The 144,179-nt window shown below is 41.3% G+C and overlaps 5 protein-coding genes across 18 annotated transcripts; 3 read left to right on the plus strand and 2 right to left on the minus strand.

The window, feature by feature from the left end:
• The first annotated feature begins 3,328 nt into the window (after positions 1-3,328).
• Positions 3,329-4,400, plus strand: LOC133410742 (trace amine-associated receptor 4-like). The gene is made up of 2 exons (XM_061692230.1): positions 3,329-3,504; positions 3,593-4,400. The coding sequence occupies exons 1-2, from the start codon at positions 3,329-3,331 to the stop codon at positions 4,398-4,400; spliced, it is 984 nt and encodes a 327-aa protein (XP_061548214.1).
• A 4,227-nt stretch (positions 4,401-8,627) lies between these two features.
• Positions 8,628-9,686, plus strand: LOC133410353 (trace amine-associated receptor 4-like). The gene is made up of 2 exons (XM_061691424.1): positions 8,628-8,797; positions 8,879-9,686. The coding sequence occupies exons 1-2, from the start codon at positions 8,628-8,630 to the stop codon at positions 9,684-9,686; spliced, it is 978 nt and encodes a 325-aa protein (XP_061547408.1).
• An 8,042-nt stretch (positions 9,687-17,728) lies between these two features.
• Positions 17,729-91,100, plus strand: raph1a (Ras association (RalGDS/AF-6) and pleckstrin homology domains 1a). Of its 11 annotated transcripts, none has more exons than XM_061691417.1 (21): positions 17,729-17,914; positions 31,709-31,793; positions 46,884-46,909; positions 59,034-59,162; positions 59,250-59,358; positions 59,443-59,576; positions 61,199-61,438; positions 63,589-63,738; positions 66,262-66,438; positions 70,411-70,485; positions 76,105-76,182; positions 81,838-81,912; positions 82,115-82,199; positions 83,100-83,221; positions 83,296-83,361; positions 83,507-83,650; positions 83,746-83,856; positions 86,465-86,563; positions 86,686-86,806; positions 86,899-87,029; positions 87,914-91,100. In XM_061691417.1, exons 4-21 carry the CDS (start codon positions 59,034-59,036, stop codon positions 90,158-90,160), a joined length of 4,293 nt encoding a protein of 1,430 aa, XP_061547401.1. In that variant the 5' UTR covers positions 17,729-17,914; positions 31,709-31,793; positions 46,884-46,909; the 3' UTR covers positions 90,161-91,100. The 11 variants fall into 11 exon arrangements, with proteins under 11 accessions (XP_061547401.1, XP_061547407.1, XP_061547397.1 ...); XM_061691423.1 differs by having other exon boundaries at positions 31,709-31,747; XM_061691413.1 differs by lacking the exon at positions 46,884-46,909.
• Positions 91,101-100,675: 9,575 nt separating this feature from the next.
• rif1 (replication timing regulatory factor 1) lies at positions 100,676-132,011 on the minus strand. 4 transcript variants are annotated; one of them, XM_061691428.1, is made up of 36 exons: positions 131,776-132,011; positions 131,295-131,334; positions 129,229-129,365; positions 129,080-129,158; positions 128,897-128,993; positions 127,684-127,814; positions 127,516-127,610; positions 126,952-127,141; positions 126,783-126,875; positions 125,974-126,112; positions 125,754-125,905; positions 125,555-125,663; positions 123,094-123,273; positions 122,883-122,993; positions 119,758-119,820; positions 119,158-119,258; positions 117,474-117,560; positions 117,331-117,404; positions 115,966-116,146; positions 113,371-113,478; positions 113,147-113,296; positions 110,586-110,685; positions 110,166-110,455; positions 109,896-110,098; positions 109,673-109,766; positions 109,471-109,602; positions 109,246-109,388; positions 109,070-109,159; positions 108,936-108,990; positions 105,082-108,816; positions 104,881-105,009; positions 104,693-104,779; positions 104,475-104,590; positions 102,126-102,276; positions 101,918-102,041; positions 100,676-101,369 (listed from the first exon to the last, which is right to left on the minus strand). In XM_061691428.1, the coding sequence occupies exons 3-36, from the start codon at positions 129,342-129,344 to the stop codon at positions 101,089-101,091; spliced, it is 7,986 nt and encodes a 2,661-aa protein (XP_061547412.1). In that variant the 5' UTR covers positions 129,345-129,365; positions 131,295-131,334; positions 131,776-132,011; the 3' UTR covers positions 100,676-101,088. The 4 variants fall into 4 exon arrangements, with proteins under 4 accessions (XP_061547412.1, XP_061547410.1, XP_061547411.1 ...); XM_061691426.1 differs by having other exon boundaries at positions 123,094-123,276; XM_061691427.1 differs by having other exon boundaries at positions 123,094-123,276; positions 131,295-131,370.
• A 217-nt stretch (positions 132,012-132,228) lies between these two features.
• On the minus strand, positions 132,229-142,141 carry tnfaip6 (tumor necrosis factor, alpha-induced protein 6). Its single transcript, XM_061692048.1, has 6 exons — positions 141,968-142,141; positions 138,632-138,769; positions 137,414-137,575; positions 132,983-133,211; positions 132,867-132,907; positions 132,229-132,457 (listed from the first exon to the last, which is right to left on the minus strand). Exons 1-6 carry the CDS (start codon positions 142,065-142,067, stop codon positions 132,336-132,338), a joined length of 792 nt encoding a protein of 263 aa, XP_061548032.1. The 5' UTR covers positions 142,068-142,141; the 3' UTR covers positions 132,229-132,335.
• Positions 142,142-144,179: the final 2,038 nt, after the last annotated feature.

Raw genomic sequence — 144,179 nt, forward strand, 5'->3', positions numbered from 1 at the left:
CAGCCGACTCGCTCGCCTCACAGCGGCCAAGCTCAAAGAACTAATCATTGCATAAACTGATTCGGTTCAGTTCGTTCACTAAAAAGATTTGTTCTTCTGAACGAAACGTTCGCGTATGTAACAACACCAGTAGTTAGATAGTCAGCACTGCCCCATTCACTAGTATCAAGTAACCCACGAAGCCATGCTGTCTCTGGTGCAAATTTACAAAACTAACCATTGTAAAATGCGCACTACAGTCGGGTAGTGGTGTTGATGTTCAGCTCGCCACGTGTCTTCAAAAAGTCGCTTTTTTTATTAACTGTTTTGGGAGCTTAAATAACGTCTCCAAGCTGTTCTATAAAATTGAGGCATCCAGCAAAGAAGCATTTTCAGGGTGTAGCCATCGTTAGCTTGCTAACTGTAGGTTGGAGTGGTAAATGGGCCTTTTTGTGGAAGCTAAGCGCAGCTAAGTCACAACTGAGCAGCATAGCCAAACGAAACGACATCACTTTGTCCTTATATAGTGGCGGAGGGAATTTTAGAAAGTATATGGGGGTTGTTTTAGCCCCGCCCACAAAATCAGGAAAATTCAAACGGTGAAAAAGATGCTTAAGCTATATCAACATTTCACCACTACGTTGTTATGTCTTTGCATATCTTTTCAGCATATCAAACATATTTAATGTATTTAGAAACAAAACACAACTGCTTAGTGGCACTTTAATTGGGGGACCTAGGTTCAAGACCCCGACTGGACCATCCGCCAACATCCCCCGGACTCACGGCTGTGGTGTCCTTGAGCAAGACACTGATACCCCGAAATGCTCCCACCCTGCTCCAGTGTGTTCCACTAACATGTGTATGTGTTCCCTGTGATGGGTTAAATGCAGAGAACAAATTTCATGTACATGCATGCATGTTCATGACAATAAAAGATGATTCTTCTTCTTCTTCTTCTTCTTGAGGCGACCTCGAACACTGTGGAGGAGCACAATGATGGTAAAGACCTCTAAATCAAAGTGGAGGAAAGCAGAACATAAGTCGAGAAAAACTAAACGCCAAATTGACTATGACCTCTACAGACAAAGTCTTTGTAATTTTAACCAAGAGTTAGTCAGGGTTCGACACTTTTCTGAAATCATCAGTAACAACTTCAACAATACTCGCACTCTGTTTGCTGTGGTTAACAAGCTCATTTGCTTGTTATTTTAGTGAAAAAATACAATCCATCAGGTTAAATATTAGCACAAATCAGCAAAATGATAAAACGATACTACATCTGAAGCCACCCAGGAAAAACTCTATCACCATTCAGAATTTGATACAGTTGACCAGAAAAACTGTAGAGAAAACGGTTCAGCAGCTGAAACCATCAACGAGCTGTCTTGACTCATTACCATCTGACTTATTCAAAGCTATTGCGAAGTCTGTGCTAGCTGATTTCCAGCAAATAATCATTTGCTCATTTCAGTCAGGCGAGTTTCCTAAAGGTCTTAAAGTAGCTGCCATTAAGCCTCTGCTAAAAAAAATAGAATGCTGGACGCTTCCATGTTAGCAAGCTATTGACCAATCTCAAATCTCCCTTTCATAGCCAAGAATGTTGAGAAAGTTATTTTTAATCAACTCAGCAATTTATTTAACTTAAATGGACTTTTTGACAGATTTCAATCAGGTTTCCGAACTCATCACAGTACAGAATCTTTTCTTATCAAAGTGCTAAATGATATAAGGTTGAATACTGACTCGGGAAAGGTGTCAATTCTGGTCTTGTTGGATCTCAGTGCAGCTTTTGACACGATAGATCATAATATACTGCTGAACAAGTTGGAAACATGGGTAGGACTAAATGGAACAGTCCTTAAATGGTTCAGGTCCTACCTGGAGGAAAGGAGTTATTTTGTAACCATTGGCAGTGTTCAATCTCATCGAATGGCAATGCCCTATGGGGTCCCTCAAGGGTCAGCTCTTGGACCCCTCCTGTTCAGCCTGTACATGCTACCCTTGGGTCAAATTCTTCCGAACTTTAATTTTGACTATCATCGCTATGCAGATGACACAGTAATAGCTAGCAGTGTCTCCAGATGAGTACAGTTTTTTTCTTTGTTTTAAATGTTTATAAGCTGTTTTTTTTCTTTGTTTTTAATGCGTTTAATCATGTAAAGCACATTGAGTTACCTTCTGTATGAAATGCGCTATATAAATAAATTTGCTTTGCTTTGCTTTGCTTCTTAATGGTGAATAAAGATAATTCACTTGTCAGGGTTTGTATCAAACGGTTTTTGGACTGCACCCAAAAGCAGACAGAGGCGGAGGAAACAGTTGGTAGTGGTTTATTTGGGATAAGCGCAATGCCAGGAATTCCAAGGCGTGAGGCGGTCCGTAGGAGCAGGGAGCATGCGGAGGGCTGGGGTGTGAGCAGGTGAGTGAAATTGGCAAATACTGGAACAGGTAGGCTTAAGTGCAGGGTGTGATGAGTGCTAATTGGAACCAGTGCCAGAGAGAGAGAGAGAGGGGGGACGGGGGCGGGGGAAGAGGCACAAGTCTCCCACCACGTGTCACAGAGGAACTGCAGGGCACAGATCATGACATTACTTTCAGAAGCAAAAGTGATTTCCTCCACTTGCTGCTCTGAATCAAGGTCCATTTTGTGAACATATCGTATTAGTGATCCTCAAGTAACCGCTTTAAAAAATTGTCAGCTTAATAAAGATTGCTTTGGTTTGTGTTCTGAATGTGCAGCTCTTCTCAGTACTGGGGAAAATGTCTTCTAGTGGTATATAGGGGCCACCCAAAAATCTTGAAAAATCCTACAGCTGGTTGCCTTCTCAGCTTTAACAGAAAGCTGTAATTTGCATTGACTATAGTATACTTCCACATTATTTCAGTTGTTCGTTTTTACTCCAACGATTTCAGTTTTTCACAACGAAGTTATAGTGGTTAAGGATAACAGATAACATAACAAAAGTTTTGATTTATCTTAGTTTAATTTTTTTCAAATCATAAAAACATGGCATTTAAACATGGTTATTTAGACTGTTTATATTCATTGTAGAATGTTTTAATGTTTAGGATAAATTAAAGTCAAAGAATTTCAACTGGCGCTTGAATCCATCCAAAAGTTTGGAAACCCCTGATTCATCCAATCCATTCCCTTTTGCCAAGTAAAACTGTGTGATTTACTGTTTCTTTAATCCCGAAAAAATGTTGACGTCAAAGTATGGGAGGGTGATGAGGAGGAGGAGGAGAAAGAGGCGCACTGTCTTCTGTTGTTATGGACTTATGAACATCGTCATGCAGATCAGCGTCAGAGCTGGGTTGAGGGGGAACCTGTCTTCTGCTCTCCCTGATGATGGAGGTGGCAGAAGAAGCCTCGTTGTGCTTCCCGCTGCTTGTAAACACTTCCTGCAGGAAGCCGCACCGTCCTCCCTCGGCAGCCGCTCTCACCTACATGCTGCTTTCCGCTATCTCGCTGATCACCTTCACTCTGAACCTGCTGGTCATCATCTCCATCTCTCATTTCAAGTGATGCCTTGTCCTCCTTTCTCCACTTGTACCGTCATGCGCTATGTCCAAATTCCAGACATTATAACAAGTGTTTATCTTTGTTTAGGCAACTGCACACTCCCACCAACCTGCTGCTACTTTCGCTGGCCACCTCTGATTTCTTGGTGAGCTTCCTCATGTTGTTTCAGATTTTCCTCCTTGACGGTTGTTGGCTTTTCGGTGACTTGATGTGCGCTGTTTATTATGTTCTGGTTTACGTGATAACGTCTGTCTCAATAGGAAGTATGGTGCTCATATCAATCGACCGCTATGTGGCTATCTGTGACTCTCTGCATTACCACATCAAAGTCTCCCAAATAAGAGTTAAAATCTGTGTTTATCTCTGTTGGTTAATTTCATTACTTTTCCACTGTGTGTGTTTCATTGACATTCTGAAGCAACCAGGCAGGTACAACAGCTGTGTAGGTGAATGTGTGATTGTGGTTACGTACGCTGTTGGAATGACAGACCTTGTTTTCTCCTTCATTGGCTCCCTCACTGTCATTGTGGTTCTGTATATGAGAGTGTTTTTGGTGGCTGTGTCTCAGGTGCGCGCCATGCGCTCCCGCTTGAGAAATGTCATATTGCGCGGCACAACAGTCAAGAGTTCTGAGCTGAAGGCAGCCAGGACCCTCGGGGTGGTGGTGGTGGTGTTTATCGCGTGCATCATGCCATATTTCTGCATCGCCATCTCGGGCCAGGATGTTCTGCTCAATGCGTCGTCTGCAGCCTTTATCATGTGCTTGTTCTACTTCAACTCCTGTCTGAATCCGCTGATCTATGCTATTTTCTATCCCTGGTTCAGAAGGTCCATTAAACTCATTGTGACGCTGCAGATTCTGAAGCCTGACTCCAGCCAAGCCAAAATAATGTAAACAAGCCAGGCATGCTTTCTACCCTTCATGTTGTCCAGAATAGAAAATTATCTGAATTCTCTTTCAAATGTGGATGACTAATGGTTTGCCTTGAGAGTGACTGTTTTTTTTTTCGTTTTTTTTAAGTGATTGGTTTTGTTTCAACTGTTGACAAGCATGCATGCTTTCAACCTTTAACCTGTCCAAAAGAGAACACATTCTCCATTCTGTGTCACGTTTAAAAGACCTCTATTTGTCTTATTGATTTTGTAGCGATATTGAGTCACTGTGGAGATAAAAACAACATCCTAAAAAAAAAAAATCACATTCACGAGAGATATGTTGACAAGCGTGGACCATCACATGTACCATCACATGACATTCTTTTTAGGGAGGAAATAAAAAAAAAAAAAAAAAAAATATTGAAGGAATTGTTTTCCTTCAATATTTATTGATGTCATCCTGTTTAACAGTTCTGCCATGTGGGCAGTTAGGAGTGCAGTAGCTTGCTGGGAGCAATCTGATTATTTTTATCCTGTAAAAGAGTAAATTCCTCACACATATGATACTATGAAATTACTTCCTATTTAATTTGGTATCTATAGTGCTATTGCATGTCTTTCATTTTTTACATATGCTCACTCAGAAGCCATCTCGATCATCATTACATATTTTCAGCATCTATCAAGATTAATAAGGCAATAAAAGTAGCGACATCTTTGAGTCAATCTGCTTGTGTCATAATACTGTATTGTTGTTTGCTAGTCCGCTTGTTTTATCCCCACACACACACAAAAAATGGAAGCAAATGTATGAGATACAGTATGTTCACTGGCTCAACAAAGCTCTGAGCCATCGGCTCCTCCCTCCTCAACCACCTGCAACACAGTATTGTACAGTGTTTGTTAAAAGTGCATTTCCTTTTTAATCTATTAGATCCCAAAAAAAAGTTATTTTTTTAATGATACCAGTGATGGCAAAGAGGAGAACTATGTGGCCACTGTACAACCGAACATGGAAGATACTGAGACAAAATATTTTTTTGGTGTTTCTGTTCTGGCTCCTCAGTATAATAAAAGAACTAAAACAGAGTGTACAGTGGAGCATCACTATTTGTGGGGGATGTGAGCATAGCCTGACCGCGAATAGTAAATATTCGTGAATAATTGATGTTCATTTATACTTGCCATTAAAAACAAACAAAGAAAAAACACAAAATATGCAAATGAGCAGGGGTTTCCGCAAATAACGGGGGATATGTTGCAAAAAATATCCACAAGTTTAGGATGGGAGGGATCATTTAAAACAGGTTGAAATGACATTGATGAATATTGAGTAATGGGCAGGTCTTTCAAATAAATACTGTAACTACAATGACTTTATTCCAGTTTCTACACAGCTCTCTCCCAGTTGACTTTGGCTGAGAGGCAGGGTAAAGCCTTCCCACAGTCCTACCTCAGGACAATTTAAAGTCTTCGCTTACCCAAAGAAGTATGTTTTTGAAATGTGGGAGGAAGCCTCAGTACGCGAAGAAAACACACGCAAGACCGGGGAGAACATGCAGACTCCCGACAGGAGGGTCGGAGCCCAGATTCGTAGCCACAACACCTGGACGGCGAGCAGATATAGTAACCACACATACGCCGTGGTGCCACTACAATGACCATCTAATACTGACAAACAGTGGCACATACAGTGCTCTATAGTTCTTGACATTTAAATGATGTCTGCAGAAAAAAAATCCCCCCAAAATAGACTCTGTCGTAATTTTAGGCTTGTTCTCTGTTAACGTTTGATTTTCAGGCGTATTTTGGCCTGTCCACAATGAGGTCAAAACCAGCCTGATTTGAAACATCAGCCTGCTGACATCAGCAACAGAAGACAAGCACATTTCCTTTACAGTAGTGCGTGTTTTGGTTTGCTTCACAAATCGTGACTATTGGTCTATCCCCACTTCGTTTGTTATTTTTATGCAGTAGTAACCAATTTGAAGTGGTGAAAATAAGTTGAGTACAAATCTATAAACACTCTTGAACGCTCAAAATGTCTGAGAAATGTTGTAAAGGAAGCAAGCTGTGTAGTGTTTTTTTTAGACAATAACAGATAAATATAGTGAGGTTAGATACATTTAAGTTGACTTGTTTTGTTAAAATTGAATCTGTAATGCTTTGTTGAAGAAGGAAGCCGCATGAGCCATATGGAGGTACGTCTGTGTACTGTAGATTCATATCCGCCTAATACACAAGTTAAATCAGCTCATTGTTGCATTTATTGGATGCTCATGGCTCTGAGACCTTGGGAAAAAAGTTTGGGAAGATGGCATAATGCAGTCGTTTACTTTTCTGAAGTTAAAAACCTTTTGTACGGTCAGTGGCATTGTGTGACAGCAGACATTTATGTGCACAATAATTTACTGATAATGAAACAATGAAATGTAAATACATAATCAAAAGTGTGTTTGTTGCATTATATGTGTACAGCATGTAGAATACCATCATACCACACAATGTTGGCCTAATGACAAATGTGCACAGACAATATCCTTCATGTGACAACCCAGAAAAGTAAATGCTTGTTTCAAAAAAAGTCCAAAATTATAAAGATGAAACTATTCAAAAGTCAATGTTCTTTTATGCGTTTAAAAGTGTAACGATGAGTCTATCCATCCATCCATCCATCCTTTTTCTGAGCCGCTTATCCTCACCAGGGTCGCGGGCATGCTGGAGCCTATCCCAGCTGTCATTGGGCAGGAGGCGGGGTACACCCTGAACTGGTTGCCAGCCAATTGCAGGGCACATACAAACAAACAACCATTCGCACTCACATTCACACCTACGGGCAATTTAGAGTCTCCAATTCATGCATGTTTTTGGGATGTGGGAGGAAACCGGAGTGCCCGGAGAAAACCCACGCAGGCACGGGGAGAACATGCAAACTCCACACAGGCGGGGCCGGGGATTGAACCCGGGTCCTCAGAACTGTGAGGCTGACGCTCTAACCAGTCGGCCACCGTGCCGCCCGATGAGTCTAACCTTTTCAAAATCTCAGACAAACTAATACATTGCACCACAAGGTGGCGCTTTGAGGTCATATTTGGAAAAATATGTCATATTTGAAGCAGAATAGCAGCAGAATGGCACATTACCAGATACAGCCAACCACAAGCATCAGATTTAGAAGGAGTATGTGATATGAAAAAACAATCCGAGCTTTTGCCTCTATTTTTCAAATGGAATTAAAATTGTAATCATGGAAATGTACAAAAGCAACAGTAATTAAATGGACTCTATGCACGCAGCACTTCCGCGTTTGGTGTGAGGTAGTGAGCTAACTTTAAAAATAATAATAATAATAATAATAATAATAATTTCCTGAAAAGTTGTCATTTTGGAGGTGGGGGGAGTACACCCGACAGCGACGATATATAAAGTATAGTACATTCCATTCTCCAAACTGGCTATGCAGCATATTTGGTCTCCAATGCCGTCGATGATGTCACACCAACACATGGCAGCATATCAATAAAAAAGGTCGTTCCCAGGGCAATTAGTTATTTACTGATTGCTCCAAATTGATTGATATTATTGGAAATAACTGCTAGTTTCATTTTCTTAAGCCCACTTCTCAAATTCTTTTTTTAAAATTTTTACTCGGGGTTTTTTTTTTGCATAAAGTGGGGAAACCACTTCAGTGTTTAGGATCATCAAACAGACAACCCAAATAAACATAAAATGACAACCCAAGTCAACATAATAATGCAATTTTTAAAAGGTGATTTCATTTATTAAGGGGAAAAAATATTCAAAGCAAACTAACTGCTCTTGTGTGGAAAAAGTAATTGCCCTCTAAATCTAATAACTGGTTGGGCCACCCTCAGGAACAGCAGCTGAAATCAAGCGTTTTTTGTAACTGGCATTGAGTCACATATTTTCAGAGATATTTTAGCCCACTCTCCCTGGCAGCATTGGCACGCCAAAGGACAATTATTTGTATACAAACTATTTCAAAGTCAAGTCATAAGATATCACCTTAACACATTGCCTGTAGCCACGACAATGGCTTCATGATTGCGACAGTTAATAATGCCAAAATAACACTGATCCCAAAGCATGGGAGGATGCTGAAGGGGCGGAAGATGATGAAGGAGGTGGAGAAAGAGACGGATGGTAAGAGGTTGTCTTCCATGTTGGATGAGATGAAATAAAAAGCCAAGTCGTAGAAGGGCGGGCTCATCTCCTGCGCTCCCTGATGATGGAGATCCCAGCGGAAGCCGAGCTGTGCTTCCCACGGCTCGGCAATACTTCCTGCAGCAAAACGCAGCGTCCTCGCCCGGTCGCCGCCTACATGCTGCTGTCGGTCATCTCTGTGATCACTGTCACTCTGAACCTGCTGGTCATCATCTCCATCTCTCACTTCAAGTAATGCTTCAACAACTGTTTTTACCGTCACATTTCATCACTGTGTTTTAATAGTAATATCGTGACTTTGTATTTTTTTAGGCAGCTGCGCACCCCCGCCAACCTCCTGCTGCTTTCTCTGGCCACCTCCGACTTCTTGGTGGGTTTCCTCATGTTGTTTCAGATTTCCCTCCTCGGCGGTTGTTGGTTCTTTGGTGACTTGATGTGTGTTGTGTATTATATTGTGGATCACTCTGTCACATCCGCTTCAATTGGAAGCATGGTGTTCATATCAGTCGACCGTTACGTCGCTATCTGTGACCCTCTGTGTTACACCATCAAGGTGACAAAAACTAGAGTGGATATCTCTGTTTATTTATGTTGGGCAACGTCATTTGTCTTCCACTGTATGTGTTCGCTTGACACTCTGAAGCAACCAGGCAGGTTCAACACCTGTGTAGGTGAGTGTGTGATTGTAGTGGCGTACTTTGTAGGAATCACAGACCTATTTGTCTCCTTCATAGGCCCCATCACTGTCATTTTGGTTCTGCACATGAAAGTGTTTGCGGTGGTCGTGTCACAGGCGCGCGCCTTGCGCTCCTGCGCGGGGGGCGTCACATTGCAAGGTTCAGCCACCAAGAGATCTGAGCTGAAGGCAGCTAGGACCCTCGGCGTGGTGGTGGTAGTGTTTATCGCGTGCATCATGCCATATTTCTGCATTGTCATCTCAGGCCAGGATGTTCTGCTCAATGCGTCGTCTACAACCTTTATCATCTGCTTGTTCTACTTCAACTCCTGTCTGAACCCGCTGATCTATGCTATTTTCTATCCCTGGTTCAGAAAGTCCATTAAACTCATTGTGACGCTGCAGATTCTGAAGCCTGACTCTTGGCAGGCCAATATAAAGTAGATACCATTGCAAATGTTTCTTTGTTGTGTGTGTAGCTGCGAAAATGTGAGAAAATCAGCAAATGTGTACAAAATATACAGAAACTGTGCTACTGCGTCTTTTTTTTTTCAGTGTCGTAAAAACAACAGTTTATCGCTCATTTTTTTCACATTTTCATTTAGTGTAACAATTACAATCCGAGCACTGCAGTAGTCATTACATCCAGTATAAGGGCATAACCACATTCCTCTGATTTACTGTTCATTCAAAATCATAATCATCATAATTCATCCATAATTTCACTACACAAACTTTAGTTTGTTCTTCCCAAAATGTTTAAATGCACTGCTCCATCTGCTTGGAATGAATATGTGCACATATAAAATGGTCTTTCCAGAAGTGTTTTTATTGTTGACTGCTGATGCTGGAAAAAGTGTACTGTGTACCGTGTGAGATGAGTGTCTTTCTTTTCCCCCCCCCTGGTTAAACCTTTACAGGCCATTCTTATAAATATGTTGTACTCGTGACTGTATATTGCAATAAAGCATTGATTACAACATATGTCGTTGCATGTCATGTAAATGTGTATGTATATTGCAGGGTACATTTTGAAAGCCAGTTATCAAATAAGGTGGAACAAAATAATAATAAAACAGAGAATAATTCATTAAATGACGATATTGAAATTTAAAAAGATAATCAAACCATTATGGGAAATCAAAAAATGCAAGCATTATTAGGTAATGTGTCAAATAGCATTTATTCAAGAATAAAGAATACAAAAGTAAAAATACATACAATTACTGTATAATCAAATTCATAAATGAAAGATTATAAGAGGTTAGAGGCAGCTTGCTTAGGACGTATCATGTCTTGTGGCTCATAGGCTTGCATGGTGCATTTGAAATGTAATATCTAATATAAAAATTGAAATATAGTAATAATAATAATACATGGATACATGCATACTGTACATACAGTATACAGTAAGTGTACAGGTGCATAAACACATACAGTACATATTGTTTTTTTTATACATCTACATCATCAGTGATGTACAGTGCCTTGAATAAGTATTCATATCCATAAAAACCTTTCACATTTTGCCACCTTACAACCACAAATTTAAATGTTTTTTTTTTTTTAATTGAGATTGTATGTCACCTTAAATGCCTTCGCAGAACAAGTGTATTTATACTAAGAGGAAATTATGGACAGGTGGACTCTATTGACTAATTCGGTAACTTCTGAAGGCAACTGGATTGTATTTAGGAGTATCAGTGTATTGTATACAAAGGCACACCCCACTTTTGAGATGAATACTTGCTTCAAATTTGGAAAAACGTATCTTTTTCTTTCCACTTTACAATTATGTGCTACTTTGAGTTGGTCTATCACATAAAATCTTAACAAAATACATTCAAGTAGGGCTGTTTACTATTTAATATTTTTTCATCGATTATTCTTTCGGTTATTCTATCGATTGAATAATCAGATGAAAATGTATTTTGCATTTAAGTGCACTGCAAAAAAAAAAAACAGGTCAGATTAGGTACTGTTTGTTAACTGATCATTTTGGTTTATTTGGTATTGTTTAATGATCAAACAAAATGCAAGCATTATTAGGTAGTTTGTCGAATAGCATTTATTCAAGAATAATAGAATAAAACAAGTAAAAATGCATACAATTATCATCAAATTAATAAATGACAATTTTTAAGAGGTTATAGGCAGCTCGCTTAATACATAGCATTGGTATTGTTTAATGGTTAAACAAAACCAAATAAATAACAATTAAGCAATAACACCAGAGAGGGAGTGATGTTGTACTCACCAACCTTTTTTTTCTTCTTCTTTAATGAGAGCTACTTCTTCGGTACTGATTAATGCGAAGGGCTACTAGTTTGATATACTGAACACTTCTGAGGCTACTTCAGCTTCAACTACATGCCATTTACAGGTTATACATACTACATACTACGGCTGCAAATAACAGTTATTTTTGTAATAGATTAAACTTGCTTGATTTTTTTTCCCGTAAATTGATTATGATGCAGTTACTGGTTTGGTCCGTAATGTGAGAAAATGGGCAAAAATGTTGATAATTGTTTCTTAAGTGAAAGCAGGTTTTTGCAAATGTCAACACAAAAGATAATCAGTCTGCTTTCATGAAGGATTACAGAAATCACAGTATATTTACTGGTGAGAGGCTAAAATCAGGATTTGGACAATTTGAAGTGAAACTATGTTTAGCGAAACAAACAATGTCAAGCAACAATTTTAAACAACAATTTAGGTTAAACAAACTCCAACCGATTATCAAAATAATTGTCAATTAATTTGATGATTGCTTAGTTGTCAATTAATCAATTCATTGGGTACCTCTACATTCAAGTTTGTGATTGTACGGTCACAAAAAGGTGAAAGTTCAAGGGGTCTGAATACTTTTTTCAAGGCACTGTATCTCACGATCACTGAGCTGTCCTGGGTTGAGCAGGCCGCGACTTGTGTCTGAGTAGCACTACTCCACGGTTCATTCTTCCTCAGCCACATCCACCTTTTCTGCTGCCTCAGCGCTGTGCCTGATAGCCTGCCTTTTATGGCAAGTCTAATGCCCAAGAGATGGTAGGCTTTGCGGAGGGTCCAGCCAGCAAATCCTCTACAGTCAACTTCAAAAGACAGGCGCCAAGTCTTCACCCTTCCCTGTGGCAATCCTCCACCAGCTCAGCATACTTGGCTCGTTTCGGTTCAGTCACCTCTTCCATCCGCTCCAGTATGATTGTCTTGTTCCTGCTGACAGAAGGACCATATTTGGTCTCAGAGATGTTATTGTAATGGTCTCTGGGAACCGGCGCCCCTTCCCCAAATCGACCATCAGCTTCCAGGCCTTGGCCGTTGGCCAAGAGACAAGTCACGGCCCTTTGCTGTATTTTGGGCCTCTCTCCAGACTTGATAAAGGAGATGAAATGTTTGGCTGGTCTCTGCTGTTGCTTGGCTCTGGCAATGACTGCTCAAGTGGAGTCAGCAACTGTCTTCAGAACCTGTTTGTGGCGCCACAGCCACCGGTAGCAGTCGTCTCTCAGCGCTTTTGGGCAGGATGTGCTCAAGCGTGGGCTTCCCAGGACATAAGGTGCACAAAGAGGTCTCAGCTATGCCGCAACAGCGGAGGTTTGATGGCGTCGGAAGCACGTCTTACATTACAGGGGTGTCATACTCATTTTTGTCATGGGCCCCATTGTTGGTGCGGTTTCCCTCAGAGGGCTGTTAGGACCGTGAAACCATGTAAGGTAAATGTTTCATCGCCTGATCATAGTATGATATATGTACACAACAAAATGTATATAGGTTACTGTAAAAAGAGGCTTGGTAACAACAACAATAATGCTTATAAGATCGATCCATCCCTCCATTTTCAGAACTGCTTATCCTCACACACACACACACACACACACACACACACACACACACACACACACACACACACACACACACACACACACACACACACACACACACACACACACACACACACACACACACACACACACACACACACACACACACACACACACACACACACACACACACACACACACACACACACACACACACACACACACACACACACACACACACACACACACACACACACACACGCGGCACGGTGGACGACTGGTTAGCGCGTCAGCCTCACAGTTCTGAGGACTGGGGTTCAATCCCCGGCCCCGCCTGTGTGGAGTTTGCATGTTCTCCCCGTGCCTGCGTGGGTTTTTTCCGGGCACTCCGGTTTCCTCCCACATCCCAAAAACATGCACGTTAATTGAAAACTCTAAATTGCCCGTAGGTGTGAATGTGAGTGCGAATGGTTGTTTGTTTGTAAGTGCCCTGCGATTGGCTGGCAACCAGTTCAGGGTGTACACAGCCTCCTGCCCGATGATATCTGGGATAGGCTCCAGCACGCCCGCGACCCTAGTGAGGAGAAGCGGCTCAGAAAATGGATGGATATATACACACACACAGTGGGTACGGAAAGTATTCATACCCACTTAAATTTTTCACTTTTTTTATATTGCAGCCATTTGCTAAAATCATTTAAGTTAATTTTTTTCTCACATTAATGTACACACAGCATCCTATATTGACAGAAAAAAAAAGGAATTGTTGAAATGTTTGCAGATTTATTTATTATAACCAGTGAGAAGAAATTATGATCCGAGTTGAAAGACAGTTTCTTTCCATTGTCTTTGTCATCCCCTGCTGTTGTGTCTCAGTACTTTCAAGATGAACATTTCAGCTTATATTTCCAGGTATTTGCATGTGGATCAGAAAGCACAGATTGGGGAAATAATATTTGACGCCCCTCATTTTTCATTTGAGTAAAAGTTATTCAACATGCGGCTGACGTGTGTTGGACAGGTATGTCCTTTTATATTTATTATTCAAACAATAACTATGAATGATTCCATCCGTCCATCCATTTTCTGAGCCGTTTCTCCTCACTAGGGTCGCGGGCGTGCTGGAGCCTACCCCAGCTATCATCGGGCAGGAGGCGGGGTACACCCTGAACTGGTTGCCAGCCAATCGCAGGGCACATACAAACAAACAACCATTCGCACTCACATTCACACCTACAGGCAATTTAGAGTTGTCAATTAACCTACAATGCATGTTTTTGGGATGTGAGAGGAAACCGGAGTGCCCGGAGAAAGCCCACGCAGGCACGAGGAAAAGAAGCAAACTCCACACAGGCGGGGCCGGGGATTGAACCCGGGTCCTCAGAACTGTGAGGCTGACGCTCTAACCAGTCGGCCACCGTGCCGCTCTATGAATTATTATTGTTATTAATTTCTAGCCTCAGTTTTTTTTTGGTTTTACCAGTTGTGAAGATTACATTATCAATCTCCTAGTTAAATGTGTAACCAATATGGAAACCAGAGAGCTGTCTAATGAGTGAAAAGCCAGCAATTGTGAAGATAAAGATGGAAAATACAGCAGCCATTGCACAAACACTGGCTAAAACTAATACAGAGAAGAAGAAGAAGAAGAAGAAGCCATTTGGAATGTCCTGAAAAAGATAGAAACCACTGGTGTAGGATGAGTAAGTGTAGAAGCCCATAACGTAATAACGGTCCAACATAAACGTTTCCTTTTTCAAATGTGATAGACCCATGAGATAATAACTAGCCAATATCATAATAAAAGTCCTCAACCTTTTTAAGAAGGAGGATCGTAGGGTGTGTTCCAACGACAGGGGGATCAAACTCCTCAGCCTTCCTGGTAAGGTGTACTCAGGGTGTTCTGGAGAGGAGGGTCTGTCGGAAGTCGAAGCTCAGATTCAAAAGGAGCAGTGTGGTTTTCAACCTGGCGTGGAACAGTGGACCAGCTCTTCACCCTCACGAGGTGTTGATGGGGTCCGGTTTGGTGACCTCAGTATTACCTCTCTGCTTTTTGGAGATGATGTGGTTCTGATGGCTGCATCAAGTCACGATCTTCAACTCTCGCTGGATCAGTTCGCTGTTTGCTGTGAAGCGGCTGCGATGAAACTCAGCACCCCCAAATCTGAGGCCTGTTTTCATGAGTGGCCGAGCAGTCAGCCACCGTTTTTGCCGCAATTCAAAATTTTAATTGCCGCGCACATCGTCGCAACGTCGCAGCCTGCAGCCACTCACAATGCATACAAGCTTTCACTCACACTGAAAATACATTTCCGGGTTTTTACGCAAAACACCGAACGGGCGCTGCGCCGCCCCAAGCCATATAATTGCCATATATGAACCATCAAATATTGAGTTACGCATTAATATTTTACTATTTTCATAATGTATAATGTGCCTGAGGATGAAAAGGCAAAGTTTGTGACCAAAATGTAAGCGAACAGCATGTACCCGGCTGGGTACGTTCAAATGAATGGAGTCAGCGAGATCCCTTTAAATTATCCAAATTCACGCTTTTATTCTCACCCGCGTCCACTCTCTTTAGCAACCTGCCTCTTCGTTAACTATTACTCTAGCTTTTTGTAGTTTAAGAATAAGAAAGAAGTACAATACAGCATCAAACATATATACAGGCTCGCTGTTCACCCATGTTCCGTGGGTGCTGGGGCGGTGCCAGCTGGCATCCGCCTGGGTCCGCCGCTCTGGCTAGTAGTGGGGGCGCTGGGGCCCCCCTGTCACTCCTCAGGCCTGCTTCCTCCTCTTCTCTCCGTTCCTTGCGTCCCGCTGCGGTCGCCTCTTCCTCTTCTCGTGGGGAGGCCGGGTTATCCCCTGGGGGCTATGGGGCCTGCTGTGGAGTTTTCTTTCCCGCCTGGTTTTGGGTTCCACCTCCCACACTCAGGGGCGTGTAGTGGGTCCTGGCTGGAGTGTGGGGTCTGTGCTGCGGGGCTGAGTGGAGTAGCCCTCTTTGTCTGTGGTTGTCCTGCCTGATGGGCCCGACCTGCAGGAGCCATGCCTCTTAATCACTCACATAGCACACAATCACACAACTCACTGTATATATTTTTCTCACGAGGCACATCTGGACACACATAAATATCCAGGGGTTCCTGGGGGACTAGTATGGGGTTAGGGGGGTGCGGGTGTTGGAAAGGGTTTCGGCACGTCAGTGCTGTTTCCTGGTCCGGGCGCCCTGCCCCCAATCCTGCTTGCCCCCCCTGGATTTTAATGTATCACGCACACTCATCCCCATGTGTCTTGTGTCCGGTGGGGGGGATTTGGCTGGTAGGCAGCAGTGCCTGGCAGCCAACCCCAACCCCCCCCCCCCCCCCCCCCCCCCCTCACTGGCTTCTTCAGTACTTCAGTTACATAGTCACTCCCACCACACGCATGTTCTCCCCGTGCCTGCGTGGGTTTTCTCCAGGCACTCCGGTTTCCTCCCACTTCCCAAAAACATGCATAGTAGGTTAATTGAAGACTCTAAATCGCCCGAAGGTGTGAATGTGAGTGCGACTGGTTGTTTGTTTATATGTGCCCTGCGATTGGCTGGCGACCAGTTCTGGGTGTACCTCGCCTCCTGCCCGATGATAGCTGGGATAGGCTCCAGCGCTCCCGTGACCCTAGTGAGGATAACCGGCTCAGAAAATGCATGGGTGGATGGATGGATGGATGGATGCATGTCCTTTATGTTTCGAGAGGACCAGCAGCAGCACTGCAACTGCACTTACCACATTAAACCACTAGAGATCAGGCTTTAATATGAAAAGGACCGAAAAGGACAGTCAAACCCAAAAGAAAATGCATTGGGTGTAGTGGTTATAGTCATCAGGGAATTCTGGGATCGATGTTGGGATTTCGGCAAAGGTTAGAATAGAATAGAATTCCATCATCAGGGCTGATTTCGGTGTTGGGGAGGACAGGAAACGGGGGAGCCGTGAACGCGCGCAACAGTGGATTCACGTTCCCGTTGATTTTTTTATTTTTTTTTATTTTTTTCGGGATCCGGTGTGGAGACATGGCTGCGTGAAAGCCACGGTCAGAACATCGGAATTGGGCAATTTCAACTTCAAAATAAAATCCTTTACTGGCATAGGAACTAATGCCAGCCATCCATCCATTTTCCATACCGCTTTTATCCTCACTCGGGTCACGGTCGTGCTGGAGCCTATCACAGTTGACTCTGGGCGAGAGGCGTGGTGCACCCTTAAGTGGTCGCCAGCCAGTCGTCGGGCACAGAAACAAACAACCATTCGCACTCACATTCACACCTCCGGACAGTTTAGAGTCTTCAATTAACCTACCACGCAGGTAGGAAATAGTGGTCTTCAGACAACAAGTATATGGACTAAAGCTGGTCTCTGATAAAGAATGGCGTGCATTCCTTTAATCAATCAGGTGAAGATTATACGTCAAAATCGAATGTATAAACCAGGCAACCGGATGATATTCAAGATGAAGTGATTGCAAACGGTTTCGAAAGTGTCGGCGTTTGTCGGATTTGCAATAACAATATCATAAGCCTCTTAAAACCATTGAATCCCTTTGTGGCGTTTATATATTCTAACACTTTTACTATGAAAACCTCACCCGGAAGTCGCTCAAATTAGCTTAACCGCTAGCTTGCCTGCAGCGTTAGCGGCGTTCGGGGCTTGGGTGAGACTCGTCAGTGTGGAAGGCAGTTAAGGGGGACAACGGGCTCCGTCTGGGGCGAGAGGAGTCCGCGAAAACCGGGAATTAAACCGGCCGAAGCCTCGGCCCTTGTCCTGTGGGAGTTCTCAGCGCTCTTGGCCGCAGGCTTTGGCTCCCTAAATCTGTGCGGTAAGTACCCGAATCCTCGCTCACCTTACCGCATCTGTGTCAGTCTTCGTTCGTTGTTCTCTCCTTTAAAAAAATATATAAAAAAATATCTTTCTCTCTCAAATTAGAATCCCCACAGCGCTCCTAACGCTGATTTATAATGGACGCTATTCCTTTAAATAAATTTTTTCGGTTAAAAGAGGACAAATAAAAAGTTAATTAATCCTATTAGTAGCTGCATGCGATATACCCGCACCGCGTCCTACGTGTACACATTCTGCATGTAAAAATGGGTAAAGAGTGCTAGAGGGGACGGGGGTGATGGAAGGAGACCTTCTTTCTTGCCCATTTATTTAAACGTTAACATGCACGTTGCTTCCTGCCCTTGCACGCTGTTATACCAGGCACCGTTTCCCAAAACGCCGCAAGGCCTTGCGGTACACGCACACTGGGCTCGGATGGGGAGCAGCAACCGTCTGACAGCGCCTCTCCAGCCGACCTCTTTCGGCTTCGCTGTTTCAGCCTGTCGGGCCAGCCAGGCGTGCAGGGGCGGACACGAGCAAGGCGTGGCACGCGTGAGGCATGACGCACATATGGGAGTGCCCCCCCCCCCCCCCAATCGACCCCCTTGATCCCCGAACAGCTGTCATTGAAATGGCTGACACATGTGAACTGTAGTGCGATTTATAATAGATGCAGGCTCTCAGTGTGACGTCATAATTAGCAGTCATGGGCAGTGAGTGTATTTGGGTGAAAGGTAGATCCATAGAGCCCAAAGCTGCATCAATGCCCAATTTACCTTTAATTAATCTGTACACCCCTCATACACGTCAAAATTTTGGCATGAAGATTCATGCGTTATTTACTAAGAAATTAGGGAACGTGTTGGGAAAAGGCCTTATCGTGCAACGATAACAAGTGTGAAAGGAATTTCCTGGATCTGTACCAAATATGTATGGTTTCTTCCTTGGCTCAGGACCCTCCCATGCCCAGCCCCCCAAAAATAGAATGATTACTACTCACATACACCCATAAAAACATTAAGCTTGCCTAGAGATCTAAAATGCACGTCAGTACCTTGTAAATACCGCATGTAGCTGTAAACTGAAAAACAACAAAATTTAGATCCCGTGACAACAAAGATAACAACATAGATCTCAGCATAGAGCCTCTATTGGTTTGCAAAATTTGGGGTCCAATAACTTTTTCAGCAAAGCAGAGCAGCAAGCAACATATCGCGCATTGTCGACAAAATCAATTCAGATTCTTCAGCCAACGTAGTGACGCTGCTCACGTGATGGAAACAAACACACGGGTTTGCAGTTAGATGACATCATACCTACAGCATTTTATGCTGCGCTTTGACTAATTAATCTTGTTTCTGTGATGACATCATAATACAGCCACAGTACATTTATCCAAATGTCGCACAAGCGATGCGATGGACCGTAAAACCAGCACAATCAACACCCTGTTCCAAATCATTATGCATGTTGGATTTAAATGAAATAAACATTTCAGTTTTTGTTTTCTGGGGAAATATTTGCTTATTCTTTTTATTTATTATTTATTTATTTATTTGTTGTTGTTTTTTTTGGTATAGATAGATTTCGATCACTTGATCCATGTTTATTTGTCTGCTGTGTTGAAGATAGTGATCTGGAGGATAAAAGTTTGAAATGGAGAGACTATGACACCGAATTGTGTTCATTTTGTCTTTTTTGGTGGCCCCTAATATATCACAATGAAAAATGTTTGCATTGAGCTTTGAAATACATTTTTAAAACACTCATCATAGCATGGTGCTGGCAACAATGTGGTGCTGGCAACAATGTTTTGTTTTTGTTCTTTTTTGGGGGCGTGGGGGCTGGAATAATCATACATGCAAATCAGTCGCCTTTTGGCAAAATTGGCCGTTTTGAACACAAAATAGGCCATTTACGTGACTTGTATAGATCTGATGTTTTTTTTTTTTGGGGGGGGGGGGTTCAGCCTCGCTGTCATCATAGGCTGTTTCGTTCTCCTTGAAAGCTGGCAGCTAGATCCATTCCACACATCCACCATTCACACAAACATGTAATTTCTGAATTTTACTCCACGTGCGTGAGACTACGACTTTTACTTCCGCATTGGGTGCTGTTTGTTCCAATCCAATTTAAGCACTAGTGACGTTTAAGTCAAGTTCACCAATCAAACGACACAAGAAAGTCACATGACCTCACACGTCTTCTATTGGGCTTCCCGGGCATAGGTATTAACACTAAATAAGCCAGCCCAGCTGATCGTGGTGCCCACGTGGCGTCCATGTTTGGAAGATCGTCGTTACCATGAAGGCAACGGCTTGCTACTCGTGTTTACATTTATATGAACAAAAACAAAAGCTTTTATCTATTGTAGTATTTGTCTGGCACTGTTTGCCCAAACGTGGATATTTCAGCCCATTTATAATTTGAGAAAACACCTTGCAGTAAATTGCAGATGTTGAGGTTTTGGCTGTGCATACGCACACACGCACAGTAATATCACAATTTGCACATTCACATTTTATTTTGTTATATTTATTCTATTGATGTTCATGCTGTGGTTAAAAAAAATCTGAATATACAAAGCCCCCAAGACCCCCCTACAATGTTTATTTATTAATTTTTTTGGGTCACCTTTTTTATGCCTTTGGTGTTTGCATGTCTGAATAATGCACCTGCGCTTGAAGTTGTGAAAATTACCTCTGCAAAATATGCCGAGTTTCTAATTAACCATTTCCTAACATGGTATAAAACAACCGTGGCTTCGGCAGTAAAGTAATTGCTATGAGTATAAAGGGAGAAAAACAATAATTCGTTGATAGAATAACCGATTCTAAAAATATTGGATAGCAGCAGCTTTAGTTTAGAAAATTCCACAAAGAAGATCTTTAACAGGAAGATCTATTGACTTTCTCTCATTGTGGTTTTGTTCAATAAAATACCAATTAGTTGAAAAAGCTTGAAGAATTGTTTATCAAAAGATTTCAGTCGCTGTAAATTGCGTTGACTAGTTCAGGAGAATTCTAAAACATGTATTACACAGGATATGCCTAATAATTTTGAACACAGTATAATGAGAGCCACTTCAAGAAGAGCTGATCAAAAATAGAGCCTTCACAATGATTATACTCTGTTTTGATTCGATGAATTTAATATGTTGTTTATTATTGTTGTTGTACTTTGCAGTGGTGCACAACTGCACAGTTTTGGTTTACTGTCAAGGGAGTTTCAAAATATTAGCAATGTCTCTCGTCTCAGCAGTACAGTTGTGCACACTGGGCCACGACTTCTCCAAATGGGTCCATCGGAGGTGATGTGTAATAATTCGCCCAGACAGGAATCTCTGTGCTGCGGCAAAGTGGGGCAGAACCCAGTCCCAGTAGTGTTAAGAGTTAACTGGAGTATAAAGATCCCCGCTGCCCTACTTTTTTTAGGTCCAAGGCTGCCTTGACGACTGTGCCCGGCAAGCCTGCTTCTCTCGTGGCAGTGAGCATCTCAAAGATGTGATAAATAACAATTAAGCAGTGAGGTCACTGGACTGGCGGGGCTTGCTGCTAGGGTCTTGGAGAAACTGACTCATTTCAGGAAATTATCCATTTAGAATGGTGGTGGGGAGAGGGGGGGGGGGGGATTCTTCATTTCAGATTAGAAATTAATAGTCAATCAAACTGGGATTCCCAACTGTAGAAAATATAAACTGTCACCTATGAGTTTACAGTAGGCTTTACACAATCAGGATTTTTGGAGCTGATCTCCGATCAGCGAGTTTAAAAAAAACACGATCACCGATCCAATCACAAGATGGAGGAATGTGTCTGTCTATTTAAATGACTTGTTAATTTACTGTATGTACTGTGTACTGAGTATCTTCAAAAGTATTCTCTGGCAGTTTAGATAAAAGGTCAAACGTTAATGACCTTTAGGGGGCATTCAAGGATTGGCCACTGACATAAATTTAAGTTTTCAGTCACGTCAAACCAACATTACAACATGACAGAAATAATGCGTGCTAACTTTAAATTACTTTGTAATTAAATTACTTCGCACACACCAAAACCTTAGAGCATGATTCGACAGAACGCTGGCATGTTTATGTACAACTGTTAGTGCTAGCACTAGCTTGCTAGGCTACATAATGTTTTGTTGCGTGCTTGCGAGCCGTATCCTATTAAAAGTACGTGAACATCCCTCAAGCAATCCTTGAATGGAAATCCTCTGCCGATCACCGGTGACCACCAGCACATGTTTTTCCCCATTTTGTTCTTTTAGTACACACGGTGCGATCGATTGTTGTTGGTAATGAGTGTATCAGGTCACGTTTGATTTGACAAGAAAAAGCCCAGTGATCGTAAAAGACGGGGGTATCGGAATACAAGATTTTATTGTAGTAGTCTGACATAGTGCATTTTTGAAAGACCAAATTTGTCTTGTCATCTGATCCAGGCATTACGTGTTGTCTGTCTCGGGTGTGTTGTCTGTCCCACACCGTTGTCATGTTTTTTTAATTTATTTTTTTAATAACTTTAATTGGCGGTCAGATATTTACAGTACTACGTCAAAAGACGTGCGATAAAGCTAAAAATAAACTAGCTTTTGGATTCAAATAAACTGTACTGTACACGATGGTGACGCGGAGTAAATGTCTTTTACGCAGCTGATCGTATCGGCGAATTAGGACGTTATAGCCAATCAGCCGATCAGCATAAAATGCGATACCGATCAAGCCGATCAGATCGGTATCGCATTTAGAATTTTATGGCTGCAACACATTCCAAAAAAAGCTGGTACAGGGTCATGTTTACCACTGTGTAACATCACCTTTTCTTTTAACAACACTCAATAAACGTTTGGGAACTGAGGACACTAATTGTTGAAGCTTTGTAGGTGGAATTCTTTCCCATTCTTGCTTGATTTACATCTTCAGCTGTTCAACAGTCCGGGGTCTCGGTTGTCGTATTTTACGCTTCATAATGCGCCACACATTTTCAATGGGAGACTGGTCTGGACTGCAGACAGGCCAGTCTTGTACCCACACTCTTTTACTACAAAGCCACACTGTTGTAACACGTGCAGAATGTGGTTTGGCATTGTCTTGCTGAAATAAGCAGGGGTGTCCATGAAAAAGACGTTGCTTGGATGGCAGCATATGTTTCTCCAAAACCTGCATGTACTTTTCAACATTAATGGTGCCTTCACAGATGTGTAAGTTACCCATGCCATTGGCACTAACACAGCCCCATACCATCGCAGATGCTGGCTTTTGAACTTTGCGTCCATAACAGTCCGGATGGTTCTTTTCTTCTTTGGGCCGGAGGACACGACATCCACGATTTCCAAAAACAATTTGAAATATGGACTCGTCGGACCACAGAACACTTTTCCACTTTGCGTCAGTCCATCTTAGATGAGCTCGGGCCCAGAGAAGCTGGCTGCGTTTCTGGGTGTTGTTGATAAATGGCTTTTGCTTTACATAGTAGAGTTTCAAGTTGCACTTACGGATGTAGCGCCGAACTGTATTTACTGACATTGGTTTTCTGAAGTGTTCCTGAGCCCATGTGGTGATATCCTTTACACATTGATGTCGGTTTTTGATGCAGTGCCACCTGAGGGATCGAAGGTCACGGGCATTCAATTGTACATTGAGGAACATTGTCCTTAAACTGTTCGACTATTTTCTCACGCACTTGTTCACAAAGAAGTGAACCTCGACCCATCTTTGCTTGTGAACGACTGAGCAATTCAGGGAAGCACCTTTTATACCCAACCATGGCACCCACCTGTTCCCAATTAGCCTGTTCACCTGAGGGATGTTCCAAACAGGTGTTTGATGAGCATTCCTCAACTTTCTCAACCTTTTTTGCCACCTGTCCTAGCTTTTTGGGAATGTGTTGCAGCCATAAAATTCTAAGTTAATGATTATTTGCTAAAAACAATAAAGTTTATCAGTTTGAACATTAAATATATTGTCTGTGTCGTGTATTCAATTAAATATATGTTGAACATGATTTGAAAATCATTGTATTCTGTTTTTATTTACGTTTAACACAACGTCCCAACTTCATTGGAATTGGGGTTGTACATCAGTGGTGGTTTTAGGGCGAGGCAGGGTGTGTGCCAATGCCCCCCTAACTCTGTGCTGGTCTGTCCTTCTGCCCTCCCCCATGAATGTATTTTGATATACCAACGAATTTATGTGACTGAACTTGTCTGTCAAAGTTTTCTGTATGCTTGGGGATTTATTCATTCTCCAGAATAGCTCTGTGGGTGTGCGCCTGCCTCTAAGCAGGAGCATGTTGAGGATGGCTGGCTGGCTGCACATAGTGCTGTATGTGTCCCCATTAATGCTTGCAATACAGGTATCTATATAACTTTTCTTCTAGTTAATTAAAGATAATTCACGTCTGTGGCAGTGACACCTCTTTGGTGTTGAATTTTATTTCAAACCTTGAGTATTTCCGAAACTGTTTTTTTCCTCTGATCCAACTGAATTAACAGCAGCTGTAACATTCACCACATATTTTTTTTTTCTTTTGTTGGTAGCACCTCCCCTAATTGTTCCAAACAGTATTTTTGGGTTTGTTTCCACTTCTCAGACAAGTACTTCATTGTCAGTCTCGGAGATATGCCTTTTCTCCACCCCTTTTGCCATAATGTTGGAGAAGGAAGTAATCCGTCCGCGCATTCTTTAAGGGATTGCTGCTGCCATATATGGTCAGTTGGAGGTGTTTTCTCCCATTGCATCTCCCACTGCCACGCTCATTCACGAGCTCATTCACGAGCGTGGCAGTTTGGAACAGGTGGCACGTATTGACACACATTACTTACTGGTGTGTGTACGACAGGTGTCCGTTCATTTGATAAATACAGATTATTTTTGTACTCTAAATTTCAGTCCGATGAACAAACTTAGAACCTGTTCTATGCACGCCCACCTAGTACCACCTAAAATACTTAGCTCTCCATGTACCACCACGATGACTAACATTAAAATATTATCTAAGCGTTAATAAAAACGAAAGGTTTTATTCCTATAAAGTACAGTAAGACAAAAAAGTATTTAGTCAGCCACCAATTGTGCAAGTTCTCCCCCTTAAAAAGATGAGAGAGGCCTGTAATTTTCATCATAGGTATACCTCAACTAAGAGAGACAAAATGAGGGGAAAAAAATCCAGAAAATCACATTGTCTTTTAAAGAATTTATTAGCAAATTATGGTAAGTAAATTATTTTTGTTTATTTATAAATTTATTAGCAAATTATGGTAAGTAAATTATTTTTATTTGTTTATTTATAAATTATTTTATTATTAGTAGTAGTAGTAAATTATGGCAAAGTGTTTATATCTGTGAAGTCATGCTTTGGTGCTGATCAAATTTAGGGCTGTTATTCTAAATCGGTCTTTCATATTTTTAAAGTACCGTATTTCCTCAAATTATCATGTCAGAGCGTTGGTTAGGACTTTCAGACAAATCAGGCCTTAAATTAACATTTTACATGAAGTAGTTGTCAATCGTTATTTTCATTTTATCATCCGCAGCTATTTCCACACTAAATCTGATTGGCCTAGTCCACGAACCCTGTAATTATAACAAATTTTTTAGGTTCGGTATATTTTCCCTGAAGCCGATTGAGTAGAGTGACTGTATGGCACGTGATGAGAGAAACCCAATCACAAAGCGGCAGAATGGCACATGACCAGTGCGAGCCAATCATAAGCGTCAGCTTTAGAAGGGGGAAGAAAATAATTATTTGATCAATTCGAGCTTTTGTGGCAATTTTTCAATTGTAACAAAAATTGTAATGACTGAAAATTCCAAAAGCAACTGTAATTTAATTATATACTTTCTCCTAGTATTATGACAGATTGCAATTACTTAAATTTTGTAATTAAGTTACAAAATCTCATTACATGTAATTTGTTACTCCCCAACACTGCATATATGATTTGGATTATTTCTAATTAATTAAGTAATTACAGTTACAATGTGAAATAACAGATAAATATACTGTATACACGTGTGTGCGTGAGTACTATATAGTTGATGAAATTCACGAAATTGGCTTTAGAAGTGACAAAATCTGAGCAGTCATGGTGTCTCTAAATTGAACAAATTACTTGGGTATCCAATAAATTCCCTGATATGCATTTGAATAACTGGGTTAGTCACATAAACGTTTTTGGCAGGGGGGGGGGGTGGTTTGGTGACTGTAAATTTGGAAAATGTTGTCAGAGTCTTCTAGATAAAATTGCTCTTTTGAGAAATGTCCAAATTGTGAGTAAAACTAGGACATCTGTTGCAGGTCATGATTATTTGTGTATATTGGTTCGGTAAAATATGCGAACGCAGTGAAACACAGAAAACAGCGGTACCGCTGCCACTGAAAATGCGTGATTAGGAGTATGACTCTTTGAGTGACCACTTTCGACAGCCATTCAGCAGCGGATATGCACATTCCTAGACAAAAAGGCTTCCTTAATTGCAAGCTGACGAGAAATGGGAAAGGTCCCATCTTGTTTTTTGTTCCCAGCTCAAGAAATCTGGTGGGATGGTTGTGTTTTAAATGAATTTTGTCACTTTGAGGTTTATGTTAGTTTGTTTTTGTTGCGACGTCATACATACATACATACATACATACATACATACATACAACATACCAGCTCGTTGGCGTTAGCGGGACCGCCGCGTTCATCTGGCTTGAATCCAAAATGTTCCCACATCGTCGCAGTGGCATTAGGCTTTGGAACTAATTCCATGCGTGCCACTCAACTTTCTGTAATTGTACAGCTACATTCTAGCTCTCGGAAAACATAGCCTCGAGTACGTTAACACACACACACGCACACGGCCAGTCACTATCTCTGATTGGTTCAGAGACCACGATGGGTTTAATGTGTGTTTGCTTTCAAAGTTTTTTTTTTTCTTCAAATCGCTGGGCGTATGGGTGTGCCCTCTTATTTATTTTTTTTAGGCGCACCATTCAGAAATTAGGACGCATGTGCGACCAATTTATTCGCGTTCTGGAGCCCTGAAACAGTGAATTGGTTAGCCCATTTGAATTCAGTTGCTAACTAAAACAGTAGTACTTAGCAAAGTATGTAAAGTCTCAAATGAATGAATATGTGGAGTCTTACTGTATGTTGTAAACCAGTTCCCTACGCAGTATTAAAAATCTTACATTCTATGTAGATAGTGTCACCAACAATTAGTGTTGCACAATGTTGTGTGCACCCATGTTTGTTCTGCGGAGCTACGTCAATCTGTCCAGTCTCTTAAAAAATGTAAAAAAAAAAAAAATTGTTGTTATTTTAATATTGTTTATTATTATTCTAAAGCTAAGTTCATACAGGTAAAGGCCTCACCCGTCTGCAATTGAATAAATAAAATGCTCCGGGACAGTGTTGGCAGGAATACAATTTACCTTCTTATACCGTTTTATAGACTTAATTAGGGATAAAGCTTGGTGATATATTTATTTATTTTGACTTTTCCAATCCTGCAAGCTCAACGGTTGACGTTCAAAGCAGTTTGACGCCTGCTTTTGGAATCAAACATCTGCTCTCACAGTCCCATGACCAATGTGGCACTTCTTGTGGCAGCCCTGCATTCAGGGACAGCGGTTCATGTCTGTACCACTCCTGTCATGTCAGTACAGCTCCTCCGGTGGTCGTAATAGGTTAAAGCAGGTCGCCATCCGTCCACGTCTCTCCCGTGTGGAAAAGTAATTCCTCCTCCTCTCAGGAAATTCCTCTTCATCCCAGGGGTGAGGCTCAAGGAGAGGGTGTGAAGGAAGAAGAGATATTAAGTACTGAGGGATGCTGCTTTCCAAGCCTTTATTTTGTTTTTTACAGATGTTCTTTTTGATAAAGTCAAGAAAACTTGATTTTTATAACACACGGACAAAATTCCAAATAAATATTGCATCACGGGGTTAACTTACAAAATTTTTAAAAATCTAAAGTCACACAAAACCTTGGCGTCTGAACCGGTGTCAGTGTAGCCTCAGAAGAGCTCAGTTCAGAGAGCATCAAAGGATTAACTCGGCGTGTGTTTCACTTTTTCCTTGGCTTTTTGTGTGTAAAAGTCTCATTCAGAGCAGAACTTAAACTCAGACATCACATGCACATTTACTTGTTTTGATAAGTTAGGTTAACTTGATAAGTTAGGTTTATCTAACATGAATCACCTTTGCATTATGTCCATCTATCCATCCATTTTCTTCCACTTATCTGAGGTCAGGTCATGGGGTCAGCAGGTCAAACAGGGAAGCTCAGACTTCCCTCTCCCCAGCCACTTTGTCCAGCTCTTCCAGGGTAACACCCAAGCTCGCGGCTTGTCCTGGGTCATCCCCGGGGTCTCCGGAGTCTGCATCACTCGTTTTTTGTTTTTTTTGCTTTACACGTGTTTGCCATAACATCTGCAGTTTTTTGCCTTTTCAAACTGGCATATGGGATCCTTCTTGCACTTTAAGTCGTGTGCTAGTGCATCTTTTTGCATTTTTCTGGTGTTGTTGATTGTTGAAACAGGAATCTGCCGGGACAATGCAACGACTCAGCCCTGTTTGTGTGTGCACATGCACACAACCACAGCATTCATGGAGTATCCAGATGATGTCCTTTTCTCCCTTTTCTGTTGATTGAAGTTTGTCAGCAAACCACACAGTTAAAATGATTGTCATTTTGTGTGTACATAGTCATTTTGAAAGTGAAGTTTTCACTTTCTTTGTGGGGTTCGTGAGGTCATGTTTTACACCAGGTAAGGCCTAACCATAGCCCTCCAGGGGCTACAGGTAAGTGGTGTTATCTCTGTGTTGGTCCAGAAGACATTCCACTCATCCTGCCACACAGTCAAATAACAAGGCTTGTTTATATTAAGCTTGTGGGCTTCACTGTGGTCCCACTTCACTGAACATTGACCATGGCTGTTGAGCGTGACCTTGTCTCACCTTGTCGGCGGTGGGCAAGAACATGCTGAGAGTTCAGTTGGGTTTTCATGACTGAATCTAATTCCAGACAGATGGAGTGGCGTTCTGGCTGTTCTTGCCCCATGGAAAATTCTGTCTCTCTTTTTTTTTTTTTTTAATTCTTTTTTTTTTTTTTCCCCTCTCCGTGTTTTTCCTCTCTGCTCCAGCCAAGCCTTCTCCCTTTTTCTCTCTCTTTTTGTCTGAGTTGATGTATTTCGGCCCGTGTGGAGAACTAGGGGCAGGTTGTGCAGCTGGGAATCAGGACTGTTTTGGACTGTGCTTACTGGCGCATTTATAAAAACTTAAACATCCACAGAAATCTTGGTTCAATATTAAAGAATCACCAGTTTTTACTGAATAGAGCATCGTTAGCAGGCTAACCCATCACTCAGAAGTCGTCGTTTTGTCAAACTATCTGTACACATGGTTTGTGCCACCAACTTGTTCTTGGAAATCTGCGATGTTTTGAAGTGTGCAATCAAAAAAGCTGAAGAAAAACAAACAATTGCATCAGTATTATTCATTCATTCATTTTCCTTACCGCTTATCCTCGTGGATGTGTTGGAGCCTATGCCAGCTGACTTTGGGCGAGAGGTGGGGTACACCCTGAACTGGTCGCCAGCCAGTCCCAGGACACATTTACACCAAACTGGCGATTTAGAGTCTTGAATAAAGCTACCATGCATGTTTTTGGCAGTGGGAGGAAACCCGAGTACCAGGAGAAAACCCACACAGACACGGGGAGAACATGCAAACTCCACACAGGCGAGGCCGGATTTGAACCCGTGTACTCAGAACTGTGAGGCAGATGTGCTAACCAGTTGTCACCATGCCGCCATCAGTATTAGTTATCTAAAATAATTTCTTTAACTTGTTTGTGTAAAGTAGTCATCAGTCTTCTGTATAGTGTATCCTCTTGAGGGTCATGGGTGTGGTTGACCTTATCCCAGCTGACTTAGTGCCCAAGGCAAGTGTTGCACATCTGTGAAGGCAACATTAATGCTGAAAGGTACATACAGGTTTTGGATCAACATATTCTACCATCCAAGCAATGTCTTTTTCAGGGACGTCCCTGCTTATTTCAGCAAGACAATGCCAAACCACATTCGTGTTGCAAAAGCGTGGCTTCTTTGTAAAAGAGTGCGAGTACTTGACTGGCCTGCCAGAAGTCCAGAACTGTCTCCCATTTAAGATGTGTAGCACATTATGAAATGCAAAATATGACAACGGAGCCCCGGACTGTTGAGCAAATGAAGTTGTACATCAATTAAGAATCATATGGCATTCCACCTACAAAGCTGCCACAATTAGTGTCCTCAGTTCTCAAACGCTTATTGAGTGTTGTTAACAGGAAGGTTGCTGTAGCACACTGGTAAACATGCTCCTGACCCAGCTTTTTTGGAATGTGTTGCAGGCATTAAATTAAAAATGAGTGAATATTTTGAAAAAAAAAAAAAAAAAGTATTAGTTTGAACATTCAATATAGCTTGTATTTGTAGTGTATTCAATTGAATGTAGGTTGAGAAGGATTAAGAAATCAACGTGTTCTGTTTTTATTGACATTTTACAAAACATCCCAACTTCATTGGATTTGGGTTTGTACTTCAGGTGCAGATTAGGTAGACGCGCAGATCAGGTTACAAAAGAAATAATATACTTCTACACATATGAGCCTCTTTCACCCGCAAAAATTTGGGCATTTATCCACTTTGGCCCTTTGTACAGAACCCCGTCAAGTGGGATATTGGCGTGTCTGGGTGCACTTTGACACAGTGACATGGCATCCAGCAATCAGATAATTAGATGTGTGACAAGCGTCTGGTGTGTCAAAATACTTTTCGGATAGAGACAGTTGCTTGAAAAAATGCTTCCCGAGTGACAGATACTGTACGTTTGTTATTCATCTGGTCCTCTAATATATTTTTCACTAGTTCAATTTACCAAATTAAATGCAGATGCAAATTTAAAAATGTTCATCTGGTCAACCATGTGCTAAAACATAGCTTAGCATATGTACATGTAGCACGCTACCTTTCCCCTTTTGTTGACCAAATGCAGATAGTTGATATGCTGCAACACTAGTTGGCAGCAAGTTGCGTTGTTGGGCCCTGAACGTTGCCTTTGTCAGCATAATTATTTGTTAAGGTCTGTCAACATTAAAGCTGTCCAGCCTGACACTCCAGCCAAAACTCAAAATGGGCCAAGAAGAACATCTGCAGTTCTTTTTGTCTCTGAAAAAGAAATATTTTAACCTGAGCCTCTTAGTTTGTCTTTGAATGTCTAAACGATATATAAAAGTTGCTGAGCCAGAACAGAAGGCCTGAGGTGTTGTTTTAGAGTGTGTGTAAGTGGTGGCAGGTCTGGAACAGTGGCTGTGTTCTCTGGCTCTGTACGTTCTGGGTTCCGCAACACATGCCCTTGCACGTGAACCATCTCCAAAACAAACTGCGGCGAGCTCCTGATGCTGAAGGAGATGGAAAGTATGTCTGTAGTGTCTCACTAGGAGTCACAGCAAGCTCTTGTGTGGCTAGACCGCCACCATGCTTCAGGCTGAGTGGGCCGTACAAGTCACCAAAGTACAGGAATGTTGTGTTAAAGCTACAGTATGTAGTAATCAGCCATCAGAATCATGTTGATGATACATTGCCTAAGGAGAATGCTTTCGTGGTATAATATTGGTGGACCAGCTTCATGTTGCATTAGCAATAGCATTGTTCTGAATGTTACTGTTAAACATGAGTTCAGCGTGTAGGTGGGATGTAAATAATCTCATCCTAGCGTAAGTGGAATTCATTCATTCATTCATCTTCCGTTCCGCTTTTCCTCACTAGGGTCGCGGGCGTGCTGGAGCCTATCCCATCTACCTTCAGGTGAGAGGTGAGGTACACCCTGAACTGGTCGCCAGCCAATTGCATTGTAAGTGGGATGTAAAGTAAAAAAAAAAAAAAACAGGATGTCTTTCCTCATGACGTGTAGCTCCACCCCACTCTCTGTGGAAAAATAAAGGGGTTTGATACGTATTGATTAATGTGATATCCTTCCCTGCAAAAATCCCTGCTGCTCAATTAATTGTATGCCCCTAAATCGTGGCCGTCCCTCTCATACACACCATGTCAATGCATTAGGAATCAGCCGGTGGAAAAATCAAATGGCATGACAGTCTCCACTGTCAATATGTCACAAGCTACTGTGAAATAGGTATACTGTATTCAATAGTTTAGTGCTTGGCACTTTTCGTGGAGGAAATTTTATCAAGGGGTTTTATTTTTTTAACGACGAAGGGATAACTCCTCCAGCCAACACTGTGGTGTGCTGCTATGTTCAGCGTCAACTCGATTTTGAGTTTTAAAACTTTTCCCATGGGAACATGTTACCATGCCCCCATGCAGTACATTTTCAAAACTGCGCGCGTGGGTTGCGCTCGAGTATAAAGGCAAACTGCGCGCGGGATAGCCGCAGTGACGTCAGTGAGTATAAAGAAGCCTTTACACCGGGCGCAGAGTCCATGAGTCATAGACTGTGTTATCCACTTAAGCCCTTACCCTTTTCAAGAAACAAGTGGTACTAGTACATGTAATTCACACGTCCTAGATGTATCTTTTAACTGCTGAGCCCATTTGAAGTCTGTTGCTAACCAAAACAACAGCACCCACTTCCCATCGGCTCGCTGCGTGAGCTGTACGTGGATTCACTCAGATAAATGTAAAGTGTGGAATTTCACAGCATGTTGTAAATGAGTTCCCTGCACATTATTCAAGTCAATCTTGCATTAAGTAGATGCGTATTGTCCCATAAGAATCTTGGGGAGCTCCATAGTTGTCTAGTTTCCATATTTGTTCTACCTCACTTCTTTCCAATTTGCTGCAGTTGTCTGTAGTAGTCTTCTTTTCAAATTGTTCTTTAAACTTCAGCTTCACTTGTCATATATTGTAATATACCAAGATTTGTTTTATTTGATGGTGTAGTGGTGCATTCAACATGGGTCTGGTTCCTACTCAGTGACTGTGTGAATGTGAGTGTGAGTGGTTGTCTGTGTCTATATGTGCCCTTTGATTGACTGGCGACCAGTTCAGTGTGTTGTCTGCCTTTTGCCCAAAGTCAGCTGTGATAGGCTCCAGCGCCCTGTGACCCTGAACAGGATAAGCGGTATTGAGAATGCATCAATGGAATCAATCAATCAGTCAATCAATCTTATGTAGCACTTTTCATACATGCAATGCAACCCATAGTGCTTCATATGACTTAAAATCAACACACCCAAACCACTTGTCCGCAGGGACACAGACAAGCACAGAAATGCACACACATACAGGTGAAAAGAACTGGTAATACATACACGCTCACACACGTACCTAAATAAATACACCATACCTAAATGACCTAAGAAACCCAAGGCTGGGCACAAAGTATCCAGGTGAGGAAGCACCATCTCAAGGAGCCATCTGCACTAAGGCACAATCATAGGTCACGGACACTGACCAGCAGCTTGGAGCCCGAAGTGCAGGTGCACAAAAAGTACCCGCACACAAAACAGCCAGGGACCCCATGAGACAAAACCATGACCACGGCCCACCGCAGCTCCCAGTGTAGAGGGCTCGCTCTGGGAAACATTTCAAGTAGTAAAATATTATAAAACAGTAGAATCAATAAAAGAGAAATGATCTAAAATAAATTATCTTAAATAAATAAAGATACAAAATATAAAACCTGAAATAAACGAAGCATAACATATCTAAGAATATAAAAGCAGGAAATAAAAAATAAGTCTAACATAAATGAAAATAATAAGTTAAAAGCTAAATTAAAAAGGTAGGCCTGTTCTTAAAAACAATAACATTCTCTGCAGCTCTGAGGTTCACTGGCAGGCTGTCCCACAAACGGGGGCTGTAAAACTGAAACTGTTGCAATAATGACTTCCCTCTACCTGCCCCCTCCCAGTATGGGTTTTTGACAAAGTTACGTAAAACATTATATCAAAGGGCTGATGAAACTGTATTTAATTTACCCACTAGTTGGGACAACTGCACTCTAATTCTGTTTTCATCCACTAGTTAAATAGAATGCCTGGGAAAACCTTAACCCCGCCTGTTCTTGCATTAACATGAGGTTGATGATTGAGGCTTGAATAAGTAATTTTTTTTGCCTGAACAGAGATATTTTGTTGCATCAGAAGCCACTGCAGCACCACTTGTGGTCCTGGATGATTAACTAACATGAGCTTAAGTTCAGGTTGTTTGTCAGTGGTATGAGGTGAGTCTTTAGGACTTGTTGAAACTGGAGACAGTCTGAGTCAGACCCCATGTCATCATCTCCACTGTCATTAAATCATCATCTCCATAACTCACTGTGTGTTTCTGTATCAGATCCTAGTAGCAATATACTTGGATGAAACTGCAAGAAAAATAAACAGGTTGGCTCCAAATTGGCTCCAAATTCCATCTCTATTTGTTCCCACGTGTCCTGGTCAAAATCTGACCCAGATGTACAGTAGTAATTTGTGGCCGACGTGGCTCAGAGTGCAAACACATCCTGTGAGATATAGATATTATAATATATAATGTATAATATTAGAGGTCGAACTTTTTTTATTTTTTTTTATTTTTTTTATTTTATTTATTTATTTATTTTTTAAAACCATCCAAACAGTATACTGTATGTATTATACTGCCCTCTGGTGACCAGGGCACAAACACCAGAAGAAGAAGCATAATGTTGAATTAAAACCTGAAATCATGATGGAAAAACTGTTTTGTTCTTTGCATTCTATTTAATTATGTTAAAGACCCACCAAAGATGCCAAAAATGTAAGGCCCCCTCAAGCTGCAGGACTGTGTGGACGTGTCCGCTGAAAGCGCTGGAGACAGTCCTTCACCTCCCATTCATATTCGTTCACTTGAATGCTGTGGGCTTGTGTCTGTAGTCAACTACTGGCTGAATAACGAGTGCAGCTGTCGTTATGGTTAATAAACGGTTAACGTTCCCATGTCTGTTATGTGGGGACCCTTAACCGACCCTGCCGTGCTCGAGTGAACTCCTTAGCTCGCTAGCTCATGGGCTAGTGAAAGTAATTAACAGTTAACTATACCTCAAATGTCTCTGTCGTGTAGATCTATGCACAGCACATGGAGCAAGGCTGTGGAGTATTGGACAGAGCAGCCTCTGGTCCACGAGCTCACTAGCAGCTAATATGTACTAGCCTAGCTGCTAGTAGTAGGCCACTTCACAGTGGCGCCGTCCAACTTCCCATCGGCTCGCTGCGTGAGCTGTACGTGGGTAGCCACAACAGAGATGCTAGCCCATACAACACAAAACACTTTTGGGAAGACACATTTTTTGGGTTGTAGGCATAGCCTGGTGGCTAACTGCATGACGTAGTGGCCAAGCTATTATTACTAAGTAACTCGCAATACTCATTGAAGAAGATCCTTCCATAATAACACGGAAATTGTGATTCAGTTGTTGTTTTTTTTTCTGTTTCTTTTCTAATTCATTGGTTGATTGTGGCACAACAAACCGATCCAGGGAAACGTTTCCTTTTCTGTTCAGAAAATAAAATCAGAAAGTGGGACGTCACATTGTCATTTAAAAGATGAATTCCTCTTTGGGCAAATTTGCTGCACATTTATTTTGATAACATTTTTCATTGCCTCGCTCACGTTATCACAAGCGAGCACTTTCTCATTTTTGTCAGTCTAGTAAAGAGCTAAAACAAACAAAAAAATGACAACAAAGATACAGTGCCTAAATTAGCAGGGCTCGAGACTGCAACCAAGTTGTTTTTGTTTTCAGTCTGTGCGATTCAAAATGTCATCTTGTCGCAATTGCATGAGTGCATATTTTAATGGTTGAAAATCCCTTTTTTTCCCCACTACAAATCTCCTCCTGCATGAGAGTGAGAGGGAGACAGCGCTGTGACGCCATCTCAATCATTGTTTTGAATTCCATTTGAGTTGAAAGCGACCTGCTGCAACATAATTGACTGCTTCTTCCAGATAGGACAGCTATTATGAACAGCTCCGTAGTGTACATGTGCAACACATGCGCGTCGTAGACAGGCTAATACGCTGTTGTGTTTGGCCTGTTGCGTGGCCACCACGTACCTATATTGCGCTGGCCCGCTATTTATTCATTAAAAGTGTGAGCTGTCAACTCACCTGGACTGCTGGTGAGCAAGCTAGCTAGACCACACCTACCTTGTTAAGTCCAGTAAACCAGTAAACTACTCCTGCCGCAGGTCACCGACAGCTTTTCTTTTTATTACACACATTATCAATGCTGCTACTTTTGTCACGGGAATAAAACCAAAAACTGTTTCCCGAGTGACGTTATGTATGATCGTTTAAAAATTATGAGGGTGTGTGTAACACCCTTGCCTGCTTAATATTTTAACTTTACCTTTTGTCCCCTATCAAGTCCAGCTACTGCAACAGCAGAGCTTGAACCAATCCAATCAGTATGCGCGCGTGCGCACACACACAGACTCACGCACACAAGGTGGAGGGATTATTAATACAACCCCAATTCCAATGAAGTTGGGACGTTGTGTTAAACATAAATAAAAACATAATAAAAGGACTTGCAAATCGTTCAACCTATATTTAATTGAATACACTACAAAGACAAGATATTTAATGTTCAAACTGATCAACTTTATTGTTTTTAGCAAATAATCATTAACTGAGAATTTTATGGCTGCAAGACGTTCCCAAAAAGCTGAGCTGTGAGATATATATATATATATATATATATATATATATATTTAATAGGTTGAACATGATTTGCAAATCATTGTATTCTGTTTTTATTTATGTTTAACACAACGTCCCAACTTCAGTGGAATTGTGGTTAAACAAACACAGTCATGTGCAAAGGTTTTAACAACTTTATGAAGCTAGCAAAGCTAACAAATCTATTCATCTAGCTAGCTACCCTTTTTATAGCATAGGCATATGAAGATGTGTGGAAAGTTAAAAATCCCAGACTGCACAAAAAAAAACTTATTAAAATAAAGTGCAGTACTCGTAGTAAGAAGTTATTCATGTTCTGTTTGGGACTATTGTTTTAAATGGGTAAATAATTTGCAAATTAGTGTGAATAATCAAACGATACTTTTATATGGTGGCGGTATACTGTCAATCACATGGCTTTGGTAATGCTCAAAAGGAAGTGGTTTTCCCAGGAGAAGTGAATTAGGAGCCCTCACTATAAGAACAAATGATCAAATAAAAGTAAAGCTTTTTTTAAAATGTATTTTTATTTTTTTGTTTCCGATTTAACTGACCTCTTGTGTCTACAACTGCTTGTTGCGGACAAACTTCTTGTTCACAGTAAAATATTTAGCAAATGTCATATCTTGAGTCACTGTCAATCTTCATACGAAACTATGGTATGCCATGGTCATGCTGTACCTCCTAAAAAAATGGTGTGACCAGATCATGTGCTAGTCTACTAGTGCAAAAGTTAGTGTGGAGCCCTGCTTAGTTGCATTGTGTGACACATAGTCAATTTGCTGTTTGCGCCAATCCAATTTAAGCGCTCGAGACGTTTATGTCTAGTTCACCAATCAAACTACAGGAAAGTCACATGACCTCACACAACTTCTTCTATATGGCTTCATGGGCATAGGTATAAACACTAGATAAGCCAGTCCGACTGATCGTCGTGCCTACATGGCCACCATTTTGGGAAGGTCTTCGTTACCATGAAAGCAACGGCGCTACTCGTTTACATTTACGTTTACATCTGTGGAAACAACGCTGCTGCACTCTAAAATCCTGCTAAAATCATGTAAGTTAAATTTTTTTCACATTAATGTAAACACAGCCTCCCATATTGACAGACAAAAACTGAATTGTTGAAATTTCTGCAGATTTATTAAAAAAATAAAAACTGAAATATCACACAGCCATAAGTATTCAGACCCTTTGCTCAGTATTTAGTAGAAGCACCCTTTTGAGCTAATACAGCCATGAGTTCTTTTGGGAATAATGCAACAGGTTTTTCACACCTGGATTTGGAGATCCTCTTCCAGTCCTCCTTGCAGATCCTCTCCAGTTCTGTCAGTCTGTCAGGTTGCATAGTGAACGTTGTAAGGCAGCCATTTTCAGATCTTTCAAGAGATGCTCTATTGGGTTTAAGTCAGGGCTCTGGCTCGGCCATTCAAAAACAGTCCGGAATTTTTCTGAAGCTACTCCTTCGGTATTTTAGCTGTGTGCTTAGGGTCATTGTCGTTTTTGAAGGTGAACCTTCGGCCCAGTCTGAGTTTCTGAGTACTCTGGAGAAGGTTTTCGTCCATGATATCCCTGTACTTGGCCGCATTCATCTTTTCTTTGATTGCAACCAGTCGTCCTGTCCCTGCAGCTGAAAAACACCCCCACAGCATGATGCTGCCACCACCATGCTTCACTGTTGGGACTGTACTGGACAGGTGATGAGCAGTGCCTGGTTTTCTCCACACAAGCCACTTAGAATTAAGGCCAGAAAATTCTATCTTGGTCTCATCAGACCAGATAATCTTATTTCTCACTATCTTGGAGTCCATCAGATGTTTTTTAGCAAACTCCATGTGCGCTTTCATCTGTCTTGCACTGAGGAGAGGCTTCAGTCGGCCCACTCTGGTGGCCCCGACTGGTGGAGAGCTACAGTGATGGTTGACTTTCTAGAACTTTCTCCCATCTCCCGACAGCATCCCTGGAGCACAGCCACAGTGATCTTTGGCTTCTTCTTGACCTCTCACCAAGGCTGTTCTCCTCCAATTTCTCAGTTTGGCCGGACGGCCAGCTCTAAGAAGGGTTCTGGTTGTCCCAAACGTCTTCCATTTAAGGATTATGGAGGCCACTGTGCTCTTAGGGACCTAAAGTGCAGCAGATTTTTTTTGTAACCTTGGCCAGAGCTGTGCCTTGCCACAATTCTGTCTCTGAGCTCTTCAGGCAGTTCCTTTGACCTCATGATTTTAATTTGCTCTGACATGCACTGTGAGCAGTAAGGGCTTTTCTAATCAAGTCCAATCAGTATAATCAAACACTGCTGGACTCCAATGAAGGTGTAGAACCATTGATTGATCAGAAGAAATGGACAACACCCGAGTTAAATATGAGTGTCACAGCAAAGGGTCTGAATACTTAGGGCTGTGTGATATTTCAGTAATTCTTTTTTAATAAATCAGCAAAAAAATAATAATTTCTGTCAATATGTGGTGCTGTATGTACATTAATGAGGAAAAAATTAATTTAAATGATTTTAACAAATGGCTGCAATATAACAGAGTGAAAACGTTAAGGGGGTCTGAAAACTTTCTGTACCCACTATAGATCCTTCCATTCATCCATACCAAGACTATTTGCAAACCGAAAATATGTAACCAGAGGTAAGTTTTCTATTAAAGTTTTGTACGTATTCCTAATTGTTTCCAAAAAGAGCTGTTCGTAACCTGAGGTACCACTGTATTTAGAAACAAAACATTACAGTATAGTACTGTGCAATGTAATTTTTCCTATTTAAAAAAAAAAAAAAAAAAAAAAAAAAAACGTTCCAAATATTTTGTTGGTGATTTTTAGGGGACTGGAACGGATAATGCCTTTACATTCACTCCAATGGGGAAAGTTGATTTGAGATGCGTCTCAAAACGTATTAAACTCATCAGTCAAAATATCACTGTACAACCATCATCTCAGTTACTGTACGGTAGATTGGTTGAAATTGGTTACTGAAGTTACCAGGACCGTTCGAAGCTGGTCAAAAAAGGTTACTGGTTGAGACCTAACAATGAACAGGCACTGATTCTATTTTTGATATCAGTAATCTGGTTGTTTTATGAAAAATTAAATGTTCTTTATCATACCAACAACAATAATCCCTAACCGTTTTTTTTCTTTTTTTTTAATTATCAGTTGAAATGTGGAAGGCAGATAACGCAGTTTTTACGTCATTAAAAACATTATACAGCTTGTGTCAATCATAATCAGTTAGGGTCTCGCAAGGAACAACACGTATAATACAGCGTCACAAGGCTTGAATACTGTCGAGTCTTGTATCTTTGTGGTTTTGGAGACAGTGGAGGACATCTGCAGGGATATGGGTTTGATTCCTGTGGCCTGCAGCTGCCACCAGACTACACTGTCTCCTCACTGGCCTAAATAAGGTGTGTTTGACTGGGGCCGGGGGAGGGGGCGTCTACCACCTCTGTGCTCAAGCTTCTCAGTTACACGCAACACACACTCGCACTCACACACACATAGACATTCATTCACTGTGTGCATGCCCCTGGCTGAATGAAACTCATATTTCCCAGTTATGTGCTGGTCAGTAAACACCCTCACCCCCAGACAGATGACTACTTGGATCCAGAGAGACCTCAGTTGTTTGCAGTTGTGTGTGCAGTTTTGCTGATGAACACACTTTCGCCATAATTCTGCTTCCTCTGTGACTCTTGGGTTGAAATTTAAGCTATGTCCACATAAACACGGGTATAAAAAAAAAAATGGACAACATCACAATGTGCACAATTAAGTGAACATTTTATTTTAATTCAACATATTAGATTACTGTATAATAGTTAGGAAGAATTCCACTTTACTGTTAGTCAATCCATCTTTGTTGGGCCTTTTCTGGAATATACTTTTCCTACTTCTGTCTGGTTGGCTGTAAAGGTCATCACCATGTCACATTTCACTTATTAAAAAAATATTTGCTATACTCTGTTGCTTTTTTTTATGTCATTGTGATAATTTTTTTTGTGTTTTGATTAAATAAGAGAAAATGGTCTTTGTTTTGGAGAGAGGGGGTTGGACTTAATTTTCCTCTGTCATTCCTCCTTGTACATCCTCTCCAGTTGTGTCAGGTTGGATGGTGAACGTTGGTCGACAGCCATTTTAAGGTCTTTTCCAGAGATGCTCAATTGAGTTTAAGTCAGGGCTCTGGCAGGGCAATTCAAGAACAGTCACAGGGTTGTTCTGAAGCCACTCCTTTGTTATTTTAGCTGTGTGCTTTGGGTCATTGTCTTGTTGGAAGGTGAACCTTTGGCCCAGTCAGAGGTCCTGAGCCCTCTGGAGAAGGTTTTCATCCAGGATATCCCTGTACTTGGCTGCATTCATCTTTCCTTCGATTGCAACCAGTCGTCCTGTCACTGCATCTGAAAAACACCCCCACAGCATGATGCTGCCACCACCATGCTTCACTGTTGCGGCTGTATTGGACAGGTGATGAGCAGTGCCTGGTTTTCTCCACACATACCGCTTAGAATTAAGCCCAAAAAATTCTATCTTGGTCTCATCAGACCAGATAATCTTATTTCTCACTATCTTGGAGTCCATCAGGTGTTTTTTAGTAAACTCCATGCAAACTTTTATCTGTTTTGCACTGAGGAGAGACTTCCGTCGGGCCACTCTGCCATAAAACCCAGATTGGTGGAAGGCTGCAGTAATGGTTGACTTCCTAGAACTTTCAACCATCTCCCGACTGCATCTCTGGAGCTCAGCCACAGTGATCTTTGGGTTCTTCCTTACCTCTCTCACCAAGGCTCTTCTCCCCTATTGCTTAGTTTGGCTCCACGGCCAGCTCTAGGAAGGGTTCTGGTCGTCCCAAACGTCTTCTATTTAAGGATTATGGAGGCCACAGTGCTCTTAGGAACCTTAAGTGCAGCAGAGATGTTTTTGTAACCCTGGCCAGTTCTGTGCCTTGCCACAATTCTGTCTCTGAGCTCTTCAGGCAGTTCCTTTGACCTCATGATTGTCATTTGCTCTGACATGCACTGTGAGTTGTAAGGTCTTTATATAGACAGGTGTGTGGCTTTCCTAATCATGTCCAATCAGTATAATCAAATACAGTTGGACTCCAATGAAGGTGTATAACCATTTTAAGGATTATCAGAAGAAATGGACAGCACCCGAGTTAAATATGAGTGTCATAGCAAAGGGTCTGCATACTTATGCCTGTGTGATAGTTCAGTTTTTCTTTTTTAATAAATTTGCAAAGATTTCAACAATTCATTTTTACCTGTCAATATGGGGTGCTGTGTGTACATTAATGAGGAAGAAAATGAACTTAAATGATTTTAGCAAATGGCTGCAATATAAGACAGAGTGACAAATTTAAGGGGTCTGAATACTTTCCGTACCCAGTGTAACTGCCCTGAATAGCTTATATGAACTGTGAAATAATTTGGAACCTGGAAGACGCCAATAAATAAACTATTATGATTCCTCATTGGGGAAACTGTGACACACCATCGTAACTTTGGAATCCTGATTATTGAGACTTCGCCCGGCTTTTGCTATGTATATTATACTATTATTATTATTATATTATATATTATATAAACAATTTAGTGGTTTTATAACTGTCTCTTGCAGCAACACAGAAGCCATCAAGGGTCAGAAATTCGGCTTTTTGATGAAAACCCTCAACAAAAGCACCAATTTAGGTTTTTCCCTTCGGCAGTACATACACTCAGCCAAGTTTAGCAAAGAAGTCATTTAGCCTTGAACATAACACATCTAATCACATCCAGATGCAAGGGTGAAAAGAAAACAAAATTGCAAGATGTTGATGGTCAATAATAAGAGACCTCACAATGCATTCTTCAAACAACAAACATTAGTCCTTCAAAGTTTAGTGAAGAAACTGATTCTCTGAAAACCCTGAGAAAAGCAAATTAAATGTATTAAACAGTGTGTGTGTATGTATGTGTGTGTGTATATATATATGTATATGTATATATATATGTATATGTATATATATATGTATGTATATATATATATGCATGTATATATATATATGCATGTATATATATATATGCATGTATATATATATATGCATGTATATATATATATGTATGTATATATGTATGTATATATGTATGTATATATATATATATATATATATATATATGTATATATATATATATATATATATATATATATATATGTATATATATATATATATATATATATATATGTATATATATATATATATATATATATATATATATATATATATATATGTATATATATGTATATATATGTATATATATATATATATATATGTGTATATATATGTATATATATATATATATATATATGTATATATATGTATGTATGTGTGTATGTATATATATATATATATATATATATATGTATGTATGTATGTATGTATGTATATATGTATATATATGTATGTATGTATATATATATATATATATATATCTATATATATGTATGTATGTATATCTATATATATATATATATCTATATATATATATATATATATATATATGTATATATGTATGTGTATTTATATATGTATGTGTGTATATATATATATAAGTAAAGGGATAACAGACAACCAGACCTTTGGCATAGAAGTACTCTGACCATCCCCCCCCAAAAAAAAGAGCAAATATGCAACTATAAGCAGATTTGTAGCAGCATTACCCAATTCTTCCAAATGCTTTTTTGGAACTGTAAGTCATGTTTTTTTTTTAAGAAACATTGTGATGGTGTCACATGCACAGTGCCAAGACTGAAACTAGACCATCTCCAAGAGGAACACGTGAAGCACAATAAGTTGACAAGTATCATTAACTCGTACATAATGTTTTTTACCCCTTTAACTTTAATCATGTGACTCAGTCACTCACAATCAGTGGAAAGCTGCTGTGATCAACCTAATGATTTTATGCAAGCCTTGTTTGTGTGTGTTGTATAATAATAGTTTGTGTGTTTATCTTGCTGACTTATGGTTGATGTGACATACTTTTTACCCCTCCATTTGTCAACGGATTCACCATAAAAAAAGAGAGAAAAGGTCAGAAGCAATTTTACGACTGAGTCTGTCCGGATGACATTTTGACTAAATGAGTTGTGACGGTTCATTGAAGCGTTACTAATTTCTGCTGAGTCAAGAAACGATGACCTGGAAACTGATCTAAGGCCTCCAGTCCAGTCCTGAGGCTTTCGACTTTTGGGGTAGAGGTGTGAGCACACAGAAGACCTTATACCCCCATTTCTGAGGGGATTTCATTGAGGGTCAGAGGAAAGGTTGGAGACATGGTATTTGAGATGGTTGTTTTAAAAAATGTAACGCTAGAGGCAGCAGCCTGAATTTGTCTCAACGATGACTTTTTTGGAAGACAAGTACGGGGTGGCTTGTTTCAGCCAAAGGTGAATGGCAACTTCATTGGTTGTAGGAGTTAGAAAAGCAGATGTGGGAGAAGTTACATGAGGCCATGGCAAAGCAAAACACTAACTACCATTCAGCTCACTCATACTTATCATGTTATATGTACATTACACATTTTATTGATTGATTTGTTAAATGTATTTTTTATTTTTTTATTATTATTATTTTTTGGGCGGTCCTGTTCAGCTGTTAAATGTGCATGTGTGTGTCCTGTTCAGTTGTTAGATGTGTATGTGACACAGTGAATGTCTTAAAAATCATTTACAGATGTTCCTTTGTCATTTTTGGCAAAGTTTATCAGGGGCCCAAGACTGTGTCCATCTGCAATAAATGTCCGTGTGAAACATGCGTTCCGGTGGCGCAAACATGGTTCCAGGCAGAACTTTTATTTTTATTTTTTGTGTGTCCTGGCGGAGCTTCAAGGCAGGGATTTTGTGTCAACCTATTTTTGAAGTCAACTTAGCTGAGTGACTACTTTTTTTTTTTTTTAATTTCCCAACCGTATTCCAAACATGGTGTAATAAAACACAGTTGTTGGTTGGCTTTCTCATTCAACGTGTTGTCACTGAGAAAATGGAGATAATTCTGTGGATACATTGTTTGACCTTGCTGTTGTAGATCTGCAATGGCGCTTATCTGACTCTGAGCCTTCCCTGAGTCATGCCCCGAGTCACACTACAGTTCGTCAGTGTGCCCATTGGAGCCTCCACATCCAGTGGCTTTTGACAAACATTTACCTTTGCATGGCCTGCCTTGCTTTGTTTGCGTAATGATGTCACATCAAGAGGGGAGTACAATAGGGAGGTTTTAATGTTGCCTGTTATTTTTAGGTGACTCACATTGAGCCTGCTCAGCATGGCTGGAGACACATACTGTCCATGCACCTACACACACATAGCACACATTAGTGCCACCTGCTGACTATACATTTGTTGTGTAGACAGCTGCTGGATGAGAGGTGTTGAGCAAAACATAACTGCTATATTCTCGCTCGAGTAAAACAAAAACCTAGTAATTCCTTTTTCCCCTTATGAATATTTATGAACTGCCCTTTAAAATTCAAAAGCCAGATGACAAAAGAAGTATAGGTTTTGTATAATGTCCTTCAGCTAGCGGACTTTACATCTGCTGCGGTGTCTACCAAAGAAATATGATCATGCATAATACAATGCCAATGAAGTTGGGACGTTGTGTTAAACATAAAAACAGAATGCAATGATTTGCAATTCATGTTCAACCTATATTTGATTGAATACACTACAAATTTAATGTTCAAACTGATCAATTTTATTGTTTTTAGCAAATAATCATTAACTTAGAATTTTATGGCGAGAACACGTTCCAAAAAAGCTGGGACAGGTGGCAAAAAAGACTGAGAAAGTTGAGGAATGCTCATCAATCACCTGTTTGGAACATCCCACAGGTGAACAGGCTAATTGGGAACAGGTGGGTGCCATGGTTGGGTATAAAAGGAGCTTCCCTGAATTGCTCAGTCATTCACAAGCAAAGATGGGGCGAGGTTCACGCGTCGAACAGTTTAAGGACAATGTTCCTCAACATACAATTGCAAGGAATTTAAGGATTTCATCATCGACAGTTCATAATGTCATCAAAAGGTTCAGAAAATATGCAAAAATCACTGCATGTAAGCAGCAAGGCCGAAAACCAACATTGAATGCCCGTGACCTTCGATCCCTCAGGCGGCACTGCATCAAAAACCGACATCAAAGTGTAAAGGATATCACCACATGGGCTCAGCAACACTTCAGAAAACCAATGTTAAATAAAGTTCGGCGCTACATCCATAAGTGCAACTTGTAACTCTACTATGCAAAGCAAAAGCCATTTATCAACAACACCCAGAAACACTGCCGGCTTCTCCGGGCCCGAGCTCATCTAAGATGGAATGATGCAAAGTGGAAAAGTTATCTGTGGTCCGACAAGTCCACATTTCAAATTGTTTATGGAATTTGTGGATGTTGTGTCCTCCGGGCCAAAGAGGAAAAGAACCATCCGGACTGTTAAGGATGCAAAGTTCAACAGCCAGGATCTGTGATGGTATGGGGCTGTGTTAGTGCCAATGGCATGGGTAACTTACACATCTGTGAAGGCACCATTAATGCTGAAAGGTACATACAGGTTTCGGAGAAACATATGCTGCCATCCAAGCAACGTCTTTTTCATGGTTGCCCCTGCTTATTTCAGCAAGACCATGTCAAACCACATTCTGCACGTGTTAAAACAGCGTGGCTTTGTAGTAAAAGAGTACGGGTACTAGACCGGCCTGCCTGCAGTCCAGACCTGTCCTCCATTGAAAATGTGTGGCGCATTATGAAGTGTAAAATACGAAAACTGAGACACCGAACTGTTGAACAGCTGAAGCTGTACATCAAGCGAGAATGAGAAAGAATTCCACCTACAAAGCTTCAACAATTAGTGTCCTCAGTTCCCAAACGTTTATTGAATGTTGTTAAAAGAAAAGGTGATGTACCACAGTGGTAAACATGACCCTGTCCCAGCTTTTTTGGAACATGTTGCAGCTATAAAATTCCAAGTTAATTATTATTTGCTAAAAACAAAGTTTATCAGTTTGAACATTAAATATATTGTCTTTGTAGTGTATTCAATTAAATATAGGTTGAAAATTATTTGCAAATCATTGTATTCTGTTTTTATTTGTTTAACACAACATCCCAACTTCATTGGAATTGGGGTTGTATTAATAATCCCTCCATCTTTTGTGTGTGTGTGTGTGTGTGTGTGTGTGTGTCTGCGTGCGTGTGTGCACGCGCAAGCTGATTTAGATTGATTCAAGCTGTGCTGTTGCAGTAGCTGGACTTGGTAGGGGACAAAAGGTAAAGTTCGCCAAGTGGTTTATGTCACACCATCATATGTGGGTTATGAAATTTTTATATTGAGTGTTATTGTGCTCTCCCATCCCTACCATGTGAGCATCAGTCAGTAATAAACTCCCTTTACTTCCCCTCAGGGTACAAAATAGATCATGCAAACACAACAGACATGAACATTGATTTAAGGCAGTATGTAAAGCATTAAGGCAGCATGAATAAGATTTGACTATTCAGTGCATGGAAGGGAATCACTTGACCCATCAGCTGACGGAAGCATGATCGAGAGTCAAGTGTGCTATCCTAATGACAATGAAGCACATGGAAGGCTTAAAGACACTAAAGCAAATATATTAATCACCCTCTAGATACACCATTATAAAGACATTTGAGACATTAAGACATTAGAATGCCTGTTATAAAAAAAGAAAAAAATATATAAAAACTTGGATCAAAAAGTGCTTTAATGCGGATTGTTTCAATTCCCCATTTCATGTGCAGTCACTTTACCGTGGTGGAGGGGTTTGTGTGTCCCAATGGTCCTAGGAGGTAAGTTGTCTGGGGCTTTATGCCCCCACCAGGGTCTTGCATGGCAAACGGGTCCTAAGTGAGGGACCAGACAAAGCACAGCTCAAATGAACCCTTATGATGATTAACGTAAATGGACATCAGTTTCCCTTGCCTGGGCGTGGGTCACTGGGGGCCCCTCTGGAGCCAAGACTGGAGGTGGGGCTCGAAGGCGAGCGCCTGGTGGCCAGGCCTGCACCTTTGGGGCCCAGCCGTGCAAAGCCTGAAAGGGTAATGTGGGTCCTCCTTCCCATGGGCTCACCACCTGTGGGAGGGGCCATAGGGGTCGAGTGCAGTGTGAGCTGGGCATAGGCCGAAGGTAGGGACCATTTTGATGATCAAGTTTGTGGTCGTGTCATCGGACTTGCGGTCGCATGTCTTGGACACTCTGGTGAAGAGAGGGGCGGAGCTGACAAGTGATCACCACCTGGTGGTGTGTTTGCTCCGATGGTGGGGGAAGATGCCGTTCCGACCTGGCAGGCGTGAGGGTCTGCTGGGAATGTCTGGCAGAATCCGTCAGAAGGAGTTTCAACTCCCATCTCCAGCAGAACTTCTTCCACCGAGGCGGGGGACATTTAGTCCGAGTGAACAGTGTTCCACGCCTCCATAGCTGAGGTGGCCGAACGGAGCCGTGGTCGGTGCCTGTCATGGTGGCAACCCCCGAACCCATTGGTGGACACCGGTAGTAAGGGATGCCGTCAAGCTGAAGAAGGAGTCCTGTCGGGCCCCTTTGGCCTGAGGGACTCCTGAGGCAGCTGATGGGTACCTGGTGACCAAGTGGAATGCAGCTTTGGTGGTCACTGAGACAAAAACTCTGGCATGGGAGGAGTTCGGTGATGTCATGGAGAACGACTAGCGGATGACTTTGAGGAAATTCTGGTCCACCATCCGTCTCAGGAAGGGGGAGCCGTGCATCATCAACACTGTGTATAGTAGGGATAGGGCACTGCTGACCTCGACTCGGGACATTGTGAGTTGGTGGGGAGAATACTTCGAAGACTTCCTCCATGGGGAGAGGGAAGTCTGGGCATCCCTGCTAAAGCTACTGCCCCCGTGACCTGCCCCTCAGATAAGCGGAATAAAAAAAGAATAAAAAAAATAGGTTACAATTCCTGTGAGCTTTTGACATTTTCCAATTTTGAACAGGTTTGAGGAATTTCAAACTGAAATCACCTTTCTCAACCCAAATATGGAATCGAATTGCTCTGCTTCTCTGAGAAGTCAGAAATTAATCAAGCATTCTACCTTGATAACTGTTTTGTTCAGCTACGCAGGTAAATAACTCAAATTTAATTACCTATTCTGTTCATTTGGGCCAGCTGTGGCATAAACCTGAAATTGTGTGGTGGTATAATGAATTTGTTCAGCACTGTACATAAATTGGCACTTTTTATTATTAAACTAACAGTGGAACCTTAAAACCCCTGTTGAAATATTTTTCAATTTCAAAACAACCTTTCCCATAGGAAATAATGGAAATTGAATTGCCAAAGAAAATGCACAACGCACACTAATCCTTCGATCCTGCCTGAACTGATGTCTTGTGAGGAACATTAGTCTCACGCGCCATGTGACTTTTAAACCTAAAGTATGGAACCTCTGTCGCCCCTTGGCTGGAATTCTGCATTTAAACAACAGAGCCGTTACTTCGATATGATGTAGGCTTCCCCTTTAATGTGATTCTACAACATTTTTATTCTGATTTGAAGGCCAGCCAGTGGTGAAAAGAGAGTGATTCTTTGGAAGAAGCATTTGTTGTAATTTCCTATTATTGCTGCATTTTGTGCATACATTGTTTGGTGCTGAACTTTGTATTTTACATCAGGCATCTTGTTGAGCAGTTTAGGGGTCCTCGGGAAGATGTGTGGAGTTCATCGGCGGCAGTTATTGTTTTCTTTTTACATCGAAGCCTTCTGCATTTGTGTTGAAAATATCAGAAATATCTCAGGCAGGATAATGAAGACAGAGTGAGTCATTGTTGCGTTTGTGCATGCATTGTTCAGTAGTGAACTTTGTCTATTTTATGTCAGGCACCTTGTTGAGCAGCTAACGGGTCCTCGGAAAGACGCCTTGTTCATTGACCGCAATTAATGAGCTCATCTCATTTCTCTAATTGCAACTTCCTCGGTCCTCGCTCGTTGCTCCTCTGTTTACACGCTAGCTCCTCTCACCAGAAATTCCATCAATGAGTGAGGAGATTGACAGAGGAGCGAGGCAGGAGGAGGTAGGAATGTTTGGGGGAATGGAGACGGTCATACCTCAATGACATCATCATCATTGACGCATGTCACAAATGAACTGTCTTTGTGGCTGAATTATTACTATCACCACAAATATCCACTTTATGCTTTATGCTTTGTTTCAAGTAGGATTAAATTAGTCAAATATAATCAACACTGTTACTCTTCACATTTTTGCAGATACAAAGATGATGGTGATCGGTCTAGCCCAAGTCAGTTGCTATTCAAATAGCAATCCCTTGTGATTGATATGCAATCAGTCATGATTAATTTGGAATCAACTATACAGTACATCGTTGTCAATCTCACATTTAACTCCAATCGTTTTGTCATACTGAATTGTACACATTCAACCTCAACATAATAGACACACAATGCATTATGGCCACAGCTATGTTGTCTGGCTGCGTTTCGGAAATGTTCTTGTGGACAACTGTGTTTAGAGACGAAATGTAAATGTTATGCGCACCTCAAATTGGTGCCTGTGTGTGCTCCCATGTCGGCCAATGAGCTTAAAAATAGACTCTGTACATACACAAAGTGCTTGTTTGAGGTTTAAGGGCGTTTTTGCATGGTTCGTCGCAGTATATGAGGAGCCTCATGCATGGGACTAAGATCAAATTCAGCTGAAATGAAGTCAAGCGTAAGGGAGGGCAGCATAGCATTTTCTTCACTCGATGGGTTCGTCGTGCTGTGGTGCATAAATGTCACTCACGTGTTTGGCTTCATACTCTATGTTGGAACTAGCCAATGGCATTTTCTTTAACCGTTGTTCCAAGTGGACCAAATCCTGTAGCTCTACTGCCAACAAAAGGTCTCAACGAAAACACACTGACACACTTTTGACTTCTAAAATGCTGAGCAAACTCATTTGAGTGTTGTCTTGAATAGCATGAAAAACCATAATAAATGAAATCACTATTTAAAACAGCATTTTAAGTTCACTTGGGTCATATTTGTCTGACATTTACATTTGTTTGATGATCTTAAACATTAAAGAGGGGAAACTATGCAAAAAAATATAAGAAATTGAGGGCTTGGTCGTGGAACAAATTAAACCACCGCTCTATCGGGATTGCAATTATCGTATCATTATTTCTTTGGGTACAGTATCAATCAATACACCAGCATAATATATCTACACTGCCATTGTCTGATGAAACACATTCAATTTTAATAAGGCCAAGGTCGGCTGTGATGAGAACATTTTTTTCTCGGGATTTATGCCATTTCAAATGTTTTCACTTTCACAATGATTATGGTTTGGCTTAAAAGCCTGTTTAAACCCTTAATTTTCATACATATTGTAATAAATGGGAGGCGTATTTGATTCAATATTATTTATCGTGACACAATTGACAAGCGTGAAAATAGCATATTGCGAGTGACATTGTATTATATTCTGCTTTTATTCATGTGCGCAGTGGAACGCATGAGAAAAATCGAGAAGATGTCTACTGGGATAGGTTGTGGTCATCCACCACCATGCATATCTAATTAATCAAGTCCCTGCCAACCGCATTTAGCTATACTAGCTAACAAAGGCCACACAAGAGGGAAAGCATTGTGGAGTCGACGCTTTCTCGACTGGCTCATCATTTTACGCCCTTATCGTCTGCCTTTTTGTTTGTTTCCACAGCAGTCAAAATAGAAGGCCAAAACCTGGCACACGTCTTCTTTTGTTTCATGTTACACATCTGGGAGTGGCTGACGTCAGTCTCACACACACAATAGGGGGTAATTTGGGCAACAAATATGGCATGAATACAAACGTCCATACTTGCGTCTTGTTAAGTGCACTAGTGTGTATGATATTGCATGGGCTTGCTGAGCAATCAGAATGATAATGCCGGAGCGAAATGCTCCATGCATTGATCTTTGCCAAAGGAGTGCATGGAAGCAAGGGATCAGCTTGTCTCTCCTTAGCCTCCCTCTGGATTTATCTCCCCTCCGCACTTCGAGTAAGAGGCAGGGAAAGGGAGGAAGAGGAAATGATGTCATCCTCCCTTGCACAATCTCAAGGGTAGTGACATCATTGTTGATGGATCCACAGGGTTTCACTTCCTGTGCTTCTGCTGCTCTCCTTCCTTTGTTTTCTCTGATAAACGTCCATTAAAATTACAACGCCTGTATCACGGATCCGTCAAGACCTTTTCGGAACATACTGGTGAAATTATATAACAATAAACTAACCAATTACAAACCATTTTCACATTGCTCTTCAAAGCAGGCTTTTACTGTGTCACAGTTGTGTGTGAAAGAACATACCGATACAGCATGATGAGTTGAGGTTAAACCACCAATTTTGGAGATTATGGAGTATTATCAGGGGCCTAACAAGGAGGAAGGCAGCTGTGTGAGGATAGTGGCAAGCCAAAGTTAACCCTCCCTCAACCTTTTTTGTTGAAAATAATTCTCCAATAATTATTTAATGTTTGACGCTGTGTCTAAAAATGTGTTTGCAAGAAACCGCATTGCTTGTGTGAATGCACACACAGACACATGTCCCGCTTCTGAGTTCCTTCTTAAAAGGCACAGCCAAATAAATACTGGCTCTATCGCAAGGCCTCTGATTTCTGTAAAACCCAAAGTGGAACGGGCTACTCACAATCAAAATAACTACATGATGTAAACAATTCCCCAAATACTTCTCTGCATTACGTGTTGGTTCCATTTGTACAGTGACATGGGGAGAACAAAAAGAATCCCAGCTTTTGCAGACCGATTGAAAGGGGCTAAAAATTATGCTTTTGCAATGATAATCACGTCACAGTCTTACATGGTATCAGAGCCAGTTGTAGTAACTCGCATTGGCCATCAAAGCTGGCATTGTTTGTGTTGCTATTCTGTGTGAAAGGTACCAACACGCAATGGCACCAAGCCCTTCGGCAACTTCACAGATGGTACCAGTAGTAACATGACAAGCAGCCACCATTTTTTTTTTCAAAAAAAAAAAAACACGGAATGAGCACTTCAAAAGCCTCTGAATTCCTCCATGACAAATAAATTCAGGAAAAAAATATTTATGACCAAAGTACATGACGTATTCTACTGCCCACACTTCTCATCAATAATATTTCATTTGCGCTAGTTGGGTAATGCCGTTTGAAACATCACAGTCAATTTGACGCGTCTACTTCGAAACCCCCTCCCTGGGAATTTCGGCCCGTACCAGCTTATTGGTGGATATTTGTAACTGAAACTTGTCAACCAATTGGAGAAGCCCTTCCCCGAGTAGCACGCAAAACCAAAAGGTCAAGCAGATATCTTGAGAAATAATCAGTTTGGTCTACAGTAATTCATTGGCGTTTTTGGTCCAAATTTTGTTATACAGTAGGATGTATCACATAAAAACATTCCCCGAATAAGCCATTTTTCCAATGCAGAAAAAATAAATTTCTCCGGAATCCATTATACCATTTTCACAATTCTTGGTGTGTTCTGCTCACGATGAAGTGTCAACTGTAGAGTGCTATTTTTCTGATTAAAAAAATTTCACAAATTTTTTTTGTTGGTATTTTTTAAGGGGCTGGAACAGTTTAATGGCATTTTCATTTATACAAAGATGATTTGAGATATGAGTGTTTTGAGGTAAGAGCTTGGTCATGTAACAAATTAAACTCATAAATCAAAGCACCACTATCGGGATTATTGCAATTATCTCATCATTATTCCTCCGAGTAGTATTAATACACCAGTATGCTATATCTACACCGCCACATCCAATTTTAGTAAGACCAAGCTTGGATGTGCTGAGAAACACTTTTTCCCAGATTTATGCCATTTCAAGTTTTTTTGTTTTGTTTGTTTGTTTGTTTTTTGTTGTTCCCCCCCAGATTTATGGCTGGTTTCACTTTTGCATATTTATGGTTTGGGTTAAAAGCCTGTTTTAACCTCTTAATTCCTAGATATTGTAGTAAATCGCAGGCATTTTATTCTAATATAGCGATTATCGTGCATTTGCTCTGTCATGACACTATTGACAAGCGTGAAAGTAACATACTCAGGTTGAAGTGGCCGATCCAACCAGACTCAGCATTTTGACTCGCTGTCATTTTTGACATGATAATGTGACTAGTATCAGATTCGTAGCTAACAATCCGCATAACAAACAAGTATTTTATACGTCACACTCTACACTAACCGCATCATTCTTATTTCATTGTGGGGTGCCGTGTCACGACATGAAAGCCAACACAGTTGTGGAAATAATCTGCATTCAACAATAGACAACAATATTTTTAAAGGTACATATTTGAAAATTAAAATTGTTTTCTTAAACAATTTTATTGGTGAAATTGTTAAAATCGTTCTGTGTTGCATGAACAAAGCAGGAAATAAATGCCACTAAGTGAAGAGATATTTTGTATTTTATTCATGAGGTAGTCATAAAAATACAAACTGCCCATGCTTATTAGGAATGTGGTTACATACTAAAAGTTTACCATCTGACACCATTTATGGATAGCATGTGTGTAGCATATGACACAATAGATGTAACACATACACATCGCATCACCAGATTGAAGAAATTGATAGAAAAGTGTCATTGGCCTCACGTCTTTCGTCGTTTAAATGAAGCACGTGCTTTCATTTAAGGATAACTTTTGGGTTTGCATCCATCTTAACTGTCTGTATTCCCTTGATTATTATTATAAATTTGAATTATGGCTCCACTCCACAAATCCCACCCGGCGAAGCTAAAAGTATGACATGTTCCCAATGGCCTGATATAAAGCGGTGGGAACAGATCACGTTGAGGATGCTGAAGGGACTTTAAAATCTTTTTCCGTTTAGTTGTGGCACTGTCAGGCCGGTCTGTGTGCTGTGTTATGCTGCAGGCGCCTGGAAGTCGCCGGGTCCAGATGCGTGCATGTACAGATGTTGCTAAAGTCCTGCCTTCTCTCTGGCCTAAAAATATATCCTGTAACATTGTATGATCATCTGTCAGTTTCCTTATGCTACACAACAACTGCTGTCAAACTCCATATTTAACTCCATGTGAAATGTCAAAGATCACGGCCTGGAGATGAGGGCCACTTCCTGGCTCTTACGGTGTGAAGTGTCGAAAGCATGCTAGGTTTAACAGTCTTGTCCCTGCAATATCCCGGTAGCTTTGTTTTAAGACTTAGTTGTGGTAGCCATCGTGGTTGTAATAAATGTAGTCTTTCACCCTGTCCATCAAATCCAGCTTTTTCCTGTGTGGTTGTTCTATGTTCGACATGTAATGGGTGGACACAAAGTTGAACTGCAATTTTCCCAACAGATGCGAGACACATTAAGGGAATACCGCAGTGCTGGGACAAGTGTGTGAAGTTTAAAATTTGACGCTCAGTTCTGCAGAAATCTTTCTGTTTAACAGGTATTTTATACGTCACACCAGACACAGGTACTATCTTACTGACTGATATACTGTAATTATGAGATTGCGGCATGCTGTATCGCTGTGTAAACACGCTCACAGTAGCATCAAAATCGCACCTATGTCAAAGTAGATTGTGGCAGTGGATTGTGGAGTTAAAGGTTGCGGCATGCTGTATCACTGTGTGAACACGCTCACTGTAGCATCAAAATCGCACTTGTGTGAAAGTGGATTTATGCAGGGTCTACTGTTCCGTCTCTAATGTAGCAGTCTTGCGGGGGACTGTGCAAAAAAAAAAAAAAAAAAAAAAAGGCTTGTGTGCATCTCAGCTGATCCCTATATAGACTAAGTTGAGTCAGTCACATTTTGATAAATTATGGTTATATTTTGATTGTTACTTAGTAATGTGCACTACCACCACTTGCTGGCAAGTTTTCATTTGTGTGGAAAAATCGAAGCGAGAGGTTGCTTCAGTTTCGGTGGTGGTGTTTCTCTTCGTGATGTCAATTTTCCAAATTAACAGGTTGAAAGCCTATTAGTAGTAACAGTTGTGTGTGTGCTTTGTGTTTTAGGCGACTATCTGACTGGAACCATTCAACATAAAGAAAAAGGGGCTACGCAATAATAACAAAAAAAGTTAAATCAATAAAAAATATAGTTAGACTGATAGAATATGAACTATGTGGAGAGTAACTACGATGGGTAGTTTAAAAAAGGAGGGGGTTGTGGAAAGAAGGGTGGGAGGATGATTCCATGGTTTCAGTTTGTCAGACAGGAGGAGTGTGGCTTCTCCAGCAAAGTAATTACTGTTTACTTTGCACAAGCACGCACACACACACACACACACACGTATAAGTCATTAGAAACGACTTGCTGTCTCAGCTTTTTGATAGAAAGTGTAGTTGTGTATTTGGTCTGCTCGGGATTCAAGAATGTGCGGCTAAACAGCAGTGAGAGTTCATCCGATGTACTCCATGTTTGTTTTCCTCCATGTTTGATTTGTTGTGTTTCATTATATATTTGAATGTGAGTTGATTAAAGCTACAGATAAGCAGAGAGGGTTCTCTGCTGACTGGACCTGGTTGTAGACTAATGATAACTTGCATCAAACAGAAAACGTGCTAGTGGCTTATTGCAAGTCTTAAATTGTAATCTGCAGCAAAGAAGACTCTGCAACATTTTTTCCCCACTCTGTGCTAAAATAAGAAGAGAGAGACCACATAAAAAGAGCGGTAAAACATTGCAACTTTAAATCATCAATTAGCAAAATGGGGCTTTTAATTACTTTTCAGCTGAGTACTTACTATATTTGTACTCTACCTTAGTGATTTCCAGCCAGGGTGCCAGGGCACACTCGTGTGCCGTGAGCGATCATCAGGGTGCTACAAGAATTTATAAAATTTTTGTCAGAAATTATTTATTAATTCCAAAATGTATCTTTGTTCATCTATCTATGCAAGTGATTTTTAGTGACAGACAGAACAGTTAATGTTCTGTTCCATTAGCTGGTAGAAGGTACAATAAACCTGCGTAATCACCTGTTGCCAGTCTTACAACAAAGTAAGACTGCTTTCGTTATGTCAACTATGTGTTCAATCAAACAGGGTCAGATTTCACACTTAAGTCAATTTGTGTGTAAATTGGGATGAGAGCACCATTATTTCAGTTTACATCCTTTTTGTGACATTTTTGTTTGGTAGTGCGTCGTGAGAAGGTTGGGAAACACTGCATGCTTCCATCCATCCATTTTCTTAGCCGCTTCTCCTCACTAGGGTCGCGGGCGTGCTGGAGCCTATCCCAGCGATCATCGGGCAGGAGGCGGGGTACACCCCGAACTGGTTGCCAGCCAATCGCAGGGCACATACAAAAAAACAGCCATTCGCACTCACATTCACACCTACGGGCAATTTTAGAGTCTCCAATTCATGTATGTTTTTGGGATGTGGGAGGAAACCGGAGTGCCCGGAGAAAACCCACGCAGGCACGGGGAGAACATGAAAACTCCGCACAGGCGGGGCCGGGGATTGAACCCAGGTCCTCAGAACTGTGAGTCTGACGCTCTAACCAGTCGTCCACGTGCCGCCCACTGCATACTTTACTACTTTAATTCTCATTTTATTTCGTCTTTCTTTTTTCTATTCTGCTTACTGTTTTATTCGAATCTGAATTCTTAAGCTTGGCGACACGGTGTATAACTGGTTAGCAGATCTGCCTCACAGTTCTGAGGACCCGGGTTCAAATCTGGCATGTTTGCATGTTCTCCCGTGCCTGCGTGGGTTCTCTCTGGGTACTCCGGTTTCCTCCCACATTCCAAACACATGCATGTTAGGTTAGTTGAAGACTCTAAATTGCCCATAGGTGTGAATGTGACTGCGAATGGTTGTTTGTTTATGTGCCCTGCGATTGGCTGGCGACCAGTTCCGAGTGTACCCTGCCTCTCGCCCAGAGTTAGCTGGGATAGGCTCCAGCACAGCCGCGACCCTAGTGAGGATAAGCGGTATGGAAAATGGATGGGTGGAATTCTTACTTCTCCTTACACTTCTCCTATTGTACTCGCCTCCTTTACAAATATCTTTCTTAGATTACATGTCTACATACTTTAATTCTTATTTTTGTCCGATTACTTTCTGATATTGACAGGTGAGGGGTTGTGATCGTCTTTGCATTTGGATGATGTCAGCTTTTCGTTTGCCTTGAATGGCCCCCATTGTGCAGACAGTAACTTGTCGTCCAAGAGTACAGCTGACGGAGTTCCTGTCGTCGCGCAAGCTTACAGAGAGCGGCCCTTTGCTCAGGCCTCTAAAATGACAGAGCGGCCAATCCACAAGGATCTACTATAATTTTAGCGCCGCAGTCCTTGCCCGTCTGTGTATGTTCTTCAATGTATTTGTTTGTGGCTCAGTGCGATCCTGCTCTTTAATCTGGTGTGTGTGTTGGCTCCATGTGTCCCCCTGCAGAGAGGGGCAACGACAAAGCAGTAGCCCAGAAATAGCTCTTCGTCTGGGGTCAGTGCCTGCTTGGGCCTGGGTGGAAATCAGGTGGAGACAGAGTTGAAACATTTACAGAGGGCATGTAGAAGGCAGATTAAATATGCCAAGGTTTAAATTCTTGTTCAGCTTCACCCCTCTATATTTGCTTCTTTTCATACCAGTTTGATCATTCTAATTATTTATATGTTTATCAATTAAGTTACTACAAAGATAGAGGGAATGTGTACAGTAAGTGCTAATAGCCATTGGATGGCGCCATTAGCTCTTACTATGCTTGTGGCTTCACTCCCAGTCGGTGACCAAATCTCCCTTAGCTTTTCATCTGCATGCATTTGTTACTTTATTTTTTCATATGTAACTTTTTTAAATAAAGATTAAGTTATAATTCTTACGTACCCATTAAATTGTAAGTAGCCACCACATGGTCTTATAATATCTGTCTTAAAAAAAAAATATTATTATATATCTGTTAATGTGTATTGTATTTATTTGACTTTTGTTACGATTTGTGATAGATTAATAATTTAGAATTATAATAATTTGTTTTATGTTCTATAATTGTATTAACTGTAATTTATTTTATATGATCTAGTGTTATTTATTGTACTGTCATTGTTTTATTTACTATATATGTTAGGTTTTTTTTTGATTGAATTTGACTGTGTCTTGAATGTATCCATGAAAATTGTGTACTGTAATTGAAAATGTGTACGCAGGCTGTAATGCCATACCATGTTTAATCCAGATTGCACATTTGGGAGCAGTGTAGATTTATCCAAGAAAATCCCATTTACTGTATGTCTTGTTTAAATCAGTTATTACATATCTCTGTCTAAAATGATCATATATTTTATTCCCTTGGATTCAACTTGACCTTTTTCATCCAAAATGGTCATTGTCCACTCGTCCAAAATGGTTGTTGTCCACTTGTCAAGTTCAGGTGACGAATGTTTTTCTTTTTTTGTCCCCAGATGGACCAGCTATCTGACGAGGAGGTGGAGGTCAGAGAGGAGGAGGAAGAGGAGGACAGTGATAAGGAGGATCAGGATCTGGATAAGATGTTTGGAGCCTGGCTGGGAGAACTGGATAAGCTCACACAGGTAGACATGCTGAACTAAACACGCCTCTTCTGTTTCACTTTTGCTGTATGTGTGACACACATTTCCTGATTGTTTTGCACCATTTAGAGCTTGGATGATGGCCGCCCGGAACGTCCCCCTCAAAGGAAGGCACCCCTCAGACAGGAGACCAACATGGCCAACTTCTCCTACAGATTCTCCATCTACAACATCAACGGTCAGACTCGCACACATAAGTGAAGATGCTCATTTGATTCTTTCTTGAGACGTCTCACCCAGGTGCTTTTCTGTCTGGTTTCAGAGGCGTTGAATCAGGGGGAAAATGTCGATCTGGACGCCCTCATGGCAGACCTCAGCTCCATTGAGCAGGAGCTCAGCACCGTCAGCCCCAAACAGAACACCAGTATGGCACGTCTAGGACTCACTGATACCAAGGTAAACTTACTGTTCTGATACTGCATCACGCCTAGAGATGTTTCTAATCTTTTGTGCCTCTCATGTAGCTAAAAAGTCAAACTGTTAGATACAGCTCTCGGTATGATGCAGTATGGGTGTACACCACCAATAATAAACACGTTGTTACATTACTTCCTCTCTGAAAGTGTCAATAACTATAACAACTCAAATAGTAGATAACTTTCTTTAGAGGCCATGCTCAGATTAGTAACTGTTGGGTGTGTCAGTCATTGAAGACAAATAAATGCCTGCCTCAAATAGACACCGCTCCTTTCAAATCAGTTTTCCCAAAAGTGTGTTAGTTTTGATTGTCAGTTCACGTTATAGTTCACACATAGAGAGTTGACCGACAGTATTTGAACTGTCACTAACCAGAACAGCCGCACTGTAGGCTCTCAGATTAATGAAACTGTGGATTCTTACCGTTGTAAATGATTACCTGCGGATGAGGTCTCTGCTTTTATTCTTGCCATTTCACTGCATTTGTCAGTCATTTTTAAACTCCGGGTTCCAGGGTGTCCTCAGATCCTTAAAAATTATTTAATTATATTACCCAAAATGAAGCCATTGATTATCCTTAAAAATGACAGTCCATAAGTACAACATTCGAAAGTCGAAGGTTATTTTCACTCAACATTCGAAAGTCTCAAAATGCCAGATTGTTGTCCAATCGTATCAAACCAGGTGACAAGAAAAATAATTACAATTATTTTTGTTGACAATACTAAATTGCCCATAGGTGTGAATGTGAGTGGGAATGGTTGTTTGTTTGTATGTGCCCTGCGATTGGCTGGCGACCAGTTCAGGGTGTACCCCGCCTCTCGCCCGAAGATAGCTGGGATAGGCTCCAGCACACCTGCGACCCTAGTGAGGCTCAGCGGTACAGAAAATGAATGGATAGTTTTGTTGAGTATAGATGCAGTACATTTAGTTAACAAATTGCTGTAGAATGTTCACAATTAATTTATGTAGTATATGAAATTGATATACAGTAGCTGCAAGGCGAAGTAGTGTTTAATACATCTGCCTCACAGTCAAGAGATCTGGGTTTGACTGCCTGTTGGAATGTCTCTGCAAATAACCAGGATTTGGTAGTTCTATGAAAAAAAAAGGTGATGTTGGTGATACAGCCATTCCATGAATTATCCTTAAAAATGAGACTTAATCCATAAGTACAACATTCAAAAGTCTTAAAATGCCAGATTGTTGTCCAAGAAGCAGGATTTGGTAGCGCTATAAAAAAAATAAAATAAAAAAAAAAAGGTGAAGTTGGTGATACATTTCAGATGTTCAGGCAGAGAATTCCAGAATTTCATACCTTTCACAGAGAAGGCTATCTGAGCAAATGATGTTTTACAAAAGAAAATGACAGTTAGCAGCGGCACGAATGATGAACCTCAATGTTTCGGGGGAGCACTTTGTACCGGCAATATTGTTTATTATTCCAGAATGTCAGTTTCAATAACTCCCGCAATGTTATATATGCCCCTCCCCATCTGCAGTTAAGTAAATAAACCGCTTGTCACTATTTGCAAAAATACCGTATCCTCACAAAGGGGCAGTTTTTAATCTTCTATCCTTTTCCACACTTTCTTATCGAGGTCCGTCAGAAGCCTCCAGCAGGGCGCAGTAGCAGACAGCAATCAGCGGGGAGCAGCGGCGACAGTGGCGGGGGTAACAATGTCGGTGGCGGCGGTGGTGGTAGCAGCGGGGCGAGCAGCAGCAGCAGTAGCACCAGAGCCTCGCCGGCCAGCACCATCAGGGTTTCCCCTGGGCAACAAGGGAGGCCGGCGCTGGCGTCTAACTTCAGCCTGGATGACATCACGGCCCAGCTTGAGAAGGTATGTTTGTCAGTATCTGTATGAAGTGTTATTAAAAAATATATAATAATGTTAATGTTAAGCACTATTTACGAAAAAGATAAATAGTTAGAATAGGGGGGTTGGCCATGGGACCTCGGATCTCACTCAACTTACACCTGATAAGCATAAACGTGAAGCTCATGAACCAAGGTTATTTTTGAAAGTGCTGTTCCAATTAATTCTCTTTCCATTTTAATGTGTTACCTCCCCTAAGGTTGTAAAATAATGACTGGGACTCAATGTGTTGTGGGAGATCATCAAGCATGCCACAGGATATTATTCAATTTTATTTAATTGGTCAGAAAAGGTAGCGGCACGGTGGTCGACTGGTTAGAGCGTCTGCCTCACAGTTCTGAGGTCTGGGGTTCAATCCCCGGCCCCGCCTGTGTGGAGTTTGCATGTTCTCCACGTGCCTGCATGGGTTTTCTCTGGGCACTCCGGTTTCCTCCCACATCCCAAAAACATGCATGGTAGGTTAATTGAAGACTCTAAAATTGCCCGTAAGTGTGAATGTGAGTGCGAATGCTTGTTTGTTTATGTGTGCCCTGCGATTGGTTGGCAACCAGTGCAGGGTGTACCCCGCCTCCTGCCCGATGATAGCTGGGATGGGCTCCAGCACTCCCGCGACGCTTGTGAGGATAAGCGGCTCTGAAAATGGATGGATGGATGGATGGTCAGAAAAGTATTTATTTTTGACAAATAATGTGTCTATGTTCAGCTAGCTATCCAGTGATGTAGAGTAGCAGAACAGGCAGGCAGAACAATGAAATGCTTTTTGACTAAAGGTATACAATTAACCTGTATATTATTTTATTTGGCGGTGTGCCGTATTATTTTATTTATTTATTTTATAGAATTGTGAATGGAAAAAATCATATCTCAATAAAATTATACCTTGAAATAAGCAATCTGTATGAAGCCGAAATGCCACATCCAGTTTAAGCTACTGTAGTTCTGATCCATGGACAGCAATGTAAAGGTCCCCTCGAAAATCCTGTAAACAATTACATGTTTTTGCTTCTAGCCATATGATCAAAATATGATTATCTGCATTTTGTTAGTTTTTTGTCAAATAATTATTCTGATGTTAAGCACTTTATTTGAACACGTAATACTTCCTTTTTATTTACTTGCTCTTATTTTGAAATTCACAGCCCTACTTTTATTTAGTAGATGAGAAATCACACAGTTGTGCTCATATGTTTGATTACCCAGGCAGAATTTGTAAGATGGGTACAATTCTTTAAAGAAAACATGAAGGGCCAGACGTAGCACATTTAATTTTATTTTAATGGGATTCAAATTAAACGGTCAACCATTTCAGAAAAGCATTATCAATAATCAGAACATAACCATAAATAAATTAATGGTGGTTGTTCAGTCGTATTTGTAAAAGAAAAAAATATGTATATATATATTTCACAAATACTGCTAGGGTATGTAAACTTATGAGCACAACTGTACATACATGCAGTCATTCGTACCCCTGTCATATTGGAATTAAAGTGTAGGCTACACCTTTTTCATAACCACTAGGTGGCAGTGGCATATTAGAATGAAAGTGTACACCTATCTCATAACCTCTAGGTGGCGGCGTACATTTATAAAATGGAAAAGTTGTTTTAGAATTGTGAATGGAAAAAAATCATATCTCAATCAAATTATATCTTAATTGAAATAAGCAATCTGTATGAAGCCCGAAATGCCACATCCAGTTTAAGCTACTGTAGTTCTGATCCATGGACAGCAATGTAAAAAGTCCCCTCGCAAATCCTGTAAACAATTACATGTTTATGATCGCAATGTTTAGTACAAGTGGGGCAGCAGCTACCATGTCAGTTACTCTGAAGCCCTTGTATACTGCATTCTGTGCATCTGCGCTGTACAAGTTTTCCTTTTTCTTGCATTTGGCAATACTGGAGAAGGATTTAAGAATAGCTACCTCGCAGAAACACAAGAACATTTATCCTGGGTGTCATAAGACCAAAGCCAAGCTCATTAAGCAGATTAGTTTCTTTGTCCACGTAATTATAAAATTAATTACCATCCAATAAGTCATCTTCTGTCATGCTAACTGAGATGCATCCGGTGAGAATCAACATTATTTACCATCTCTGTCTTCCCATCAGGCGTCAATGAGCATGGACGAAGCCGCCCGTCAGAGCTCCTCCCACTCGCTCAACTCGACCTCCACCACGTCGGCCTCAGCGCGGCGCCCGGTGTCCGGTCAGCGGCAGCATCGCCGCACAGGATCAGTCGGCACAGTCAGTGAGCATGAGGTAAACTTGACTTTGATGTTAATTATTCCTTCCTTCCTTCTGCTCCATTTGCACACTGATTGAGGAGTATCTGTAACATTTGCACAACCGACATTGTCCCAGATGATCGCACTACTCGTCACTTTAAACCGCATTCACTCCTTGAAGTCTCAGCGCCCTTTGCACAATGGTCATTGCACCGGACTATTGCAATATTAGTCGTTCGAACTGCTCTAAGTGCTAGAGGACTCTGCATCTTTTTGCACAATTGTTTTTTGTCAATGTCTTTATGTCCCCAAAGTGTTCTGTAAATTGACTGTTTGTTGTACTAGAGCGGCTCCAACTACCGGAGACAAATTCCTTGTGTGTTTTGGACATACTTGGCAAATAAAGATGATTCTGATTACATTTATATGACATGTACTGTATAAAAAATATATACATAGTAGGGGGCAAACAAAATATCGATGTTGGGATCGTCTTATCTTTTAAGATGCTTTTTAGTTACAATATCGATACAAATGGATTTCAGTAGTGTGGCTGTCCAATGTCCGATCCTTGAAAAAATCAAACATAATTTGCCATGGCAGCTTTTCATGAGAGGCGCAATTACCGTAATTTCTCATGTATAATGTGGACCCATGTATAATACGCAACCCCAAAGTTGACCTCGAAATTCTGGAAAACCTTTCTACCTATGTATAATGCATTTTTACAATACATGATTTTGCTTCTAGCCATATGATCAAAATATGATTTTCTGTATTTTTTTCAGAAAAGCATTATCATGAAACAGAACATAACCATAAATAAATTAATGGTGGTTGTTCAGTCGTATTTTTAAAAGAAAAATATATATACATATTTCACAAATTCTGCCAGGGTATGTAAACTTATGAGCACAACTGTACATACATGCAGTCATTCGTACCCCTGTCATATTGGAATGAAAGTGTAGGCTACACCTTTTTCATAACCACTAGGTGGCGGTGGCATATTAGAATGAAAGTGTTCGCCTTTCTCATAACCTCTAGGTGGCGGCATACATTTATAAAATGGAAACGTTGTTCTCCATTTCCCCCTATACCTATGTGTAATGCGAACTATTGACTTTTGACAATTTTTGGGGGAAGAAAATGTGCATTATAAATGAGAAATTACGGTTTTCAACTATTTCATTTATTTAATTAATTTCCAGGCGGCATGGTGACCGACTGGTTAGAGCTTCTGCCTCACAGTTCTGAGGTGCGGGGTTCAATCCCCGGCCCCGCCTTTGTGGAGTTTGCATGTTCTCCCCGTGCCTGCGTGGGTTTTCTCCGGGCACTCCGGTTTCCTCCCACATCCCCAAAACATGCATGGTAGGTTAATTGACAACTCTAAATTGCCCGTAGGTGTGAATGTGAGTGCGAATGGTTGTTTATTTGTATGTGCCCTGCGATTGGCTGGCAACCAGTTCAGGGTGTACCCCACCTCCTGCCCGATGATAACTGGGATAGGCTCCAGCACGCCCGCGACCCTAGTGAGGAGAAGCGGCTCAGAAATTGGATGGATGGATGGATGATTAATTTCCTTCCTCAGTGGATATAAAATGTTTACACATCCCTCTTCAAATGCCAGTTTTTTGTTATAATTTTATGTTAAAAGAAAATGAGACCAAGACAAATAATTAAAAACTTTTTCTACTGTTGTAACCTACAACCTGTACATCTCAACTGAAAAAAAAAAAAAAATCTGTCAGAGAGAGAGAGAGTACAAATAAACAACTAAGATAATGTGATTGCACAAGTATGCACACTCTCCGATAACCGGCAGGCACTATGGCTATGTTCACAATTGACCAATCACATTCAGTCTCATGCTAAATGTGATTCAGCACACAACTCCTTCCATTTAAAGTTCCTCTGATTAACCATTATCAATGATGCCGTCGATTAATTGACTTGAACTTAACTTTCATCACATTTTAGTCGACTACAAAAAAACTATTGTTGTTCAACCCCAACAATATGAAATAAATTTGTTTTTCTTTGGAAAGCGACTCAAAATATAGTTTTTAAAACGGAGATATGAAGAGATTCATTCCACAATATAAATAAAATTTCGGTTTTTTTTGTTAGTTGTTTAAGGAACATCTACTCAGTTGAATACGTCATATATATAATCCGTTAATTGCTGAGAAATTATGGACAATTTAACAAAAAAAATTTAACTGAGTTAACTCTCGTATTCGCCCTTCAACTTCTTCCAAAGTCGTTGGTTTGGTAGAATAAACTTGCTCCTTAAACCAACCCCACAGAAAAAAGGAACATGGAACATACACAAAAGAATTTAGAAAAATATTACAACATATGAATAAATTATAAGTATTTTAAAATAGGGAGTTACTTTTCAATCACGCTGTAGTTAAGAGTGAATTAACAGCTGTAAGTTGCAGCAAAGTAATGCAGTCAATTTTGCCTCACTTGATTTCATAAAATCAACACAATTCTCAATGATGAATGGATTATGCCATTCCTTAGTAATGATGCAGTAAATCCCTTGTAGGTGCGATCTGTCGTCCACTCTTCACGCTCCTCCATCACATCAGCTTCAGGAACGTCTGTCAACTCTGCCTCCTCAATGGACTCCCTGGACAACGTTCTCAATGCCAGCAACTCTGACGGCCATCCCGCTTTAGCCCCACATCCAGCCAATGGCGCCGGCCAGAGGGATAGCACAGAGGTAAACGGCTACTCTACCGTCCAAGTTCGACCCATGCCATCATTCGACCTCTGGTGTTATTTTAGCTCGCTAGTCCCCGATGACGTTCTGCCATAGGCACCTGTTGTCTGCTCGGGATTAAACTGAGCCTGCTTTTATTTTTAAAGAGATTATATTTGAAATATCGGCTAAAATCATACACACAGTTTAAGACCTAATATCCAGGAAGTGCAGGTTTTTAAGGATTGAAATCAGTCTGCATTAAAATGTGTATTTTAACGACAACCTCAGCAGATGAGCATCCGGCTGCTCACTGGAATGTTGGGGTTATCCAGCAGATCACTGACAAACATAACAGTATCCTCCATCACTATCATTAGTATCGATTCAAAAATATCTTTTTGAAGAAATACTCTAAGATGCTCATGGTCCTTAATTATGTATCGTCTTATTGAGATATTTAGTTTAAGCCCCGTATGTATCGAAACCTTGAGGCGGAAAACAGACACACACAAACACGCCTCGTATGTGCATGCGTGTGACCTAAATATTAGTAGCGTATGCTAATGCTCTCAATAAAATTATTTCGAGCGATTGAAGCACACAAGCTTTAGAAAGATGAGGCAGATCAAAAATAGAATTATATTTGTAATGTTTATATTATATGTGTGTATGTATTTTAAATACTTTGAAATTTAAATTTATTTTATCATAAATATTTGCAGTTGTAGATTTCTGCCCACTCCAAAATGCCATTAAAGTAGACCTGATAAAACCTAATGGACCTGATACCTTATCATCAAAACAAAATATATTGGTTAATTTATATCACTCTTCGAACATGCTAAAGAAGTTAGCATTTGCAGCTCACATAATGGAGCGAGCAATTACATTTTTCCGATAGTTTAATCTATGAATTGTATTACTACGTACGCAAACATTTCATCAAACGGTGACTGTAAGTGGTGTGGAGAGATTATTTACACAGCTGCAGGCAGCAGCTAACATTTACTTGGAGGCATCTATTGGAGAGGAGGGCTTTATTTGCCTGCCTCACATCAACATTAGCCAGCAGCATTTATTCAAGTCCAAATGGGGGGTGGGTGTCTTTGGGGAGAGGAGAACGTTTTGAGTAATATCAAACAATACTTCAGGTTGTGCTGGGTGATATATTGAGAAGCTCAATTCGGTCGATATTTTGTAAACGCTCGATATGGAAAACGGGGATCATCGATTTTATTTTTTTCGCTATTCCGCAAGATTTTGTTGCCCCGCGGCAGCTCTTGTTGCGCAGAGACAACACGGAGTACATGCTTAGCGACTAGCATGCAAGAAACAGTCCCAAAAAGGGGCATGTAACATCTATCATTTGGAAACAACAGTAGTCTCCAAAACCTGCAAGAACGATGTTGCGACAGACTTTGTAGTGATTTTACACAAATCCATGTCAAAGGTCACAATAATTTATGCGTCACGCTAAAGAGTGCCGCTCCTGTACTGTAAACAAAATAGTGGCGTGGGCCCCGTAGCGATCGTGATGGCATTTGAGTGCTTGTTTTTGTTTTCGCTCCTTGAACAGGGCAGGAACAGAACAAGAGAGTAGTTTTTCGATCACAAATGAGATAGAAAGTCGCTTTGTTACGTGAGCGATCACACAAATAGTATCACAGTGGGCCACCATTGCTGTCAAAGCTACCGGTTCCAGACAGTTGTTTGCTCAGTGTGGCATTCTGAACAATCGGTCTTTGTATTTCTTTTTTTATTCCCTTTATTTACAGATCACCGCATTGTCGTAATTCGACATTAAGTGCATTGCAGCTACCTAAGGTTTACGTGATGAACACCTACAACAGAGCCAAACCCTAAGAAATACATTAAAATAACAAACATTGTTAATAAATTATGGCATCAATTATGATAATAATGATGATTATGTTATACAATTGAGCAGTCTGCAGAATTATTTTATTTATTTTTATATTTTATTACACTGCAATAATTGTCTCGCAGTAATGTTCCTGACATAATGTAAAATGTGTGGAAAGTCAGCCAAATTGTTATGGAAGTGAATTTCTACTGGGTGGCAGCTCTGCAGTCATAGCCATAAATTAAATTTTAAGTAAAGGTAATATATTTATTTGTGATGTTTAGAATTGTTCAATAAACCTTCTGCTTTATAACATAAATAAATTTGGTCTGCTCTGTTTTTATGCATTTATAAACTTTAAATGCAATAAATATTGAGTCTTATCAAATATCAACATTAGGGGGAGAAAGAAATTGTGCTATGAAATTTAGGCCATATCGCCCAGCACTAATTACAGGTATGTTACAATTCATGTAAAGTGAAACATAAACATGGATGCATGTGGAGTGACATGCTGGAACGCTAATTGTTGTTGAAGACACTGTCTCCACATAGCACAGCAAAAATGCTTCCAAGTGTCCACACTTTATCTAAGAGATTGCTTATGTTCTTATGCTATGTGTATGTAGGTGCTACTGTTTTTGTTGACAATAGATTTTAAATGGGCTTCGTCGCTCAGCAGTTAAGGCTTTAATATCTGTGTGTTTAAACAGTGGTGTCTATGAATTGTCTTAAGTGGATGGTGCACCGAAATAAATTGATTAACAGTATCTATTAGAGTAGGGGCCACTGTTTTAGGACATGTATTTTCAGTGGCTCCCATTATCCTTTACTGTCTTAGCAGTGTGAAACATCAAATATCCATGTGGTTTCCTGCAGCTTGTCATTATGATAATCGTTGTTACATATACAGTGGTGCCTTGCGATATAAGTTTAAATCGTTCCTTGACCATGTTCTTATCTCAAAACATATTTTCCCATTAAAATTAATGGAAATGCATTTAATCCGATTCAGTCCCCTCCCAAAAAAACACCACCATTTAAAACAATTTAAATAAATAAAAAAAGCAAAGTAGCAGTATATTTTAAAATATAGTCAAAAACACAATAGAAGAGAATGTAAAGATATTAACTGGTTTGATGAAGTGTAATCAAGCCAAATCTTGAAAAGTGTCTCTCACACACACACACTGGTTTCATTTGCGCGTCTCTCTCTCTCGCTCTCCATCCACTCGCACAACCCCCGTACTCTTCTGCTCTTTTTGAGCAGCAGGTTGTCTCTGTCTTCGTCAGTGGTTGTGTTTTTCATGTTTTAATTGGAAAACTTGCACTCAGCTGCATAGTATTGTGTACAAACACACAGTAACAACATTTGCACCCCACGATATGCTTTTTTTTTTTTTTTTTAAATGTACTAACGTTATGTAAGCAGATCGTGTTATTCCTCCACATCAATGTCTCGTGTCTTCTGCAGACGTATCAGCGTAACTTCAACGGTGTAAAGTGGATCTCTTGTCCACAGCTTCAAATTGTTTTAAACACTCTGAGCTCGTGTTATTTTGTGCGAGTGAGTGTGTTAATTGTTAGCCCGTGTGGCTGTGGTGTTTTCCATCAAATGCTTGATGGCGGCTACGTTGTTGTTTCAAATACACATGTTCTTGTCTTTGTTTTATGCTTTAGTTTTTGAGTAAATTCCAACTGGTAGTGCTAATGTACAACTTTAAGCCACTGTTTTTAAAAGAATAGTTAATTTAGTCAGCCAAAGTGCTGCTTGTTGTCAATTGAGTATGTGGAGCCTCCTGCTGCCATACAGAAGTCGTTCCTCAAGTTTGGGCTGGTGAGTAAAAGCAAAATCTCAGCCGAACAATGGCTCGTATCTCGAAAAACTCATGTCTGGTTACTCATATCTCGAGGCACCACTGAACTGTACTGTGTAAGTGTAGTATTTCCCCCACCACAGGTTTTCTTGCCTTTGCCGTCATCTGCCGCTTCACCACACTTTCTGCTAAAGCCAGACACCTCAATCATTCACCACGACTTTCTTTTCTGTGTGTGTGTGTGTGTGTGTGTGTGTGTGTGTGCGTGTGTGTGTGTGTGTGTGTGTGTGTGTTTGTGTCTCCTTCAAGCACTCCTATCTGGACAGGGAAACCTCTCTGATTCTGAGAAACATAGCAGGGAAACCTTCACACCTGCTGACCAAGGTGACCTCCACCTTCCATTTCTCACTGCTCATTCACCCTCTCCTTGCCTTTTCTATTCCAGCCTGTCCTTTAAATTGTTTTCTTTTGCATGCAGTTTCAGTCGTAATGTTGCTTTCAGAGTTATTGTCACTTTGCATGTTTCTTTCCTCTCCTTCTCTGTGATTTCAAAAGGGATTTGGTTATGTGTATTCCCAAAGATGAGACTTGCAGAAGTGCAATCACACAAGTTGAATCAAGCAGTATAAGTCGAATGTAATGCTACATGTTAAAGCTCAAGCCCCAACAGTGTTTCAACCTCAGATATTTTGCGTGACTTTAGCAACATATAGGAGTTTCCAATAGATCTTCCTGTGTATAGGACATTTTCTGCAAGGTGTCTTAGATGAGATTATGCACTGAAATGTACTAATATTATGGCAAAGTTAGTCTTTGGTAGGAGCTAAACTATCTTAGGTTCTTGTGTAAATGAAGCCTAAAATACATTAGTAAAATGTTTGGGAGAATGTTTGTCGTCATGTTAATTTTTTAAATGTATTCTAAGGCCAGGTAAGTGAATGTTAACGATTCTGTGTCTGATGGCATCTTCAAGTCCCGCGGTATCCTATTCTGACAAGGTTTGGATTAAATCAGAATAACCTGAGACTGTTAATTCGCAATGAGAAAAGCATCTTGGGAATTACCTGTGGTACGTCATCTTCCCAAACTCTTTTTCAAAGGTCTTAGACCCGTGAGTGATTCTATAAATAAAATGACGAGTTGACAAAACCTGTGTATATAGGTGGAAATTAATCTGCATTCACATACCTCGTGGCTGCCTTCCGTCTGCAACGAAGCATTACAGCGATCGATTTTAACAAAACAAGCCTACTCAAATGTATCAAATCTCAATCTTTTCACTCATTATTATCTTTAAAAAAAAAAAACACACAAAAAAATCCAGACTTTGAATATATGCGACAGTTACTAGTTTAATTAAGGTCTTCCGCTGCTGACGTCAGCAGGCTCATGCAGGTTTCCACGTAAATGTTGGAGGGGCCAAAATCTGGCTCAAAATCAATATGTCATCAGAAAATAAGCCTAAAATTACTACTGACTCAAATTGTGTGTGTGTGGGGTGGGGGGGGGCGGGGGGGGGGGGGTACTTTTTTCTGCAGACAATAGTTTTTAAGTCCAGAAATGTAAGTGCCAATGTTCACAGCATTAGAGGTCCATTAATCTAAACAGGACAGAATTGTTGAGAATCTGGTTGGATCACAATGTTAACACCTTAAAGTACAGCAGAACAGTCTATATTCACCTAAAGTCTAAACACAGCTAACCATAAGGGAATGAATAATAGATTTAAATCACAGTTACAAAAAAAGGTAATGTTGCAATAAAAAAAAATGTGAATAAAGTTGTGAAAAAAAATGTCGCCTGAATTCAGTTGACATTTTACAGTAAAAAAAGTTGTTACAAGAAAAAAAATCATTGTCAAATGGGAGAAAGTGGTAATGTTGTCTATCCATTAGCCTGAGTTGTGTATCAGTAATGTTAATTTGGGAGTTGGCCAGTTACAGTCACGGAATTCAGATGAACAGTGTGTTAGCTAACACAGATCAATGCCGTTCATAAGAACAAGCTGCCGTTGAATTGTGCTTGTTTAAACCAGATCGAGATTGATGTTGTGCTTCAGGGGAACTGGCTTGCTCCCGTTGGCTGTCGTGTCGCATAGCCATCACAGTTTTATCTTTCAGCATTCTCTAGATAAAATTGATAAGTCTCTGTCATCGTTTAGACACTCGCCTGCTCTCTAGATAAGCTGCAGGCATCTTAATAGTGAAAGTTATGGTCCCCCCCGCCCACCCGTTTGTGTGATTGTGTGTTGGCCGAGTGCATGGAGGCTCGCCTAATCCTCTTTACTCCCGAGAGGAGTGATTGCTCGGCCCATCATAGGAAAACACATGCATGCACACAGCAGTTGGCTGGCATCAGTCGTCTCCTTGGGGTTTTGAGCTTTGGCTGTCAAGTCCTCTTCTGCAGTATTTCCACAAACTGATCTCCAGCTTGTGGTTTACTTCACATAATCACTTTGACCTCACTGATCCAAGTCATTTACGTACTTCCTCAGCATTGATGGACCCTGTTGATTTTTACAGCCTGTGTAATTCTGGCACCAAACATCTGTCTGAGCCTACTGGCTTCAAATTTAGCGCATGTCGTCAGATTAATGTTAGACTTTTTAGAACCATTTACCTCTGAGCAGCTGCAAGCTTTAAAGTCAGCTTTATTGATCTTACGCAACCTGTTTTCCATTTTTCCCTCTAACAAGGTTATATATCAGCATTGGCTTGTACATTTCTATATGCACACATTGTGTTTAGTTTTCAACATGGTGCATCAGCTTTAATTTTATTTAATTTTGTATTTTATTTTTTGGGAGGGGGTGTCAGATTGCTAAAATAGTCTCGTAAAATTTTGGTGTGCATCCAAAATGAAATTTTGTAGAAAAACCCTATTTTTAATAACTGGCAAATATTTAGATAATGCAATGTCTATGCATTGTTAGAAGTTGTAATGTCATAGCAGATTTAGCACTTTTGAATCAATTTCAAATCTAATTTTGACTTTTTTTTTTTCTTGGAATATGACAATTCTCATGAGGCAAAATTCCTTCTTTTTTTTCTTGCAGAAATTGATTTTATCTGTGATGTCCTTTTTTTTGTGGCACTAATACTCATTCATAATTAATTGCTAAGGTATAAGTAAAAGAGCATATTTATCCCTTATCTTTTTAATTTTGTTTTAATCTGGATTTTTTTCCAATCTTGGTTTAATTTTAGATCCTAGATTGGTCTTAGATTTGAGTGGTGGGACCCCGAAGAACCTTTATAGATTCATTGCAGATTATTTGCAGTTTTGTTTCTGCGGTGCTGATTAAGATCAAAGTGTAATATCTGCACTCATTAGAGCTTGCAGACAACTATATAAGTATGTTATATCTCACATAGCACACTGTTTTTACTGTATGTCAGTGTTACGCTGCCTCAGCATTACTGCAGTCTACACATACATACAAATGTTGGCCCACTTGTGCTGCCTCTATGCAAATCGCATCACTGAGCTGCAGCGTTCTCTCGTCTTGCTCAAAAGGGACATTGGACCTTGTGGCAGTAATGTGAATCTAATTTAGTGAATTATTAATGTAGGTCAAGTGCATATCTAAAGGCAGGGGAAAATGTGTTTGTGTGGCAAGCTTGCAATGATGACAGAAATAGCACGAAATACTCTTCAATTAAATTAATTCATACTTTTTATCTGGTGTCATTTGGCTTCTGCTAGACCTCACTCAGCTGACATAAAATGCTTATGCTAGCAAATCACACGTAAAATACTATTACCTAACTGCCATTTTTTTTAACATCTCAAAAAGATTTCATTGTCTCATCCACATTATAATTATCCAGTTATTTTTAGCAGGGATGTAACATTTAATCCGTTACACTAAAATCATTGTTTTCCGCAAACAGCTGGTGTGGTTGTATAATAGTTTTTGTCAAATCTCCAGTATATTTTTTTTTGTCTAAAAAATCTCGTTTTATTGTTCTTTCTGTGATGTAAAGCGAAGTGCTCTCTGTATCACAACTGCTGATACTAATTGACAGTGTTGAATTTAAATGTTTTACCCTGAAAATAATTCTGATATGTGCATCTTACATTTATGACCCTGCACCCCTTTTTTCCATATTTCCAGATGGATTATGGTATGTACAACCCCAATTCCAATAAAGTTGGGACGTTGTGTTAAACCTAAATAAAAACAGAACGTGTTGCACCCATAAAATTCGAAATTAATGATTATTTGCTAAAAACAATAGTTTATCAGTTTGAACATTAAATATCTTGTCTTTGTAGTATATTCAATTAAATACAGGTTGAACATGATTTGCAAATCATTTTATTCTGTTTTTATTTGTTTAACACAACGTCCCAACTTCATTGGAATTGGGGTTGTAAGTAATGATCATTGATGTCACTTTTAGCAACACTAACCATATATAAAGCTAAATGTGGGGTTAGTGGGAATATGCACTCAATGGCCACAATATCTATTATTTACGTTAGTATTATTTTATGTTTTCTGTATATTTTGTTTTGTGTACATGACATTGTACAGTTTGTTGTATATGTATTTGGTTTTATTTTGCCTTGTTTTACTCTGCTGCCTGCAGCCAGGTCAGCATTGTGAAATATAATCTGTTCTCAATTGCCATTCCGGGATAAATAAAGTTAGAATAAATAAATAACCTAAATATAGCTTTGTAATTGGCGTCGGCGGAAGCACTTTAGAAGTGGGGAGCACATAACTTTGGGGGCACATTTTTACTGCCCGATGAACAATCTTTGACGTGCGGCGGCGGGTGCTGATAATTTTTTTTTACCATTCCTAGAAAAGGGTGTTGTGGCCGAGCAAAGGGGCACATCACACAAATAGGGTAAAAGGTGTGTGGGGGACCTGCCCCACTTCCGCCGACTCTGAACATAAATAAAAACTTTAAACCAAACACATCAATGGAGATTATGAGATCATTGCTCCGTCTTAAATTTATAAATACAACTTGTTTTCCGTCCAGTATTATTGTTAAAAGTACTGTATCAATTATGATTATTGACACCCCCATGGAACAGTTTCATAACCAAAGGTTGATCTCGCACAGACATAAGGGTATAGGTATTTATTAAAAAGGACACGCAGTATTATCAGACGTACTTTCACTTGCGGGAAAAAAATAAAAAAAAATAAAAAAATATTGCCCCCTGGAAGCGACCGGCCGGCATCTGCCCCTGCGCACTCACTCTCTCTCTCTCTCTCTCTCTCTCTCTCTCTCTCTCTCGCTCTCTCTCACCCGGGATAAGGTTGCACCTTTTCTTTCTTTTTTTCTTCTTCTAGCTGTCCAGCTGGAGAGCCGCCACATTAGCCACCCATCGTTCGAGCTCCTTTGACGCTTCATTTGCTCGTCGAGCGCCAGCTAGTTTGCGACCTGACATAGGGGAGGGGTCGGTGTTGCGGGCTGGTTTTCGGCTTCCGGGTGTTGTGTCACGCGCTCTTTTATACAGAACACCTTTATTAGTTGATTTTGTGATTGTTTTGAATAAAAAGTGACGTTAATTCTTTGATCGTAAATTATGGCGTTTTTGTTCGTCGTCGGGCTAATGTGAGCGCTCGACCCTACGCAGCTCATATTCTCGCTGTCGCCTTTATGATATTCGGGGCGAGGTTGCCATGACGACCTTTGAGCACCTTTGATCTCGCCCAGCTATTGTGGCTGTCGCGCCAGTCGTTTGTGCTGGACGACGCTAAAGTGAGTTGGATGGATATGTCGCGACACAACTTTGAAATACACAGGAAAAGGTACAGTGCAGTATTCTGGAGATTTTTTTTTTCTTTTTCTCCCCCCTCTTCACTTGTCCAGCATGATTGGATGCTAACGCAGACACAGAATCGTTGACTGAAAACCGACCAAAACAATGAATACCTGTTGGAAAAGTCAGGTGAAGTTCAGCTAAGGCATTTTGGAGTGTGTTGAAGTCACTTGTTTGCAGCGATTGATGTATGCGGATGTGCGTGCATGCATGCAGGAGGAGCAGGCTGCCAAGCTGAAGGCGGACAATATCAGAGTCGCTCTGGAGAAGATAAAGGAGGCCCAGGTGAAAAAGGTAAGGTTGTGTTTTGCACCTGCTGGTCACAACATTATGTACACTTGTAAAGTCCAATTAGTTTTAATACAAATATTCTGCCTTTACAAAGATAGTGCCCCACAGGGCATAGGGACGAAGCCTTGCCACCAATAATGAGTGTGTGCAAATAATTGGCACCCCCTTAAAAGGTTTGAATTGCTTTTAGAAGCCACACAATGGGGGGAAAAGCGCTACTTTTGTCCAAAGCCGTCGAAAATGAAGTCTGGACACTCTTTGGACATACCGCACTTCTCCGCATTGGTGAAGTCACATCCCATGGTTTACGGATGCCATATGTTGTCACTGCATTGCATTGCATCAACTTTAGGGCTTTTTGAAGTGGATTTCTGGCAAGCTGGGTAACAATATGGCGCCCTTTCCTGTCACTCTCTAGACTATTTTCTACAGCTTTGCTTTTGTCTCAATGAAACTCCTCAATTTACTTTAACATAGTTCTTTGGCAACAAGAGGGTAGCAATGCACTAATTTTGTGTACCGTAAATGAAAAATTTTAACGCACTTCAACATATTTCCTTTGCACAAAGATGCCACAAGATGGCACCAAAGTAGTACTTTTATAATAAATATATATATTATGTATCGAGGTAAGGCAATTACAAAGCAAAAAAAAAAACAGCAAATATATAAAATGATTTATTATTAATATTAATTATTGCTTCGGCCTGAGCCCAACAACAGTGAATGAGGAGGTTGTTTTCATGCAAATATCAAAGGATAGGTTAAAAATAAAATCAACAAATAGTTGAATTTGGGAATGCTGGACCACAAATATGTGGGGGTTAACTATCGTGCAGTTTTGAGAGGTATGTATTCAACAATTTATTATTGTGGATGGTTACACTATAGAGTAGGTTCTTTTTTATTATTATTATTATTATTTATTTTTTTAGGCCTACAGGTACCAATTTGTTCAACATACTTTATAGTGTGTGCATGCGTGCCTGTGTGTTTCTGGCACATGTCCAGCCAACCAGGCAATGTGGGTCAGGTCAGTGATACACAAGTAGAAAAAGCGCCGGTCGATAACATCTGGGGTCACTAATACACACATACAACACTCTGCATAATGACCATTGCAAATGAAATCCCAATCCCACAGAGAGAGGAAGAGCAATGACGGATTAGGTGCACACACACACACACGCAGACACAGAACGCCTGCTACCTGTATTGTGTGTGAAATCATTGAAAAAGAAAGGGGTGTACTGTTGCCCTTGTAAAACCTTTATTAATTGTAACAAGCTATGTTTTAAGTAAGACATTAACATTTCATGTTCTCTCTGTAACAATACATTAGTCAGTTTACGATAAAACTAAACTCGGACAAAACGACTTGCCATTTGATGACGATGTGGCGGGAGCATGGCATTTAAGGAACTTGTTAGTGACAGAGGAAAGGTTGACTTTGCAGTGTACGTTTCATTCTTTTCTGTTGGCCACACTACTGAGTAGTCAAAGCAGTGTGTGCGTGTATGTGTCTGTGCGCGCGTGCATGTCGATTTTGGCGCTAATGCTACATCGTGACAAGTTCCTTTTCCTGGTCTTTGAGTGGCATCACGCTTTTTGTTTGTCAACGCTGACACTTCTGTGGCGGCATTACAAAACAAAACAAAAAAATAAGAAAGCTAAAGAAGGGATGCATATTTGCACACTGTTCTGATTTACTAGATGTTACAAGGTTGCACAATCTGCTTGTGCAGCTGCATCATATTAAGAGCAATTTATAACATTTTGGCCTCCTTATGTAACTAAATAAGGAAATCAACAAACCAGTATAAAAAAATATGATAGCACTGAGTGAAATTCTGAGTTTTATATCCTTTCATATTAGTTTTAAAACTGCAAGTCGTGACGAATGGGCCTTCACACCCCCCAAAAGTTCTGCACCGGATGCATGACGTGATGCCGGTATACAGACAAGAGTTTAAAAGAAATCTGTCCATCATTGCATCTGTCCATTTCTACACTTGGGAAGTGTTTGACTCTTTTTAGAGCGGGACCTTTGTCACACAAGTTTGATCAAACTCTGACGTTGAGTGAAGGGCGTTATTAGGGGTTTTGTGTTTTATGGCGAGGTTACCAACTCTGCTGCCATGCTTTTTTTTTTGTGCAATTTACCATCACCTATCTGCATCTGTAATCGTTCAGATTTGCTAGCAATTGTATAAAATCTCTATATTTGTTACACTTACATGTCTCAAGCCAATTTTACACACATACTCATAGATGAAAAACAACACAGAGGAGACCTTACATTTTCTTGAATATACACTGAACAAAAAAAAAAAAAATCAACATAACATCTTGTTTCATGCTCCCATTTTTCGTGAGCTGGACTCAAAGATTTAAACCTTTTCTCCATGCACAAAAGGCCATTTCCCTCAAATATTGTTCACAAATCTGTCTAAATCTGTGTTAGTGAGCATTTCTCCTTTGTCGAGATAATCCATCCCACCTCACAGGTGTGGCATATCAGGATGCTGATTAAACAACATGATTATTGCACAGGTGTGCCTTAGGCTGGCGACAATAAAAGGCCACTCTGAAATGTGCAGTTTTGCTATATTGTGGGTGTGTGGGGGGTCAGTATCTGGTGTTTGCCTCACGCAATGCAGCACTTCTCCTTCGCATAGAGTTGATCAGGTTTTTCATTGTGGCCTGCGGAATGTTGGTCCACTCCTCTTCAATGGCTGTGCGAAGTTTCTGGATATTGGCAGGAACTGGAACACGCTGTCGTATCCGCCGATCCAGAGCATCCCAAACATGCTCAATGGGTGACATGTCCGGGGCGTATGCTGGCCATGCAAGAACTGGGAGGTTTTCCAGGAATTGTGTACAGATACTTGCAACATGGGGCCGTGCATTATCATGCTGCAACATGAGGTGATGGTCGTGAATGAATGGCACAACAATGGGCCTCAGGATCTCGTCACAGTATCTCTGTTCATTCAAAAAGCCATAAATACTGTAAAATGCACCTTTTTGTTGGCCATAACATACGCCAGCCCATTCCATAACCCCACCGGCGCCATGGGCCACTCGATTCACAACGTTGACATCAGCAAACCGGTCACCCATACGACGCCGCAGACGCTGTCTGCCATCTGCCCCGAACAGTGAAAACCGGGATTCATCCGTGAAGAGAACACCTCTCCATCGTGCCAGACGCCATTGAATGTGAGCTTTCGCCCACTCAAGTCTGTTACGACGACGAACTGCAGTCTGGTCGAGGCCCTGATGAGGACGACGAGCATGCAGATGAGCTTCCCTGAGACGGTTTGTGCAGAAATTATTTGGTTATGCAAACCGATAGTTGCAGCAGCTGTCCGGGTGGCTGGTCTCAGACGATCTTGGCGGTGAACATGCTGGACCTGGAGGTCCTGGGCTAGTGTGGTTACACGTGGTCTGCGGTTGTGAGGCCGGTTGGATGTTGCGCCAAATTGTCTGAAACGCCTTTGGAGAGGGCTTATGGTAGAGAAATGAACATTCAATTCACGGGCAACAGCTCTCGTGGACATTCCTGCAGTCAGCATGCCCCCTCAGAACTTGCAGCATCTGTGGCATTGTGCTGTGTGATAAAACTGCACATTTCAGAGTGGCCTTCTATTGTGGCCAGCCTGAGGCACACCTGTGCAATAATCATGCCGTCTAATCAGCATATGCCACACCTGTGAGGTGGGATGGATTATCTCGACAAAGGAGAAACTCTCACTAACACAGATTTAGACAGATTTGTGAACAATATTTGAGGGAAATGGCCTTTTGTGTATGTAGAAAAAGTTTTAGATCTTTGAGTCCAGTTCGTGAAAAATGGGAACAAAAACAATTGTTACGATTATTTTTGTGCTCAGTTTATAAACAAATAAGATTACAGCAAAGAATTATAATTAATGAAGCAAACACAATTAAAAACACAAATCTTGCATTACACAAATGGGAAAAAAACTTTAGGGAACATATTGCAATAATTTTTGCTTTGTTTCTAAGCATGCTTGTGTTCTTTTATGTTCAGGATTAGCTTGTTAATTAATTCCAAAAGTGTTGCCTTCTGGCCTTCCTTTATTCAAAAATAAAAATCATCTGCATCCGTTCTTAGTTCATGTCCGTCTTGCAAATGAGAATCTGTTCTCAATTTGATAAGTAAAGAGAGGTTAAATTAAGAAAGTAATCCAAAATACAGTGGAATCTCGATAGAATGAATTTATAATTGGGATTTATCCGATACAGCTGATTGTCTGTTACATTGATGCATTTTTTTTTTATGCCATATGCACTCATATTACAGTACAGTACAAAATTGTTGTTTTGAAGGTGTGTTTTTTTTGTGGCCTAAAACACCCAGTACAGTACAGAGTTAATGTAAATAAATACAAAAAAGTAAAAAAAGCTTGAAAATTTTTGAAAGTTTCACATTTTATCCAAACTTACCACGCCAGTGTTGCTTGGTCATGGTGACATTGTTGACGTACATTACTCGTCATAGGTGAGTCACTTTCATGAGCCGCGAGGAATTAGTGTGGTTGCTAGTTCCAAGTCTGTTGCCAAAGGTGAACGGCTTGACAAAAATAAATAAATGAATGTACCAAAAATAGTATGTTCCAGACTTTAGAGACTTTTGTTTTATGTTCCTCAGAGTTAACAACGTAGCCATGCAGCGCTCTCTCTCTCTCTCTGGAAGCGCTCTATCTACAATAGATAACAGATATATATCCATCATCACATAGCCGCTACGTCAATGCACCACATTCAACATTGCCACCACGTAGGCACGGGAGGCAGGTCTTTTGGAATTGGATCTAGTCAATCAATTTTGGAACTGACAGACTTTAATGGCATTTTAATTGATAAATGGAAAGTATTTTTGGACACATTGTTCAGTCCCGATGGTCAGTTTTATCTGATATCCGTTATATCGGAGAACGTTTTAACAAGGTTCCGCTGTACTGTAAATTGTGTATGATGTCCTTGTGTGATATATGCTCCCGCTATAGATAGTTTGTAAGGATGTAATTGCCATTTGTTTGACTACCATGTTGGCGTTTAAAATCTGGAGTATAACCTAGGCTTGAAGCGAATGTATAGGTATCTGGGGAGGAGCAAGATCAGCTCTATTGATTCATGAAAGCCACAATCACCGTCCGTCTTTTCCTTGGCAAATGTTCAGTCTTCTTGCCAGGGTTCAAAATTGGCACCGGTAAAAGCTGCAATGAAACTTTGTCCCTCCCATCTGTATTGTTGCAGTCAAACACTGTGCGGTAATTTGCCATTTTTTGACTGCCAAAGGTGGAGCAATCTTGACATTCAAGGGGCAATTACTTTGTCACATAGGGCCAGATAGGTTTGGATTTCTTTTCTCGTTTATGGTATTTTCTACTTATTTGGCTTGTCTTTGTGAGATATTAAAATTAGTTTGATGATCTGATACATTTATGTCTATGTGAGGGGGGGGGGGGGGGGGGGGGGGGGGGGGAAGAAGTAATTCAGCAAGGGCGCAAATATTAAAATGAAGTATATATGAAGAACTTGGCTTTTTCTTGATTTAAAGAGGACCACAGTGGTTTCATAACAGTGCCAATGGGTGATTTATGTATTTATTTATTTTTTAATTGACAGTTGGTGATTCGCGTTCATTTGTCAGACGAGAGCTCAAAGACCATGATGGTGGACGAGAGGCAAACAGCCAGACAGGTACAACGTTAGCTTCGCTCCTGTTAGCATGACAATGAATAATGAATTAGTTTGAGTAGTTGAGATGTACCCATTATGTGAATATTTTGTCCTGTTCTATGAGAGTGTAATAATGATATTTATGTATCAATGTTTATATTTAAATTTGAGAATTTTTAATGTGATCAGAATAAGTAGAGAATGTCCTGTTCTTGTCCTTCAGGTTCTGGACAGTTTGCTGGAGAAGTCCCACTGTGGCTACAGTCCTGACTGGTCGCTGGTGGAAACCATCAATGAACTGCAAATGGGTCAGAAAACGCACCCAAATCACCACTTAATAATTTTTGTCTCCTTAATTTCTAACTAAATGAGTCACACTAAAATCTATTAATTAGCATATGTCTGTTTCATTACAAACTCATTCAAATTTTGTGGCTTTATAACCAACCTTCAGATGTCATTATGGGCCAAAGTTAGCTTGTCAGTTTTGAATTTTTTATTTTTTTCCCTCATAGATTCAATGTAATTCAAGTGACAGCTAGCTAAGTGTTTCATTTAAGCAGATCTTAGTATTTTTATTTTCTATTTTTTGTGCTACCTATACAGTAGCATAAACAATTGGATGCCCAGTGGAATTCAATGGTGTCACATTAGCCATGCATTCCTATCTTCATAGTGAAAATACTAAGTGTTCTCCAATTGATACAGTAGCAAGCTTTTCCAATGTGCTTGAATGCAGCATCAGCGAGCAGTACAAAGGCTCCATGCACTCAGATATTCAGCAACAAAGATTGAGTGCACACTCTCCTCAAGGGGGTAGAGGGGAGAGATGTGTGTTTTGCAGGCACACATACTCTACTATCAGCTTCAAATCCACTTAACAGTCTTTGACACACACAAACATACACATGAACACCATATTTATGTAGGTCCGGTGTGGTGATGCGTGTGATGTAACCCACATCTTGAGGGCTCTACCAGCCAGTCAGTATTAAAGGAGGGAGAAGGTAAAAAGTGCATCTTATTAGTGGACACTCTTAAAAATGCTTTGAACATGAAGGCTGTATGCAAATGTACTGGTGACTCTTAATCAATGGAATTAGTGTGTGTGTGTGTGTTACATTCACATTCACTTCCCCTTGCAAACTTTTTTTATTACCCAAAATATTCTTGTACAGTATATATTTATACATTGGCAAACTTTGCAGAACGCATATTTGAGGATCATGAGAACCTGGTGGAGAACCTGCTGAACTGGACCAGAGACAGCCAGAACCGCCTCATGTTCACTGAACGCATTGAGAAGTATGCGGTGTTCAAGAACCCACAGGTAGTTCACATGATTGATTAGCTGCAAAAGTTTCACGTCCTCTCTCATCACCCTGATTTTATTGTGTGATGCAGAATTATTTGTTGGGGCGAAAGGAGACGTGTGAGATGGCTGAGCGGAACAAAGAGGCTCTGTTAGAGGTTAGTTAATGGTGCATGGAGCTGCATCCCTAAACGGACCTTCCACATCAAAACCTCAACATTGAACAGCAATAAAGTGTTAAGTGTTTAAAAAGACTGATGTTAAGAAGTTGAAGTGATCTCTCAGTCACTGTGTCTGTGTCAGGAGTGTTTCGGCGGCAGCACGGTGTCTGTCCCAGAGATGGAGGGTGTGCTGTGGCTGAAAGAGGATGGAAAAAAGTCCTGGAAGAAACGCTACTTCCTTCTGAGAGCCTCTGGTATCTACTACGTCCCCAAAGGCAAAGCCAAGGTGTGTGTATTCTTGTGCATGTATAACGGGGAATAATGAGATTTGTTGTTAGGGGAAAAAGATGGCTAACATGTAGCGTGTGTTCATCTGTGCAGGCGTCCAGAGACCTGGTTTGTTTTCTGCAGCTGGACCACGTGAACGTTTACCACGGCCAAGATTATAAGAGCAAGTACAAGGCTCCTACCGACTTCTGCATGGTGCTCAAGGTACGCTGCATAATTCATTATACTTTTATGACAGCATGGCCTACATCTCCTCCTGGTTGCCTCAACAATTTTTCACCCCATTGGGAGACAGTTTGTGATATATCAAAAAAAAAATTTTTGTTGTCCGCAAGTTTTGGTGAAAACCTACACGCTATTTAATAAAAATGCCCCAACAATAAAAAAATAAGTTAAACGCTCTGTCAGTCTAAGTTGTATACAGTTTTGATCTGATAATGAATTTTAAAGAAATATAATTGAAATGACATATTTCCTATTTCTAGTTGTCACATTTAGTGGATGAGAGGTCTAAAACGTGTCCAATTGTCTTTACAAATGGGCTTAAATTTAGCATATTTAACCCTGCAGATAACCTGCTTGAGTATTTATATTTTTTTATATTTGCACTAGCGGGGTGGCAGCATGTCAACCATAGTGCTCAAGCCTCTTATATAATTTTTGTCATATCATTTAACTTTTATTGAGACAGCAAAGCCTCAATGAGATTAAAAATCTCTTTCAAAAGAGTGTCCTGGTCAGGACAGGCAACATACACATACAGTGGGTACAGAAAGTATTCAGACCGCCTTAAAATTTTCACTCTTTTTTTATATTGCAGCCATTTGATAAAAACATTTAAGTTCATTTTCATTAATGTACACACAGCACCCCATATTGACAGAAAAAAACTGAATTGTTGAAACTTTTACAGATTTATTAAAAAAGAAAAACTGAAATATCACACAGCCATAAGTATTTAGTAGAAGTACCGTTTTGAGCTTATACAGCCATGAGTCTTTTTGGGAATTTTTTTTTTTTTTTTTTTTTTTCGCACCTGGATTTGGGGATCCTCTGCCATTCCTCCTTGCAGATCCTCTCCAGTTCTGTCAGGTTGGATGGTGAATATTTGTGGACAGCCATTTTCAGGTCTTTCCAGAGATGCTCAATTGGGTTTAAGTCAAGGCTCTGGCTGGGCCATTTAATAACAGTCACGGAGTTGTTCTGAAGCCAGTCCTTTGTTATTTTAGCTGTGTGCTTTGGGTCGTTGTCTTTTTTGATGGTGAACCTTCGGCACAGTCAGGTTCCTGAGCACTCTGGAGAAGGTTTTCGTCCAGGATATCCCTGTACTTTGCCGCATTCATCTTTCCTTCGATTGCAACCAGTCGTCCTGTCCCTGCAGCTGAGAAACACCCCCACAGCATGATGCTGCCACCACCATGCTTCCATGTTGGGACTGTTTTGGACAGGTGATGAGCAGTGCCTGGTTTTCTCCACACATGCCACTTAGAATTAAGGCCAACTATTTCTATCTTGGTCTCATCAGACCAGAGAATCTTATTTCTCACCATCTTGGAGTCCTTCAGGTGTTTTTTTTAGCAAACTCCATGCGGGCTTTCATGTGTCTTGAGGCTTCCGTCGGGCCCCTCTGCCATAAAGCCCAGACTGGTGGAGGGCTGCAGTGATGGTTGACTTTATAGAACTTTCTCGATTGCATCTCTGGAGCTCAGCCACAGCCTCTTTGGGTTCTTCTTCACCTCTCTCACCAAGGCTCTTCTCCCCCAATTGCTCAGTTTGGCCACACCCAGCTCGAGGAAGGGTTCTGGTCGTCCCAAACGTCTTCCATTTCAGGATTATCTAGGCCACTGTGCTATTAGGAACCTTAGGTGCGGCAGAAATGTTTTTGTAACCTTGGCCAGATCTGTGCCTTTCCAAAATTCTGTGTCTGAGCTCTTCAGGCAGTTCCTTTGACCTCATGATTCTCATTTGCTCTGACATGCATTGTGAGCAGTAAGGTCTTATGTAGACAGGTGTGTGGCTTTCCTCATCAAGTCCAATCAGTATAATCAAACACAGCAGGACTCCAATGAATGTGTAGAGCCATTTTAAGGATGATCAGAAGAAATGGACAGCACCCGAGTTAAATATGAGTGTCACAGAAAAGGGTCTGAATACTTATGGCTCTGTGATATTTCAGTAATTCCTTTTTAATAAATCAGCAAAAATTTCAACAATTCCGTTTTTTTTCTGTCAATATGTGGTGCTGTATGTACATTAATGAGGAAAAAAAACTAACTTAAATAATTTTAACAAATGGCTGCCATATAACAGAGTGAAAAATTTAAGGGGGTCTGAAAACTTTCCGTACCCACTCTATAACAGGTTGTCATAATAATCAATCTCATAACAAAACAATCAGCAGTTTTCCTTAGCATCACCCTAACTCTTAAAAAACAAATTAAGTGAAGCATCGACAGCGTGGTGTTTTGGCCTCCAAGCTGCTTAAAAGTCCTTCAAGTGTTCAATGAGACCAGATCCTTCAGTTTCAGCTGTTGCTGAAGATGGTACCATAAGGAAGGAGCTGCATAATTAAAAGAATGTTTCCCGAACTCGGTGCAGATTTGCATGACGGCCCATCCAGTCCCATAACTGCCAAAATTTTCCAGCAGATGTAATTCTGCAGGTAGAAAAGAAGCAGACCCAAGATGGCTTTGTAAATTAAAAATGTGCCAATTTTTTACTCTGCGGGTCGACAAGGCTGACCATCCTTCACGCGTGTAAGGGAGACAATGATGTGTCAGCGCTCCCAATGTATAAATATGTGTTTGTGTAGCACCCTCAAATCCAGAAGAAGTCTCAGTACATCAAGTATCTCTGCTGCGATGACGTCAGGACACTCCAGCAATGGGTCAACAGTATTCGCATCGCCAAGGTAACGACGTCAAAAAGATGATGTCACATTTTGTCAAACTGCACTGACCGGCTTGACATTTGAATGGCACAAATAATCAACAACGGTACAAGTCTTGAAATGTTGTCTAATTGTTCTTCCAGTATGGCAAGCAGCTTTACATCAACTTTCAGGAGGCCATGAGGAGGACAGAGGCCGCCTACGACTGGTCTTCGCTATCCTCCTCCTCCATCAAGTCAGGCTCTTCCTCCTCCAGTCTTCCAGGTGACTATCCCAAAAAAAAAATAATGATGATGATAAAAAAAAAAACTTGTTTTTTGATCACCAATAACTTCATTTTATTTCCACACTTCAAGAGTCTCAGTCCAACAGCTCCAGCCAATCGGACAGTGGTGTGTCAGAGATGACATCATCAGGCCACGCCCGCTCCCAGAGTGTTGTCAGCTCCATCTTTTCTGATGCATGGAGGAGGGGAACGCAGGGAGAGGTGCGACCACATCCAACACACACACACCGTCTCCCGACTCCCTTTCTTTTTGTGTCGGACAACAATTCCCATGTTTCTCCTCCGCTTTCCTGCCAGCGGTCAAAGGTGAAAGGGCTCGTGGCTGTGCCTCTGTGTGCAGGAGGTGGAGGCACCAGAGGTTAGACAGAAAGTAGTTTGGGTGTGTGCATACAGCTTTGATACTAATTCTGTTGTGTCAGGAGGTTGTGAGAAATAATACGTTGCAGTCTGCATGATATCAAACACATTGCCACACTATCCGTAATCCTCCACTCTGAACTTTGCGGTTTGATGACGCATGCTAACAAAAAGAACCGAGAAATTGCCCACCAAGTGCTGAGCAGAGTTGGACACCAAGGACCTGAGTTAATAACACTTTTGAGTATAAGAATGGGCACAAACTTGATTGTGCACACGCACAGATGATCTACAAACTGGCACACCCAGGATGTTGTCTGCCAAACAGGCAAAATAGCCGCACATTTCTACCTGAACACACAAAATATACAGGGAGGGCATTTCTTACACAGCTAAGTGGGATTGTGCCGTAACTGCACTTTTTCCAGCACACAGTGACATGGCCTCCTATAATCAGATGATGTGACTGTTGTGATGTATAAAAGAATTTGTGGACAGCGGCAATGTACTCTATGCGTGCAATACATCCTTGTTTGGGGTACGGCGGTGTGCTAACTTCCTGTCCAATTAATAGGTCGGGCCCAGTTTTTGCACTGGCTTACTGTTTGACTTCCTGCATTTTGATTTGCATTGGTGGATACAAAGTAAAATAATGTTGGTTGTTATTTTGTCACTTTTCCTTCTTCTTTCCTGGCTTTTTTGTCCTGACTCTCTTTTGTTCTGTCCAGATGATGAAGATGGATGCCATCAGTAGGCCCATCCCCTTGCAGATCCCCACAGTCTCCTCCCAGCACCTCCCACTTTCCCAGTCCCAAACACCACCCTCCCGAAGCAGCTACACCGACGGGATGGTTCCGTCCGATGATTCCTCGCCTCTGCCCAGTATGGAAAGCGAGTCCCACCAGGCGGCCCCCGCAGCCGCTTATGTCAAGTACAGCACCCTAGCTCGCCTGCAGAACCCGAGCCAATCCAGAGCGCAGCCAGACGGAGCCGCCCAGCTGCCCAACTACAACACTCTCCCGGCTGCTTACGGTGCCACCTCACCATCACCGCCCTCTCCCCCACCGGCTCCTCCACACGCGACACCAGTTCCTGGCTCCGCTGTGGCCATGCTGAAATTCGGTCTACCCAGTCCCTCGGCTCTGACTCCTCCACCATTCGAGGATGAGGTGCATGAACCCTTGTACCTACCACCTCCACCCCCTGAGATCCTGGAAACCAACGAATTGCCTCCGCCCCTAGACTCCACACTGGATCACCACGCTCAGCTCTCCAACGCTGGCCTCCAGCAGTTCCTGGCACAGAAGTTCCCCAACATGGTGTATGACTTTACCCCAGCTATGTGTGAGGAATCTTCTCCACCTCCACCTCCAGCTCCAGCTGAGTTCTCTCCCCCTGCATCCCTTCGGCCCCTGTCTCCCAATGCCCCGCCTCCAGCACCACCCAAAACCTTCACTGGTGGATTTCCTCCCCAAACTGCACGAAAACCCGCAGGTCCCTCCTCCCTCCCGCTTGCGCTCTCCCCGTTGTCGCCCACACCGACCCCTAGTGGCCACGGACCTGTGAAGAAGCAGCAGAGTTTCTCGACAGGCCACTCCCCCAGCCAGCCACCCCCCACCCTCCCCAAGCAGCACAGCCTCTCATCCAAAAACCTCGTCCTCTCCCCTTCCTCCTCCTCTTCCTCCATGGCAACCTCTTCATTGGTCAAGCAGATTGTCAATCAGTTCCCAGGAAACACTGCTCCCTCCCCTCTTTCCTCCTCAAGCTCCATGGAAGGATCAAAGTTCAGTGCTCCTCAGTCTCCCCCGGCAGTCAAGGTGAAGCCAAAATGGCAGCCAGGTGGCGCTGTCGCTCCAGAGTTCCCCCCACCTCCTCCTGACGGCTCGCTCGCGGAATTCCCCCCTCCACCTTCCTCAAAGTCGCCTTCGATGTCGTCGACCGTGTCCAGCAAGCGGGGCCCTCCGCCGACCCCACAGAGAGCCTCCTCCGTGCGCTCCAACTCAAACGAGGCTCCGGACGACAGGCCCAAGAAAGTGGAGAGCCTGCTCAGCAAGTTCGGACAAGCGCCTCATACCGGTACATCCTCCAGCTCCTCGTCAGCGACCGGCTCGCCTTCGAAGGACTCCTCAGCGCTTCCGACCCCGCTTCCCAAGCCGGGCAAGCTGAATTTGGCCAACCTCCCCCTGGCGCTCCAGGGGCTCCAAACAAGCCAGCACCACCAGTCCTCTTCAGACTTCCCTTCGCCTCCACCCCCTCCGCCACTCTCCCAACCTCAACACCTGGAGTCATCCCCTGACTACTTCCCGCCCCCGCCAAGTGACTCTGAGCTCTTCCCTCCTCCGCCCCACCCGTCCGAGTTCCATCACCCGCCAAAGGTGGCCGTGGTCAACCCCCAGCCTCAGAAGCAGCAACCGCCTGCGCCGCTTTCTTCGTGGAAGCAAGGCTCCCTGAAAAAGGGAGCGGCGGCGCCACCGACGCTAAACCGGCGGGCCAGCAACACCGGCCCCTACGACACGACGACCTCAATGCCGCTGTCGCCGCCGCCCCTCTTTCAGACCCCACCGCTCACCCTGTCTTCCTACTCCTCTTCTCCCGTGCCCCCCACATCGCCCAAATCCCCCGGACCGAGCACCCTGACGCTTAAGACTCACTTCCTGGAGGACCTGAACCGCACCCTGAAGAGGAAGTCAGTTTCCCGACACGGCTCACTCACCTCCTCCCACCTCATCCCTTCCTCCAAGATGGAACCCGTGGCCACCATGGACGACATGGCCCTCCTCCCGCCTCCGCCACCCGAACTCCTGCAGCAGCAGCAGGTGGCCCGCGGGCACACGCAAACGCTGTCTCGCCACCACGCACACTCGCAGTCTGCCAAACACAGCGCCAACATCTCAGGCTATGCAACGTTGCGGCGAGGACCGCCTCCCGCACCCCCAAAACGGGACCAAAGCACCAAACTGACCGGCGAGTGGTAGAGTACAAACAAAGACTTTGGAACTATTTATCAAGTCCCTGCGGTGGAATCATCTTCCATCTTGAGTTGTGCGACTTTTCTTTAATCCTCACGTTGCAGTCAGAACTAAATCCAAAATTGTGATTTCATCGGTTCGATCAAATGAAACGCGTGAAAGGAAGAAGGCGGGTCACTTCTGACTGGAACCTAATGGACAAAAACAGGAAGCAAATTTGGTTCTGACTGCTATTGACTTGACTTAATACTCATTATCATTAAAGTTATTATTAGTCTCATTACCAGTATATGTTTAAGCTATTCAGTCAAGAAACACCGTATATAAACACAGTATGTCTGTACTGTATATGTTTGTGTATACTGGCAAACCCCTAAAAGAACAAGCTTTTTTCACATCTGTGCAGCTTCCATTAAAAATAGTACCATTCGAGAGGTTTTGTTGGGGGAAGAAACATTAAAGCTGGTACCCAATGGACCCGCAGCAATGATGAAGGATGTTTATAGTAATGTATGTTGTGGATTGGGAGGAGGGTGAGGGCCTTTAAGTTCAAACCTTTTGTGTGTTTTATATAAGATTATTTAATACGGGAAAGATGTTACCATATAATTATTTGAAGTTTTAAAAGAGGTGTCAAAGGAAGGTTTCATTTGGTGTCAAAATTGTTATTCAGCTTGCTTAAACTGTCTGTTCAAATGACTTGTAATTACATCCTTTCGACACATTATCATATCTGACCAAATGTTCACTCGCGATACACTGTCAACATTGCAGTGAGTGACACTCCAAAGAAGCTGACCAGAATACACTGTGCTGTCAGATTTGGGCCGCTTAACATAAACGTCAATATATCGAGACCCAGTTCTTAGCATAATCCGTGACATAACTGACCAATCTGCCAAAAACAATAATACATCATCCTCACTACAATAAACCAATCACATGAGGTGCCATGTCAATTTATTTCTTCATCACTGTTTTTTTTTTACGACAATTCCAATGAACAGCATGTACACTGTCTTACATTAGGAAGTTAAAACATTTTGTCTGAAAAGCAACAAAATAGGAGATATGTGCTTTTCACTGGACAGCAACAATGTGCTAAAATCCTGCATTTATTCTGAATTTCCTCAAATAATGGCCTCAATGTTTCAAGACACCATGCTGCAGTTCATCATCGCCAGTTGCATCACCCACTTGAATTAAAAAATTGACAATTCAATTCAGTTGACAGCAGCATAATTTACAAAACTATAAAAATCCGCATTCTTCATTTAGTGGCTGCAAGTATAAAAGTATGTTTTTCCAAATGTCTTTACAAAACGAACCCAAAAGGTGGTGCTACATGCTTTTCATTGGACAGCAATGATATGGCTATTCGTGCCATTCGGTCATAAATCGCAATTACCAGTACATCCATCCACTGGGCCTCACTGTAGATGTAGAGAGCCCGTTTGTCAGTCCGGAGAACCATCACATTCTCTCCTCGTCGTTCTCTCTCCATCTGCTATAAAAATCGGCAAAGACAATGCGAGATGGATCAGAAAACGACGTAGAACTTGATCTAGTTTAAGCAGGCTACGCATACCAACTATCAGGGTTGATTGGAGCATTTTGCAATCGAATTTGGTAAAGGCTTGATACTCAGACCATAATAAATCCAATTGATATAGCGCTTTTCTTCACCCTAAAAGTGATTTTTTAAATTTTTATTTTTCTCCCCTTGCTGACAAGTTCAGAAAATGGGCCCAGGGGACAGCGATCACAAATGTTTTTGCTATTCTTGGCAGTGCTTGGTCCCTAACACTACTATGACAGACATCGTGTGTGGTGTGCTGTGTTGGTCATCTCAAGTACACCACGCTCTAATTGACCTTGTTATAGAAGGTCTGGTTAAAAATCGGTACATGTGTAGCCTGCCTAAGTGCTTAGAGGGATTTTCCAACTGGTAAAAAGGAGTGAACTGAGCGTCTGGACTCGATCCGGCATTTGTTCAGGCGTTCGGTCCCTCGACCAGCTACATGCGGCTGAGGGACCTCAACTTCCTGGTTCCCCCCGCAGAACTGCTAGAAGGTACACTGCAACGCAAGAAAAGGTCGCCAGGTCTCCTCTATGGCAACACTGGGATGCGTGACTGCGGCACACCTTGCCCAGGAAGTCCAGGCAAGCCAGGCTGACCCAGCTTTCCATTAGGCCCACTTGATCCCTTCAACCCCTGCATTGGTCAATACAAAACACATTTAAAAGGTTGGTATACATATTTTGCAAACGTCATTCGTTTCAATGTTCCGTGGTTCCTCTGCCACCAGGTTCTCCTCTGGACTCCCTTATGACCTGGCTCCCCCCCACAGGTCACTGTCACCCTGAGACAAAAACGTTTTAACTTTATGAATGAAAAAAGATCAGTTATGGTGGACCCTCAGGACTCAGAACAGTTCACCTGTGAAACAACCCTCTGTTTTCTCAAGAGAGGAACAGGCAATGTTTTCCAAGCGCTAAAATCCAGTTTTTATTGTGTTATTGACGTGGGATAAAAGTTAGGCCAGAGTCATTAGCTAATGTTAGCTGAATAAATAACAATATGGAGTCACGGGTAAATGTTTTAGCTAATGTTAGTTAGCCACGTTAGAGAGTCACGGGTAAATGTTTTAGCTAATGTTAGTTAGCCACGTTAGAGAGTCACGGGTAAATGTTTTAGCTAATGTTAGTTAGCCACGTTAGAGAGTCATTAATTCTATTTTATTTTAAGGAATTTATGGTAAAAGTTACACCATTTTAGCATTTTTTTAGTAGAACGATAGAGCTTCATATATCCACACGCTGTGCTAGGGACAGGGTGAAAACTGTAAAATACCACCATAAAACCGCTCATAAAATGGCAAAATATACTAATATTAACATGACATTTTAGACAACACTTATAATTAGGCACACCCACTGCTGGTTATTAAAACATCTATTGAAATATATTTTTTCTTTAAATTTTACATCAAGGCCACAAAAAAAGCCCGTAATCAAATAAACACCCATACATTTGAATTCGGATATAATAAATAATTGGCTGCTACTTTGTGGATTTCATCTATCACAAGGGTTTTCTGTAACGTAACCCCCCACGATAAAAACGTACAACATACCTTCATCGTGCACGGTGGTCCCATTTCTCCCTTGAGGAGCCCTTCTCTCCCTGCAATAAATGCACACAACTTGTTAGCGTTGCCGACATTGGAGCAGTGAAACTGCTGCTTTTTACCATCTCATAGAAGAGTATTTATTCGTTCAGTCTGTCTCTTTTCATCGCTACGAACAAAGATACATTATTTATTGTAAGTATATAACTTTATGACCAATTAAGTGAAATAAGACATAATTTCCCGCAGCACAACTGAAGCGCTCTCATGGCACACTAGTTGGGAATCAAAGCACTCAAGCGATAATAATGACAATGAAAATACGGTATAAGCAGAAGTCGGATAAATAATGTATATTATACTACAATACTACTACATCATGTTCTAAACAATAATAAGTAATATTGATGTCATATAATAAATGCTCTATTATACAACATAATGATATAATACTGCTACTACCACTAATAATAATAATAAATGGTTTGTACCATATACTTTACAGTAATAATAAAGGCTTGAATTTATGTTATGACTCAACAATAATGCTCTAAACAACAGTAAAACTATTTCTATTATAAAAACGGAATGATATATATTTTAATAAAACAATGACAATATATTAATGTTCTAAGCAATTACTATTATTTACTTAATATATATTGTAATAATAATGTCTATAACAATGACATGGCATGACTTTACAGTGTAATAATAATGTTTGAAACAATATGACTAAAATATGATGACTTGTGTTCAATACAAAACATGAATTAAATATGAACTAATGACTAAATAATAAACAATGAAAATTAATAAATTATGCTATCATAAAATAATTACTACATAATAATCAATCTAAACAATGAAAAAAATATATACAACAACAATATAGAAATGTAATAATGAAACCTACAAAATAATGTCTCTCAGTATACTGTAATAGTTAATAAATATTTTAAACAATAACAATAAACAGCTCTAATAACCATAACTATAATGACAATCTTAATCTTGGTCAATATACTACAATACGACTTAATAGAATGTTTTATTTTGCGTATACTGTATTTTAAACAGTTTTATTTTGTTGACATTTTTGGAATGTTCAAAAAGGACTCGCCTTCTCTCCTTTCGCCCCGGTGATGTGTTCTCTTATATCAACCTGAACAAACAGAAATATTGAACCGTCAGTTAACACACATATACTTACTGTCCCAACCATTAGGTACACCTGTACAATCCAATTAATGACATCAAATACAACAATTCTTTTTCATGGACATTCATTTTATGTTTATTACCTAGGTTATAGTATGCAGTGGTGTATCTGTTGCATTATTCTGTTTTCAATTACAATGTGCATTCTTACGTAATGAAGTGATCATTTTGTACCAATAAATTCTGCTTTTCGCTGGAGTGGAGGAAAGAGAGGAGGAGGAAGAATGAAAACATCACATGACTTGACTGGGAATGATTAAAACCCTGCACACAAAGACAACACAATTCAGATTAACATATACCGTAAATTCTCGTGTATAATGTGTGTCCCCCCCCCCAAAAAAAAATTTAAAAAGTCAATAGTGCGCATTATAAATAGGTACTACACAACTGTGTGTTTACTAATTTACTAAATAAAAGTAGGGCTGTGAATTTCAAAATAAGAGCAAGTAAATTAAAAAAAAGGATTACATGCTCAAATAAAGTGCTAAATTTCAGAATAATTATTTGAAAAAAAAAAAAAAAAATTGAGAAAATACGTCATGTTTTGATCATATGGGTAGAAGCAAAATCATGCATTGTAAAAATGCATTATACATAGAAGGGTTTTCCAGAATTTTGAGGTCAACTTTGGGGGTGCGTATTATACATGGGTGCGCATTATACACAAGAAATTACGGTGCATTACTGTCAGGAGTTATTTTGTCATTTTATTAAATGCATTATATGAAATATTAATGAGGTGTGTACTTACTGCTTGAGGAGGCTGGATGATCCGCCTGGAGGAGCAACGTGGTCCAACTCAGAAGCAACTGAAGCAACATCTTCCCCGTAATAAACTGTACACAATATTAGGAACAGCTCAGCATGATGTAGTGCAGCTGTACACCGACCATAATTGCACTGAAGTCTATTTAAATGCTGTTGAATCCACCAAAATAGACAAAAAACTGAACGATGGCCTTACTTTGTGTTCTGGTCCAGTTCTAAAGCTCTCCTTTCCCCTATACTCCCTGAATTGGAAGTGTGCAATAATACAGCACATCACCTGGCATCTGTTCTTGCAGACACAACCAAATTGTTGCCCCCACATCCACCCCCGCCCCCACATCCACCCAAAAAAAAAGCAGAGAAAAAGAGGATGAAAAAGCATTTTGTTTAATTAGAAGCATGCAAATCTTGATTCATTCAATATATAGTAATGTATTTGATGCACAAAATTACCCTGCAGTCACTATAAAAATGCTCAGATAAAGTGGTGTGCCACAATTAGCATTTTAAATAAGTGCAGCTATATTTACATGAAATACTTGCATGAAAAAACAATTTCCACCATGTTTTTGTATAAGAAAAAAAGCACTAATATTTTAATTATAAAAAAAAAACATACAGTAATGACATATCTTTTGACAGTTTTTGCAACATTTTTTGCTTCAATTCAATGGACATTGTGCTGCACCTTCTTGTGGGTGGAGCCTGGCTATCTGTGGGGCAGTGCAATACAGACACACAACAATACATGGAGCTGGTCAAAACTCCTCAGTCAACTGCAGTAATATTAGTCGTTCTTCATAGAGTATAAAGAACATAGTAACTTTACTTGAGTTACTTTATATTATCCGATTACGTGTTCCTCCACATAGGGTTAGAAGCAACACTTGACACCAATGCTATTTGTTAGCTAGTCTATGGCACATTGCATTCTTTGTTAGCATTAAGCAAAGAGGATATTACTAAGGCAACGCCATGTGGTTGTTTTAAATACACGTGTAATTCTGTTTGATGTTTAGTTTGACATAAAACTGGGCGCGGAAATAAAAAGCTTGAAGCCTCGTTTTCAAAGAGTTGTTCACTGCTGCTTGTCGTGAAGAGAACAGAGTTCAAGTTTTTTGTGGGGGTGAGACTGGGTTTTGGGTGTATTTGAGGTTTTTAGGTGGCCGAGAGTTTTGGGGTTTTTTTCCCCAGCATATGTGAAAGGTTTTGTTTTTGGGTAAGGTTTTTAGGAAGAGTTATATTTTGCTGTTTAAGGTTTTTGTTTTTTTCGGTTTTGTTTTTGGTTCATCCATCCATCCCCTCCTTGAGCAGTCACCTTATCGTGGTGGAGGGGTTTGTGTGTCCCAATGATCCTAGGAGCTAGCTAAGTTGTCTGGGAGTTCACGCCCCTGGCAGGGTCACCCGTGGCAAACAGGTCCTAGGTGAGGGACCAGACAAAGCACGGCTCAAAGACCCCTTATGAAGAAGACAAATTATGGACACAGGTTTCCCTTGCCCAGACACGGGTCACCGGGGCCCGCTTCTGGAGCCAGGCCTGGAGGTGGGGCTCGAAGGAGAGCGCCTGGTGGCCGGGCCTGCACCCATGTGGCCCGGCCGGGCACAGCCCGAAAGGGTAACGTGGGTCCCCCTTCCCATGGGCTCACCACCTGTGGGAGGGGCCATAGGAGTCGGGTGCAATGCAAGCTGGGCGGTGGCCGAAGCAGTGGACCTTGGCGATCCGATCCCCGGCTACAGAAGCTGACTCTAGGGACATGGAATGTCACCTCTCTGGCAGGGAAAGAGCCCGAGCTGGTGTGTGAGGTCGAGAAGTTCCGACTAGATATAGTCGGACTCGCCTCCACGCACAGCTTGGGCTCTGGTACCAGTCCTCTCGAGAGGGATTGGACTCTCTTCCACTCTGGAGTTGCCCACGGTGAGAGGCGCCGAGCAGGTGTGGGTATACTTATTGCTGCCCGGCTCAGCGCCTGTACGTTGGGATTCACCCCGGTGGACGAGAGGGTAGCCTCCCTCCGCCTTCGGGTGGAGGGACGGGTCCTGACTGTTGTTTGTGCCTATGCACCAAATACCAGTTCAGAGTATCCACCCTTTTTGGAGTCCTTGGAGGGGGTGCTGGAGAGCGCTCCCGCTCGGGACTCCATCGTTCTGCTGGGGGACTTCAATGCTAACGTGGGCAATGACAGTGAGACCTGGAAGGGCGTGATTAGGAGGAACGGCCCCCCCGATCAGAACCAGAGCGGTGTTCTGTTATTGGACTTCTGTGCTTGTCACGGATTGTCCATAACGAACACCATGTTCAAGCATAAGGGTGTCCACACGTGCACTTGGCACCAGGACACCCTAGGTCGCAGTTCGATGATAGACTTTGTGGTCGTGTCATCGGACTTGCGGCCGCATGTCTTGGACACTCGGGTAGAGAGAGGGGCGGAGCGGTCAACTGATCACCACCTGGTGGTGAGTTGGCTCCGATGGTGGGGGAAGATGCCGGTCCGACGTGGCAGGCCCAAACGTATTGTGAGGGTCTGCTGGGAACGTCTGGTGGAATCCCCTGTCAGAAGGAGTTTCAACTCCCACCTCCGACAGAACTTTGCTCATGTTCCGGGGGAGGTGGGGGACATCGAGTCCGAGTGGACCATGTTCCGCGCCTCCATTGCTAAGGAGGCCGACCGGAGCTGTAGCCGTAAGGTGGTTGGTGCCTGTCGTGGCGGCAATCCCCGAACCCGTTGGTGGACACCAATGGTGAGGGATGCCGTCAAGCTGAAGAAGTCCTCCTGAGGCAGCTGATGGGTACCGGCTGGCCAAGCGTAATGCAGCTTTGGTAGTCGCTGAAGCAAAAATTCTGGCATGGGAGGAGTTCGGTGAGGCCATGGAGAAAGACTTCCGGACAGCTTCGAGGAAATTCTGGTCCACCATCCGACGTCTCAGGAGGGGAAAGCAGTGCACCATCAACACTGTGTATAGTGGGGATGGGGCGCTGCTGACCTCGACTCGGGATGTTGTGAGTCGGTGGGGAGAATACTTCGAAGACCTCCTCAATTCCACAGACACGCCTTCCGATGAGGTAGCAGAGTCTGGGTTCTCTGAGGCGGGCTCTCCTATCTCTGGGGTTGAGGTCACAGAGGTGGTTAAAAAGCTCCTCGGTGGCAGGGCCCCGGGGGTGGATGAGATTCGCCCGTAGTTCCTCAAGGCTCTGGATGTTGTAGGGCTGTCCTGGTTGACACGCCTCTGCAACATCGCGTGGACATCGGGGACAGTGCCTCTGGATTGGCAGACTCCTCAGCCTCCCTGGTAAGGTCTATTCAGGGGTGCTGGAGAGGAGGGTCCGTCGGGAAGTTGAATCCCAGATTCAGGAGGAGCAGTGTGGTTTTCGTCCTGGCCGTGGAACAGTGGACCAGCTCTACACCCTTGGCAGGGTCCTCGAGGGTGCATGGGAGTTCGCCCAACCAGTCTACATGTGTTTTGTGGACTTGGAGAAGGCGTTCGACCGTGTCCCTCGGGTGGTCCTGTGGGGGGTGCTTCGGGAGTATGGGGTACCGAACTCCCTGATACGGGCTGTTCGGTCCCTGTACGACCGGAGTCAGAGTTCGGTCTGCCTATCCGGCAGTAAGTCGGACTCGTTTCCAGTGAGGGTTGGACTCCGCCAAGGCTGCCCTTTGTAACGATTCTGTTCATAACTTTTATGGACAGAATTTCTAGGCGCAGCAGAGGCGTAGAGGGGGTCCGGTTTGGTGGCCTCAGTATTGCATCTCTGCTTTTTGCAGAGGATGTGTTTATGTTGGCTTCATCAAGCCGTGACCTCCAACTCTCATTGGAGCAGTTCGAAGCAGAGTGTGAAGCGGCTGGGATGAGAATCAGCACCTCCAAATCCGAGACCATGGTCCTCAGCCGGAAAAGGGTGGCGTGCCCTCTCCAGGTCGGGGATGAGATCCTGCCCTAAGTGGAGGAGTTCAAGTACCTTGGGGTCTTGTTCACGAGTGGAACGGGAGATCGACAGGCGGATCAGTGCAGCGTCTGCAGTGATGCGGACTTTGTATCGATCCGTTGTGGTAAAGAAGAAGCTAAGCCGAAAGGCGAAGCTCTCGATTTACCGGTCGATCTACGTTCCTACCCTCACCTATGGTCACGAGCTGTGGATCGTGACCGAAAGAACGAGATCCCGGATACAAGCGGCCGAAATGAGTTTCCTCCGCAAGGTGTCCGGGCTCTCCCTTAGAGATAGGGTGAGAAGCTCGGTCATCCGGGAGGATCTCAGAGTAGAGCCGCTGCTCCTCCGCATTGAGAGGAGCCAGATGAGGTGGCTGGGGCATCTGATTCGGATGCCTCCCGTACACCTCCCTAGTGAGGTGTTCCGGGCACGTCCCACCGGGAGGAGACCCCGGGGACGACACAGGACACGCTGGAGAGACTACATCCTTCGGCTGGCCTGGGAATGCCTCGGGATCCCCCCGGAAGAGATGGATTAAGTGGCTGGGGAAAGGGAAGTCTGGGCGTCCCTGCTAAAGCTACTCCCCCCACGACCCGACCTCGGATAAGCGGTAGAAGATGGATGAAAATGGATGGATGATCCATCCATCCATCCATCCATCCATTTTCTGAGCCGCTTCTCCTCACTAGGGTCGCGGGCGTGCTGGAGCCTATCCTAGATATCATCGGGCAGGAGGCTGGGTACACCCTGAACTGGTTGCCAGGCAATCGCAGGGCACATACAAACAAACAACCATTCGCACTCACATTCACACCTACGGGCAATTTAGAGTCTCCAATTCATGCATGTTTTTGGGATGTGGGAGGAAACCAGAGTGCCCGGAGAAAACCCACGCGGGCACGGGTAGAACATGCAAACTCCACACAGGCGGGTCCGGGGATTGAACCCGGGTCCTCAGAACTGTGAGGCTGACGCTCTAACCAGTCGGTCACCATGCCGCCTGTTTTTGGTTCATCCGAGAGGTCGAGGTCAGGTGCGCCTTACACACTATTGTTCATATATCCTGCTTTTAAAACTACTACAATAAAGTGGTACAATTTGGCTTCTTTGGCTTTTCTTGCGATGCTACCACAGAAGGGTACCATTAGAAACATGTGCTGAATACAGAACAGGAACTGAAACTTGCTGTGACTGTGGTTAAAAAAAAAAAAAAAAAAAAAAAAAAAAAAGGTAATAAAAACTAGTAAACAACACACTTAATTCCAGCAATAGCTACAAAACGCCACTAGGTGACAGCATCGCTTTGCAAACACTTTCCTTAAGAGTCTCAAATAGACGAGGATTCTTACTGTATATTAGTTAGTATACAGCAGTTAAGTAATGTTTACATTTGTATGACAGTTGGGAATGTTAAAATCTCACATTTCCCACAGATGTAAAGGTTTTAGAATGGATTCATTGACTTTACAAGATTTCCTATGGGAAAAAAATTTGTTAAATACTGTTTGCTAATGAAAAACAGTCAATTCAACTTTCTTCTTCAAAACACATTCAATCCAATCTTTTTATTTGAAGTACTGAAGTTCTACAAATAAAAACATGCCAACTATTATTTGCATGTGACACATTTAAATGAACAAATCTAAACAAGTGTTTCTACATAATATACACATTGTAAACATTCTACAAACAGGCACGTAGGGAATGAGGTGCATATACAACTCTGGAATACGTGTGTGTCGCTCAGTTCAGGTTGTTTGCTTTTAACGATGGTAGTTAAGAGTTTAAAAAGCAGAGAATAAAATCACTTTTGAAAAATTTTATGCAGTGCTTAAAAAATAAAATAAAATAAAAAATAAGGGGGGGGGGGTCACAGTTCAGTACGTTCAGGGGCGCTCGTTGACGGGGGCGAGGCGGCTCTGCATCTCATACATGACTCGCCTCATCAGAACTGACAGGTGCTCGTGGATGTTGAAGAGCTGCTGAGGCGAGCAGCCGCTCAGATGGGGTGGAGTTACAGCGCGGTGGAGGGCATCCAGTCGGGCCAGGACCCCCCCGGGAGCCCCCGACGGGCTCTCTGGTGAGCCGGACGCGCTCAACTCCGGCGTCGCCTCGGCGCACTCTTCCTCCAGTTTGGCAGGGGCGGGCTCATCAGTCAACTCCGTGGCTGCAGAACGATATATGTTGACAAAATATTACACTGTCACCTTAGGAGTGGGGAAGCATTTTCCTTTTGGGGGACATTTCAATATTTTGTCCACCAAGGGCCATGACAAAATATGATTTATAATAATAAAAAACAAAAAATATATATTTTCAACAAGCTTTTAGTATAATATTTGCAATCACATTCGTACTTTCATATGAAACAATTTAACTCTGTCCCAAAAAGGTTTGTATCGGCCACAGATGCCACAAGATGGCAGCTAAGCATTACTTTTCAATTAGACAGCGCTTGAAATGGTGAATACGGGAGTTTCTCAGGTTCCCCCCAAAAAAATCCTCAATTAGGTGAATTCAAAAAATAGTAATTGCAAATATGCTAGGTAAAATTGTACTCTTTACCCGTCTTATGACCAATTTAAATTGTTTTTTGAAAAACTATCTACAGTACATAGACTGGAACCGCGATAAAAACGACCCTGATATGGAAAAAAAAAAAAAAAAAAAGTGAAAATTCGTTCATTAAGTGCTTAAACTGTTGCATACACTCACCTAACATGTCACCGGGCTTCTCCTCTTCATCTTGGTTTGGCGCTGCGCACGTCTCTTCCGGCTCAGAAGTCATCATTTCCATCTCCACGAAACTCTTCAGGTCGTCTCCACCTTTGCCTTTACGCTGCAGGGGCATTGGTCATGCGTCAAAACACACACACGTGACCTCTAGTGATTAAAAATCTAAAATGATAAAGGCTCCAGACACCTGTTGCTCAAAGGTTTTGAGGGCTTTCTTGACATTGGCGATCTTTGGCAGGTGAATGGGGAGAGTTTTTATTTCCTTGGGAGTCAGAGCGCTGAGGTCGCCGACCGTTTTGATGTTACGCGCTCGAACGAGCTGCCCAAAACCGCGGGACCTGGAAGGATGTCCACACGGTACAAGAAATTAGTTCCTGATGGCAATCTTTTAAGTAACGTGGAAAAAAAAAAAAAAAAGGGTTAGGTTCAGGCTGCGGTTGAGGTTGCACGTAAACCCAAAGAGAGCAAGACCAAGTTTTTTGTTGGACTTTGTCAAACATAAAACTTTGAGACTTTTCAGCTTTTTAAAAATTAGCCCCTATCAATGCAGTCTTTTTCCGTGACAATTTGACCTTTGGAAGTTGTATTCAAACCCGAGCTGCCAAACTGAGCAATCGGGGGAGAAGAGCCTTGGTGAGAGAGGTAAAGAAGAATCCCAAAGATCACTGTGGCTGAGCTCCAGAGGTGCAGTCGGGAGATGTGAGAAAGTTCTAGAAAGTCAACCATCACTGCAGCCCTCCACCAGCCGGGGCTTTATGGCAGAGTGGCCCGATGGGAAGCCTCTCCTCAGTGCAAGACACATGAAAGCCCGCATGGAGTTTGCTTTATATAAAAAAAAAAAAAAAAAAAAAAAAAAAAAAAAAACCTGAAGGACTCCAAGATGGTGAGAAATAAGATTCTCTGGTCTGATGAGACCAAGATAGAAATTTTTGGACTTATTTCTAAGCAGTATGTGTGGAGTAAACCAGGCACTGCTCAATACAGTCCCAACAGTGAAACATCATGCTGTGGGGGTGTTTTTCAGCTGCAGGGACAGGACGACTGGTTGCAATCGAAGGAAAGATGAATGCGGCCAAGTACAGGGATATCCTGGACGGAAACCTTCTCCAGAGTGCTCAGGACCTCAGACTGGGCCGAAGGTTCACCTTCCAACAAGACAATGACCCTAAGCACACAGCTAAAATAACAAAGGAGTGGCTTCAAAACAACTCCGTGACTGTTTTTGAATGGCCCAACCAGAGCCCTGACTTAAACCCAATTGAGCATCTCTGAAGAGACCTGAAAATGGCTGCAAGGAGGAATGGCAGAGGATCCGAAAATCCAGGTGTCAAAACCTTGTTGCATGATTCCCAAAAAGACTCACGGCTGTATTAGCTCAGAAGGGTGCTTCTACTAAATACTGAGCAAAGGGTCTGAATACTTATGGCTGTGTGATATTTCAGTTTTTCTTTTTTTAATACATCTACAAAAATGTCAACTATTCCGTTTTTCGTCTGTCAATATGGGGTGCTGTGTGTACATTCATGGCTGCAATATAACAAAGTGAAATATTTAAGTGTCTGAATACCTTCCGCACCCACTGTATATTTAGTGAGAAAAACGGTGACGTTAAATACTTATTTCAGGCACTGTAGGCCTACTGTGTTGCTGAAATGTTGTGTATTCCTCTCCACTGCTATTTGTTTCCTTTAAAAATAAAAATACTGTATATCAAGGTGTCAAACTCTAGGCCCGGGGGCCAGATGCGGCCCGCCACATCATTTTATGCGGCCCGCGAAAGCAAATCATGCTCGTCAACTTCTGTGATTTTTGCTCAAATCTGTACCCAAATTCAAAATTGTCGTGATAATAAACAATAATGTTGAGATTTTGCATTTTTCTGTCCCCAAACCCTTCTCCTACAGTAACTTAAACAACACTTGAACAAACTATTATCCTCGTCTTCTGATTTCAAAACTAGTTATCCCTCAATTTGTTGTGCAATGGTAATAATATGTTGCATCATTCCCAAAAATACATGGCTGTATTAGCTCGAAAGGTTTTCTAATGTATTTTTCGTATTAATTTGATCAATTGTAGAATACCCTTGTTTAAGTTAAGCAGTGGCTATGTTGTAATTTAAATACACATTTTGTTATTATTGGTATTATTGAAGGTATTGTTTAGGATTTTCTCATTTAATTTTATTAAATTTATACATATGTTTAAAGTTACTTTATGTATTGGTTAATAATAAATGGGTCAGTTTTCCTCCTACCTACTGTTCCTGATTATTTTTCTCTGAGTAGTATCACTTGATCAAGCCAATTCTAACATTCCATACTACAAAATAAGTAATGTATGTATGATAATTGCTGATATTGGATCAGACCGATATAGGTATTTTTCAAAACTCAAGGCTGCAATATCGGTAAACTTGTTGGATCGGGACATCCCTATTAGTTAGTTAGTTAGTACAAAGAAGTTTGAAATTTTGGTTGAAATGTCTTTAAATGCCCGTGCTGAGCGCCTGTTGTGTTTTCTCCATTCATCTCACCAAATGCTGGATGATATCTGAGGTAGGACCGCTTCAACGGGTGCGGCACACCCGACCAAGGCGGGGTAGATGCAGTCTTTGGAAACGGGGCGAGGTTCCTGGCTCATCTCAGAAATCTTGGGGGGGACAAATGCTAAAAGTTTAAGTGTGAAGCTGATTGGGACGACTGTTGGTCTCACAGCTAAAATGGTGTGCCGGTTCCTAATTGGTGCACATACCAGGCATTTCTTGGAGCTCCTAAAATTCGGACTGTGAAGATTCCTGGGACTCATAGTCAGGGCCCCCTTTGTTGGTGTCGTAACAAACTACAACACGGGTGGGGCAGAAAGTCGTGTTAAGTCTCATACTGAAAACAAAATGACTAAAAGGACTATTTTAAGCTAAAACCGGTTGGCAACGTTCGTACTTTAGGCTGTGGGAGGTTGCTGACTTTGGCTCTTCTGGGGGAGCTTGTTCTGACAGCAGGACTACGGCGATCAATATCATCCGCAGGCTCCTGCTGTTGAATAGGATTAGCAAAAGACACGCGCCTGGACTGCAAAGAAAGATGGCTCAGTTACATTCACAGAAAAAAACTGTTAATTCCAGTTGATAAAAGGTCACCAACCTTAATAAGAGGAGAGGGTGTCTCCTCCTCCAGAGGTCTTTTCTGGCATTTTTTGAGGATGCTAGTTGAGGGAGAGGCTGAAAGCGACCAGGTTCCTTTGGTCCTGTTATTGCCCGGGCTGTGGACCATGTCTGGCATCAACTCAGCCTCCAAGTCTTTCAGCTTTGTCGGAGAATCCTGGGAGATAGCCGTCATTGTGGATTCGGTGGTACAAACATCACTTTGAGCAGCTTCTGGATCGTCGTCCGTGTTCGGCATCTGGGTTTTATCTTCACCCTGGCATTCCCTTAAAGGTATATTCTCAGTTTTAACGCACTTATGCAGAAGTATAAAGTCTTGTAAGACCTGGTGTGATTTATCCTCGATATTGGCGGAAGAAAGTTCCGCAGCCTTTGTAAGCTCATTTACTACGCTTGAACACTCTGAACCTGAACTCTGGGTTTCCTTCATTGGAACAACTGTGTCTTCTTCGTTGACAGCATTACACTCTTCTACTATCGGTGTAGTCTCCTCCGATGAGGACTCCGAGGGCTGCAGCTTCTCTTCTGCCACCTCGGGGGGAGTCAGTGGGTCTACAGCAAATGCCTCAGAGGACAAGACCTCCTGACTCTGCTCAGCAATGGTCCCTTCTGATTCCAACATTTCAGATAAGTCCAAGTCTCCGGTGTCACTATCTTGTGAAGGAGAGTTTGCTTTAGTTTGAGAGATTTGTTTCCTGTCCTGCTTCTTGCTCGGTGACAAGCTGAGAGAGATCTGGTTCTTTGCAATTTCAGGCTCAGGTTTTTCTTGAACAGGCTCCAGTGCTCCAGGAGTGGCGACATCCATTTGTCTTTCTTTGCAGTTGTCAGACTTCTGCGGTGGTTCAAAAACTATGGAATCTTGGCTTTTGGGGAAATCCTCCTGTAATTGAGAGGGTTCTGACATTTCTAGAGCCACCAAATCCTTCTTTGTAACAAAACAGTCAATGTTGTCAGACTTGCCAGTGAGAGGACTTAGTGATTTCCCCTGGGATTTCCGTCTCTTTGCAGGCTGGGAACATTTTTCTCTGGCCTCTGACAATTCAGATTCTAATGACTGTGTGTTGGCTGTCAACACTTTGGAAGATATTCGTCTTGATTTCCTGCCTTGAGAAGACTCTGTGGATACTGCGACATCTAAAGACTGAGCGTTTTCTGGAGCGGAAGTAGGACAACACTGATCATCTATGTTGCTCCTTCTTGTACGACTGCCTTCTCTGGCCTCTGCTGGACTATTTTCTTGAGAATGAGACTTACTCTGCTTTCTGGACAAGACCTTTGGTTCACTCTTATCCTCTGCTGCCTCTGAAGATGTCTTACTTCGTCTACGTCTTTGGAGAGGCTGACTATCAGTGGCTTTTTGCATGAGCTCTTGTGACTTTTGACGAGTTTCAGGCTCATCTTTTTCTATGTCCTCCGGTTTGCTAAGCATGCAACCTGGTGTGCTTATTCCATGTTGGAATGCATCTCTAGTTAAAATAATCTGAGACTTTTTTTCCTCTTTTTTGCTCTGTTCTATAACTTCAATTTCTTGCGATTGGCCATGAGTTTTGGATGAGATCGAGGCTATTTCAGAACCTGACTTATTTTCATCCTTTATTATTTGCTCAGGTAGCTGAAGCAAAGCAGTTTGGATTGGTTCTCCAGGTTTATACAAACCCTGTGCATGGGAATGACTTCCCTCCATAATGTGCCTCAATTTTGAAGGTCTGCCACGTTTTCGCTGGGTCTGGGTTGCAGTATCTGACCCGGTGTCCGATTGTGTGTCTGTCTGACTGGACATCGGTTCTGGCTTAAGAACCTCCTCAGATTCTGATAGGGATTTGGAAGTTCTGCTACTCCTTCGTTGTGTCTGATTTTCAGTATCATACTGAGTGTCTGATTGCAAGTCTATTTTACTGGATACTTTCCCAGATGTAATCTCTGGACTCATAAACTCCGCCTCCTTGGCCTCAAAGGATTTTGGAGGCAGGTCATGTTGTCCCTTTGGTTTCGGAGTGTCTGTTTGACTGGACATTTTTTCAGACATCTTAAGACCCTCCTCTTTAGACTCCCATAAGGATCTGGAGAGTCGGCCACTATTTTGCTGTGACTGGCTTTCAGAATCAGCCCAAGTGTCTGATTGATTTAAGTCTGTTTGACTGGGCATTTTCTTAGACAACAAGTCAGGTTTAAGATCACCCCCACTGGGGTCCTGTAAGCAACTGGTACACTGGGTGCCATTTTGCGGCGAGTTACCTTCAGAATCAGCTTGAGTGTCTGGATATATGTCCGCTTGACTGGACAGTTTCTCAGGCTGTTCTGGATACTTAAGAAATTCTTCTTTATGCTTCAATAAGGATTTGGGAGGTCGACCTTGTTTTCGCCGTGACTGGCTTTCAAAATCAGAGTGAGTGTCTGATTTCGGCTGATATTGACTGGCCATTGTTTCAGATACAGTCTTTGGGTTCTTGTCCTCCTGTCTGGATTTGGTAGGCCAGCTGCGCCTTTGCTGAGAGTGGTTTTCAGAATCGGACTGGGCGTCTGATTTTAAGTCCGTTTGACTAGATGTTTTCTTAGGCTTCATAGGATCTTCCCTGGTCTCCGGCAAGGATTTTCTAGGTCGGCCGCGCTTTGGCTGTGACTGGCTTTCAGATTCAGACAGCAGGTCCGTTTGACTTGACTCTTGCGATCTGGTGCTTCTCCTTTTGTTTTCAGATTCATGGAGGAAACCCTCTGAGCTGCTGTACAGCTTGACCTTCCTGTGTGATCGAACTTGAGGCTTAGTTTGACTTGAGTGACGACTGTCACGCTGAGACCTCAGTCGTATTCTACCACTGTCCTCTTCACTGGCCACCTTGCTTCTCGTATTTGGTCTGTTCTGTGGTGTGCTTGAATCAACTGGACTTTCTCCTCGGAGTATATGTTTGGCTTGTTTGCGGTGTCTCCGCTCACCTGGAGAAGTCAAACTCTCAGACGACTGCGAAACATCCATAGTCTCTTGAGAGTATCCCTCTGGATCTGAGCTTCTCACGTCCTCTGATGTGGAAGTCAGTGTGGTATTGTCCAGGACCACATCTTCAGTCTGTGTGTCTGGGATGACATCATCATCTTCTCTTTCATTACTCGTAAGCCTTTCAGTCAGCCTTAACGGCTCAACATTCCAGTCACTGTGCATTTTGGGCCTTCGCGGTGATTCTTGGAGGTTGTTCACTTGACACTTTGATAGTTCCTGCGAGGACAGCTCAGAATTTTGATCAATGGGTTCTTGGGAAGTCTCAGGGGAGGGGGTGTTTAGGTCCTGGCTACCAGAGGTCTTAACGAGGGGACCTGTGAACGATGACGTAGTGCTGGGGCTTGCATGCTTTCCCTCAGTATATTTCTCCAATGTAATGAAGGATTGACGGCGGCTGCCACCACTGGACTTTTGGGGCGTTCCAGAGACTAAATCTGAAGAGCTTGACATGTTAGGACTGATGTTTTTTTCAGCTTGTGCATCCATGTTTTCTACACTGCCGTTGCTTCTGGCATCTTCCTCCATTGAAACACTGGTTGACTCTGGTATAATTTCCTGCTCTTCCTTCGCCAACTCCTTTTCTAAGGCTTTTGGGCTTGACTCTGGTACAATTTCCTGCTCTTCTTTCGCTGACTCATTTCCTAAGGCTTTCATGCTTGGAAAATCTTGAGTCTTCTGTGTGTGAATATCAGCAACCTCATTTGACAGAGGCTCCTGAGGAATCTGTAAGCAAACATGAAACTGACAGCATTAGATGGTTTAAAGGTGCTTTACAGCCAATTGGAGTTGTAGGAAAAGAAAGGACAAAAACGCATTTCTTCATTGGCTGAATGTTTCATTACCTCGACTGGAACCTCTGGGGCAACTTTGTCAGGTTCTTCAATTGTTATTTTTCTCCTATGGAAAAAAAATATTTGACAAGTTCTGTTTTTTCACACTCTTTTGTTTCATGTTGCACATTGAACTTAGCACTTACAGAGTGTCTTCTTGGCTTTGTGTGTACTGTGTGAAAACTGTAGTATCCAAAGAGGCATCCAGGTTGTTGTACATGGCAGGTATGTCTACCCTATGTCACAAAGAGTATATTTTAACACAACCCATGTCGAATTGAGAAGAAAATGTATTATTAAAATAATACGCGACAAACAGTACCTTTTAGTCCTTTTAACCTCCTTCTGGTGTTCTGTTAAAACTCTCTCCTTTGCTTCAGGTGGAATGAACACAAAGTCAACAGAGGCTTCTTCCTCCAGTATCTCCCTGCGGGGAAGTTTGGGGGAACCAAAGTCCAGTTTTGTCTGCCAAATGGAATTCGGTATTGCTCAAATAAAAGGAGGAAAGGAAGCTTAGACACAACTTTATACTTGATTAAAGACTTACAGAAACCAGTTTAGAAATCCTCGAGGAGCTTGGGTCATTCAGCTCAGCCGTCTTCAGCAGCAGAGAGTCCCTCTTTCCAGTAGAGGCAACTATCACACCACTGAGTTTGGTTTCTAACTGGGAACTCTCACTCTGAAGAGACAAACCACAAACATTAGGAGGGAAGAGTAAAAACTGGAGGAAAAAATTCAGGACAACTCACGGAATACTGTCCACTGAGCTCATCAGCAACACTGACAGCTTCAAAGCCAGGAAGAATGATGGGAGTCTTTTGCTTCACTTGGCTCAGAACTGGTCTGTAAAGAAACCCCGTAAACAGGAATTACAGTTACCTCCACTAAGCCTCAGGTCGAGCTAATTGTTCTGGAGCAAACTGATATTTCATGACGATTTCCAGACTGCAATACGAGGTGGTGGGTTTTTACCTTAGCTCATCCGGGTAGATCAGGCCGACTGTTTTGGCGAAGGTGGAATTCCAGAAGTTGGTGACAGCTGTGCGGTACTGCTTGTTCTTGTGTGGGAACAGCACACAGAGCAGCGGCGAAAGCAGAGCCAGGAGGTCATTGTCATTGGCCAACGTGGTGCAGCTCTGAATGCAGCAAAAGACTTCACCCAGAAGCTTCTCCATCTGCAAGGGGGGGAAACCATTAATTCTAGCAGGTAAATTTCAAATTACAGGTAAGACGAGAATCCACCTTGGCAAGAATCGCCGTCGTAAATCTAGGCGGCTCGCAGGCTGCTTGTTTGTAGAGGCCTGAGAGATGTGGCATTAGGGAGGTCAGAACCTCCTTTATAGCGTTAGCTAGCACCAGGTTGGTAAAGTTGGTAGACAAGACAGAAAGCAGCGCCACGCCTGTGGCCTCTGAAGGAATCTCCTCCCCTGCCAGGTAAACATCCAGACACTGAACCAACAGAGACTGGAAGGTGGACAGGTTCCCAAGGGCCTTGTTTCTCTTCCTGGTCCAGTTTACTGGAGTGTGTGGAGCTGCAGGAAGAGGAAGTTGAACATGATTGTGGAGAGGAGCCAGCTTGCTATTACAGAGGGGAAAAAAGTGTCAAGTAAACTCTCCATGAAAATAGTTTTCCAAAGAGAAAGAGAAAATAAGTGGACTTACACTTGAGTTTCTGCTGGAACTGTGGCGTGTAGGGAGAGAAGTCCACACATTCCACCATGACTTGAAGGATGCAGGCAAAAGCTGTCAACGTCAATGGAACCTGAAGCAACAAACAATGGTTTTTAAAAGTTAGGATATAAGCACAAATTACTTAGGAGACTTATTTTGGGTTTTAAAACAAAATATTTTCAAATTATGGGTGTATAGTTCTGTGTTTTAAGCTGGTCATTGACAGAAAAATGTTTTAGTGTTGGTGTGTGACTTGAGAATCTCCTTTGTATGATGTAATACTGGTTGTTATGTTGTAAGACAAGTCAAATTGTAGCAGTGGAAATTTATTTTACGTTGTTGAAATGTCTTTATTTAGGTGGGATAAACTCCTTGAGGTGCAATCTCTCGTTTACGAGGGCGTCCCATTGAAGTAGAATATTCAGGGTTAACGCCACAATCAGTCTGCATGTGTGAATGATTATGCTTGTATTACTTTCTTCAGGTTTTTCATTTGCAAAACAGGTGATTAAAAAAAATTAATAAATTCTCTCTGTGATTCACCACAGTTGGGACTGAGCCTTATCCATCCCCTGAACTGCTTTCTTCAGGCTACTGGTTGATTTAGAGGGCCTTACAATTAGGGTTAACATGCCTTCTGTAGCGTGCTAATACATGCAATCGTGACATATTTTGTTTTAATTGGCATCAGTGAAAACATTTTAGACCCTGCTGCGAGGAAAGATTATTTAAAAACTGTAAATGTGAATAAACAGTGGTGTGAGTACTGACCCCCTTTTCAAATGCTTACATTTTTGCATAGTTTCCCCACTTTGATCATCAAACAAATGTAAATGTTCAGATGTACCCCAAGTGAACTTTAAATGCTATTTTTAAATGGTGATTTCATTTATTAGGGGGGAAAAAATATTCAGTTACCCAACCCTGTGAGAAAAAGTAATGGCCCCATAAACCTAATAACTGGTTGTGTCATCCTCAGCAGCAACAACTGAAATGAAGTGTTTTCTATATCTGGTAATGAGTCTTTCACATCTCTGTGGAGATATTTTGGCCCACTTATCCTAGCAGAATTGTTTGAATTCAGCAAGCATGGGGGTTTTCAAGCATGAACGACCTTTTTAAGGTCATACCACTGAATTTCAAACAGATTCAAGTCCAGACTGACTAAGCTACTCCAAAACCTTCATTTTGTTTTTTTAAGCCATTCAGAAGTTGATTTGCTGCTGTGTTTTGGATCGTTATCCTGCTGCAGAACGCAAGTGCGCTTCAGCTTGATGTCACAAACTAATGGCTGAACATTGTCCTTCAGGATTATCTGTTAAAGAGCAAAATTCATGGTTCCATCAATCAGAGTAAGTTGTCCTGGTCCTGAAGAAGCAAGCAACCCAAGACAATCACACTAGCACTCTCATGTTTCACTGTTGGAATGATGTTTTTTTTCTGAAATGCTGGGCTACATTTACTCAAGATGTAACGAGACAAAGACCTTCCAAAAAGCTCAACGTTCAACTTGTGAGTCAATAAAATATTCTCCCAAAAGTCAAAAGTAAGACGAGCCTTTGTTCTTTTTGGTCAGCAGTGGTTTTCACCTTGGAACTCTGCCATGGATGCCATTTTTGCCCAGTCTCTTCCTTATTGTTGTGCCATGAACACTGACCTTAACTGGGGCAAGTTAGGCCTGCAGTTCCATAAGAGTTCTTTCGTGGCCTCCTGGTTGAGTCATTGCTGTTCTCTTTGGGTGATCTTTGTAGGCCGATCATTCCTGGCAAGGTTCACCACTGTTCCATGTTTTTTCCACATGAGGATGATGGCTCTCTCTATGGTTCACTGGAATCCTAAATCCTAATTTATAAATGGCTTTTGTAACCCTTTCCAGACTGATAGATCTGAATTACTTTATTTCTCGACTGTTCTGTAATTTCTTTCAATCGTGTCATTTTGTTGCAGCTTTTTTTTTTAGATCTTTTGTCTGACTGGGTTTTGTTGGGACAAACTCTGTTTAAGGTCTGGAGGTAATACAGGTCTGGAGGTAAAAATCAGGCTTGGGTGTGATCAGTGAAAATTAACCAAACACAGGGCCAGGTAACTTTGAATAGTTTTATTTTCTTAATAAATGAAATCACCATTTAAAAACAGCATTTTAAGTTCACTTGGGTTATTTTTGTCTGATATTTACATTTGCTTGATGATCTTAAAGTGGGGAAACTATGCAAAAAAATAATTCAAAAAGAGGGCCAATACATTTTCACGGCACCGTAGTTTAAGATATGTGCACTTACTGAAGGACAGTGTTGGTGCGAAGCAAAAGCATCACTTTTTTTTTCATTAGCCAAATGTTTAACATATATTTTATATATTTTTTTAAACTTAAGTTACAGGTTTTTCACTGCACAGCGATCATGTTTATAGTTGAGTGTTTCATTGCTATTAAATTCCAAATTGAAGTTCATTTGTTTTAATATTTGTATGCTTAAAAAAAAATTTGTGTTTCTGGCGAAAATAAAAAAAAAAAAAAAATAAAATGTGGACGACGATGGCTTAAATGTTCTTACTGTAAGAGCATTCCGATCCACCGTGGCTGCCATTTTGACACACAGCTCCTCGCAGCAGATATTCTCCTCGGCAGTAACCACCAGAGCCGAACAGCGTGCGAACACCTTGTACAATTTGGACCAAGTAGACAACATGGACTTCTGGGCTGCCTGTAAAGGACAGAGTCTTAACTTTATGACTCTCTCAAAGCAGACTTTGTGATTAATTGTTTGCCCATGCTGACCTGCTGCTGAGGCGAGCCACCCAACAGGTGATTGACAGGGAACATCAGGGCTGAGTGCATGGCATTGAAGTTGTGCTCCAAGGCGTCCCCTTGGTTGACCTCATTAGACTGCAACGAGATTTAAAACATTTTCAAGTGTTTATTATACATGTATAAATACTGTTTTTTCATGTTTATGTTGTATGTATGTGTATATATATCACTATCACTCGGGTGCTGACAGTTAATACAGCTGGTTTCATTCTCGACTGCTTATGTGTAATATTGTTGAATATTATTGATGAACATCCGCGGCGAAAGACAGAAAGATGTTGCATGTGTAGGCAGAAGTTCTGCCAACAAACACATTTGTGGTTGACAAACAGTCAACTGGAGTGGATAGATACTGTAATGGCAATGCCCATGTCTGCTTGGGCCCTTAACTTTTTGTTAGTAGTGTATGGTCGTGCCATGTCATTCTAAAAACGAATACTGTAAAATTAAAATATACTTTAAAAACCCATATATTAATAGATCGAGCCATCTTCTTCCGCTTATCCGGGGATGGGTCCCTCGCCCAAGCCACTTCGCCCATCTCTTCCGGCGACATCCCCATGCATTCCAAGCCAGACGGGTGATATAGTCCCTCAGGCATGTCCTGGGTCATCCTCCAGGTGGGACATGCCCAGAACACCTCACCAGGGAGCCGTTCAGGTCACAATGGTTTTGCCAAACTTGGACGAAACAGAGGTGGACTGAATTTTCAGAAGCCAAAAGATTTCGGCCAAAAATGGCCCAAAAGTGTATTTTCGGTTTCGGACTAAAAGAGAATGCGGAAGTTGTAGTCTTAAGCACGAAATAGTTGATAAATAAGCAATAATTGATCAATTAGATTAAATAATACATTTAGATCATTGCAACTGAGTAAAAGCCCCGTTACGTCTTAGCGGCGGAAGTGTTTTTTCTGGTCTTGTCAACTCCTGTGACTTATTCAGCGACCCGTCCCCCCCAAGGAAAAAGTAATCGGATCTATACGATTCACGTAAATGGCCGATTTTTTATTTAAAAAGGCGAATTTTGCCGCAAGGCAAACATGAAGGGCCAGGCGAAACATTGAATTTTATTTTAATGGGATTCACATTAAAAGGTCAAGCATATCAGAAAAGCATTATCATTAAACAAAACATAACCGTAAACAAATTTATGATGGTTGATATTCAGTCATATTTAAAAAAAACTATATTTCACATATTCTGCCAGGGTATGTAAACTTATGAGCACAACTGTACATATGTGCAGTCATACATACCCACTGTCATATTAGAACGAAAGTGTAGGCTCCATCTTTTTCAAAACCACTTGGTGGCATATTAGAATGAAAGTCTACAGCTTTTTCATAACCTCCAGATGGCGGCATTTATTTATTAAATTAGAAAGTTTACATACCCATGTATAATGTGCACTATGACTTTTGACAATTTTTTTGGACGAAAATAAATGCACACGAAAAATTACGTTACATTTTTTTTTTCATTCTTTGCTGCTACTGTCCACCTTGCTGCTGTATAATTAGAATTTGTTCTGTTTATATATATATATATATATATATATATATATATATATATATATATATATATATATATATATATATATATCTGTTTCTAAATACATTAAATATGTTTGAAGTGCTGAAAACGTATGCAAAGACATAACAATACAGTGCTGAATTGTTGAGAAATAGCTTAAACATCTTTTTCACCATTTAAATGTTCCTGATTTTGTAGGCGGGGCTAAGACACAGGGGGCTGAGGCTTATACTTTCTAGAACAAGTTCCCTCCCCCACTATATAAGTACAAAGTGACTTATCCGTTTAGCTTTGCTGCTCAGTTGTGAGTTAGCTGTTAGTCCTTATTATTAAAGTTTTGAGCCCTGATTTTATATACAGTGATTTTTGTTATTCATTCAAATTTGGTAGGGTTGTCAAAATTACTCGTCTCTGTGGTGTGTCGGATTTACGTGTCATTTTTTGGGCCCGTTTAGTGCGTCTCTAAACTTATGTCAGTGGCCAATCCTTGAATGCCCCCTGGAAGTCAATGATGTTTTACCTAAAATGCTAGAGAATACTTTTGAAGATACTCAGTCTTACGTACACAAGTATATATAGTAAATGAACAAGTCATTTAAATAGACACATTGCTACATCTTGTGATCGTGTTTTTTTTTTTTTTTTTTTTCCCCTTGTAAAACTTGCTGATCGGTGATAAGCCCCAGAAATCCTGATCGCGTAAAGCCTAATGGCTATACAGGGGACCCCCGCTATTCGCGGGAGATATGGACTGAGGCCAACCGCCAATATCTTTATTTATTTAAAAAAAAATAGTCTTTAAACCAAAGAATTATAGAATAAGCGGGGATATATCGACAAGAAGCATTTTAGGGGGTTGGTTCCTCCTAAAATATAAAATTATTATTTTCTTAAATCCACAAATGGGTGAATCCGCAGGTGCCGGACCACGGATATGCCGGGGTCGACTGTAGACGTGACCCAAAGCTTTAACATAGATCACCACTGACCTCAATGACAACCACTAACTTGTATATTGTTTTGGGTGTACCTGCGTGATCGTGTCTGTGAGCGGGGCGACTACGACACTCCACATCCTTAGCAGGTGCTCCTTGTTGTGCACAGAGGGGGCGCTGCGGCCAACCGCTCCCAACACGGCCTCGGCGAATGCCAGCGGGGAGGTGGGGCCCGACAGGCTGCAGCCCACCAGCGTCTGAAGGCACTGATAAAACCTACACACAGAAAGAACAAAATGTTTACCTTCAGGAAAATAAAATCCCTTTTTCTAAAAGACCGGTTCTGAAACTTTTAATACCAAGCGCCACCTCAAAAAAATCCTTGATTTGCCAAGTACCACCATAATGGCCAGCATAAAATACAATAGCATAGGAGTTGATCAAAAACACGGTAAGGGTTTTATTAATAAAAAGTATAATTAAGTTAAGAAAAAGTACTGTACTGGATTTCTCAAAAGGGTTTAAGCCACTGTAATATTAAGGACAGTTTGAACAATAACACTGCTTAAATATATAAGTATAAACTGCACAAAGTTATTCAACTAGTGCGACCAATTTTTCAGTTGGCCAGCGCATGATTCGGTCGCACCATTTTTGTGAGGAGGTACAGCATGACCATGGTATACCATACTTCTGTATGAAGAATGATATTGACTTGAGATATATTTGCAAAATATTTTCATGTGAACAAGAGGTTTGTCTACAACAAGCAGAGACAGACAAAATAGATCAATTGAAGTGAACAAAAAAAAAAAAAAAAAAAAAGGCTTTACTTTTATTTGATAATTTGTTCGACTCAGAGGGGCCACTTCTGATAGCGAGGGCTGCTAAGTCTTCCCCTGGGAAAGCCACTTAATTTTAAGCATTACCACAACCATATGATTGACATACATTTCAAAACGATTGCATAAGTATACCGCCACCATAAAAAAAAATATCACTCATGATTATTCACACTATTTTGCAATTTATTTACTAGAAAAACAAACCAATTTACCTATTTAAAATCAGTCCCAAACAGAACATGGATAAATCACAACTGCTGCAATTAATGCACTTTATTTTTGACTGTTTGTCATAACGAGTGAAATGAAAACGAGACAAAGTATGCAATCTTTGCACTTAGTGATATAGGTTTGAGATGTGATGTTTCAGGCATTCATTGCTTTGCCATGTACCACACAATGAGTACCACTAGAGGGAGCCTGCGGGTCACTAGTACAGGGATGATGAGAGCTGTTGTAGTTTTAGACACACGAATGGTCACTTGTTGTTGTTTGATTTGAATGAAAAGCCTAAATTTAAAAGATAACACGAAGTCGCATGCCGGCAAACTGCTCAAATTTATCATGAAACAAACGACTACATGACATCATTTAAAAGAAACATGCTGAGCTCGCCTGGCGTCTTCGATGTAGGCCGTCAGCATGCTGCTGTCGAAGAGGAGCAGAATGAGGAAGAGTGCTGGCGTTCCCTAACGAGAAACAACAAGGGTCAGTGGACTCCAAGTTGGCGTTACTGAAGAAAAGGGCCTTATGCTCACATTCAGCACATCCATCTTGCCCACTTGGTAGGAGGCAGAGCCGAGAACGCGCGGAGAGATGCCTTTGACGGTGCTTTCGAAGAGAACCTGAAGGAAAAAAAGTGGTAAATACAGTGAGCACTTGCCAATTTGCTATTAACTAATACACCTATTCACATTTATTTCTGTGGAACCTATCACCTATTCACTGAAAACCTCACCTATTTGCTGAAAAATGTACTTATTTGCGGAATCTCAGTGTATTTTGTTTCTGTAACAAAGCCAAAGCCCTGGCTTTGGCTTTGTTACAAAGCCAAAGCTCTTGACTGTTCTAAGATGTTGGGCAAAAGCTAAGTTTAGCCTGGGTTGTTGGGGAGAGTCTTCACTGCATGTGGCATGCTTACTTCTGGTGAATTTAAAAAAAAATCATCACCTTAAGAAAAATAAATAAACAAATGATCTGTAACCCATTTATGTTTAAGGGGGAATGTTGTAGGATGAGTTCAAAATGATAATGTATTGGGATCTTAGTTTGTGGTACAGTCAAATTTTAAACTATCACTATCATGATTTTTGTGGGTGTCAATTACTTGAGGTTTTTCGCACGGCAGGACTTGGTCGGATAACGGGGTTTACTGTAAATGGTCAAATGCTGATACTTAAATGGAGTCAGGTCACTCGGGTTGGCAAAGTTGGCAGCCCCTCAATTCTGGTGCATTTAGAGTTATTTAAAATAAAGTTGTGCATTTGAATATGATGGGGTATAGCTTTGAGACTAAGCTACCGCTGCCTTTCGGTTTAGCAGTTACACTTGTTTTCTTTTTACAGTATATTAAAAAATGCAGCTTATTCATAATTTAAATTAATTCATTTAACCATATTTTTTTTTATCATAAGCAGGGGTGGGGAACTTTACCCTATGAAGAACCATTTTCAGTTTCTATTAAGTCCGCACAGGGTACGAAGATTTATGAAACAATATGACGCAAGAATTAAATATTCATGGACGGCCAGGTCAAAACAGATTTTTTTTTAGACTGTCCAGGATGTTCCTATTGCTGATCCACAATCGACCCCCAGCCCCCCCCAAAAAAAATCTATCCTCTGCGCAATCAAAAACTTCAATCAGATGAGTAAAATCTACAATTACAAAATAAACGAAAAATAAAAATCTCCTCTTCTATTAAAAAAAAGGTTTACATTTTAAAATGTCTGTTTTAATACAGTCCACGAAGGGTTGTACAATATTATCAAGCAACAGTCAAACAGATAGATGAATATTTGCAGGTTAAATGCATTAGGGCTTCATAGAATATATTTTTTTGTTTTTAGATTTGCATGGAGCATGGCATCACTTTTTCATGGTGGGCTGGTTTTCTTCAAAATAAATAGAAAAAAGTCTAATTATTAACCCTAGCTTCTATCAAAAATCTAATTAGAGTACATTTTTACAAGTATACCTATATGGACTGAAAAAAAATGATATTTTAGAATAAATAAAAATTTGAGGGGGCATACAAATTCATGAAATAATGTAACAAATAATTTGCTTAAGTGGATGAAATGCATTTGGGCTTTTTGTAACGGTTCCTCTTAGGTTTTTATTTGCAATTTGAATTGCACAACAGGCCTCACCAAATGCTCGTGTGACTTAGGTTTTGAAAGACCATCCGTCAGTTGAGAACATAGACGATGACACTCCTACCAGCACTTTGTCTGCAGGAAGAGATTCCGAGCAGACCACGTTCTGCAGGGCTTGAAGTGTCAGTGTCAGAACGTCACAGCCGTGCCGATCCTTCTTACTTCCTACAGGCACAGAAGCCATCAGCAAAAACAAACAAGCTCCAACTATAGTCACATGACTGATGAAGAGCAGTCATCATCATTGGGTAAGAACCCCTCAGTGATTGTTTCTCTTCACAGTGGCACAAATAACTGAACGCTCAGACTTAAACTGATGACGGTGGCAGTGAGTCGGGCAGGAGGCAAGGGCGTGGTCTCTCCATCCGCCTCCAGAACGACCGGAACCCCAGACCCATCCAAGAGTGCTCTATGTGGCACCACTAGGGAGGGAACTACGGCTTGAAGAACCCTCCTCATAGTGTGGGCGCCACAACAGCATTTATAAAGAAATTTTATTTTTATAAATTAATGACCTATTTGCCCCAGGGATGCACTTTAGACACCTCTGGCAGTGTTTATAAAAATAAAAATTTAAGTTTATAAAAAAAAAAACACACATACCGGTACTAATTTACATGTTTCTCTAACAGTAACTAATTTCTACTAAGAAGAAAGTACTTACCAGACTCAATGGTCAGTGAGACAAAATGTACAAGATGATCCCATAAAAGTGCCAAAAGGGCATCTGCAGAAATATTAAGGCGAACAAAGTTTAGAATACATTTCAATTCATGGGAATTCACTGCTCATTTAAGATCATAATTAACAGGGTACATCCACATTTTAGGAAGCCAAATTTAAGACCACTATCTGATTTATTGTATCCAATTTAAGACCTCTCATTCACTAATTGTGACCATGATGGGAGAGGGCGATATGGGTTTGATATTATATTACTATATTGAGAAATTTTGCCATAGTATATCTTATGTATTCTAAAGTATTAAATATTTTTATAGTGATTGTAAAGACATTTAACTTATAAATAGTCGCAAAGTCAATGATTGCGGCCGAGGCATTTCTAAGCCTTTGGAAGGGCAGGTCTGAGGATTTAGCGTCATTTTTTAAGAATAATTAAGGGCTGAACATTGTACTGTATATACTGTAAGATCAGACATTTTGATAACCTAGTATTGTGGCAGCCGGCACGGTGCAAGACTGGTTAGCACTTCTGCCTCACAGATCTGGGGACCTGCGCCTATTTTTGTACTCATTCTTTAATGCCCCAGAATGCCACAGAAGCCCTAGCTAATAGGAAGTACTAATTGGTGTCAAGGAAGTATATGTTGAAGTGATCCATCTAGATAGTTTAAGATCATTGTATGTCGCAGAGGTTAAGCCTGAGTTGTTACCAGTAGCAGAAATGTCTTCGCTCCAAGTGTATGTTTTTGCTCTCGGCAGTAGCTATCGAAAAGCTCAATCTTTATTTTAACAGCACTAATTTTTAAATCACCTCTAGGTGTAACAAAGTACTGTATGTAAGAGTGTAATGTTGCAAAAATGAGTTTGAAAAGATAAAAGTTGGGCTGGGAGATATGGCCTTTACAAAAACTCAGATTTCCCCCCAAAATCAGAATTCCAGTTATAATAAAATAAAATGTGTCATTTTTGTCCCTGAAAATATAAACTCCCACATACTGTATATAGCACTGGAGATACCTGCCAGGTAGGTTTGAAGTTTTAAAGAAATTTTCTGGAAAATAAGCCTAGCTACAACATGAGGCTTTAATCCATGCTCCGTTACATACAGCGGTTGGTAGGTATTTAATACATCACCATTTTTCTCACTAAATATATTTCCAAAGGTGCTATTGACATGAAATTTTCACCAGATGTTGGAAACAACCCAAGTAATCCATACATACAAGGAAAGCAGAACAAATAAGATTAGAAATTAAGTTGTGTAATAATGTGAAATGACACAGGGGGAAAAAAGTATTGAACACATGAAGAAAGGGAGGTGCAAAAAGGCATGGAAAGCCAAGACAAAACTTAAAATCTATCAATAATCAAACAGTAATCCAGCCCCTTGTCAGTGCAAATGAATATCAGCTGGTTCAGTCCTAATTGATGGCCTACAAAAAGGTCTCATTGCAAAGGTGTGAGTCAAGACATCTCATGATGGGTAAGAGCAGAGAGCTATCTCAAGACCATCGCAAACGAATTGTTGTAAAACATAACGATGGCATTGGTTACAGGCACAAATCTAAGTTTCTAAATGTTCAAGTGAGCACGGTTGGGGACATAATACGCAAGTCAAAAGCCCATCATACCACCATAAATTTGCCTCGATCAGGTGCTCCTCCCAATATTTACGACAGAGGAGTGCAAAGAATAATCAGAAGAGTTGTCCAAGAGCCAAGGACCACCTGTGGAGATCTTCAAAAAGACCTGGAATTAGCAGGTACTGTTGTCACAAGGAAAGCTTCTGAACGTTCCAGTGAGCACGGTTGGGGCCATAATACGCAAGTGGTAAATGGACTGCACTTATATAGCGCTTTACCTACACCATCACAGTGCCCAAAGTGCTTTAAAAAGCCTCACATTCACGCAATCACACACACACGCAGACAGACGCATACACACATTCATACACCAAGGGGCGGGTGCTGCCATGCAAGGCGCTGCCAGGCCCATTTGGGTGCAAATTAGGGTTCAGTGTCTTGCCCAAGGACATGCGGACAGTCATAGCAACTAGTTTCTCCATACAGGAGGCGTCTTGAAGCTGTCATTGCAAGCAAAGGTTTTTGTACAAAGTATTAAATAAATACCAGTTCAATACGTTTTCCCTGAGTCATTTCACATTATTACATATAACTTAATTTATCATCTTATTTGTTCCACTTTCTTTGTATGTATGGATTACTTGGGTTGTTCCCAACATCTGGTGAAATTTTCATGTCAATAGTAACTTTGGAAATTATATTAGATAATTATTTTGAAATATATATGATATATATGTGCCTTGCGATTGGCTGGCGATCAGTTCAGGGTGTACCCTGCCTTTCGCCCGAGATTTGCTGGGATAGGCTCCAGCGCGCCCGTGACCCTAGTGAGGAAAAGCGGTACGGAAAATGGATGGAGGTACTGTATATTATTCAGGAGTGTGAGGTTTATGTCATGCCGTTTCTACCATTGAAGTGGATCAATCGGTCCATATTTCCTGCTTTTGCAGCATATAAACAGCCATTATTCGACACAGTCGACTATCGCTGCCTTCACCGGGCTCCTTGTCATATGCAAAACAACTTGGAAAAAAAGATGCCGATCATGTCTGTTTTCTGGCAGGAGTTTTCAGGCGTTCTTCCGAGTAGTGTACAGAACAACATTTGCTGCTATTTATCTCAGTTTTAAATGTTGAAATAATTTGGTCATGCTCCTCCAGTTGGTTGCAAAAATCGTCATGACCCCAAAAACTTGAATTAATCAATGAATCGCCCAGTCCAAGTGTTTTAGGATCATAGTTTGGGGTTCACTTCCAGTTTAAACCATGAGGAGGCAATTATATTCATTCCTGGGTCAGTGTCATTTAGTCACGGTTTGCAGTTCAACCACAATTAGGCTGCAGGGTGTTTGTTCCCTGATAACATTTAAGTACCCTGTTTTTGACTCTCCTGCAATTTCAATTTTATTTGTATATATTCCTGTTAATTCCAATGCCAATTTCCCAAATTCAAATAATTGTGCAACCCTAGTTGATTTTATATTGAATTGAATTGTTCTGCCAACAAAGAAAATGATGCGCACCTGGCGCCTCCTTGCCGACGTTGTTGAAGCCGTCTTTGATGTTGGAGATAAGTACAGCAGCGTGTTTGCTGAAGGAGGAGGCAGCATTCAACAGAGGATGCTTCAAAGGCTCTAGAACCAAATAAAAAGTCTTTTATTGCAGAGTGTAGAGGGCTGATGCTCCAGTATCATTTCAAGTAGTAGAGTAGTAGTGGTTAAGTCGAGGACTCACCGAGAGTAAGGACCAGCTTGCTCTTAGTCGCTGTGGCGACCACCTGAGGCCCCAGAAAGTAGTGCAGCAGCATTTCCAGGCCCAGCAACTTGATGGAGGGGAAGGAGGAGGGGAGCTGCATGCTGGAGTTCAAGTTAATTCGTGACGTGTTGGGTGTCAGGCTGTTAACGCTCAGTGGGCCTGCTGGGACGAACATTGCCAAAGTTCAAAACTATCCTTAAAACCACATATTACATTGAACCACCAGTAAAACATAGATTCAACCATGTTGTCATGGAGGAGTGGATGGGGACTGAACCACTCACCATTACAGGACAAGGTCAAACGAATGTAGTCATGATTCTGATTTGATTTGGGCAATTCTGTACCAATCTTTGACGGGCCGGATGTGGCCCGTGGGCCGTAGTTTGCCCACCCCTGTAACTAGTGGATCAACTCTTGTCGCCGATGTTGCATGTGCTTCGCCGTTCCGCTGGGACCACAACCTCAACACGAAAATACAAAAGACCAGTGCAACAAATACGACACTGGCTGATCTGATGAGCAAAAAATGTTGCTTAAACGTAAGAGTAGCAATAGAGGACGTCCGCTCCAGAGGTGGGTAGAGTAGCCAAACATTGTACTCAAGTAAGAGTACTGTTACTTGACAATAATGTGACAAGTAAAAAGTAGTCCTCCAAATAATTACTTGAGTATGAGTAAAATGTACACAGTGAAATAATTACTCAACAAAAAGCAACCCAGCCCCTTGTCAGTGCAAATGAATATCAGCTGGTTCAGTCCTAATTGATGGCCTACAAAAAGGTCTCAATGCTGCCAAGGTGTGAGTCAAGACATCTCATGATGGGGAAGAGCAAACAGCTGTCTCAAGACCATCGCAAACTAATTGTTGCAATGGTTGCATTGGTTACAGGCGCAGGCGCATATGTAATCTGAGCGTTCCATTGAGCACGGCTGGGGCCATAATACGTAAGTGGAAATGCAATCATACCACCATGAATTTGCATCGATCAGGTGCTCCTCGCAAGATTTCTGACAGAGTGTGGAGTTTGCATGTTCTCCCCGTGCCTGGGTGGGTTTTCTCCGGGCACTCCGGTTTCCTCCCACATCCCAAAAACATGTGTGGTAGGTTGATTGAGGACTCTAAATTGCCCGTAGCTGTGTATGTGAGTGCGAATGGTTGTTTGTTTATGTGTGCCCTGAGATTGGCTGGCAACCAGTTCAGGGTGTACCCCGCCTCCTGCCCGAGGATAGCTGGGATAGGCTCCAGCACTCCCACGACCCTATTGAGGATAAGCGGCTCAGAAAATGGATGGAGTACAAAGAATAATCAGAAGAGTTGTCCAAGAGCCAAGGACCACCTGTGGAGAGCTTCAAAAAGACCTGGAATTAGCAGGCACTGTTGTCACAAGGAAAGTTAGTGAGTAATGCATTCTGCTGCCATGCCCTGTATACACGTTCGGCACACAAGACCCCATTGCTGGGGGGGAAATTTTTTTTAAAAAAAGCAGGTCAAAGCTCATTTAAAGTTTTCTGAACAACATTTGGACAAGCAAAGTAGAATATTGGGAGAATATAGTCTGGTCTGATGGGAGCAAAATTTAAGTATTTGGATGCCATAATGCACACCACGTTTGGAGGAGAAATGGCACTGCACATCGCCCTAAAAACACCATACCAACAGTGAAGTTCGGAGGTGGGAACATGACGGTGTGGGGCTGATTTTCAGCAAATGGTACTGTTATTGAATGAAAGATGAATGGACAAATGTACAGAGAAATTCTTGATAAAAATCTGCTGCCATCTACGAGGATGATGAAAATGAAACGAGGGTGGACATTTCAGCAGGACAATGATCCAAAACATACTGCCAAGGAAACTCAATTGGTTTCAAAGAAAAAAATAAAGCTGCTGGAATGGCCCAGCCAATCACCTGACTTGAATCCAATCGAAAATCTATGGAAAGAACTGAAACTCAAGGTCCATAAAAGAAGCCCACGGAACCTTCAAGATTTGAAGACTGCTTGTGTGGAGGAATGGGCTAAAATCACATTAGAGCAATGCATGCGACTAGTTTCTCCATACATGAGGCGTCTTGAAGCTGTCATTGCAAACAAAGGCTTTTCTACAAAGTATTAAACAAATAGCACTCGGCGTGTTCAATACTTTTGCCCCGTGTCATTTCACATTATTCCACATAACTTAATTTCTGATCTTATTTGTCCTACTTTCTTTGTATGTATCGGTTACTTGGGTTGTTCCCAATATCTGGTGAAATTTTCATGTAAATAGCACCTTTGGAAATATATGTCGTGAGAAAAATGGTGACGTGGTAAATACTTATTTCAGCCGCTGTATTTTGAGTTAGCAAGTGTTCCCTGCTGATATGTAATGTTTTATGCGTATATTTTACAAACAGACAGGCTAAAAGTCACCCTATTCCCGCTGAAATAAAACGTACTGGTTTTAGGTGTGCTTGGTGTTGCAATGCCATTTTGACCTCTGGCAGGGGTGGCGGGGGCTGAGACAGCTTCAGATCCAATGGTGCACTGTAGCAACGGGAGTGACACCTGAGAAGACACAAACCAGTAATTATTACATTTAAAACTGAATCCAATCCAAAATGGAGACTTAGGAATAATTAAAAAAAGGGAATCTACCAGATCGAAGTGTGGCGACAGGTTGGGCCCGAGTTGGACCACTAGATACCACCACACCTCCACCTTGGTGAGCAATAGCGCCTCCGTCCGGATATTGATTGACATGAGGGGCTGCATGAGAAGTTTCATGCGCTTTGCACTGCAAAGGATGTCTTTTGGAGACAACACTACAGTTAGAGGAGCTCAGAAGGAACAAGCAAAAAAGGAGGCCGATGCGCACCTGGATTGAGAGCAAAGTTGTCAATCAAACTCTTCCAGGCGATAAAGGCGATTTTCTTGACAGTGGGAGAGGAGCTACGAAAGCCGAGCTCCTCCAGATGGAGCAGCGAGTTGATAAAGGGCCCTCCCCGGTGGAGCAGCTTCGGAGAAAATATGAGGTGTTCAGGTTTCCAGTCATACTCCACCACCATACAAACATAACAGCGAGATTCAAACCTGAATATCGTACAACCTCTTTGACTCTAGCTTAACAGTCAACACAAAATCAACAGGGCCCTTGCTTACACATAGCAAAATAACTACTTGAATCAAACTCAAGTGCTCCAGTGTAGAGCTGTAAATGGTCGATTGAAGAGAAGACAAAATTGAAACTAAAATAAAATACTCGATGCAATTAATGTACTCTATTTGTTCAAATAGTGGCCTCTAATTGAATATAAGCCGGTCCCCAATTAAACATCCACTCAAAAAGATGTGCACCACACCTCAAAGAGCTTCCCATTTTACCATCAGGTAAAACAAAAAACAGATGGTTTCACAAGGTGGCAGGAATGACTTTTACTATGCATGTGTTGTGTTGTGTGCACCACATTTTTTTTTCTTCTGTAGAGCTATTCACAGAATAACACACCTGGGTGTCCATTATGCGCAAACGTGACATCTGTAAAGTTTAACTTGACTGTAGGTTTATGCTTACGCGAACAGAACTAACCCCTGAAAGTTTGAATCAAAGGTGAGTGGTCTACGGTAGAGGTGTGAGTACCAGAATTGTATCTTTATCATTCAAAAAAGTAATATGAACAATTGTACCTTCCCAAGTAGTTTGACAAATAATGGCCAGAGCTTGAGGACGTTCATTTCATTTTTGGACATGAAAAGCTTCTGCAGCTCTGGAATCAGTTTCTGTGAAGACCAACGGAGACCATATGCATCATTTTATCATTAAGGTCAACTTTAACCTTCAGAGGATGTTACCCACCGTGGACATCAAGGGCTCAATGATGGCAGCCACTTCCATCTGTTTTTGCAGCAACAAAGGCAGGCCCATCTCCATGGCAGCGGCCGCCCGCAGGCGCACCTTGGAGGCTGAGTGCACCACCAGGGGGATGACGAGCTTGGCCCAGCACACAGCCCACTCGCCCATCTGAGCTGGAACCTGCTCCAGCAGCCTACAAGCACCAGGAAATGACAAGATCGTAAACATTCTATTTCTCCTTGAGGATTTAAAAGGGCAGCTGTGGCAGAGTAGCATGCCGCCTGATACTTCAGGCATATTGCGGTTCAGACCCGCAGGTTTTGAGCAGCAGACAAAGATTAGGAAGTGAATTTCAGCTTATCCCGTCCATTATGAGGGAGAGAAATGCCAACACTTTGGCAGTCGGACATGTTTAGAAACCTCACACTCACTTTCTACCACAGCCCGCTCAGTCCACAAATTAGTCAATCCTGGTTGACTGCACAAGTGTTTTTTTCAAAGTACTGAAATCCCATCCACCTGATTTTAATGGAACAGCTGAAAATGGACAAGCCCCATGAAAGTCACCTGACGATGACATTTACGGCCTCATGCTCCATGACGACAGACGGAACTTCGCCTTTGCTCCAAACCCTCTCCAGCGTGCTCAGTATGGACGCCACCTGAGTGGATCAATAATAACATGAGTATAGCGCTGCGCCAGACAGCGTCGCCATAGCTCGCGTCAGTGCTAACCTTCTTGCCCACCATGTCGGCGGGGAAGCTCTGTTTAGAGATGACCCACAAGGCTCTGGTGCAGGTATTCTTTTCCATAGACTTGGACACCACGGAGCAAAGCGCGGACAGGATTTCTGCGGTTAAAGTTTCTGGGAAAACAGGAGGATACAGTGATGCCTTGACTTACAAATTTAATTTGTTTTGTGACCACAACTGTAACTCAAAAGACTCATCTCTCAAATCATCTGTCCCGACTGTAATGGAAGGAAACGTCAATCCCCTCCAGCCCTCCAAAAAACAGCAACAAAAAAAAAAATTATGTAGCGTGTTTTTTTTTTCTTTTTTAGGAAAAACACCACCTTACAATATTGTACTTTCTAAAAATATACAACAACAACAATAAAAGAATTAGTTTGTCCATCATGACTTCATGCCAATCGACATGGTGCTGCTCCTGGTGTGAGCGCTTTGGCCACCAATATTTACCTAATAAATAGATGAATACTCTCTTCTAAGCGTGTAAATTACAGTAATAGACATTTTCTACAGAGGATAAAGAATATAAGCTTCGTTATATTGTCTCTACGGGTGTTACTGCACCGTTTGTATTCAAATAGCCATTGATTAAAGTGTTACAACTACTCTGACATCGATACTAGTTAAATCAACCAAGTGATGGCTCGTAACTCGAAAAACTTTTGCACTTGTAAGTCAAATTAGTCATTCCCGTCACGCCGGTAGGTCGGTCTGTCTTTCTTCTGTTTGTTCTCTAGGGTCCAATGCAATGCAACTTTAGGGAATGTTGACGTTTCCATTCTAAATAGGTGGCTAGTCCACATTTCTGTAATACTCTATGCAAACTGTTGTGCTGAGTGCTCTTGAGGAGGTTATTGTTGGAGATTGCGTTCGGCCAGAATATATGCATGATTTTATGTAGGCATGACTTGTGAAAGGCAGACAGTTTATGGGTGTCTTTGTCGTCTTCCAGCATTCAGCACCATAGAATAGGGTTGTTGTAAGTCAAGGTACCACTATAAATATGTATTTAGATAATTATAGCAACATTTCAATCACACATTTTCTTTTAAAAATAAAACACGGCATTTGAAACTTTTGAACGATGGATGTGAGGATGAAGTCATTTCTAAGGATGATTAGGGCCTTCATTTGTCTTTTTAATTTGAATGCAAGACATTTTAAGCAGTAAAAAAAAAAAAAAAAAAAACCTCACCTGACACTCCAGAGACAACATGTGAATGGTAGACACAAAAGCCCAGAGCTTGTAGGGCTGCTTGGCTCAGCTCAGCATGCGGACTGAATACATGAATCTGCAGGCAATACCAAGTGGCAGCGGTTAGCTGGCAAGCGTAGCTGTTGAGGTAGAACTTTCCACCTTTAAATTTAAACGACTGACCAGGATGGCGCTACCCAAGCAGGAAAAGTGCTTTGTGACAGCAGGAAGAAACTGGCGGCCGTTTTCTCCACTGAGCCGACTGCAAAATAGTAACAGGAAAATTATACAAAAGAGGAAACAAATTTGATGAAGAACAAGGAGAGACCTACTTGGCGATGGTGAGGTAGGCGTCGGTCTGCTCAGAGCGTCCAGCGGTGCTGTCCTCCAGACACTCCAGCAGGGGGACGATGCTGAAGGTGCTCGGAGGCTCCGCCGACGCCATCATCGTTACTCGCCAAAACCCGGCCTTCACGAGTAGGATTTGGGTGGGACAATGTTTTTCTTTTTTTTTTTTAAACCGACTAAAATGTTTGATTTGCTTGTTTTGTTATGATGTCACGACAGAAGGGGACCAGTGATAGTGAAGATAAAGAAAATGTTTTATTTTTGTCATCATTGACTAGCATGATGCCCAATTCAAATTTTTTGTTGATTTTTTTGTTCCAATCTTTTTAGATATTCGTTGACATTAGAAAACCAAATGCAACTTCTATGTGGACAGAACGAACCAGTGACGTCAAATTGTGCTTATGCACAAACACAAAGTGCTGACTGTTAACGGGAATAAATACGGTCCCACGTGTACGTCTCATGATGCATTTGTGACAATTTCAATGGTTTGAGCTGACCCAACCCTAATACTAGTAACTGCGGTGCTATCAGGTCTTTACAGGTTTTATAAATTTCTGAAATATGTCTGGACCAAGGCTTTTGCTATTTTTGAGTGACGAAATCACCTGTTTCATTTCTAATTTCCTGATTGATGATTCTAATCCCTCCGCAGATGACTTTCATTTTATATCTTTCAGGTTAAAAGTGCTCTGTATGATTGCAGAATGGATTTGTATTCTTATATAATCATTTATAAAACTCCGCAAAGGCCCCAGCTATTTGGCTTGGTTTTGTGGCCATATTTGGTTGTGATTTTCTGTACTACATTGAAAGATCGATACCAAGTCTAAAGTCAATATTTTGCATGCCCGGTTTCCACCCTTACAATATTTTTTATTTGTGAAACTGAAGCTTCAAATAATTTCGTATAATGAGGCTATTAAACTGTCTATAGGCTAAGCATTCATCTCCACTTGAGTAAATGTCTGACCCATGTGTCAAAGGGTGAGTATTTAATTTAACTATAGAGTTGTTTCTCTCTTTTTACACTTGTGTGAGGAGTGATACTAATGTTAGTTTGTGTCGTAAATATTAATCGTTCATTAATTTATACATTCTGAAAGACAAACTTTCATCTTAAGGTTATTTTTGGATCCAAGGCTAGATTTACACTGCAAGTTCAATTTCCCAATTGAAATTTAATGCCAACATACTATTTTTCTATATCCATGTATATTTTTCAGGACAACTGTTATGGCTGTGTTTACACAGACAGACCAAATGAAACAACCCGCATGCGCCAATGCTCAAGTTCGAAACTCAAGCATCAACACCATGCAGTAACGATACAGAAGTAGACAATCCATCAATTGTACAAATCTTAAACGCTGCATAGCGGGTTTTTTTTTTAAGCCAGGTCTGACTCATTGATTGAAATGAGGGGAACCTCTGCATTAACTCCACTGGTCAGCATTAGCAACTTTCCGTATTTATTCCTCAACGCACCTCTATTTTAACATACTTAAAAGGTATTTCAGTGTCTATGCTTTCTCAGTACTTTAGATTTACAAAGGTTATTAGTTTGTATGTGTTTACATGTGTTTTTTGGTCAGAAGTGTGCATGCATTTGGCATCAAAGTATTTCAACTGTGTCAAGCATGCACTGACAGGGTATATATCAGATCCGTTTTACGCTGCACTCACATTTCCAGATGATATGTAGTGGATTTTCATCAACATTTGAAAGAGGCCGGATTCGACCAGTTTGTTTCTTTACACTGCCTCGACCCATATTTGATATTATGCCACTTGAGGGCAAAAAAAAAAAAAAAAAAAAAAACTGAATTGTGTTACTTTCACCATGCAGAACAACATTTCTTTCCCCACACAAATATGTAATTTTCTTACTCCTCTTCCTGTCATTTCAACAGGAATGTATTTTAACTCATTATGGACAAAATGCTCACGATTTCAGATATCAACACGTCTTTCCCACATTTAAAAAACAAACAAAAAAAGGACAAATGACTTTAAGGGACACTTAAACCACAAATAAATGACATACCTCTCAATTCAACGTGAAGATTCCTTCACGAGATCCAGCGCTGTAAACGAAGTCATAAGGAGTCAACCAAAGTCAACTGTGTAAAACAGTTCAGGTGCTAGTTGACGCTATCACATTACACCAGTCGCATTTACAGCCATTATCGCATCACGAAGACCAAAAAGAATTTTTAAAATGTTCAGTTGAAAACGCAATTTTCTCTCATAGTTAGGAAAAGAAATACTATTTACCATGGATTACAAGTTTTCAACCACCTAGCACATTTTACAGATGCTAGCTAGAAAAGTACTAGAAAACTACGCTAGTTAGCGCAGCTAGCAACCACTCCACAAACAAGTTGCTGCTAAGCGAACACTGCTTCTGACCGCTCACCTACACATGTTTTATAGAACACAAATTTACATCAAATAACTAAGAAAACCAATGAATATATTATATTACATTACATTACAATACAATACAATACAACAGTGAAACATACGCCACACGCGCAGCACGGAAGCGCTGCTCGCTCGGGCTCCAGACGCAAAGGCGACCTTCGCCGCAGAAATGACGCCCAGACACTAGCAGCAATAAGGCCGGCCGACCACTTCGAAGTGTCGGCGATTGGACTGCTGCACTTCGGCCTGTTATGTTGAACAACACTCGGCCTTTGCTTGAGTTCGAAATTGCAATGCGCCTTGTTGTCCTGTCGCCCCGCGAAATAGCTGGCGCCAAAGCACTACGCAGACGTCAAAATTACCTTTGACCCCATAACGTCACATCCTCTCCAAACTCACTTTTACCTTATAAAGGCGTTTCCGGTACTATAAAATCCATATCAAACTTGATTCCCCCCGTTTCATCTATTCATTTTTTATACAGTTGTATCACAGTTTACAATACTTGACACATTTTATAATTTCATTTTTTATTTTATAAATTGGGAATAACAGAAGTTAAACAAGGAGAGTGTTGGAAACAGCAACATAAAGACACGTTTATTAAGCAGATGTATGTCTTTAATAATCAAGATTCAATGATTAAAGATGAGAATGTTGGTCATTGAAAATAGTCAGCGTAATTCTGTGACAGTGCAGATGCATTCATGGCAAAGTATTGTAACTGGAAGCCCCCACCAGTGACCGAAGCATCCGAGAGGAACTTCAGCGTCATCACGTTTCCTGTAAAGCAAAACAAAAAAAACATTGACTTCATCCACCATTCCTTCAATTTTCTTATAAAGCTTATCCACCTTAGGGTCATTGGTGAGCTTGAACCTATCTGGTCACCAGCCAATTGCGGGGCACATATAGACAAACATGCATGTACACTCACATTTATACCTCTGGACAGTTTAGACTCTTTTATAAATATTTTATTTGTGTGTGGGGGGGGAGGAGGGAGTGGAAGTACCCGCAGAAAATTCACACAAGCACAGGGAAAACATGTAAACTCCACATAGGAAGGCCTGAGCCGAGATCCCTGAACCTCAGAACTGTGAAGCAGACGTGCTCACTATTGCACCAGACCGTGCTGCGTGATTCTTTTTACTTTATTTGGATATTCAGCAAAAACCTAATGGTGGCTCACCTGTGCTGATGATGTCTTCAGGTAAATAATCACCACAAAACCTGAAAAGGAGAAACACATTTGAAGGCGATTTGATGTCAGTGAACAGAAGGTCAGGTAAGTCCGGCGACACTCACCTTCCAGCAAAGCCGGTCACGTCGTCGTAACTGTCGTACACTTCCAGGTAGTCCGCCAAGCACGCTGTGTCATCCTCTACATCAAACTCCACGAAGTGGAGGAGGATCCTCTGGCCGAGACGCACTCGGATGTGCCAGTAGCAGATCTGGTCGTCGTGGTATTCCTCCGGAAAGCCAGGAGACTGGATGATCCGCTGCTGGTCGGTCAGAACGCCACCGCACTCCTTGGCTGGCAGAAACATAATCATGATTTTATTCCACTTAAGCCAGGGATGTTCAAAGTTTTCCCGCTGAGGGCCACAAACAGAAAAATGGCACTTCACTCCGGGTTAATGAAACATGCTGAAACCAATTCAACAGGCTGTAGGTCAACATATGCTAAGCAGTTAAACATATTTAGAGAAGAAAGAACTAAATCTGAATCTCAGCTCGGTGTTATCGCTGACAAAGCAAAACATTATTGGTCTTAGTGTGATATCTAAAGAGAAGAAAATGTGTGACATCATGTAAGATTCAACCTTAAAAATTACAAATAGTGATTTATAATTTTGAATTTTGAATTTCTTTTGTCTTGTCTTTTTTGTCACATTTCTGTCGGGCCAATTATACATACTCGTGCACTCACAGTAGTAGTCTCGCCACGCTGCACTATTTGCATACCTGTTGTTGACCAATACTGGCCACTCATGCCAGAGTAGCATCTGCCCGACTTGCACATTAACTGAGGAGTATCTGCAACATTTGCACAATCGACATTGTCCCAGATTATTGCGCTACTAGTCACTTTAAAGTGTTTTTGTGTAAAGGAGTGTTTTTTTTTTTGGACATCCGACGAGTCCACATTTCAAATTGCTTTTGGAAATTATGGACGTCGTGTCCTTCGGGCCAAAGAGGAAAAGAACCATCTGGAACGCAAAGTTCAAAAGCCAGCATCTTTGAGGGCTGTGTTAGTGCCAATGACATGGGTAACTTACACATCTGTGAAGTCAACATTAATGCTGAAAGGTACATACAGGTTTTGGAGAAACATATGCTGCCATCCAAGCAACATCTTTTTTTATGGACGCCCCTACTTATTTCAGCAAGACAATGCCAAACCACATTCTGCACGTGTTACAACAGTGTGGCTTCATAGTAAAAGAGTGCAGGTACTAGACTGGCCCAAAAATAATAATAATAATAATTTTTGGATATTGAATTGCAACTGGGCGGCACGGTAGAGGCGGTGAGAGCGTCTGCCTAACAGTTCTGAGGACCGGGGTTCAACCCCCGGCCCCGCCTGTGTGGAGTTTGCATGTTCTCCCAGTGCCTGCGTGGGTTTTCTCTGGGCACTCCGGTTTCCTCCCACATCCCAAAAACATGCATGGTAGGTTAATTGAGGACTCTAAATTGCCCGTAGGTGTGAATGTGGTTACGAATGGTTGTTTGTTTGTTTGTATGTGCCCTGCGATTGGCTGGCAACCAGTTCAGGGTGTACCCCGCCTCCTGCCTGATGACAGCTGGGATAGGCTCCAGCATGCCCGCGACCCTCGTGAGGAGAAGGGGCTCAGAAAATGGATGGATGGATGGATGAATTGCAACAGTTTCATTATTAACACTAGCTTCTGTTTTTAGTAGTTGGGAGGAAGCATGTGGTTCTGCTGCCTGATCATGAAGTGTCCATTTTGATTTTAGTTAAATGTTTAGTTGTTGTTGTTTTTTTAGTGTAAACTGCATTTTCTTAGAGGAAATGTTCATAGGCAGAGAAAACAACAAGGTAAATGTATAATTACCGCATTATGACAATTACACTTCTCTCATGCACCACAGTTTCAGAATCAATGGCTAATGTTACCAAATACGGTCATCTACCCTACAAAGATCTATGTTGTCATGAAGATAACATTGTTTATAGACAGTAACTTCTCTATTCTATATTCCTAAATGATACAGGTGTATCTAAAGTTGTGGCCAGGGAGGATTACAATGCCTAAAGAAATATACAGTATATTCCTTTTATCGTCTCATGAATTGCTTACAATAGGTGCATTTGAACCTTTTTTTTCTTTCTTTTTAAATTTTTTTTTATCTCGAGTATTTCCATTACAAATCTCCGAGGCTGGCAGATGGTTGACTACTTTAAACGCTTCTCTGTGGACATCTTATCCCCATGGATGGGTCAGGTCATCCAGGTTTAGCCTGAAGGCAACGGCGATAAGTCACAGGGAGGAAACCAGATTGCGGTTTTGATTTCAGACTCTGTCGTCCCATCCTGGAGTGACTAAGCTCCCTTGTGTCGTCACTCTTGTTTGACATGGAGCAGGGGGTGGTCTGCAGGGCTTCAGACTGCATGACTGGTCTGAAAGTGTGGTTACCCCCCACAACATAATCACCGCCACTGGGAGCTGAGACAAAGCTCTGGCGAAATAATGTGAGATGATTTCAACATGACGCTCGATTTTGAACTCCATAAGCCTATCCCAACTGATTTAGCTGGGGTTTAAAAGTGCATAAGCTTTCTTTATTGTTCCTAACTTGTAAAGTAGGTCGTGAGTTAGTAACAGTATGAAATGCCAGTACAAGGGTGAAAACAATTGCGAACCCCTGCCTCAGTTGATCACCTGTCAACCACAAAACGGACACACCTACGAACATTCTTGTTAATATTGAAGACAAACTTTACACATTTTGACAAAACTAAAGTACACACCGAATTAAACTAATGTCTTTTTGTAAACATTGTCAACATTTTAGTCTTCATGTCATCTTAAAAAAACAAAAGTACAGGGTTTTGCGAACATCAAAGACAGTTTGGTCGGTGATTAACCTAACCTATGTTTTTCGTAAGCATTGGATATAGTTTAGAGACAGACCTTTGTAAACACCGACAAAAAAAATTCCCACTAACCTAACGTTTGCATCTATTACAGGCATTGGGCGAAACCATTGTAACGTCAAAGAGTGCAAGCCATTTTCAACACTTTAGATGTGTCAATCATTTGTAAAAATATCATACCCACATGGGGATTGATAAATAGTATTGATTTGTGAAAAAATATGACCAAATTTAGACATAGACTATATTGGGAAAACGTGCTCGCTCACCTGCCTTCTCAGATATGAAGTTAAGTGAATTCTTAATCCGTAGGATTTAATATGACATCAATCTACCCTCTGCAGTTATTACATCTTAAACTCTTCTGGGAAGGTTTTCCACAAGGTTTAAGAGTGTGTTTATGGGAATTTTGCCAGAAGCACATTTGTGAGGTTACACACTGATGTTGGACGAGAAGGCCTGACTCTCAGTTTCCGCTCTAATTCATTTAAAAGTGTTCTATAGGGTTGAAGTCAGGATTGTGCACATCAAACTCACTCATCCATATCTTTATGAACCTTGATTTGTGCACTGATGCACAGACATGTTGGAACAGGAAGGGACCATCTCCAAACTGTTCCCACAAATTTGGAAATGTCCAAAATATTACCCCCTGAGCAACATGTCTGTGCACCAAATGCACAAACCAAGGTGCATTAAGACTTGGATGAGAGAATTTGGTATGGATGAACTTGACTGGCCTGCACAGAGTCCTGCCCTCAATCCGATAGACCACCTTTGGGTTGATATCGAGTGGAGAGTGAGCCAGGCCTTCTCGTTCAACATCACTGTGTGACTTCACAAATATGCTCCTGGAAGAATGGGCAAAAAGTCCCATATACTGTTGAAAGCCTTCCCACAAGAGTTCAAGCTATTACAGCTGCAAAGGGTAGACCAACATCATAGTCAAAAATCTGGATTTAAAATGGGATATCACTTAAAATCATATGTGAATCACGGCAGGTGAGCAAATACATTTGGCAATCTAGCGTAAGAGGTTTCAACCCGATGCCAGCGACATGGTGAAGATAATTCAGAGTCTTTGATTAAACTAAGGCCTGGTACACATGCCGTTTATTGCCATTAGTCTGGCAAGGACAATATTGGGACAAAAATAGTCCAATTATCTTCATGTGTGTACCGGGCCTGAGGCATAACTTGGGAGTAGTCGGCTTCTGCCATACGCAAGAAGATTTTTGGTCGTAAATATTGTACTCATTTATTATTTAAGTTTGTCAGGCCCGACCCATTTCGGACCCTATTATTGGGACAAATTCACTCTTAACACGCCAAACTGCAAAATAATCCTATAGGATAATCTTATAAAACATACGATCGTCTGCCATTCGCCATCTTTGGTCAGGAAGGGGCAAACTGGAGACAAAAACAGCCCGATTATCTTGATGTGTGTAAGTCTCAAGCCTTAACCTTCAAGTTTCAAGCAAGTCCCAAGTTACTGTGGCAGAACATGCAAACACCACAAAAGAAAAGCCTGTTGCTGTTGCTGAGTGCTAACCACAGGTCTCTTCTATTGCCGCCTATTGGTAGGGTAAAAAAAACTTTTGCGACCGACTTACAGCTAGGGTTGTAGCAGTACACGTCCCATCTCTCACTTTTGTTGAGCCTGTAGCCATAGTCGATGATGCCAACCTTTCCAAAGCCACAGCCGGCGCCAGCTTTGACGATGGGGTAGCCGACGCGTCCTTTATCGAACCATCCTGCAGCGCACACATGGAACCCTAAACAAGAAAAATTCCTGAGCATTAACATTCTTTCCTTTATTCAACCAACCACGGTCTCTCTCACCACACCCCCTTGGCGGGAACGCAACCTCCTAACGACCATCCTGAGACTTGTTTGGTGGGTTCAGTTGTTTTTGTTTGTCTTATTTGTGGAGTCAGTGATCCAGTTACAAGGAGACCCCTGCCCAAACAATCCTGATAAATGGGAGACATCCCCCTTAGATTGCCGAAGGGCAAAGTCTTTTTTAGCTGCTGACAAATGATTAGTTAGGGGGAGGGTGCTGGGGGTGGGGGCGGATGGGGGGGGGGGGGGGGGGGGGGGCTTGTGACACCCGAGAGGAAAGTGAGTGGACTCAGTCCTAGTCAGTGCCATGGGGATGATGATGTCACCCATCAAAGACGGTGTTAACACTCTTTTACAATACACCAGGGACGTCTTCATAATTGGACGTCATGCAATAACAACTAAAGTGTCCCGTTGAAATTAATGTTTCATGCATTGTTTTTGCTCTGACCTCCAGCCTGCCATAATATACAGAATATGCAGTGTGGGAAATAATCTTTTGATCCCTTGTTGAATGAGTTTGCTCAGTTACAAAGAAATTCATATTGTCACATTTTTATGGTTCTTTATTCACTAAATATATGTCAAAATTTGTTTTAAAATGGTTCATTTTATTGACTAAAATACTATATATTTGATCCCCAATAAACATAAATTAGTACTTGATGGAAAAACTCTTCTTTGCAAGCACAGCAATTAAAGGTTTGTTGTAGTTGGTCACCAGATTTGCACACAGCTCACTCATCTTAACAGAAACTCCCTGAATCCTTCCTGTTTGTTGCTGATTCTTCAACTTCCGCCACAAGATTTTAAGTTCTTTGTAAGTGCGCAAACTTACAAATTGAGCAGGGGATCAAATAATTCCAGTATTTCCCCCTCAGTATTAAAAAAAACTCTTCTCCTGTATGGTAAAGCATCCCTTTGGAGGCCAATCTGGATTTGGATCTCAGTTAGGATGTATCCCAGTCGGGTGGACCTGTTTTCCAGACCTATTTGCCGAGCGGCCTCCAGTTGCTCGTAAGTGGCCAGCTTCCCTCCCTCGTACTTGCACACAGCTTTGGCCTCCTTGTACGTCAGCTGGTATCTCCCTTTGCGCGACTCCCGGTGGTACACTCCGGCTGCTTGTTCTGTCAAAAAGAGACCACCACAGCTGAAAACGGAAATTCATTTATTCATACCACAACGGACGACCCCATCGTTCAAGTTCCAATTACATCGAAGACGATTTTGATTCGTCACATTCTGGTCAACACTGAAGACTAAAATTTAAAGTCAAAGAATAATCTGTCATTTAAAACTTTGGAACTATAATAACATATTAAGTATTTTGCAGACAAAGCACAACAGAGCTACACAATTGCCTGTATTTTTTGGTGCTTGGCAGAATTAATAGGGAAATAACATTTTATCTAGCAAACAAGCGCAGCAAAGTAGGTCATTAAAATTGCTGCTAGTCAGAGTTCAAAGGGCTCAAGGATTGCCCTACTGGCCAATGAAAAAAAAATTGGCAGACACAAGCCACTATAGAGATAGCAGATTTATGAGAGAATTATGAGACACATACTGTATATTTTACATATTTTCTAATTTACAAACTGTAGCTGTATGCATCCATCCATCTTCTTTACCGCTTATCCTCACAAGGGTCGCAGGCGCACTAGAGCCTATCCCAGCTGACTTCAGGCGAGATGCGGGGTGTATCCTGAACTGGTCGCCAGCCAATCACAGGCCACATACAAACAAACAACCATTCATACTCACATTCACAACTACGGGCAATTTAGAGTCACCAATTAATGCATGTTTTTGGGATGTGGGAGGAAACCGGAGTGCCCGGAGAAAACCCACGCAGGCAAGGCCGGATTTGAACCTGGATCCTCAGAACTGTGAGGCAGATGTGCTAACCAGTCGACCACCATGTTGCACTGTCGATATGTTAAAATATTATTGTAAATAAAAAAAACTGCGGTTTCAGTTGGAGCTTATAGTACCGGTGGTAGAGTCACGTTAGGATATACAGTATGTGCCTCCCCAAAGTATGTTTATTTGTAAGCATCAAAGACAATGACTTCGCCCGAAGATAGCTGGGGATAAGCTCCAGCACGCCCACAACCCTAGTGAGGATAAGCGGAACGGAAGATGAATGAATGAATGAAAGACAATGACTTAATGTACTTCGACAATCAACATCAACGACAATTTAGAGCCTTCAACGAACCAGACGTAGGCGTCAAAAACAATGTGGAGCCTTCGACGAACCTGGTGTCATCATAATTTTTGTTAACATCGAAGACAATTTACAGCCTTTAATGAAGACAATTTAGAACAGAGGTCACCAAACCTTTGTGGACTCAGAGTTTATTTATTTATTTAGCACTTTGCATACATGAAAATGCAGCACAAAGTGCTTTACACAATCAAAAAAAATCAAAAAAAAATCAAAGCCACCAACACACATAAACAGGTGTACACATACACTAACAGATCCCACACACACACACGTGCAGTCGACCACACGTAATGCACAGGATGTAAGAACTGAAGCGCAATCTTACTGTCAGCAATTTGCTGTGAGGAAACACGAGAGGCTGGATAAAGTATAAATGTAAATATAAAAATTCAATACAAATGTTAAATGCGAAATCTAAATGTTTCGGGTCGAACTATTTACTTGTGTTAGTTTTAGTTGTGTTAGTTTTGTTAATATGCAAATCCACACTGCCAAGAAACGGATGTACCATAATTCACCCTGTGGTGTGTGGATTTACATATTAGACCTGAAACATTTAGATTTAACATTTATATGTAATAATTATATTGGAATATATATTTAACATTTAGTTTGAATATTTATATGTATATTTAAGATTTATATTTAGTTATAGATTTGACATTTAGATGTAGATTTAAATTTACATTTACATTTAATATTTATATCTATCTATCTATATATATATATATATATATATATATATATATATATATACATGTATATTTAACATTTATGTTTATGATTCATATTTTTTAAAATATTGAAGATTTAAGTATATATTTAGCCATTTAGATTTGAGATTTAGATGTAACATTTAATATTTGGATTGAACTATAAAGTTGGAAAATATTGTTCTTAATGTGTAAAAAAAATGACTCTCGAAAATTCGCACTATTTTTTTAAACACTGTTTGAATCTGAATGTGACCAAATGTTGCTGTTATTTTTACAAACGGCACCCCACACGTGCCTGCATGTGTGTGGAGTGCAACACAAAATATACAGCGGAGTGTAAGTTGAATTTCCCCTTGAGGGATCATAACAAGTATAATAAATGTAATAACTAAAGTAAAAATTAAGACAATTTCAAGCCTTAATTCGACATACAGTACCTGAAATCAAAGACAATTTAAAGTCTTCAAAAAAACTTGACATACAGCGTCCTGGTCAACGTTGAAGACAATTAAGAGATTTAGACAAACTAAACTAAAAAAAAAAAAACTAAACTAAACTAAACTAACTAGACTAAATATATTTAGACAAATATTAGTCAACATCAAAGATAATTTAGAGCCATAAATGAATGTGTACACGACGTCAACAGCATCAGCAGCAATTTAGACATTTAATTGGGCCAAACTGTGATCGAATTGGAAATATAACACATTTTGGAAAGAACGAAGAAAGAAATGGTGACTTGCTCTGTGCCTTTCTCCAGTGGGAGTCAGACTCTGTTTTGGCTTCACGCATGCATGGCTACAAGACATGCTGCTTACGATAAGCTACGCTCAGTTTGCTGCGGTTGTCAGCGGTACATTAAGAATGCAGTCGTTAGTCACCCCCCCCCCCCCCCCTCCCCTCCTATGTGTTTAGTCATTCCGGAATGACCTTTTGCAAGAAGTCGCGGACTGGCACAGACTCCATCGCCTGTTTACTAATTACTTCCATTCACACAGTTAAGTGTCTCTTTGAAGATGGCCTCTCCTGCTTGGCAACCAAACTAAAAATGTCATAGGCCAGAACATTCGGTACACCTGCGCGATAAAAGAGCTGCTTTACCAAGATAATCATGGTCATTTCTGACTGGCACTATCAGAGAGGTATTTATTTGACTAAATAGTGTTTATTATTGTGGTTTTAACAGTTTTGGATTATAAAATCTAATATATTATATTTAAAAAAAAAAAAAAAAAAAAAAAAAAAAACAGAAACAGCTTGGACTGTATAGTTAACGGTCTAAAACATCAATGAACCCATGCATTCAAAGTTCGCGAGCTCATTCTGAACATGTTCATTTCAAAGTTTTACCAAAAAACTGGCAGAAACATATTTACCCAGCCATATGGAGTTGTGAAATATGCCATTCCTGTAGCCCCATGTGTGTGCCTCTTTGAGAAGGAAGCTCAGGGTCCACAAGAAAGCCAGAAGACGCATTGTGCAAGCTGCTGTCCAGATGTGTGTGTCTATGCGGGGACCCCCTCAGCTTGGACCGCTGGCCCCTATTTATGTGGCCCTTTGGAGAGGAGGAAAAGGGAGGAGGACAATGAGGAGGAGGGGGAGGAGGGGAGTGACTTTCGCAAAGGGGGATTAACTGAAACCACTGCCACCCCTTGCAAAAGAGACACTCAACTAATATCGTCCAATTTCTACAACTTCCAATTCTTGCTAAACGCACTTTAGCCCCTCGCATCATGTTGTTGGATTGGAAACGTTCAAATTAGTTGAAGCACATTCGAAAGCAAACAGTTACCAACACAATTCGAACTGCTTTACTTTATACCGTAATATTAAACAGTCGAACCGATAAAGTGGAACACCGTCTGGTAGACACTGGTTGACTTCCCAATTGTTCTAATTTCAAATCAAATGTTGTGTCAAATTAGCTGGTCGTTTATTTTTTAACTGTCGCTATCATAGAACTTGTATTTACTGTGCAGGCAATGTTTTATTTTTTTCAACTGTGACCCAAGTGTAATAAAACTTAAAAGAAAAAAAAACCCACACAAACATAAAACGACTCACCTATTGAAGTTTTCTCAGTCTCAGTGGGATTTATATAGACGAACAAAAAGCCAAACAGACAGCTTTAGATACTCACTGAAATGAAGTCTGACATGATTTGCTGAAGCCGCGTATTTTGTTTAACTCTTGAGGCAGATTAGATGTGATTATAAGATGTTAATAAAGAACGGATAACAGGTTTATACAACTTTTAAAAGGGGTTGTTTGAAATTATAATATAAATCTATTCTCTTAGACCACGCTTGTTGTTCTATAGTAATAGTGTATTACGACCTTATAAACAGGTAATAAACCAATAACAACTAGTTAGTATACAACTTGACACCATTCGCGAGGTTGTCATCGTAACGTGGTACTTATAACAATACGCTGACCATCTTATTATAAGAGATAAATAACTGTTAATAATGACTGTAAACAATTTAAAAACTAGGTTAAAAACCATTTTAGAGCTGCAACGAGCAGCTCCAAAAGTTATGTTTTAATTTCCATCCCTTTATAAGAAAAATTGACAGTGCAAAACATCCACAAATGTAAATTGATATGTTTGGTCGGTAACATGTAAAATAATATGCACAAAATGCCATCGTTCTTTTCCAAAGGAAGAGCAGATGTTTGCAAATGTCTTGTTTTGCTTAAACACAAATATCATCAGTCGGCATTCATGGAGGAATACGGAAATCAGAGAATATCTAATGTTTAATGATTTGGACACTTTTCAGTAAAACAATGTCTCTCAACGATGAATCAATTCTCGAAATATTTGTCGATTAATTTGATAATCGATTGGCTGTTGATTAAGCGATTAATTGTTGCACCTCTAAACCATTTACAAACCAAGGGTGTCTTCGGTGTAAAGTACTTCAAACTTTCAATTGACTGTACCAGCACTGTATTAAGAATCTCTAATGTCTGTTTTGGTGTTTGAATATCAAATGTTTTGTCAATTCTTGTTTCATGCGTCAGTTATACCGTAAACTTCAAGTGGGAGTGACAAATACTATTAAACTATCTGACTCTATACCTACAGTATATCACACTGTACCCATTTGCTGTCCATGTATTTGTGTTTCCTTTTTTTTTTTTTTGCTTTGATTTACTCTCCTGTCAAATGAGAATCTGTTCTCAGTCGCCTTACCTGGATAAATAAAAATAAATAAACAGCTTGAAGCAAGCACTCGGTGCCTCTTGTTTGAAGAAGTTGTGCGTGCAAGAGAATGAGAGCAGCCTCTTAGGAATACTTAAACCCTTTTAGCACCATAATAATAGATATATTTATTAGTTTCACGGCTTTCAGGGGCAGTTGGAATGATTATAATTGCACGAAGTAGCGAGGAGTTAGGGTAATCTGAAATACACATGCGGCGCGGTGTCACCGGTGATCCGCGTTGTTTTAAAAGGGTTAATAGGTTTGTTAGGTGTGTTTTAATACGTTTAAATGTGTTTAAAGTGAGTATGAGAATGGTAAAACGTTTTAAAAAAAAAAAAAAATATATATATATATATATATATATATATAGATGT

This window comes from Phycodurus eques, chromosome 12, assembly GCF_024500275.1.
Source record: "Phycodurus eques isolate BA_2022a chromosome 12, UOR_Pequ_1.1, whole genome shotgun sequence".
Classification (NCBI taxonomy): domain Eukaryota; kingdom Metazoa; phylum Chordata; class Actinopteri; order Syngnathiformes; family Syngnathidae; genus Phycodurus; species Phycodurus eques.

What these genes read in the sequence shown, in the direction of transcription:
- tnfaip6 (XM_061692048.1), bottom strand. Translation starts at nt 142,067, where the DNA reads ATGCGTCTTCTGGCTTTCTTGTGGACCCTGAGCTTCCTTCTCAAAGAG. An exon ending in GTACTGCTACAACCCTAGCT is followed by an intron (nt 133,212 to 137,413) that starts GTAAGTCGGTCG and finishes TGTTTCTGCCAG; the next exon opens with CCAAGGAGTGCGGTGGCGTT. An exon ending in TGAAGACATCATCAGCACAG is followed by an intron (nt 132,458 to 132,866) that starts GTGAGCCACCAT and finishes TTTGCTTTACAG; the next exon opens with GAAACGTGATGACGCTGAAG.
- LOC133410742 (XM_061692230.1), top strand. Translation starts at nt 3,329, where the DNA reads ATGATGGAGGTGGCAGAAGAAGCCTCGTTGTGCTTCCCGCTGCTTGTA. An exon ending in ATCTCCATCTCTCATTTCAA is followed by an intron (nt 3,505 to 3,592) that starts GTGATGCCTTGT and finishes ATCTTTGTTTAG; the next exon opens with GCAACTGCACACTCCCACCA.
- raph1a (XM_061691417.1), top strand. Translation starts at nt 59,034, where the DNA reads ATGGACCAGCTATCTGACGAGGAGGTGGAGGTCAGAGAGGAGGAGGAA. An exon ending in TAGGACTCACTGATACCAAG is followed by an intron (nt 59,577 to 61,198) that starts GTAAACTTACTG and finishes TTTCTTATCGAG; the next exon opens with GTCCGTCAGAAGCCTCCAGC. An exon ending in TCCCCAAAGGCAAAGCCAAG is followed by an intron (nt 83,651 to 83,745) that starts GTGTGTGTATTC and finishes TCATCTGTGCAG; the next exon opens with GCGTCCAGAGACCTGGTTTG.
- rif1 (XM_061691426.1), bottom strand. Translation starts at nt 129,344, where the DNA reads ATGATGGCGTCGGCGGAGCCTCCGAGCACCTTCAGCATCGTCCCCCTG. An exon ending in TGTTGTCTCTGGAGTGTCAG is followed by an intron (nt 127,815 to 128,896) that starts GTGAGGTTTTTT and finishes CTGTTTTCCCAG; the next exon opens with AAACTTTAACCGCAGAAATC. An exon ending in CCGACATGGTGGGCAAGAAG is followed by an intron (nt 127,611 to 127,683) that starts GTTAGCACTGAC and finishes TGATCCACTCAG; the next exon opens with GTGGCGTCCATACTGAGCAC.
- LOC133410353 (XM_061691424.1), top strand. Translation starts at nt 8,628, where the DNA reads ATGATGGAGATCCCAGCGGAAGCCGAGCTGTGCTTCCCACGGCTCGGC. An exon ending in ATCTCCATCTCTCACTTCAA is followed by an intron (nt 8,798 to 8,878) that starts GTAATGCTTCAA and finishes GTATTTTTTTAG; the next exon opens with GCAGCTGCGCACCCCCGCCA.